Source organism: Opisthocomus hoazin, chromosome Z, assembly GCF_030867145.1.
Source record: "Opisthocomus hoazin isolate bOpiHoa1 chromosome Z, bOpiHoa1.hap1, whole genome shotgun sequence".
Classification (NCBI taxonomy): domain Eukaryota; kingdom Metazoa; phylum Chordata; class Aves; order Opisthocomiformes; family Opisthocomidae; genus Opisthocomus; species Opisthocomus hoazin.
Genome location: NC_134454.1, coordinates 76,637,334 through 76,757,447, shown reverse-complemented (window position 1 = coordinate 76,757,447; position 120,114 = coordinate 76,637,334). Strand labels below are relative to the sequence as shown.

Sequence of the window (120,114 nt, the reverse complement as noted above, 5' to 3'; positions counted from 1 at the left end):
GTTATGGTGGTGGCTGTGGCAGACACATAATGGAATTCTGTCCTGTCCCATGCGGCAGGTAAGGGGAGGGGAGCTTTTCCGATTCTCTGTGTGGTACCCAGGAGTCACGACAATGACTTAAGAAGCTTGATTGCTTAAAATCAAAGCTTTACTTGGAATTCTGTGAGATTACAAAAGATGGTAACTTTGCAACTTTATAATGATGTTACTTTTAATGCAGTGGAGTTACAACGGATATTGATTTGGTAAAACTTAGAATAAACTGCAAAATACAGCAGATTGACAGACTTCTTACAACATTACCCTTACGTGCTTAGAAAGTCAGAGATATAGCTGAAAGGAAAACAAATAAGAGAAAACATACCACCACCCCTGGATCCAGCGACAGTCTGTGCTGGTCGCCAGGGTCCACCGGTGGTGGGGACACGCTAAGAGCCTTGTCCACTCTCATGTTCACTTATTTCAGGATTGCACAAGCCTGGGTGCTCAGTAGTTTCCCACAAACCAAGCACACTTTGGCTTAAGTGTGGTAAACGTTTATATGTTTTGAGCAACAGTTACCCTTACTTCTGCAGCTACGTTTAATCACTCTCTTCCCCCATGGGTCCTTACACATCTCACCTCCGTTAAAAGCCACGGCATCCTCCCTTTCTACTGTGCACACTCAGTGTAAGGGTCTTTGCTTGGGCTGGGGTCTCCAGCTCAGGGGGTGTGATTTGTAGTCTTACAAGGAGGGTAGTTCAACTGAAGAGGCATGAATTCTCAGTTCTGCTGCCGATTTTGCAGCATACATAAAACATTCTGATTAACTGTTCTTCTCAAGGTCCAGTCACTCCAGCATACACTCGGTTAAAGATACGAAGTGTTTCTTCTTCTGACAGGGTGATTCCATGTCCTTGGTTGAGCAAGTCTGTAACCGTGAGATGTGCCTTACCTGGGAGGCTGGCTACTATTCAACAACAATTAATCAGCTAAGTTTCAGAGTTTGCTTAATTCGAGCATCTCTGTTTCTCAAGACGGAGATTTGAGACAAGTGTTCACTTAGATCTGGGGCCTTACAAGGTCCTCTGGGTAAGGTGCACTACTGACCTTTTCCCAGCCAAAAGAAGTTATTTGGTAGCTCCAAGCATACCCAGAACTGCTACAAAGTCCCTGCATTTTACCTAAAGCACAAAGGCTTAGAAACCATTACTTAAAACAAACTGCAGAGTAAGTGAGAAGCTGAGCACATGAAACACTTTTGAAAGTTGAAGTAAGGCACAGGACAGCTTCACGTGTCTATTAAGTTTTTAATTTTTATTACATAATGTATAAACACCACTTTTTTTTAAAAAAAGAAAAGAACAACAGGTCTAGTTTAGCAGAACACGGTGTGGACTGGCACTAAATGAAAAGACCACGGACTTGATTCAGCAGGTAGAAGAGGTGCACATTTCACTGCCAGTCCAGGCAGATGAAATCAGTCTTAAACCAGTCTCAGTCCTGTCACGGAATAGTCTACCAGGTAAGTTATCTGTACCGCAATCCTTTGTAATAAAGGCTCTTTAAAAAGGATTCTACAATTCTTTAATAAAAAAAGGTAGCTGCTTACTGTTTATCTATTATAGATCTCTGAATCATCCCGGTTATTTAAATCAAGCATTCACCAGTAAATGCTTCAACAGAAGTGCAATTAAATACAGACAAAACCAGTAGAGGCCACTCATGAGTAGGTCAGGTTTCCATTTTGCTAAGTAAGTTAGGAATTTGACTGAAGTCTCATACTAAACCCTAAACCAGATCATACTTTGGGTCTGTAGGGCCCGAAAACATTGCCTTTTAGTCTCAGCATTCGCAGTAAGGAATGACAGGCATCTTTAAGAGGTACGCACCCTGATCAGATGAATCAGTCTCCATTAAGATGTTACAGCATACAAACGTCTCCAAATAAGCAGGGGACAGGATTTCTGCTGTGCATTTGTCTATGCAGGTATTCAAGAACACTTTGAATACCTAAACCTCTGATCTAAGAGTGGTGAAGTCCTAGGAAGTCATAAATTAGTGTTAATGACAGTGCTGGCTGTTTTTTTTTTGTTTTATTTTTAATCTGAACAGCATATTGACTAGTATACTGGACAGAAGCACATAAACTGTACTTGACTGGTTACAGAGGGATCAGGAATAACTAAGACACCCTAGTCTCTGTGCAGCCAACTTTCTAAAGAAAGATTACTCTTTCTTTAATCTTTCTAAAGAAAGATTGCGTCTTTACCTTTAGACCAGTTTTGCAGGTTCAGACATTAAGAGCTTTATTCTCTTAGTTCCTGAACTTACCAAGTTCTGAAAGAGTATTTGGCTACTCTGATTTTCCCCTTCTGGTCTGCAATCCTGGTAACTCAAGCAGATAGTATAAATAACTCAATCTCCAGCACACTTAAAAGGTGAAATATACACAGTGATAGCTTATTCAAAAAGCTCCAACAGTTTCCTAGAATTGAATGGTCTGGTCAAATCAATTTCCTCTAAATTCTGTTTTAGAGTGAATACAAACACTTAAGCAGTAGCAGGAAAAAAATCTTTTATCTACTTTCTCCAGCTATAAAGATCAGTTTACATTTTGTGATTGGCAATAAATACGCTGATTGGCCATACTGGAGAACATTTCCATTAGACCTGAGAACATCTGTTACCGAAGTCTCTTCATTCAAATGCAGTTTGGAGAAAACTCACTTTTGGAAATACATCTGTACAAGACAAAACACATTTGTTTCAAGTAAGGTAGCAGAAGACTTTCTGCTGCAGGAATCTTGATTTTGTCAAATTCTGCCCTCTCATCTATGCAATTATCAGCACAGACTTTCAAAGCCAGTCATAGTTCACAGTTTCTCTAAAACATTATCTAAAAAGTCACTTCCAATTGTATAATTGGAGCTTTTCTATTATCAACTTGCTTACCTAACACATGATCAGAGGCTTGTAAAATTAAAAATAATTTGTTGCCAATTAAAAATCAGTAGAATTCAGCATAGGATTGGAAATCTAAACTTTCTGGGAAAGTTAAAAACACGTACTTGGTACAACTAGGAGAACATAGGTATTAACTTGTGCTCCAACTACTAGCACCCAGCACATCTCATTCTTCTTCAATTATAAAGAAAATCAGAATCTAAAATTCCAAACCATTCACCTTAATAAGACCAAATATCTTCCTTATGATATCCTCCTACATACAGTACTGTGACTGAACACCTACTAGCCAGCTAATCTATCCAGTGAAGCAGCGTATCTTTAACACGTTTCCCATAGTTTGTATATCCCCATTAAATGGCTAAAGAAGAACCCTGGGTTTCAAGTCCCTCGCTAGCCAAAGAGAAAAGGTAAGAGCTACCTCATTCAAGATGTGATTAAACCAGACTTACTTTTGACATAAATCTACAAAGTAGAAAAAAATACTAGAAGAGAAAAAAAAAAAACACTGTCACAAGTTGTATGAAACTACAAAGTTGTAAAATTTTTGAAAAGCATATAAAAGGTTTGTATTTCCATTTCTATTACGCCAACATCAGGATTTACCAAAATCTATATACCCTTGCATCAAATTGCTAGATTGACAGTCAACTTTTCTACAAAAGTATATGTATGAAGGTGTTTAGTTTCATCAGTCCCAGACTGTTACTAAAAAACTGTACATCTGAATATTCAATGCTATTGACTTAATACTTAAACCCATCTACCCGTGTTTAAAAGATGTTCTTTCATGTTTGCCTTATAGGTTAAAATGTCAGTTTTCACTGAAGTTAGAGGTAAGACTTCAGATATATTTCTTTTACACCAGATGCATAAAGAGCTTAAATATCAGGCTAAATTTTCCCAACCCAAAGGAATGAAAAGTATCTCAAGTGCCCTCCAAATGCTCTTGCATCCAAAAAGGCAACTTCCAACACAACTCAGCATTGTGATGCGCTGTCTGTCTCCAGGAGTTCCCTCTCTGGATCCAGGATTGTTTCAGCAGAAGACATTGGGGTCCTTCATTCTTCCAGCAGAACCGTGCACAGTGCATCCTCTGTATTGATCATTATTGAAGCTATCGCCCCATCGTTGAACTCAAAAGACATTCCTCCATCTACGACCATACATGCATCCCAGCAACGGGAACGGACACAGACTCTGCAAAAAGCCAAAAAAAAAGTTTCACAAAATAGCTTAAAAAAACTAAGTATTTCACAGAAGCACTTATCTGAACAATGAGACTGGTTCTTGGGCTTTCCTTTCTATGGGTCAGTAAATGCTTAATTACACGGGAACATACTTAGAGAAGAATTTAGCATCAAATTCCCTAACCTATCAGTACTTTGTACAGACATAGCAAAGAGTCCAGAAAGGACTGAAGGATTTGTTCAAATGGAGACTACTGCTCCAAGAGTCTGAGAACATCCTATAACATAACACTTCATATCAAAAGCTGCAGTTTAGGTGTCTTTTTTGAAGAAAGCTACTGATGGTCCTATTTAATAGTGATTCACTTAATCTTTCACAGAAAAGTTTTCAATTAATTTATGATTCTAATGTACAGTCTTCATGTTAAGTGGAACATGCAGTTTCAATTGGAAAAGCTAGAGATTCAAATAATTTGGATATTAATAGAGTCTATTTTGTTATACGAATCATTCATAGAAGGAAAAATAATTTCAAACACCACTTTGAAGGTTAGAATGCTCGTCAGGCAACATCATGAAAGGTACTGCAGCATATTACTGTCAATATTAAGAGTTTGACTACTATGTGTTTAAGCTAACAAATTTAAGCTTATCAAATCTGAGGCAGCTCTTTTAGAGTTGGACAAGACAGAATGAAGCTACTAACCATCTTCCTCTTCACTTACCTTTAAAAGCAAAATTAACTTAACCATTGGAACTTAGCCTTTCACAGACATAGAAAGCAAGAACACTATTAAATAAAGAGTTCTCCAGACTTTTTTCATATTACTAGATGGGAACCAATAGTTATGCCAGAGCAGCTGCAAGACTGCAGTCTCACATGGATGTGCTTGATTGTTTCTGGCTTAGGCCTTGGTCTAGATCATGTTCTGAATCAACAATTATCCAGTGACTTAAATTTTCAGGAAGACACATCTTTCACAAATGTGAAAAGCTCTGAAGCACATCCACAGTGTCAAAGTTTAATTGGCCTGTGTGGAAGAATGTGTAGGCATGTTCCACTCCTCCATTTCGCTCCGGGTAGCCAGTAAGTTAAAAAAGATAAGGAACAGCTACGGGGAGATGTCTAGCTAAAGATCGGCTGTGACAGGCAGCAAATTCTACTTCAAAAAGGAAAAATAGGCAGACATCCCTCACACGTATGCAGACTTTTGTAGCTCCAGTACAGTTTTTATAGTATATCCCATGCTGACGACTCCAAACAGGACAAGATTCAGTCCTGTAGAACCCATGGATCAAAATGCAGTTATTTGCTCCTATTTTAACCTTTCCTCTTACCATCTCTTAAGATGTACTCAGCCTTGAGAACTCCCTGATCCAAATAACTAAGAAGCAGTAAATGTTTAAAGACATAACACATACACAGCGGGCATCTAATGCCATATTTAGTCCCAGTAGCCAGAGATGGGCTTTACTACTAGGTCACAAAATGCTGTTGTAACACTGGTGTGGCTCAAAAGTAGCAGAATTTGGGTCTCCTTCAACTCAAGAGCTCCTGTAGACATTTGTTTTGACATAAAAGGTTGAATTAACATTTAATGAATACTGAGATACTGAATTTTTCTCAACATAGTTATTCTGAACATATAACAGTTACATGTGTTTATATTTAAGTGTGGCAAGCTCCACAAAAATCATAGAATAGCTTACGTTAGAAAAGACCTTTAAGACCATCAAGTCCTACCGTTAACCCAACACTGCCAAGTCCACCACTAGACCATGTCCCTAAGCACCACGTCCACGTTTTTTGAATAGCTCCAGGAATGGTGACTCAATCACTCCTCTATGCAGCCTGTTCCAGTGCTTGACAAGCCTTTTGGTGAAGAATTTTTTCCTAATCTCCAACCTAAACCTCCCCTGGTACAAATGCCCTAAATAAAAATGACTGAATTATGAAATAATTTAGTTTGGAAGGGCATCTAGTCCAACCTTCTACCCAAAGCAGGCCTCACTTCAAAGACACATTAGGTTGCGTAGGGCCTTGCCCAGTTTTGAGTATCTCCAAGGACAGTGATAGCACAGTCTCTGGGCAACCTGTTCTACTGCCTAACCATTCCCACCGTGAAAATTTTTTCCTTTTTTTCAATCAGAATCTTACATCCCATAAAAGCATGGCCTTTGCCTCATACTCTGCTCTGAAAAGAGTTTAACTCGGCCTTCTCTGTAACAAATCAGTGACTGTATCCACCCTACTTCCTCTTGTCTCCTCCAGGCCAACCAAAAGCACTGTTTGAGCCTCTGCTTTATACCCCATGTGTTTTGGCCACCTCATCATTTCAGTGGCCCTTTCCTGAATTCACTCAGTTTGTCAACACCCATGACAAACGGGTGAGGGAAATGGCACACACCCAAAACTGAGCACAGTGAGATTCTTTTCCTCTGTAAGATTCTGCATGGATCGAACATTAAAAACAGCATAACACAACTTGGAAACATTTTCTTCCCATTGTTATTAGAACAATACTCAAGCCCCTCAAAACACAAACTGGATGTTGAAACACTTCAAGGGAAGATCCTAGATTACTCGTAATTTGACAAATACACAGAATGAAATAACTCTTCAATGACTGCTGCAGCCAACACTTACTTTGAAGAGAAGCCACGCTGCCGGCTACTTGAGAAAACTCTGTTTACAATAGGTTCTCGAATACTGAAAAACATCTTTGGTTCTTCTGGACTGTAGAGTAGGGACTCATTGTAATCATTTGTTACTGTAAATGGAGAAATAGGCCATTAGTTTTCCCAGAGAGAAATGCTTACTCTCAGAAACACACATGCCTCTAAAAAAGAGCAGCTGCCCCACCAAGAGGGAATATTGAGTCTTGCCAGATGTTTAATAGCCTTCACCTGCAAAAATAATTAATTTTACAGAAGATTCCTTTCAGTTCCATTGCATGACAAACACTCAACAGCTCTCTTCCAGTGACTGAATGTCTCAAACCTTAGGAGAACTGAAACTCTCCTGAAGATCTAAACACATGAAAGTCTAAATAAGTGCTTTCAAATCAGGTCAGACATTTTTCACCAAATGTGCCTGAATAATGTTTGTAAGAAAGACTAATACTGCAAGAGCACTAAAATACTGAAAACAGTACTATTAAGAGTACTAACAAAATGAACTAGTCAAAGTTAAGACACCTTAAATAAATGTTTCCTTTTTCACTAACCTTTTTGTACTAGTTCCGTGTTCAATGGCATATTCAAACTTCCATGCTTTTTAGCTGTTGAGTCAAGAGAAAAAGCCTCAGTTAGATAGGTGTATCTTTATATAAACTTGGCCAGTAATGCCACACTGTTCACTCACCGATCTTAAGGATCTCTTCAACAGCTTGATGCGTTACCTTGTTAATATTATAGGACCTACACAGAGAAGTAGAAGAATTATTTGCTAAGCAATACAACTTGGAGAAAAAAAAAAAACAAAAAATCTTGCATACAGATGAAGAACTATTTTCAACACCAAGAAGAAAAAAAAAATAAAGAATGCTATTAAGTGTGAGCTGACATCAGCTTCTTCACAAAAAGTCTTAAATTAACTCTTGGTTTGACATCCACCCGTGGCTTTGTAAAGCTTAATAACTCAAATTAAGTAAAGTCTTCAGGAAAGAAGCACATGATACACAGGATGTAGTCGTCTTTATCAATAATCCTCCTGCCCTAAAACCCAAATAATTGCTGATTTAAGTCTGCATTAAAAAAACTGAAGCATGACAGTTCTACAGATCGTTTGCGTTCTTATCCCTTCTATCCCCCTCTTGCTAATTAACTCCTCCTGTTTGTTCTCTTTTATGGGACCCAACACTTCTTTACAATTATTATGCCTCTTTGTCCGTACCCTGAGGTGTGGGCTTGAGTATCACAAGAATTGGTATACATAGAAGAGGAAAGGTCAGATCAGACGCTTTCGCATTTGCCACACTGGATGCACAAGTCAGCATAAATCCTCAGCCTGAACCAAGTCTAAACACCAGTAAAAGCCTTCCTCCTGTGCCCAGGCTCAAAAGCGATTAGGTACTGATCACAGCCTCCAAGCAGCAGTCCTGTGAACACCTCGGTTGCTCGGGTCTCAATACAGCTTAAAACTCTCAGTCCAGCACTTCTTTCATGGCAGCAAAACACCTCAGACTGCAACAGACATCCACTATACATCTAACAGACTACAGAGCTGCTGAGGGTGGTTGTCCAAGGCTCGTTCTGTTACACTTACTGCCTACCTGCAAGCCTGAACAGATGCTAGCAAGAAACTGAAATGCACAGTTTGAAACTGTTCTCTCTCAACTAGACATCCTTCTATGCAAGTTTTGGCAGCTGAAGGAAGCACCTGGACATTTAAACGCCTCTCATTCCAAGGAGGTCTGAAATCCCAGGAGAGCCCCTAACCCACAGGCTAAGGAAGATCACTCCACTGAGGCTTTGCCTCAGTTTAGAGAAGTCCAGCAGTACACCCTGATCACAGTAACAGAGATGGGCAATCCTTGAGTTTGGTCCCTGGTTCTGGGATTGCTCAGTACAGAGCGTGTAAACCAATGAAATGTCTAAGAACAGCTGCGAACTCAGACTGTACATTCCCAAGGCACCGAACACTTGGAAAGTTCCCCTAGCAGCCTGCCAATTTCATCCTTGGCAGCCTCCAGGACTAAGTTACACTGACTGAATACAAAATTCTGAATTACAATGAAGAGTAATACCCAGTAACCATCGTTACGGCATGAATATTCATTTCTGAATTTCATTAAAAGCTTCAGATTTAGTTCATCTTAGCCTGCCACGTAAATCCAGGGCTTGTTGTACAACTTTAAACTATAGGCACAGCCAGATGCCCAAATGAAAGAGGCTCTCACTGTACACATCTCTCACATATCAAAACTAAATTGATTAGACTTACATGCACTACTGCAGCTTGTTTAAACTGAAGTTAAGACAATTTACCCCTTTAATTAAGCTAGCACAGCTCCACTTCGATATGCCTGTCTTTGTTTAAGGGGCATATTTTGGCAAAGAGACTGTGCCCTTTCAATTAAGTTTGAAAGAGGCAGGAGGCTTGGAAGGAGAATGGACAGCAGCTGTGCCAGAGAACACTTCATGCTGTTTCCAAGTACATGTTTTCCCATTCTTCTTAGAACTAGAGTTTTAAATTTTCTGAGCTACTTCATGTAAGCATTTTAATTTTAGGCAACAAGAGTAGTTCAGAGATCCCCCCAGTATGCTCCGTAAGTCAGAGCAGAATCTCTTTCCCTCACCACACCCCATCATTTGCCTCCATGTTCAGCATGCAACCTCTTTCAACCAAAATTACACCTAAGGTAAACCTCCGTCTCCTTGCCTCAGCCTCTCACCCTTTCAACCCTTCTCTCCATACCTAAAAGTGAGTGGTGCTTTGCTCTTCTCATAGACCTAGGACAGCTTTGGACCATATCGACAGTGAGAGTATTTGGACACAACTGACAGGCACTGACTCACCCAGAGCCCAAGACAGTCTCAGTACGGACAAAATGTTTAAGCAAAATACGTCTATCTAGCTTATCCGCAGTGACATTTCGTATCAAAGCAGCAACATGTACTTACCATGCTTTTGATCCTGTTCCAGTACACACATTAAGCCCTGAACTCTTCTGCTTTTCCCAAGGACCATCATCAACTGATATCTCATAGTAGGAGGCCCTATGAAGCGAGAATTTAAAACTGGGTTTGCAGGACTTAAAGTTCTCCCTGAATAAGACAGAACACATAGCCTTATCAGGCACATAAAAATTTAGAGGTGCTAGTTTAAAATCTGGATGACAATTTCACAGGCTTTGCACAGTCTTTCCGATTTGGCAGACGCTTCTGATTCATTGTTTTATAGCAGTTTTCATAATGGACAAAAGTGATTTGCAGCATGAACTTTTAGGCAGTTTTTCAGCACCCACTTTTCGTACTAGATTACGCACAAAGAACTCTGTGGTTCATCTGGAAATAGCTTCATACACAAGCAGGGTTTGCTAGACTTACAAACGCAACTACATAATCTTCCTTGCATAATGGCTGAACTACCGAAAAACTGTGTTGATGCTGTGATTGGGTCTCATAAAATTACATCAGGGAACACCAAGAGGTAAAACACTCCAACGTCATTAAGTAATAGCACGGCTTCAAGCTGAACTCTTGATCACTTCAGTAATTAAAAATCCGCTGTGATTCTTCAAGAACAGTTTTAGTTTTACAACAGTCAGCAGGCTTATGTTTCTCTCCAGGGCAAATTCTTCCTAAAACTCAAATGTAGTAAGTCTTGGGGCACAACCATCATTCTGCATGGTATTATTCCTGTATCAGGGGATTCCTAATGTTAGGCCTAGAGAGACCAGTCTCTGTGTGTAAGCTTCAGTACATCCAGGGGTAAATTTATGAATTTTTGACACTCCCGTATAATGTCCTTGTCTCTAAATTGCAAGGACACGGATTTGACAGATGGACCACTCGTTGGATAAGGAACTTGCTCGATGACACACTCGAGTTACAGTCAACAGCTCGATGTCCAGGTGGAGACCAGTGACGAGTGGTGTACTTCAAGGGTCGGTACTGGGACCGGTGCTGTTCAATATCTTTGTCAGCAACATGGACAGTGGGACTGAGTGCACCCTCAGCAAGTTTGCCAACACCACCAAGCTGTGTGGTGTGGTTGACACGCTGGAGGGAAGGGATGTCATTCAGAGGGACCTTGACAGGCTGGAGAGGTGGGCCTGCGTGAACCACATGACGTTCAACAAGCCCAAGTGCAAAGTCCTGCACGTGGGTCAGGGCAATCCCAAACACAAGTATAGGCTGGGCGGACAGTGGCTCGAGAGCAGCCCTGAGGAGAAGGACTTGGGGGTACTGGTGGATGAGAAGCTCAACATGAGCTGGCAACGTGCACTTGCAGCCCAGAGGGCCAACCGTATCCTGGGCTGCATCAAGAGAAGCGTGGCCAGCAGGTCGAGGAAGGCGATTCTGCCCCTTTACTCCACTTGTAAAACCCCAGTAAAACCCCACCTGGAGTACTGCGTCCAGCTCTGGAGCCCCCAACATAAGGAGGACATGGATGTGTTGGGAGTGGGTCCAGAGGAGGGCCACGAAGATGATCCGAGGGCTGGAGTACCCCTCCTACGAGGACAGGCTGAGGGAGCTGGGGCTGTTCAGCCTGGGGAAGAGAAAGCTCCGGGGTGACCTTAGAGCAGCCTTCCAGTACCTGAAGGGGGCCTACAGGAAGGATGGAGAGGGGCTTTTCAAAAGGGTGTGTAGTGACAGGACAAGGGGGAATGGCTTAAAAATAAGAGGGCAGATTTAGATTAGATATTAGGAAGAAATTCTTCACCATGAGGGTGGTGAAACACTGGCACAGGCTGTCCAGAGAAGCTGTGGCTGCCCCCTCCCTGGAAGTGTTCAAGGCCAGGTTGGATGGAGCTCTGAGCAACATGGTCTGGTGGAAGATGTCCCTGCTCACGGCAGGGGGATTGGAACCACATGATCTTTCAGGTCGCTTCCAACCCTTACCATTCTATGATTCTATGGTAATTTATGAAAGTTGCTGATGTTCATAGTTGCCCAACTCAAACACTATGATGTAGTCTTCAGATTAACAGATACCCTCTTGGATAAAACACCACATTCACTGTGTTTAGGATGACTGTTTTAGGCGATTAATGTCTCAGTCTGGATCAGCTAGGAATACACCTCTTGAATATCTGGTGTCAAACAGTTTAGACTAAGTAACTAAGGGCATTTTGTGTACTCACTCTTGCGAAGATGGGAAGATGAAAGAACTGGAAGCAAACTGAGAACACAGATGCACAGCTTGATTCAGTGTAAGATAATTTTTGCAAGCTGGGTATGAAAGGGGTTTATTTCCCCCCTTCAATTTCGTTGTTTTCTTAACTGACATGCAGAGTAAGACCTCAGAAGAAGCACCTAGCATTGTTTTGTCTTAATACACAGCTTGCGTATTTGAACTTTACAGAAGATTCATCTGTGTGACATCATTATTTAAGTCTTCACGTGTAAGGTCCCATTAACACAGTATTTATTACTAGAGATTTGCTCCTACAGGCATTGTGCTCCTCAATGCTTCTCAAATATACTGAAACCAAAGAGCACAATATATTTGTGACACTCAGAAGTAGAAGGCTATTATGAAGCGTTGGAAAGAAGCTTTGTGTTCCTCTATCAATGTTAAAGAAACTCTTTTAGAATCTTGAGAAAACTAGGTTTGCTTTAGTAGGGAGCAAAATTTATATCTCTCAGACTAATTCCTTCTGCCAATCTGAGGCTGCAGTCCAGATGGAAGGTTTTTTGCCACTTCCAGCAGCAATCACAGTGTCCCAGGCACTGTACAAACACAAGAAGATGTTACACTCTAAAGCTTTTTTTTTTTTTTTAAAAAAGATACAGACTAAAGGGGAAAAGGATATAAAATACAAGTAAAAGTTTGGCCAAATCCTGACCAAAGATCATATTTTAACTCCCTTCATGCAGCCCCAATCACATTCCCCACTTCCTTCTTGTTATCATTTGGCTGGCAGCAACGAATTGATCTTCAGGACAGAAAGGACAGTTAAAGGTATCCTGGATAATGCAGTACCAGGATTTGATACAATCTCATTTCTTAAAACAAGGAAGTAAGTGTTTTCCCACAATAACAAAGCTTCTGCCAAAGGCAGGCTGATACCTTTGCCTCTGATGACAGGGAGGCAGGGAAAGGAGTACTTAGTCATGCTAAAAGCTTATGAAGAGGTATTTAAGAAGAGATGCAGGAGAGGAGGCAGTTTAAGGACAGATATTTAAATTTTCAATCCACTGTAAAGATAGTAACTGAAGGCATTTGGTTACTTAAGAACTAACCAGGAAAGGGGTAAAACAACGAAGAGAAAAGAAAACAGCCAGGAATAATGAAAGATGAAAGAACGGCCAAACAGGAAGGTGGAAAACCAGAAATTAACATCACTGCACTTATATCTCTGAAAATACACTTTGTAATCAGCAACAATACAAACAGTGTTATATATTCATGGACTAGAACGAATTTGACAGCAAAGATATGCCATCACTGATTGCCCATTGCAAGGCCATAAGAAGAAATTACGTCAGTTGTGCCTTGCGGCAACAACAAACAATTAAACATACCTGGATGAAAGAGATTCCCCAATGAAGACTTCATTGAGTGCTCTCACAGGTAAAAGATGTGGACCAGAAACGTCAGATCCTGCAGATATTGAATACAACAGTCTTGAATCATGGCTCTAAAACCCAGATTTTCAAAAACAATTCACAACTCATTGGAGAGCACACTATGCTGCCTGAGTTTGTATTCTAGATCCAGTATTCCATTTTCTTCCAGCACTCCATGTTTCACTGATTTACTCTGTAGCCATTCACTGTCCTTTACTGGAGACGACAAATACTTGAACCAAGGTCAATAAGGCAACAACACTTATGTTCAGACACTGCTTTACTTGCAAACTCATGGGCAATCAGACAGACTGAAGTCTTCTCTTCTGTCAGCCACTCTTCCAGCCTAGTTAAATTTACCAACAGTGACTTAACGGACACTTCTGATAAAGTTCAAAGAATCAGACTTTATACCACAGGGTAATTAAGGGGGATTAACAAATTGTTCATGTTGACTGAGGACTTCTCAGTGAGGAAATGCAGACACAGGTTAAGGACAGAATCGTGCACCTTCGATCCATCATAATGGAAACAGTCGAAGGTGTCTGATGACTGAAGAATTACCCAGGGAGAGGTTCTCACTTCTAATTTCTCATTTGCTTGTTGTCTGTCTGTGACCAGCTTTTTCAACTGTAAAGTAACCTACCTCAAATTTAGCATAAGATCCGAGTGCATGCAGGCACACATTTTTAGTGTGGAGCTGCTAAACACAGCAAAATGTTCATGTGTTAACCTCAAGTGTCTATAGTGACCCTAAGACACAGCATTTTGAAAAAGCTTAGGTATTTTGCCAGGAGGCAATACTATTTAAAAAACAATTCTAAATTAACTGTTAATACTGAAAACTGGTTTTAAGTGTACAGTCCAGAATAAACATGGAAACAAAAAATAATCCCTTCAAAAAAACTTAATCTGGATCTTCAGCTACTGAAGGCTGTCTCTCTCTGCCTCTCAAATAAAACAACCAGACTTCAAATACCAAATATTTCAACTCCTACAAATCTTCATCTCCTATTCCAAGTTATCATAGCAAAGTGATTATATTCTTGTCAGATTTTAACCTACTTTGATCCTGGAATCTTTCGTTTATGTGAGCCCTGCTGTGTTGCTCTTGGCTTAGCTGCTGTTCATGTAAATCTACAGGGGCTGGGTTAATACCAGTTCCTTCAAGATACAGTCGGATTCTTTGCCGCCACTGCCACCTTAGAGAGGAGAAAGAAGTTGGCATCAATAGCTGAAATATTCATTACAGAATTAGATAGCATCAGAGAGTCTTCACTCTCACAGCAGAGCATCTAAAGATTAAAAGTGATACATATTCAAAGTCACATTTCAAGTTTTATAGCTTCCACTATCATTTTTAAATTTAGAAAGTTAATCATACTAAAATGCAAATACTTTACACGTAATTTGCTACGCAGCATTTTTTGTTTGTGTAAAATAGGACGACATTGGCCAAAAATAGTCTACAAATGTTATAGGTAATAACTCATCATTTTAGGCATGTGATGCTAACTTCTGAATTCATGACTGATGCAATGATTTTGAGAACAAGCTCCTGGGAATTTATACAGCAATACATGCCATATTTTTATCATCTTTTATTTGTATTTGCATATGACCAGAAAAGCAGCTCTATCCACCCCTTTATACATAAGGGCCACAAGTATCCTCTCATTTTAAGAATCTCTCCTAGCCTAGGAACTTTAGGATGCTGAAGAGGGATTCAAATGAAGAAAAAGAATGATAAAAAAGGCATTCTTCCTTAAGCTGTTACAACATTCAGATTTTTTAATTTTTTCCTAGAGAAGGTATCAATTCCTTTTTACTCTTAACAATTTAGACATTGTATGAAACAAAATAGTAATAGTTTTGATTAAGCAAAACACAAGGGAGTGTTACAAGCATGTCTTTTCCCAGTTCATGCTGTTGATATCCAGATGACAGTAACCAGGTTATATGTTTCCTAAGTTACAGCAAGGAAGACTTACAGTTTATATGACTACACTACCAGTTTTTCCTCGCTGGCATCCTTGTAGAGCCTCATTCAACACATCCTTAGTATATTACCTATCTACCCTTCAATTCCAAGTATAGTTTTACATAGTCAGGCAGACAGCATGCAATGAGCCACTATGCTAGCCTCTTTACAATACTTCTGCCAGAACATGTCAAAACCCCTACAAAACTAGAGAATGGGACTGCACACCTATTACACCACTATTCTGAGATCCTATTGCACAACTGACCGTCAAAAAAAGAAATGTGGGTAGTCTGATATAGTTTGTCCTTTATAAATTAATAATATTGGTTATTTCATGGGACTAGGAGGGTAAGTGCTTACACAGATTGTTGCACTGAAGTTGATATAGGGCGGAAATGCTTAGGTCGTAGTGACACTGTTTAATTAAGGCCTGACTACCTTGTATAAACAATGCATGCCTTACTAATGACTATGCCCTTGAAGAAGAGCTAGCAGACTGATAAAAGGGGAACATCTGCCAAGTGGGGTTCTCCCTTTGTGGAATTATCACCTAGCACCCATATCTGCCCCAATATGCAATAAAGACAATACCTCTGCTCCGTCTGTATATTGCAATGTCACGCACCAGATAAACGATCCCCCTTTTGGGAAAACAAAGTGGCTGACACTTTGAGAATGAGAAAAGACAATCCCCCATTTCCAGTCTTTGGCACCTCACCATCATTTATGCAACTCTGAGCCACCAGAAGCTCTTCCAGTTACCCATCTATTTTAAAGTTTCCTTAGCACCCAAATAAATTTGAGAACTGCCAAGTGAAACACCCACTCAGGTCCTTGCTTAGGAATATCCATTCCTACTATTCTAGAAAAATAACCAGGGAGATTCTTTCTGTTTCACTCTAGTGAGGCTTCAGCTCCATAACGAGCAACAACAGGAGTGTCAGCAACAAAAAAACAACACGGAATCCAATAAAACATCAGAATTGCCTAGATTATCAAGGGAGGTTACCATTAAGCCATTTTTCAACATGGTAAACTTCTACGCAGAATTCACGATTTGAGGCGTTAAAGATTTCAGTAAGCATCACCTGCTCCTTAGGAATTACATATCATTAAGTATTTTCCAATTACAATACTTTTTGAAAAACCAAAGATCAGTGAATCCTACCTGAACTCACCACGATAAAGCTTCTGTAGTGCTTCAGGAAACGAGTGAGTGTATCTCACAGGCAAACACAAATGACCCTCCGACCTGGTAGCAAAAAAGGACAATGAAAATGACAGTATAACTATTAAGACTCAAAAGACAAACCAAAGGTCTCTTTCTGTTACATAAAGCAAAGCTTTGACCTTTATGAACCTACACTAGTCTTGCGTAACAGCACATCAGCAACAATACACCTCTTCCAGCTCCTGAGGTGTATGTATGTGTGTGTGACACACAGTATTTCTCCCACATTTCCCCTAAAAACTGGCTGTTCAGTCAGTACGTAAGTACTGGTATAGTTCCTGTCACCATAGTTCTAGGCAAGGAATTAAAGTTTAATAAACCTTGCAAGTTAGAAAGAAAGTTTGCTCCATTTACACAGAAGTTAGTGATATGAGACAGGTAAGGAACATGCTTAAGATGAAAAGTATCTCATGTCAAAGTCAAAAGACTAAACACTGCTCCCCTTTCTTTAGTGACATTTGATAACATGAAGGCACTTGTTATTTGAACCCTGATATTCAGGCTTGATACTGCAGAATATCTATTCACAGCATTTCAAAAATTTTGGAAGAGGATTAAGGTATGGAAGGAATGAAAACTTTCAGCCACCACTTTCTTACCTATTAAGTTTAAATTAACTATCATAAGCAGAAGCCTAAATCTGGAAATCTTAGCGGACAGAGCCTTGGTGAATGCTGAGTTTTACTTGCCATCCATTTGAAGGTTATACCAACCAGGCAGTACTAATACACTGCATCCACCTGCCCAAATCAATCTTACAGCTAGGTGGATGCAGCTTGTGTGGAGTTTATAATAGGACAGCTAAATGCCATTAACTGGCTGAGGAGACTGCGTCCTCTGAGGTATGACAAGGTTTACAAGAAGAAACCAGAACAAACTTCTTCATCTGAGGCCCTATCAGATTTCCAATAGAATTCACCTTCTTCATGAAGAAGTCAAGTTTCTGTGCGTTCAGGCACCACACTGTTCTTACTTGCTTTTGTTACATCCCTTTTCCCGTCTCTGTTCTATACTACCACCTCTAGCCTCAAACTTCCAGTTAGCAATACAATCTAACTAGCTGCAAGGGCTGTTACACTGGTGTGTGAAAACCGCTGTGGCAGTTCAACACAATCATACTTATCCAACAGTACTTAATGGCCTCTCAGATACAACAGGATAAATAATCGTGGAAACTTTTCTAATAAAACAGGTTCACTTGTTTTCTGCAATCCACTAAAACAGACATCTACCCTGCCAAACGCTACAGGCCTACCTCATGCATCATGAAAACAGACGCATATTGTGCCTGCTATTAAATAAAGCACTGCTTTCCCAAATGTGTTTTTACCTTTCAGGATCAGTATTTACTCCAATAACTGGTTTAGATTTATCAAAGACCTTACTGGCTGCCAACAACATTGTACCATCACCTACAGAAAAAGCATAACAAAAGTTAGTTTCACTTCACATTCTAGTATCCCGAACAAAGTAGTCTCACATGTGCTGCAGCATTACCGTTAGGTGCTTTTCTGTCAACAACTGATCAGGTAAGCTGCAGAAAAATAAATTGGGACCACAAAACTACTGACACCTTTCAAGGCAGAGTAGTGACAACTGAATTCAAATGGCAAATGTGACTGGAAAAAGTGTGTCTTATCTGACAGCTACACACGCCAAGGCAACTGAATTTAGCCAAAGCAAGTCTGAAAAGAGATTTATGGAAATCTCTGTATGTTTACCAGCTGGTAAGAGAAATTCTGTAAGAAAATAAATTTAGAAAGTATTGCTAATCAAAGCCACAGGAGACAGGAAACAATACCAAATTTCACTGTGAATCACATGAAAACAATAACTTTAGTTCCATCTTAGTTGTTCTAGAAGGCACAGTTTAAAGGTCTTATTTAGGCTGAAATAGGTACACTTGGAAAAGAAAAGTTCCTATTATTCCAGAAAAATAACCAGGGAGATTCTTTCTGTTTCACTCTAGTGAGGCTTCAGCTCCATAACGAGCAACAACAGGAGTGTCAGCAACAAAAAAACAACACGGAATCCAATAAAACATCAGAATTGCCTAGATTATCAAGGGAGGTTACCTGTACTAGCGCTACCAGCTTTACCTAAGCAACTTAGCATGATGTTGAGTTAAAAGCTTCTGTTCTCTAGGTCTCAGAATATGTCAGTTGAAAGTACCTTTTCGCATAGCAATACCTACTGAAACGCCCTCAGCTATTTATAATCAATCCTGATGACTGCATTCACCTCATTTCAGAACTTCTCCATGGCACAGACACAGTTACACTTCAAGCTGCAAATTAAATATGCTAGAAGTATAAACAAAACCCAACTATGCCATATATTCAGGTCAATGACTTATTTTGGTTTGACGGTTTGCCATCATAAAAGTATTCTGGAATGTTAATACACCATAGAACAATGTCTCTTTTGAAATCGTTATTAAAAAAATCTCTTCCCTAGTCTGCCCTTTAAAATTCAGCTTGCTTCCTTCTTAATTCAGGTGAGATTCTTCTATTTTAAGAATATCTTGTATTGAAAACATAACTTATCTTCAGCATAAATAAAAAGCTCTTTTCCACTTGGAAAGGAAGTCTTAAATAAAATCGTTGAGGTAGAAATCTTGAAGTGCCACTGGTTTCCTCAGATATTGATACTCCTTCCTGTCTGTTAAACAGAAGGACAGCTATAACCTGAATCAGTCTTTGTACAAAGATACAAGCTCTGAAAAGCTTGGACGATGTATCACTTCCTGTCTGCTCACTTGTAACCATGACAAGTGTCGCCACAGCCAAACTGGCACCTTAAGCTCTAGCTTAGAGGAGTTCTCAGAAATCTACAGGCGTCTGTTAGGATGCTTCAGGAACATACACATATGCCTTTCCACTCAGTCTGCGTAGTAATCAGCAGCTAAGGGCAAAGTGGATCAGTGGGGAGCAGAGCAAGGCAGAGCAGTGGTCACATCTAACTGCCACTGATTACTGAACATTATGTCAGAACCCAGCAACACACTGCAGTATTTGCAGCAAATCACAAAAATAACACAAAAAGAACTGCTGCAATCCAATGTTAAAAAGAAACAATCAGGTTAGTTGCTCTGTTGGGTCATTTTAAAAGCTCTAAGCAGCAGCACAGGCTGCTCAGAAGTTGCATATTTTTACCTGTACCATCCAACTAGATACTCCAGTCACTGGCATTAAGTGTGAAAGCAAGAAAGACAGTTTGGGCAAGGGAAGGAAAAGGTAGTATGTTAGTCTTCACCTCACATACCAAAAACCAAAGAGTAGGGTTTAAGGCTATGTATAATCACATGACAGCAAGCATTTTATCCTCTTTAGTTAAAAACTATAGTAAATTCCACAGTTTATACTGTTTTACACAACACAATACTAAGCATTTCGAAAGCAGCCAGGCACTACGGTTCATTTCCTTGTGCTACAGCTTTAGATACTACAGATACTACAGGCAGAGAGAATGGTCACAACCATTGCACTTTGTCATATTTTCTGACAGATGAGCAATTTGTTTTCAAAATGTGCATACCTCCAGATGCTTCACACATCGCAAAATATTTTTGAAAAATTAATCTATGAAAACATACTGAAACAAATACTTCCCTTCCATACAGTCGTACCTCCTGCTGATATAACAGCATCCGCCCACCGAACTGTCTCTTCATTATATTCTCGACGTTTAACAAGACGAACTTCTATCCCCTCACTCCTACAAAGTGCAGAAAAAGCTTGAGTGCATCCTATATTATTCCTCGTCATATCCTTCTGAAAAGCTGACACGTAATTAAGGACTAATTACAGTGGTATTTGGCTACTAAGCATTTGACACTCACACAAATCCTTCACGTATTTTTCATCTGTTTTCAAGATAATAACGCTGTGTGTTACTTAACTGAACTGAGCTAGTTCACATCACAATTGTTTCAGGAATGACCCATTCACCTCCATCACTAGGTTTTCAGTATTCCTATGTTACTAGAGCTTGTAACACAAAGCTTCCTTTTGTTATTTTACACAATCTGTGAATATTTGCACTGTGTCTGAAACTCTCATCATTCATACATTCTTACCGTAAACTGTCTACAATGTGCTCCACGTTTTTTGTATGAATGCGATGCCGCTCCAGCAGACCAGCATAGTTAGATCCCTTCAAGGCAAGCTGTAAGACATAAATTTATTTTGTAAAAGTTAATCACTACAGTAAGTGCTCTTGAGTAATATAAATAAAAGCTATAAAAAAGCATGTATTTTATCTCAGTAGAGACACATGCTTTTATAAGCATTCCATTAGACACCTACATCTCTATATACATACCAGTCAGCTCACACTGACTAATCCATTAAATGAGTTACATGGCCACAGCAGCCAAGAATCACAGATCTTTTGAGGGTTCTACATAAATATGCAAAGAAGTATGCTACACTGACTTCTATGCCACTTCAGACACTTTGCCTTCCCTGAATCTTCTAAGTAATTTAAACTTAGTAAATCTACATAAAATAGTTATACTAATTATACTCCTTTCATGTGCTAAAAACATCCAAAGTGAGCTAATTACCCAAAGAGTTATAAACACTGTGCTATTAAAAAAGAGGACAACGGAAAAAGCAACAGGAATGATAACTCAGAAAACAGGAATCCTTGAAATACCTAGAGCACTAACCTTCAAATTGTATTAGAGCTAAAATGGAAGACTGCCTAGTGGTGGCAAAGGTGACATTTCCCCTGTGTCAATAAAAGCTTAAGATTAATCTACCTACTACCTTTAATATTGTCCCCTGGAACATAATCCAGATTTTTCAAACAAATTCACACCAATAACAAGACAAACAGCATTTAGTAGTTGCATTCTAGCACCGTTCTTCTTGGAACCTGAAGAATTTAAATAATCATGACACACTCTTTAGACCATGGAAACATTCTGCAGTTCATGTCGATACACTCTTGTGAGCAGGCAGGGACACTGCTTGCTGAAGATTAGATTTTTTTGCAAAAGGTTTCTGTGTGAGTAGTTCAGCCACCGTCTATACGCATTCATTCTTCACCTCACTTGGTGTGCTCAGCTGGGGCTGGTACTTCCAAATACATGTGTGCATGGAGATCAAGCAAGTAGAACAAACAAAGGTAAAGAGGATGTTAAGCAAAAGGAGTTTATAGACACATTCATAATGAAAGTGATACTGCTTTGAGCAGCAGGTTAGACTAGATGACCTCCTGAGGCTCCTTTTAGCCTGAGTTATTCTACAATTATACTGTCATTGCTTCCTTTCCCCTGACCAGTTAAAACCAATTTAGCAGCACAGAAACAGAACTTCTCCTAGCTTTTGTGTAGAGGAATTAATCTGTGCCAGAAGCTTTGAACGAGCACTTCCAGCAATTCATTCAAAGGCCTGTACTCAAAGTTCCACACCCTTCCAGGAGAAAGCAGTGCCAGCCAGCCACATCTAATCCCATTTCCGTAGAGATTCCCACACCACAGAACTACACAAAGGGGAGAGGACTAGCAGGATATGAAAATTACAGTTAACTGCAATCCAATACCCAACAAATACAATCTTTCTTCACCCGACACCTGTTGATATCAAGATGTCCAACCATGAGCTAAGTGCAAACACAGACTCGCCGCTGAAGAAACTGCAGAAAATAATGGAATTGGCCGCTCTGGAACTGCATGGCTGTCCTGCTCAGTGTGTTTCTCATCAGCGACTAATCTGCAGGAACAAAGTCTTTAGGTGGTCTTACAGCTGGGATCACGAAACCACCTCCAACAGAGGGGCTCCCATACTTTGCCTGGTTGCCACCAACCGCAGTACCAGCAGACAGTCAGAGTAGCTACCAGCTGTGCTCACTCACACACACACAGATGAACATGTGGGTGGTCGGAAAACATCCAGACAAAGCTTTCAGGTCATCTTGACAAAGCTGGTTAGTACTGGTTTACTGGGGGACAGGGTGTTATGTCCCGTTAACTGCCTCACACACTTAAACCCCTTGTTTCAACTCCCCGGCTACAATGCTTGCATACTCCCCTATGCCTCTTGCTCCTCCGGAGCCCACGGTGTTGCACTCGGAACTTACACAGTGCCATTGCGCTGCTGCAGGGAGGGAAAGAGTATGCAAGGCTATGGCCAGCTACAGCACTGCCCGTTGCCGAGTGTGCTGCCAGCCTCTCATGATCCATCTGGAGAAGAAAGTGGAAAGGAGAAAAGGAGGAGGTATTCGCCTCCCACAGACAACATCTGCTGCTGAGCACCACAGGTCTAATTTGCTAGAAGAGGTATTTTCAAATGTGCACAAATTGACGTTCCTTTACCAGCAGAAAGAACAAGAAACTCACAGCAGATGATAACCTCAAAAAAAATCAACTGTGTTACTACAACCAGCGCTCCCATTCATGCCTCCTCTAGAAGTATCTGCTGTGTATGAAACACGAGCACCTGACAAGCAGATTGCTGCTGCAGCACACGGTATTCAGGCTGCTATTTCTACAGGCCATTACTTCCACGAACAACAGAAACCGCAAACTCCATCTTGCAATTTTAGGTACCTGATTTATTTGGCTGATTTGTCAGCACACTATCTTTCAACATCAAAGACAGCTTTTGTCACAGAACAATGACAGTGCAATGAATCTTTGTAAGATCATTTGCAGACTTTTGAGTCACCAACACCAGTGGGGAGCCTACAGCTAACATCTCATTGGCATTGCCAGCAAGAAGTACAGGTAGACTCTGTTGCATGACAATGACACTATCCTGTAAATTGCATTTGCCTTAGGTGTGTTAAACTATTTCATCAGCAGCTTCTGCTTTCTGAAGAGGATGCTCAGCAAATAAGCTGCCAGTATCCTGATAACGGGTTGAAGTGGATACTTCCACTCTTGCTGAGAGCAGCCCTGCAGAACAGGTGGAGGTACACATCTCCTCTTCGATTTTAGCTCTACAGTAAGCAAGCAGATATCACTAACCAACAAGACAAATGAAAGTTAGGGCCTTGAGTTCAAATGGCAAAGCTACATCTATAGACTTAATGAATTGTCTTAATTTGCAAAATGCTCCAGAGATTAAAGCTCATCTCTAGCCTCATCCCTCTAGCTCAGACATAACTAACTCATGTTCATTCATCCCTCAGGGGTCTGCACTGGGACCGGTGCTGTTTAACATTTTCATCTATGACTTAGCAACATCAAGCGCACCCTCAGCAAGAGAGAGCTGGGGTTGTTCAGCCTGGAGAAGACAAGACTCTGAGGAGACCTTATAGAAGTCTTCCAGTACTGCAATGGGACAGACAGGAAAGATGGGAATGGACTCTTTATCAGGGAGTATAGTGATAGGGCGAGGGGTAATGGTTTTAAACTGAAAGACATTAGATTTAGATTAGCTATAAGGAAGAAACTCTTTACTGTGAGGGTGGTGAGGCACTGGCACAGGTTGCCCAGAGAGCTGGTCAATGCCCCAGCCCTGGAAACGTTCAAGGCCAGGCTAGATGGGGCTCTGAGCAACCTGGTCAAGTCGAAGATGTTCCTGCTCATTGCAGGGGGGATTGGACTAGATGACCTTTCAAGGTCCCGTCCAACCCAAAGCATTCTATGACTCTATGAATTCTCTGAAGAGGTGAAGTTGCACAGTTAATCAAACTAAAGGTTTGTTTGCTGAGCCTCTCATTTCTGTTTTCCAGGATGCCTAAGGAAGGTGGATAACCTGGAGTGATTGTTTTGTTTCAAAACACAGTTTCTTTGGCTGTTTTTTGCTTTCAAATGGCAGGTAGCTGAACAGGATAGATGTCTGAAAACAGAAGCTGTAGAATAACAAAAGACATCTTTTGTTTTTTCTTCTCAATTTCATGTCTGACTTTCTAGACATGGGCTAGAAAATAAAAACACTATTCCTACAAAGCTCAGGATCTTCAAGCTGGAGTATGCTTGGCATTTCTTGGTGTTGAAGCTGCAAAAGCATGTATGAGTGGTCACACAGAGGTCTGAAGCCTTGCACTGCAGGTTAAGTAATTTCTCCAGCGGTTATCTGGAAAGTTCAGTAAGAGCAAACGAAACTAAAAGTACTGATGAATAGAACTTATTGGCTATGGGTCTGTAAGCACACAGGAAAAATTGCTTTCACCGAGTCCCACTGGCTGAGGCTCCTGGAACAGGAAAAAATAACAGTAAAACGTACAAGAAATGTTGCCTCAGAGCACAAGGGTAGTCAGCTGTGGGTGGAATTAGTTAGAAGCAACCAAAAGCAGAAGTACTCATGGAGGGCGAGAAGAAACAGCAAGTACAACTGTAGGCCTATTAATCTGACCTCAACAGCATGCAAGATTGTAAAATAAAATGCATTAATATATACGAGAGCTATTCTAGCTAAAAGTGTATTAGCATGTGAAAACAGGGACAAACTGGCAAAAAATACATTCAGGCAGTGAACACATTCAGAGATCACAGCAGGGATGCAATGCAAAGCAGACTTCCAGCAGAGCTTGCACTGGAAAACACACTCAGGTGAGCAGAACATGCTCTATGATGGAGTTCTTTTTCCTTAGGAGCCAGAAGGAGAAAAGGTCTGGACTGAATTCCTGACAAAAGCTCTTCTTTTATCTTCTGGCCTGATCCTTTTTTAATCACAGGACAATTTTTTCACAGAGCTCCTTTAACAGTCATTTAGGCAAGAGACATCTGCTTGACTGTCTTCTGGAGTCTTAGCTCTCACCTCTGGCAAGTCTCACCCCACTCATTTGAGCTATGGGTCAATGCTGGCCCTCCAGGAATAACACTGCGCAAGGAGGACGTGGCTTGTAGCCACAAGTACAGAAGCAACACGAAGCCAAGCAACATCCGAATACACACTGCTGTGTACATACATGGATTATGGTCCTTGATTTAGAGAATGAGGAAAAGAAAACCCATAGCCAAGACTTACTGACACTGCTAACCTAAGCATTATGATAAAACATTATCCTCTCTCAAAAAAGTAATGTAAACGTTGTCCAGAGTGAAACTGTGAATTGAGCACCTTGTACATCTCATCCTAGTACACAAAGACTAACAGGAGCCTTTCAGATCCATTTTGGCTATATATGAATATACATATAAAAATATATGTTCATATTCTCATTAATAGGCTTACCCTGAATTTACAGCACTAACCTTCACGCTGCCTAAAAGTGCCACTGCACCAGGGTGGAGTTAATGTCTCTATCTACCAGCGAGTTGTTTTACAAGTGTTGCTCATTCAAGAGTTAAACTAAATGTCTGACTAGCAGAAAGAAAAAAAAAAACCACCCCCAAAAAAACCAAACCACACAGATCTAGTAATGATTACTCTCTCAGATTTCTACAATGAACTTCCACACGCACCCCACCAGGGAAACAAGAACAGATCACTAGTTTTCAATATACCCAATTTCTACAGAAAGAACCACCAAAGAGATGTAGAGAGCAACAGCTAAACACAGATGTTTGAATTTTAACCGAAAGAGGAAAATACTATGACCACTATAGGTATAATCATCTAACCCTTTCTAAGCAGAGTACAGCAGTACTAAAAGTCCTGTATTTTCAGAAATTGTCTCTTTAGATTCACCATATCTCCCAAGTACTAAGCTAGTGCTCTTGGTTTTACTCTCAGTCTTAAAAGAAACTAGCACTTACTTTGACAGGAATATGAATAAAAGTATTCTTCCAGAAGTGTCAAGTTTTGAACTAGAAACAGCTTTGAATATAGCATGTGCTTCAAATAACACACTCCTCTTAGCTTCCCCAACAAATAAGGAACACTGACTGAAAATTTGCTGAAGTACCAAAGTCAGACTGGCAACCTACACTTGCATGCAAGTAATTTTCCTATGTTCTAGTGTTAACTACCAGTTAAGCTAAATCTTGACCTGTCATCCTAAAAACAAATCCAGTTTTCCTCACAGGTCAGGCAGACACTGAACCTCCTGATTTCTTAAGAGCTCCAATCACATTAAGCTTTCCTATGTCGTAACATAAAAATAATCCACATACAAATAAACAGGATTAAAGCATGATTCAGCTTCTGAATCTTACAACAAAGTGCAGAAGACAAGAGATAAAAAAATCTGAGCGCTTAGCCATAGCAAAATCTGCCCAGTAGAAATCTGCAGCTTGGAGACATATTTCAAGGGGCCCACAGAAAAGGGTTTGCTAGAAGGGCAACCACAGTAACCTTGAATCACAACCCTGAACTACCAGTGTGTTTTCCAGCACCAGCTGGAGCTCATAGGGGAGTTGAATTTGGTCGCTGTATACAATACATGTCCAGGTTTGGACATGTAACTTTTACAGTAAGTGTAGGACAGCACGCCCACCCTCAATTTCTTCTAACTACAGAATAATTATCAAGGAAAGTATCATTTATGAGCTTCAGTTGCTGTATTTATACAAATGACAGCAAGTCTGCGGATGACACCAAGCTGAACAGTGCTGTTGCCATGCCTGAGGGACAGGATGCCATCCAGAGGGACCTGGAAAGCTCAAGTAATGGGCCCATGCAAACATCATGGGGTTGAACAAAGCCAAGTGCGGGGTCCTGCACATGGGTCAGGGCAACCCCGCTATCAACACAGGCCGGGGGATGAAGGGATTGAGAGCAGCCCCGCCGAGAAGCACTGCAGCACTTGGGGGTACTGGTGGATGAAAGGCTGCACAGGAGCCACCAGTGTGCGTGAAAGGTAATAGGCTGGTCCTACCTGACCAGCACTCTTGCCTGTCTGCTGTTCATTGATCTACTAACCAGCCGTCAGTTGCTCAGAATTCTTCCTAATATTGCTCCTGGCCATTTACTAGGTTTCTACCAGTTGGCTACGTCACCTCTCGTGCTGTAGAAGATCAGTGGGCTGCTTTAGCTAGGAAATCTTTTTGCTTAAACTTTCCTCACTGTTGTCTTCAGCAAGTTAGACCCCTCACTTTCATTACATAGTCACAGCAGCCCTTCAGATGATGCCTTTACATCTGCTATAGAGTAGTGGTTATCAAGTGTTTTGCATATTGCAGCACCTTGTACACCATTATTTTTGTAGTAGCTGACTTCAGTAATTTCTTCACTTGGCAAGAATTATGTGCCTAAAGCTTTACAGAAGTGCTGCTTTGGGGCAAGAGTTCGATCTATACACAAACAAAAGTAAAAATGCCATAAACTGGTTTCTAATTCTTCATCTACCACATGAAAGTATTAGTGTCATTTTAACCACAACTGAAGAATACACATAGCGGTTTGTAATTCAAAAGGCTAATGCAAAGCAAATTGTTGTGTTAACTATAAACAGTAACTACTTTCTGCACTAACAGTTCCTACAAACCCAGCGCAATCCAGGCAATTCAATCATTAAGTTGTCATTAATTCAGCAGGACACCAACATAATGTCATAAATCACTACTAAGTACTTAAACAGTATTAAAGTCACTTCCAAAAAGCAGCCTTTTTCAGCTGTACAAAGTATCAGATGCTTGGTGAGACAGCCCATGAAGTTTAATTTAGGTACACTGAAATCCCCTACTTTTGCATCTGTTTGCTATATATGACTGAGTATACTTGAATGGTGTGCTGGAAAAAATAGATGCTATGGAAAAAGGAATCACTACATCCCAATTATTTGTTTCCATTATTTTCCAGACTTCTGACAGAACCACTTAGAAGCAACTTCTTAGTAAAGCAGATCCAACTGAAGTTACTTAACACTCATGAAAGTATATCAAATTTCAAAGGTAAACAAATGCACACTGTGGTTGTGTAACCTGAAAAACATTTACAACCACCTCAGGTTCCAGTGGACTAGCTTGAAAAATTTACTTCTGAAAATAAGTGTCTTCAGCTTTATATAATCTTGGTGTACTATAAACTGCGCCTTGAACTCTGTATGCTTCAAATTCAGTAGATCAAGATCTTTTCTTGACCTCTTCTCGGGCTGAGGTAGAGCCAAGTACAGTCCTACCTGTTTTTAAACAATTTATGTGCTCCCTAGAATAACATCTACTGAAATAATTCATACTACAAAACTAGCAGAGATCAGTTGTCTGAACTCAACAGAACAATGAAGAGCTTCACAGTACCACTTCATTCATTACATAAGTTTCTATTTAAAGATCCTACCTTCAAATGCACCACTGTACATTTGGATCCACAAAAGAACACAGGAGTAAATACTCTAATACTCACTGCTGTTTAGAATAGCTCAACTTTTTTTTCCCTTAGAAAAAGATTAAAAATGATTTCTGAAGAAAAAAGATTCTGCTGAATTATCTAATTTCATTTTAAAATTAAATTCAGTTGAACTCTGATGTTTGCATATTTTTTCCTTCTGCTACCTTCCTTGCATCTGTAAAAATCCTAGTGTTTTGAAAATATGCAAGTTACTTTTTCTAAATAAAGTTCTAGTGGATCAGAGGCATCTGGATTGAAGTGCAGGTCTCTCAAAAAGAAATCTAAAAACAAAACACCTGGCTAGTTTCCAAAAACTTGCCTTGGGGGACGTGGTGTGACATTTCACAAACCTGAAAGGTAACTCAAAAGTGATACTAAAAATAGTGAAAGATACTACCTTTTACTATTTAATGTAAAAGCAGGTAAAGAATTTTGTCTACAATAAAAAAAAAAACAGTTACCTATCAAGTTACAGGTAAAATAGTACATTTCCCCCAAGGCAGAATTTTCTAAGAAACACTGCAAGTTTAATGTGCAGATTAGTAACAGCTGGTGCCGCAACCATCCAAATTCGGAATTGGGGGGATTAGGGGGTAGCATTCTTCTACGCACACACCCACACACCCCCCCCCCCCCCCGCAGTTCTGTGGGTTTTGTTTTGCTGCACAAGAAAATATGAGCTCCAGCTGAAGCTCTCCTACCTGCTGGGAGACACTCCTTCCTTCCTTCCCTCCCTCCTTCCTCCCAGCCAGCCCTGATCACTGTTGTTGGTGCTGTATGCAGAAGATGAGTTCACGCTGTGCCTCTTTTAGGTGAGGCAGTATCTTGCTAACAGGTTACCTTTTCTCTACCCAGATACCAGTTTTCAAGAAAGCTCTGTGAACTTCACACTCCTGAGGTGACCACACCTGACAATTTGTTGCAGTCACTGAAATGACCCAAAACTTGTTCCACACCTCCAACTCCTTGCTCTTCCTCCCCGCTCCAAATAAAGACACATAAACCAGCCACCACAGAGTATCAGCTGTGTTCCACACTGAATCGTCTTCCTCCAACGAACACCAAAACTAACCTAACTTTTCTTCTGACAAGACATTTTCAAAGGTAATTAAAACTGTGTATGAAGTGTGTTTGGACAGCTAAGTTGTTCATCTTCCCTCAATACCTTCCAGCAGTGTGAAGTCAGCAGCTGCATCTCAATTGCACTATCAAACAAAAAAAAAAACAACAGGAAATTAGTTTTATCTACTACTGGGATATGAAGTTGTCTTACTTTACATAAGGACAATAGCAATGCTTGCTCTGCATGGGTTTGCTGAGAGTGGAATAGAGTCAGGACATACAGTAGCCTTCAGTGTTAGTTGACTGGATCACTCACTTCTGTAACCAGATATATTTAGATGCCAATCCCAATAACCAGGTCAGAGGAAATTTACATTGCTGTCATTTGCGGTAAGCAAACTGTTTGTAGGGACTTAGAAAAACAACTAGTATTCTTATTTAACTTTAAGCTGGTAACTGCAAGTGTTAGCAATCCAATAGTCTCTTTAAATCTCATGCAGGCAAACAAAATTGCTCCTTGGGTGATTTTATGCATAGAACTTACTGATGCAACGCTTTTTTTTAAAGTGCTGGGTGATTTGGTGGCATTTTTCTTCCCTGGTATTAAAGATCTATAAAAATGAGACATTTCTGTTCTAATATCCCTCCTGAACTAAGACTCCGAAAACCTCCCCTGTACAATAGCACTCCGAGCACTTAATTATGATTTTTATAATAGTTCAGAATTCAAACACTAATCATGATAGTCAGATGTGTTTAGGTACAGTTAGAAACAGATTTAAAAGACTCATTTTTAAGTATGTAAGTATCTGCCACCAGACACATAAAAACAATCATCTGAAGCAAGCATGCGTAACATGTATGGAGAGATGCAATGAAAGATTTTATCTTCCACAGATCTACTGGACACTCTTCCAAGAGTGTTGGCCCTTGCTCTCCATCTCTCTCCCACCTGTCCTGCTCTGCTGCTGTCTGCACTGCTTCTTCACCTCTCCCGTCTCTGCTTGCACAGAGAAAGAATTCGGGAATCGTGATCTTGCAGCTTTGACTTTGCAACATGTACTAGCGTTTGTATAGCGCAACTCACTTCGTGTGTTAAAAAGAAAGACCGCAGAAGTATTTAGGCCACAGCTGCTCAAGGCCTCTATTGCCTACTAGAAGCGTCAGCCAGCTTCGATACTGAGATATTCTGCTTCTTGGAGTATACTGTGATTTATATAGTGTATCATAGATATGATACATGCGATGGTCTGTATCATATTTTAGTATCTACTGGTGCATAACAATGATTTACCTTCAGCCTCCTCAAATACAGAGCAAATCCCATTTAATGAAGACATGTGCCCAAAGGTGCACATGAGGTGTCACTTCCACATCAAGTGACTTCTTGCATTTTCTGTCTTAATACATGAACACACTGATTGCAACAGCTAAGCGCAGCTCTGCTCGGTGATCAGGCACAACTGCCTAAGCGCACAACGATCATTATTTGTGCTATATTAAAATCTGAAGCTTCCAAGTAGAGACACCAGTTATCTTCTAGGAACTTGCAAACATCTCTCCCGCCCACAACCAGCAAGCAAACAAGCCCAGGTATGGCTTCTCAAATCTAAGCCTCCACTATTGCCTTGAAATTAAATTTCTGTATTTCAGATAGACAGCATCTGGACGTCTGAAGATCCATGACAGACGACAGCACCGTGCTCCTCTGCTGGTACCAGCTCCCTTGCACCGCTGCCACTCCACAAGCCAGCTCTGGGGTCACCTGAGCCCCCGCAACGTAACACAACCCCACCACCCCCCTCCCTGTCCGGGCTAGCTGACAGCACCACACCAGCCAAACCTTCCGGACGCACTTTTGCTTTCACTCTTCGCCAAACCCCAACAGCAGGCTTTCAGGCCGGCCCTGCCCTCTGCGTGGCCGATCAGAGTGACTGAGCTCCCACGCCAGATTCACAGCAGCGTCAATTCACAGCCTTCGGGAAAAACTTAGCATCACCCTGGGCAGCAGCAACAGGGACTCGCTGCATGTCCAAGGGCAGTGCCTGGCCTCCTGTCTCAGCAACCAGCAGCCATGGGATCAGCTTCTGAACTGTCCCCGGGAGAAGCAGGGACACGGGGAGCACGGGGTGCAGCCAAGCTCAGGAAGCAAAACACATCGTGTTTCCAAGCTGTCAGCAAAGGACGCGGCACAAAGGCGGAAGGACACTTTGCAGCAATCACTCTGTTGAGAAGGGATCTCTGTCCACAGCAGAGAGGGTAAGGGTTTCCTGAACCTTCACCTAACACATTTGCTGAGACTGCCACTAGCTCAGAAAGTCTGTGGAAAAAATCTGAAACCAGAGTCACAGCAGAAAGTAAATACAGGTGTTTTTACAGGTCAGCTAAAAAATCTGAGACACAGGCAGTAAGAAGAATTATTTCACTCCTTGTTTCCTATTTCAAAAATATAATTCTGGAAGAGCTCTTCAGTGTGTTCTTGCACAGATCTTTGTATTCCCACTCACACGGCAAGAGCCTAACTCAGTGTTGCTACACACATAGTTAGGCAAGTTAGGCTACCTGGCGACACCATGAGTTTCATCACTGCAGTTCCCTGCCTGGAGGTATTTTCCATGGAAAGCTAGATTAAAAAAAAGCACCAGTCCTAGAATAAAAATCCTTGGGTTCTCCCACACACGGAGAATTACCTTATACCTGTAAGTTACTCCAAAAGGACAAACTCTAAGGTGTTCCTACAACTACTACAATCAGACACTGTGCATTCACAGTTACTTTTTTTAAAAACACATCTTCAGACTGATACAGGTTACCAATCATGAAAAACATGTATTCTTGTGAGACAAGAAACTGCAGCTATCACTCTATTCAGTCAAGAACACCTTTAGGGACGTGGAACACTAACACCACCGCTCACCAACTGATTCACTGTCCAAGCCCTGCCTGTACACAGGCGCCTCGGGAAACGTGACCAAACACGCCATTTTGTTTTTCTTGGGTTTAGCTGTGCACTGAGGACAAACTTACTCTCTACACTTAACAGCACGAAATGCCTCAAGAGAAGCGTAAGTGAAGACAGTGAAACAGTCTTACACATGAGCTGTAAGAGGCACTGCTTTTCCACAGCCACCATATGAAAGCAAGCACAGGGACATCTCAGCAGCAGGAACCTACACGCAGGTGAGAACAAGAACACAGGCTGTTTCCACATCAAACTTGGTGCCATACGAAATTTGACTAGAGTGCTTTACAAAATATGTAAAAATGCTTGGACAGAAATTCTGTAGGAGGTGGATGACCAACTGAAGTACGCAGAAAAATGTAAAAACTATCTTGCTTTAGATGCTGTACTTTTTATCCCAGTGCTTTACAAAGCAAGGCTATGCAATCATAGCATCTGTCCCTGCTACGCACGTTAAGCACATTTGCAAGTTTAATCCAAATGCTGCCAACGAGCAGAGATCTTAAATATCTCCAGTTGTGAGAAACCAGGAACCAGACAGACCCAGACTAATGGTCTCATTCGGAACAATAACAATAACATGAGCTCATGACCTGGTCTGCACAGACTGATGGCAACCCAAGTAGCTCCAGCAGGCACCACGCTTCGGCCCACCGAAGGAGACGGCCACAGGGTATATGGAGGGTAGGAAGGGGTCTCCCCGCTTGCTGGGGGGAAGACACCAGACACTGGGTGCATATATCAACTCTTACAGATACCTGCTCTTCTTAGTACACCTTCATTAACGGAACAACCACCTGGCTTTGTACTGAATGTTTATTGAAGACCAACAAAAAACGCTTTTCTAAAAACCGTGGCAAGACAGATGGATGCTGACAGACTTTAGGAAGTTCCACCTGAACGTGAGGAAGAACTTCCTCCCTCTGAGGGTGACGGAGCACTGGAACAGGCTGTCCAGGGAGGTTGTGGAGTCTCCTTCTCTGGAGATATTCAAGACTTGCCTGGACAAGGTCCTGTGCAGCCTGCTCTAGGTGACCCTGCTTCGGCAGGGGGTTGGACTAGATGACCCACAGAGGTCCCTTCCAACCCCTACTATTCTGTGATTCTGTGATTCTGTGACTCACAGAGGTCCCTTCCAACCCCAAACATTCTGTGATTCTGGGTTGTGGGACTCTCCACTGAGATGGGGAGGCCTGGGCTCACCCCGCTCCTCTGCTTGGCATCCTTGCCTCACCCCCTCACTTCATCCCGCAGGTGTTTTTCTAACGAGTCCTCCAGCTAAACAGCCCGAGCTCTCAGTCACAGAATCACAGAGTGTGGGGGTTGGAAGGGACCTCTGTGGGTCATCTAGTCCAACCCCCTGCCGAAGCAGGGTCACCTACAGCAGGCTGCACAGGACCTTGTCCAGGCGGCACTTGAGTATCTCCAGAGAAGGTGACTCCACAGCCTCCCTGGGCAGCCTGTTCCCAGCGTGCCTTCCCCCGAGCACAGCCCTCACACACCACGCGCTGCCAGAAACAGCCTGCAGCTTCCTAAGGGAAGCCGAGCCCCCCCCCGCCGACAGCACCCGGACCCGCTCCCCGCACACGCCCCTCGGCAGCCTGCCACCGGCCACCGTCTCGGCGGCCCCTCTCGCACCCCCTCCCCCCGGTACCGCGCTCGGACCGGGCTGGCGGCGGGACCCAGCGCGGGGAGCGCGGCCGCCCACCCGCCCCGGCCCGGGGCGCCGCCCCGCCGCGCACCAGGGCGAGGGGAGGCCCCGGGCCCGCTCCGGACACCCGGTCCCGGCGGGCCGCTCCGCAGCTCGGGCATCCCCCCGCCCACCCGGCGGCGGCGCCCGCGGAGGCCGGGACCGCCGCCCTGTCGCGCCGCTCACCAGCTGCTTGAGGTCCTCCTCGGAGAGCCCGGCGTAGCGGTACCGCTGCTGCTCGAACTCGTACCGCGTCGTCTTCGCCACCACCGCCACCCGCGACGGGCGGAACCCGCCGCCGCCCCCCGCCCCCGGCCCGCCGCCCCCCGCCCCCGGCCCGCCGCGGCCCCGCCACTGCGCGGCGGCGGGGCTCAGCCTGCGGAGGACGAGGAGGCGCCGGCGGGCACCGCCGAGCAGCGGCGGCCCCGGCAGGGCGGAGGAAGCCCCCCCCACCGCCGGCTGGCAGAGCGGCGAGGAACGGCGGGCGGCCGCCCGGCCGGCGAGGCAGAAGTAGCCGCAGAGGAAGCCCCTCGCGGAGGACATCGCCCGGGCTCACTGCCGGGCCAGGAGCCTGCGGGCGGGAGGGCGCGGCGCTGCCCGGCGGCGGCTGCCCCAGCTCTGAGGCGTCCTCCGCGCCCGGGCAGCGCTCGGCACACATGGCACGGCCGCGCCGCACCGCCCCTCCCCTCCGCGCGCGCAGGCGCCGCCTCCACCAATGGGGTAGAGCGCAGCCGGACACCCGCCCTCCGCGGGGCGGGGCAGGAGCGGCGACGAGTGCCCCCGAGCCGGGCTCGGCTCCCCCGTGCGCATGCGCCGTTCTCGACCGGAGGCGCCGGCCTGAGGGAGGGAAGGCGGGGACAGCGCGTGGCGAGTGCCCGCCCTTCCTCGCGTTGGGAGTGCCGGCTGCGCATGCGCGGCGCGCGGAGCGGCGTTCCCGCGGGCGGCACGTCGGCCGGCGCGCGGGGGGCGCTGTGAGGCTCCGCGTCCGTCGGCCGTGCTGGCTCTGCTCCCCCGCCGCGAAGGGAGACTGCCGCCGTCTCCTGGCCGCCGTCCGCCCCGCCTCCGGCCGTAGCTGCTCGATGAAGGAAGCCGGTTGCGTCCTCTGTGTTCGCTGGCGGGGGCGGGAGTCGGTGCTGCGCAGGCCGTGGAGATCCTGAGGCGGACCGCGGTGAGGTGGCTCGCTGGGGAGCTGGCTTGCTTCCTTGACAAGCTTGCCTGAGGTAAAGGACTTTGAAAGTTAGAAAGGCACAACAGGTTCCTTGTTTTAAAAGGACTAAATACCGCACCTTGTGAGCATCTGATGAGAAATGTATAGTTTGAGAAGCCCACCTCCCACTCGTGACTATTCTGGCCTTTATTACGTTTGTAACAATGCCTGAGGAAGTGCAGAAAAAGGCAACGTGGTGACAGCAGCAGGCTTGGGAACAGGCCCGTGCAGCAGTGCTGGGAGTGCCTGTGAGTCTGCGTTTGGCAGGTCTAGGTAATAAAAAATGAAAAAGTCGCTCCTGAGTCACTTTTTAATACTGCAAGCAAGACGTCTGGAAACACTGTGGGGCTTTTACATCATTATTAGTAACTGCCTTTTCAGGTATTGGCTTTCACAGACAGTACTTCTGCTCTGGATGCCTCATTTACGCGGGCTTGCTTTATTACTCACCTTGTGCCTGCTCTTTCCCTGAGGGAAGTCACAGCCTCTCGCTGTGGGGAGGGATTGATGCAGCAGATTTTACCTGTCGGTGCAACACCTTGCTACAGTGCTGTGCGTTGCTAAGAGTCTTGGGGAAAGAGGGTAGCTAAAGCCGTTCAGCTCTTCCCTGCTCTTCTATCACAATACAAAAGCTCCATCCAGTCTTTACTGATGGGTAGGAGATTTTCTCTCTGCTGATTAGCTTAACCTTGAAGGAAGCTACCACAAACCAGATTACGAGGAAAGTAATAAAACATAACTAATCCCCTTGCTAACCAGAAAATGCCTCATTCTGTGTAACCATTAACTTTTGCATTGTACAAAGCAGTGGATAAAATGAGATCCTGGAGAAGAAGAGGATATAAGAGGTTTTGAAAATTTGCAGCTCTGCTCTGAATGATATCTCCTTTATAGCTTATTTGACCATTGAGCAGTGCCTCTAGGATTCTGTGCTTCATGTGTTACCTATTTATACTGAACTGTTTTGATCTTTGAAAAACAAATTTACTTCAACCACTAAAACAAGCTTGAATATGCAACAGTGTTTTACTCTGAGGTCATGCAATTATCATGTTATGGTCTTTTGAATAAATGCCCACAGCAAGCATTATAAGCATAACATATGGAATACATATTTTAAAATGTAAACTCAAACCAGTAGATGACACCTTAATGTTCCGGAGGCAGAGCTGAAGCACGGAGCATGAAGTGATTCATAGAATCATAGAATCATTGAGTTGGGAAGAGACCTCTAAGATCATGAAGTACAACTGTCAACCCATCACCACCATGCCTACTAAAGCAAGTCCTGAAATGCTGCACTTTTCTTGAACACCTGCAGAGATGGTGATTTCACCACCTCCCTGGGCAGCCTGTTCCAATGCCTGACCACTCTTTCAGTAAAGAAATTTTTCCTAATATCCAATCTAAACCTCCCCTGATGCAACTTGAGGCCATTGCCTCTTGTCCTATCGCTAGTTACTTGGGAGAAGAGACCAACACCTGCCTCACTACAACCTCCTTTCAGGTAGCTGTAGAGAGCTACCCCCTCAGCCTCCTCTTCTCGAGACTAATCAACCCCAGTTCCTTCAGTCGCTCCTCATAAGACTTGTTCTCTAGACATTCAGCAGCTTTGTTGCCCTTCTCTGGACATGCTCCAGCACCTACAACGTCCTTGCAGTGAGGGGCCCAAAACTGAACACAGTACTCAAGGTGCAGCCTCACCAGCGCCGAGTACAGGGGCACGATCACCTCCCTACTCCTGCTGGCCACACTATTCCTGATACAAGCCAGGATGCTGTTCGCCTTCTTGGCCACCTGGGCACACTGCTGGCTCCTGTTCAGCCGGCTGTCGACCAGCACACCAAGGTCCTTTTCCGCTGGGCAGCTTTCCAGCCTCTCCTCCCCAAGCCTGTAGCGTTGCATGGGGTTGTTGTGACACAAGTGCAGGACCCGGCACTTGGCCTTGTTGAACCTCAGACAGTTGGCTTCAGCCCTTCCATCCAGCCTGTCCAGATCCCTCTGCAGAGCCTTCCTACCCTCGAACAGATCGACACTCCCGCCCAGCTTCGTGTCATCTGCAAACTTACTGAGGGAGCACTCAATCCCCTCTTCCAGATCATTGATAAAGATGTTAAACAAGACCAGACCCAACACTGAGCCCTGGGGACACCACTCATGACTGGCCACCAGCTGGATTTAACTCCATTCACCACAACTCTCTGCACTCGGCCATTCAGCCAGTTCTTTATCCAGCGAAGCGTACACCCATCCAAACCATGGGCAGCCAGTTTCTCCAGGAGGATGCTGTGAGCAACAGTGTCAAAGGCCTTATGAAAGTCCAGACAGACAACATCCACAGCCTTTCCCTCATCCACTAGGCGCGTCACCTGGTCACAGAAGGAGATCAGGTTGGTCAAGCAGCACCTGTCTTTCAAGAGCCTGTGCTGGCTGGCCTGATCCCCTGGTTGTCCTTCACATGCCTGGTGGGCACACTCAGGATGAATCGCTCCATAACCTTCCCCAGCACCAAGGTCAGGCTGACAAGCCCGTAGTTCCCAGGATCCTCCTTCCAGCCCTTCTTGTAGATGGTGTTACACTGGCGATCCTTCAGTCACCTGGGACCTCCTCTGTTAGCCAAGACTGCTGATAGATGATGGAGATTGGCTTGGCCAGCTCCTCTGCCAGCTCCCTCAGCACTCTTGGGTGGATCCCCTCCAGCTCCATAGATGTGTGAGTGTCCAGGTGGCATAGCAGGTTGTTAACTGCTTCCTCACGGATTATGGAAGGTTTATTCTGTTCTAAGCACTGAGTGCTGAGTACCCTGGGAATAACCAGTCTGACTGTTAAAGACTGAGGCAAAGAGGGCATTAAGTACCTCAGCCTTTTCCTCATCCTTGGTGGCAATATTCCCCCTTGCGTCCAATAAGGGACGGAGATTTTCCTTGTCCCTCATTTTGTTTCCAATGTATTTGTAAAAACATTTTTTGCTGTTCCTTACAACAGTGGCCAGCCTGAGCTCTAGCTGGGCTTTTGCCTAAGTTCCTCTCTGCACGACCTAACGAGACCCCTGTGCTCCCCTTGAGTCGCCTGCCCTTTCTTCCATAGGTGGTAGACCCTCCTGTTTTTCCTGAGTCCCAGCAAGAGCTCCCTGTTCAGCCACGCTGGTCATCTTCCCCGCCAGTTCGTCTTGCAGCATGTGGGGACAGTCTGGTCTTGTGCCTTCAAGGCTTCCTCCTTGAAGAATGTCCAGCCTGCCTGGACACTCTCAACCAGAGTCCTGAACAGGCTGAAGGCCACCCTCCGGAAGTCCATGGTGGTATTGTTGCTGGCCCCCCTCAATAACACAGGTCATCCAGGGTTCCCAGAAGGAAGTCTCTGACAGACTAGCTGAAGTGTGCACAGATAGTCCAACACACCATTATCTGTGTGGAAAAAGGTTTAAACTTCCCATGACATACAAAACAGACTTTGTGGAATGTTACCTACAGTTCGCATCTCACTTTGTAAATGGACCCTCCCACAAAATGTTCAACAGACACTACTTAACCTCTCCCTTACTACACCTTTTGATTTGAACATACACCTGGTACACACGAAGAAGACACAAGTGTCAAGTGACACTTTACTTGTTTTGAAATATATTCACAGTTTGTGACATAGGACATGTTTTCATGTCCCGTCTTCAGTGACTTCAGAGCAATATACCCAGTGCACTAAGAGACAGATTCGTTCATACAGAATTAAATTAATAAGCATAGGCTTTTGAGCCTGGTATTCTCATGGGACACAAGTATGGAGCAGGGGTGAATTACCACTGTAATAACTTTTCAAACCCTTGACTGGCCACAACCCACTTTGTTATGGGCACAGAGTACTTAAAAATTCCTTGTGGAAATTGACACCTCAATACTGCCTGAGGTAAGGAAAACACTTCGGAGTAATGCCCATTTTAGACACCAAGCAGTTACAATACCTGAGGTAAATTTCAAGACACAAATCCATAGAAAACCAGACATATTTATCTCTACATTCTTCAAGTTATATAACGGACTTTAAAAAAAACCTATGTCATAATCTTAAAATAATCTACTCTGTGTTACAAAACAATGTAACTGGAAAAATTTCTATGTAAACACTGAATTATTCCTAAATTGTTACACTAGCTGCAAAAGTGGCAGTGCACGATTGCACCAGCAGTTTTAGAAAAGGTCTCCAAATGCAGCCCTTTTTCATCCAGAACAATTTACATACTGCTTCTAGTGCAGTTACAATCCAGGACAACTGTTCATTTCTACTCCGTATTGAAGTCTGTGCGTAGTGCCTTCTTGTGATCACGTAATTAATAACCAGTTATATAATCAACTAATGCAATCATTTACATTCTCTAGACTTTCTTGATATGCCCCCCAGTACTACTGGTACCTGAAAATGATAGTGCTATCTTCGTGTTGAAAGTGATAATGCTATCAGTGTTAGTTGCATTCACAGAGGAGGAGGTACAGACCATCACGGTAGCGTTTCACAAGATTAAGTCCTCAGATTCTGAGCCTGGCTGACCACAGCTGTTAATGCTGATTATTCTGAGGAAAACTCCAGACTAATGCTCCTGCCACACATCAGGATCTTACAAGGCAGGCAGATGAACACATTAGCAGGTGTTGATTGAATTTTTGATCCCAGATTCTGTCCATGTGTGCTTGCATTTTGATTGCAACATAGGTACCCTCATCAGTGACGAAACAGTTGGGTCATATCATTTGCTTCATAAATTTCAAAATAGAGGAGGATGCTTCAGAAAAAGCAAAATAAATGCAGTTAATTCTTATGAATGCAAATTATTGAAACAAAACTAATGAGAAGGGACAAGCTTTCTTGTCCACACTTTTATTCGAATATGTTTTACTTAACAGAAATTTACTTCACTTCTTTCCTTCCCAGTATTTGTTTATGCAAAGCAAACGACATTGTCCCTGTAGTGGACTAACACAACTGACTTAAAATATTTCAGAAGCAATTTGAATATCCCCAAACAGCTGCAGACATGGTTCCCTTCCGTGGTTTCCCTTTCTGCTCCCTCCCAGCAAATGGCGCAGCCTGGAACGCGCCACTCAGTCCCATGAGCCTCACAGAAAACACCAAGCTTAACCTGAAACGTTTTCCTCAAAGGATACCTTCCTCTGAGTTCTGTCACTCAATAATTGCCCATTTTCATGAAAAATTTAAATTGTCTGAGCTTTCCCATCCTATTTTTCTGAAACTGAACAGTGGTCTTGAAGTGGGTCTGACAGACGGATGGAGTACACAACTATTTAGATCTCGTTTCCTTAGGAAAACAGGCTTGAAATTCTGTGTCATGAAAGGAACCATCTGTAGGAAGCTCCAACTGGGACACAAAATAAGGCAACTAGACAGAAATTAAAGATGTAAGAAAATTGTCTATTGATCAGGCATAGAAATTGTTGCTCCGGCCATCATAAAATGACAAGCCTTACATTTTTAAAACCAAGTTAATATATTACATATTAGCATTTCTTCAGTCTTGAGAAACAACTAATTTTAGTGCAATGAGACTAAACAGAATAAATAAAGTGTTATGATCTCAAGAGTAAAAATTCATACCATAAATACATCTGCACATACATGTATTCATACGTCCTCTATTACCACAGTAGCCAAACTCGTCAAAATAGTTAAACATCTCTTTTCCTCCTCAGCTTTTAGGAGACGTATCTTCAAGTTTAACAGTGTGTGTGTGTGCATGAGCATGTGTGTTTTTGTCTATATGTGTGTATATATGTAACAATCTTGGGAAAAGGCAGATCAAAAGAGAGTTTCTTTATTTGTGAATGATCATAAGCCTTGTTCCTTATGCTGCGGGAGTAAATGACAAAGTTGAAGTCCTCTCTCTGCAAAAGTTCTGTTGTGCCTGCTCTGGAACACTCCTTCATTTGCCGAGGATTTTACAGCTGTAGTAGAATTTAGAGGGGTATCATGACACTCAGGTGCTTAAATCCTATTTCACGGAACACTTTGATTATCAGGGCAGACTTTGAAATCAAACTCTTGCATTCAGCGCACAGCCAGCTGAACTCCAGGGCACAGTTATCACCATGACCTGTTGCTAAATACATAGGGCTGCTATGTTTTACAGCTGCTGAAGGTTTTATAACATAGAGCTCTGTTCCTGAGTATGAGTTTCAGCAATGAAATATGAAGGTCATTGATGCAAATATTGTTGTGGTCAGGAGTGAAGCTGATGGAAAAGGACGCAATGTACAGCTAGTTATGGAAAGAACATTTTTGTTATCGTCATACTGAAGAGTCAAAGAGAATCCCTGTCCTTCACTATTTGACACAGGTGCTCTGTTGTGAAGCACTCCCCTTTTGCTGAAGGCAAAATTCCAGTCCCAGTTAAGCTGTCATCCAGATGCTAAATCAAATACTAATTTTGGCAGACTATTTAGGATTCAGCATCAGCCAGATGCTAGTTCAGCTTCATCTGGATGCTAATCTTGACAGGGCATTGAGAATTCAGGAAGAAGCTCATATACTTCCAACTTCACGCATATGTTCAGAAGGGAAAATTAAATTGTAATTTGACTCTTTGGGTGTGATGCAGCTTTTAAGAATGAGACATCATTACAATTACTTTAATTAAAAGGACTTCAGGTATTTCAGAACATCATTTCAGCTCTGAGAATGACAAAGAAATAATATTTGGTAATGAACAATATAAATGGCAGCAGAGAGTTGCAGCAGAATGATTACAGACGTATTTTCTTTATCTTTCAACAGAATGAATAGAAAATAGAACATAAACAGTGTCTGTACTGTACATGGGCTTATGAATGATCTGGTAAGTCTTCATTCGCAGGTGGCACTCTATTCCTCATGAGAGTGGTTAGGTAGAAGGCAGTAGTTTGTGGAAGCACTTTTACAGAGTGACTGGGTCTTTAAGTTAGGATGTGTAACATTCATCTATTTCAAGGAATGATCCTACTGAGGGATAGCTACAGCTAAGGCAGAAGTAATCTCAGATAATCTCACACATTTAAGAGAAGTTTTCATGCAGACATCCAGTTATACTGTGCATGCATTTATTTGCTTATATGGACAATTTATAGTGCAAGTGCTTGTTTCGTGCAACTGAAAAGGTGTTTATGAGTGCGAGCAGTTACACTTTGATATCTTAAAGCTCATATGCCCGCTAGAACTGGCTTGCAGCTCTTTGTGGTGAATTCTCCTGGTGCTTGTGGCTGTGAAGGCTGATCGTGGTTCTTTGCCCTTTAACAAAATTCTACAAGCAGTATACAACTCCAGATATTTTCAAAACAAACAGAAAAAAACAACGTCTTATAAAGGTTTCTACAGGCCTTGGTGATGCTACACTGCCATTCCCAGTTCTGCTTGTAGGTACTTACGAACAGGATGCTGAATATTACCACACAATTTAAGAAATCTTTTCAGTGAAGCCCGATATAAAGCTTTCCAAATGTATCTTTTAAGTAACAGATGAAGAATAATAAATATATCTGCACATGTATTAGTTCATAGTTACATGGTTTTATCCTGTCCATCAATATGATGAATAAACTTTTATTCCCTATAAAAATCCTCAGTTTAATAATGCATCTAAATCTATTTAATTCTAAATTCTGAGGCCTTTGTAACACTTCTTGAATATTGGAAGCCATTGTGTCATTCTTATCTCAGTGCAAAGCAGGCCAACTGGAGTCCTCAAAAGTGCATCTCCAGTTCTTTCTCAATGTATTAAATTGAAGCTGTCCCTAAAGTTAATCTTTGCTTAAAAGTCGTAAAGCAAAATGCATCTAATTTCCTCCCTAAAGGGACCGATGAGTCAGCTTAGACATTTTGGGAAGATGAGGTCCCAGCCGTGCTCTTTAACCGCTGGTAGCTGTCATCATGAACAGACTACGGACTGCCTGCGGTTCCATCTAGAATGATCTGAAAAAGAATTTTTAAAAAATCTTGCTTATTTGAGCGTATTCATGTTTTGAAACAATCCAGCATTTCATAATACCAAAGCAGTAGGTTAAAGTCTGGATATGATCAGTTCCTGGTTTAGGTAAATATCTAACTAGATAACACAGAATTATTCACAAATATTTGAGCACGTGAATAGTGAATGAAGCTTGTGACCCTCCATGTCAATAAAGACAAGCACAAAAACACTAAGGATTCAGATGTCGAGATAGGACAATGTGTCTGGGATGCAAATCATCTCACTCTGTAAGGGGAACACTCTCTTAACACTTCATAATAGATGCTCAGTAAACTGTGAGAAAACCAGCGTATCTCCAGATAACTCATTGGTCATGGTAAAGTACCCAGGGGTGGTTTTGGTGTGCACTGTCTACGACTATGACTAATCTGCAAAAAGTAGATATAACTGACTAATGCCAGACACATAGTACCACTATCTCAGTATCTGCCTAAAAATTGCTGTTGCCATCTGGCCACTGCTAAACACTTACTAAAAGTTTTAAACCTCTTACAGGTGAAATGAAAGGCCATGAGTTTGTCCGAATATTAAATCTTTTTTTCCCTCCCCCCCCTTTCCTGATATGCCAGCATTTACAGCCCATCAGAGAGTTGTCTTTTCGTCTCTGCTTTAGATGTTACTGATATCTGCTGCAAAGAATACCTAAGCTTGGACTCCAATGAAGAAATTCATCCTTAACATTTCCTCAGTTTTAATCACTACTTAGTAGGTGTATGTGTTAGATTTATAATTTGAAATCCTTAACAATTGGTAAGGTTTTAAAGTAAATTGACAAGAAACGTCGAACAAAGATAGCAGTTTTTCCAGGTGTTCCTATGGTTTGGCCGAACAGTAGTTCCCTTAAGAACTTTGTAAGTATTTTACTTAAAAGTAAAAAAAGCTCTTGTAACACGTTAAATCTTGACAAACACTAGCAGATGACAGAGTCCTAATGAGGCCAACAGGGGAAGTACGTGTATAGTGGGCCAGCAATCAAAGACAAAACAAAGGTTGCGCTTCTGTGATATGATACTGTCTGGCTCTCAACACCAGCAGTCTCTAAATCCATGCAATTCTTGGTGGACCCATATGGGACACACTATGTCTTCACACACTATGGTTTTCTCTTAAGGTCTATGGCTATGTATGGAGACATTTCTTGGGACTTACCTAGTCCTAGACTCCAGCATCTTTGAATTCACCCTAATAAGCTTCTAAAAGAAAAATCCATCCCAGTAAAAAAAGGACACCTCAATCAAAAGAGAAGATCCCTTAGCCAGGATCAAGTTAGGAGAAGAATGAAGAGAGTTATTGGTGAGGTGCAATATAAGAAGTAAGGCATAAAACTTTCTTTGCCTAGTGACACTGTCATCCTTATCCCTCGCATGTACTTTTCCAGCTTCTCTGTTGCCCACAGGGATAAAAATAAACAAATTCCCGCAAAATCAGAAAAGGGAAAAGGATGGAAATCATAGGAATCATCCTACCTATAAGCCCATGCTATTCTACTACTATGACTGACATTTCATACTCCCCTGTGAAAGAAATGTCCCGTGCCTCTATGGAATAACAGTTCTTTCTAAATACTAACGGGGTTACAACACTGTAAGCACCTTCCGCTATTCCTGGTGACCATGATGGAAACAGCGCCTGTTTCTAAATGTAAACAAAACTCATCCTTTTGGAGCAAGGACAGAATCTCCTTATGGCTATGAAAAAAACATGGAAAAATCTGTTAGAAGTGTCAGAAGCAAGGAGTAACATTTTCGGAGACATCTTAGTCACTTAAGGTCTAAGCAGTGACTTCAGATCACCTGCTAGCAATGACAAGCTTCGGTGTTGGGGCTCTAATAGATCCATGTTCCAGCACGATAATTTTTTGAGCCTGACAGAGGTACATTGTTTGTGCTGCCAGTGGAAAGAGATGGGCACCCTGCAAGAGTTGCAGTGTCAACGTTAGAGAACTGTCTCTCCAGCAACTACATATGGAATTTATGCATATTACCAGTGCAACTCAGTACTCCCGTGTGCTGAATTTGTAACTGCCTGTAGTCAAGGTGCTTAAAATGCAGGAGTCACAAGACTTTGTGTGCACAAATACCTGACACAGGTCTGCCAAACATACAGGAAAGCCCCAAATCGATACTTGAGATCTATTAGCAAAGCAGGAGGAGGTAGTATCAACAGTTTGACATCATGTCACTTGTTGCAGAACATGTCCTAGACACAGACCTATAGGGTGCTAGGTGCTCTTTATCCACAGCGGTCAGGTACAACTCATTGCCAAAGGGGAGACCATGCACCCTTACTAGGCTATTCCATATGCCTGGCGAAGGGGAATTCTCTGTTCTGTGTGTTGAAGCAGATCTACCACACAGCAAAGAATGCAACTGAGGCCACTGGCATTTTCCTCAGAAGGGAGCACTCTTGGTCCAATCATTCATGTATTGTTATGTCAGCACTTTTCATTGTTATATTTGTTAAATTATTTAGTGAGAACACTTTTCTTATATGTAAAAGAATTCTGCTTTCCTCAGCTAGGTATTACAAAGACAACTGCAGGCAAACGTTACGGTATGTAGCAGAGAAATTAATTAGCAATGAAAGAAACTGAAGAAAAGATTTGCTTGAATTTGGTCAGCCCAGAAGTCTGCTATCTAATCTAAATTAATCTCCTCAGTTCACTTCGTAGTCAGTGGGAAAAGATGAATACTTCCCAGAGAGTTATTAATCCCATCCACTCTCAAAATCTGTTTAAAGATGAATTGTTCTGTTTCTCTCCACTTAGATTTACAGAGCAATTTGTTGGTAAAAATATCCAAGCTGTAACTGGTGAAATATGATCTGATAAAAAAATATCATTTACAGCAACTTATTGTTTATGGACTTTATGAAATTAGTATCTCTACTTGTAAGTAAAACAATTCAATTAAAAATCTAAAAAATTGGAATAAATGTCTGTACTGAATTTGTAAAATGGTAGAAATATCTCTACTACCTTATACACTGTGCACTCTGTAGATATTATAGTGAAGAATTTTGTGTAAAATTTCTTACAAAAATGTCTTGCAGACACACCAAATCACTTTAATGTTCATAACACTTCACTTATTACGTATATTATATTTGCATTCTTCTTCAGTTTCTAGCACTAAAGATAATTCTCATCTATTATTTCATGTCTTTTACAGTGTCATAATCTAGGGAACTGTGTTAGTTCAGTTTAACAAGAAGGAAATTGCCTATATTAAGAAAAGAAAGAACTATAGGTTTTTTTGAGACAAAACAGGTAGAATGGAATGAAATAAAATGGAGGCATACATTCTAATTTTATTTCTTGTAATGAAACAGTCACTGAGAACTTATGCTTCTTAGTATTTATAGTTATCTTAAGGAGAGGTAATCTCTGAAACTGAGTTACGACAAAAAAAATAAGACAATTTATTCATGCATATCCTTCAATGAAAATGAAAGCATGAAAATGAAAGCTTTAAACAAATGCTCTTAAATATGCAGAATCTGATCTCTTGCATCCAAATGGATGTTTCTACACTGATATTTAAAAGTGACCTCTGTTCGACCCTGTTCAAAACCCATGTTTCTGTTTTGCAAATGGCAGTTCCATATAGGCATGTGTAAGATGTGAATGTCTGCATGTAAAGTGGGACTTTGACACCAGTAACTGAAATCTATGCAAAATTAAAACCTCGTGGCTCTGAGAATAATAGAAGAGATTAAGATAAGCAGGAAATGCTAGAAGTCATCAAAAAAGCACTTGAAAGGGATTGTTAGAACAGCTGTCAGTAACTGGACATAAATGAAAGACAGATGCTTAAACTAAAAGGTCAAGAAAAAACAGCACCTGACACTCATATCTCAGAATCTGTTTGCTGGCTGTCATCTGAATATTTGTGTCAGAAGTCTCTGCAAATCAAAATAAATATTTAACTTAACAGTGCTCCTACACTGCTGTGACATTCTCTTGCCCCTCCTTTTTTTTTCCCCCTAAAAGAACAAAGAGTTCCTATCATAAATAATTCTGGAAAGGAATCAAGCTCCACCCAGAGTTTTCAAGTTACCAGAAACTCTTTGTAAAGTCAATAGAGACTATTTAGGAATTACAGATGGAATGTTTGATTATCTGGGAGCAATCCAGGGAGTTCTCAGAGCTAACAATTTTCCCATTTCCTAAACAGAAAAAAGGTATTTGTGAGAAAATGTTGTACAAGAGCATCACGCTTTGTTTAGACCACTGAATGCTACTGAAATGTAATTAAATGACAATTAATAATGGTAACAAGCACTGTAAACTGAAATCTATTTGCCAAAGGGTAAAAGAGACTTCTTTCCTTAAGGAAACAATCACTCGTAGCTGTTACTTGTGCATGACTTGATTCTTGAATAGTTTTCAAAAGGAAGAGTTTATAAGGACAGTATGTTACTCAGTTGCAGAAGGAAACTAATGCTATGACCAAGCACTCAAACATGGCTGCTGTAGTCTTTCTATTAGAAAATCAAATGTAATTGGCAGCTCCTGTATCCATTGTAGCAGTCTGGCACAAGAAGTAAATTTGCCCCAGAAATGTGACTTGTCTTTCGCTAAGATAGAAGAGCTTTTAAGTGTGGCAGCTGTTTCTGCCTTGCTTTCTGCAAATACGACCCTAGCCTTGTTGTGAGCTGTACTTACAGCTTCTAGAGTTGGATTAATTCAGCAGCTTGCCCCTTATATCTTGTTTTAGTTGCATTCTTCCCTTTGAGGGGACTACATTTTTGTCAGGATGAAGAAAGCTGGCAAAAGTGTTGTGTAAACCTTGACTTGCAAATTTCCTAGTGAGGCAGTTGTTACAGCTGATCAAGAACCAGTGTTTTAAATGAAGTTAACCACTGCATAATAAATATCTTAGTAAACACATTATGCTTGAAGCCATTAGTAACTCCCTAAGCGCTGATGAGAATGGACTTAACTTTCACTTACTCTAGGAACAACTAGTATCTCAATACCTCTAGTCACTTCTACTGAAATATACTGAAGAAACCTTTAGGTAAAGCTTGACAATATGAAAATTTCTTAACCCTCAGCCTTTTGTCAAAAGACTATTCCACTGTTATAAAGATGTGTAGACACCTGATCTGGCAAAACCTTGCATTTTAACAGTAGTAAGTCAAAATACTAAAAGGAATTGCCCTCTTCTACCTGAAAGGGGGTATCTGTAACAGATGAAAGTTATAGTCAGCATGGGAGGGAAAAAAAGTACAATTTTCATTGCTTACAAGGAGATACGCTGAAAGGATTATAGCATTTCCAGGAAAATTTCTGCTTACCAGATCCACTGCTGGTCACTTGAGTTATTTTTTCATCATCTTCATCATCACTATCACAGTTTAATGGCTGAAAAGCTATTTCTGACTCTGTGTCTACTTGATTAGCATCTGGCTCTTGCTCAGCAAAGCTTCGCAAGGCCACAAGGCGGTGATGTATTGCTGCATACAGGTATCCAATGTCTTTTGAGCTTGCCTGCAGAACATAGAACGCATACAATCCAAACTAATTGAGAAAAATCTCTATTTTTCACAGAGAAGCTGACTGAGACATTTACAAAAGTAATGGAAGAGCTATATTTTGTCCTTTTAATCAAAACAATCCATTTAAGATTCACACTTAATAATTAATTTCAGAAAATAAATTTAAATACAAATAATCTCAAGTTTCTTTAAGTGGTCTGAGTTTTATAACATGTAGCTGTTGATTATTTTCTCTTTAGTCACAAGAAACACAAGCTTAAAAATTATTTCCCTTGAAGAATGGCTCAGTTTGTACTCAGTACCTGATATTCCGACAATTCCTGAATATGATTCTAGAAGTAATAAAGCACTGAAATGTTAATATATGTATTGCATTTTGGTTTACAGAATAAATAAGATAAAACCTAACTACAAAAAAAAAACTTGTGATTATAACATTTAAAGATACCATGAATTCTGCTGCTATTGTTGAACAGATCATCAAAAGGGTGTTGAGAACTATACAAGGCAGCATTTTGCACGTACATAAAACCTTTGAGCAGCCATGTCCTGAGTACTGTGTTCCATTCTAGTCAATATAGTAGAATTAAAGAAGGTAAAGAGAAGGGCATCAAAAATGATCGAGGGTGTGGTGCAGCTCCTCATGAAGAGTTCAGACTCCTCAGTCTGAAGAGAAGGATAAGGAGGGTTTTCAAAACTATAAAAGTGGTGGATAAACTGAATGTGATACAGCTGTTCATCACACCACACAATAAATGCACTAGGGTACACCTTCTAAAAGCAGTAGAGGATCAGCGTAAAAGAAAGTGCTTCTTCACAGAGTGAGTAAGAACTTCTAGAATTTTCTGCCTCAGGAGAGAGTGGGGACAGACAGCATAAACTAAAAACAACAGACCAAAAATATAGTAATAGACGTTAAAAAAAGGCACTAGAGAAATTCAGGGACAAGCATTTCATAAAACAGAAAGCAAAGGAACCAAGTAGGGGTGCATGCTCTCACATGCCTAGTGCAACACTTATGGATGCTGGGGGTCGATGAGGTGAACAGACCATACAAAGTGACGGTGCGTGCTTGTGCTTCCTAAAAGCACTGCATCTGGGGACAGTCAGAAGTGACAGTAGAGTACTTCTTCCGTTCTTATGAAGCAAATCACCTACTAGAGGGTAACTGAAGACATATGGTCTTCTGTAGCCCAATTCTCCACTTCTGTGCATTATGTGGAGTAATTTCTATCTGTATCACTTGGCAATAGGAAGAAATATGCCTTGTTTGGATGGGAATGACACGTTTTGGTGTGTACAGGTGGAAAAGCTATGCCAGCTGGGAAGCAGCAGCAAATCAGGGTTGCCTTCTGTGCTACCCAGGTGTGCAGTGGCAAACAATTCCCTCCCTACACCCAGGCAAAGAAGAAAGCAATTCAGAGTTGCTCAGGTGTCTCAACTACAAATGGAATTCTCAGTGGACAAATCTGAGCTTTCAAGAGAAAGCGGCTTTTCAGAAAATGTAGGGTCATAAGCATGAAAAAGGTGGCTATTCGGTCTGATCATTTCTATCTGTAGCTTTCTACTTATTCATTCAAAAGTCAGAGTTCCTCTGTCACTTTAATCTAATGTGAATTCCAGCTTCTGCCAAGAGGGGTGGACTCACCCTCATACATAGAATTGTAGAGTGGTTTGGGTTGGAAGGGACCTTTAGAAGTCATACATCCTCTAAACCTTCATTTCTACCCTCTCCCTTGTGTCAGTACCATCATTAGGGCGATCACAAGTGAATAAAATCAAGCTAAAAAGCTAACTTGGCAAAACCGAACCAAACCTCCCAGATCAGTTCTTTGATCTGCCTCACTCATAGTTGCACAAGTTCCAGTGCCACCAAAAGCAGGGAGGGAGAAACAAGCATGAGGGGAGGGGCAGGGTCAGCCCTCTGCACCAACCTGGGTAAGTACTACAGGACAACCTGGTGGAGTCTTGTGGACTGCCTCCTTGGTACGCAGCATCATATGACTCTTCTCCCTACTCATGAGAAGCCCTTTGGATAATATCCCTGAACCAAATGTACCAATCATTGATGTGATGCAGGAAAAACAAATTTAAATGGCAGTTAAAGATATCTGCTGGTACTTCGGAGCAGTGGGCTCCACTGACTACTGGACCAGCCTGATTTGTGCGCCAAGGCATTGGTGGTGCCTACAGGGTGTCTCACACATTGACCAATTTGCTTTCCACACTCGAGAGTCTCTGTGTTAGTTTGGCTGGATACCAGCTACAGCGATGGATACCAGCCGCTTCCGAAGCAGCTGGTAGAAGCAGCTTCCTGCAATCCTTGCCACACACATGCAGCTGTCATGAATCTTGGTTTCCTAATACATATCTCTTTTTACTGTCCAGAAGTGCCAGGACAGAATTTAAGAAATGTTTACGTCTTTATATGCTAAAAAAACTGCAGCACATCTGGAAATCTAGGACATTTCTAATTCTCACATGCAGATCAGCCGTGCAGCACAGCCACAGTTAGGTCAGTCACCATGTGGAAGTGATAGACTTCCAGTGCTTGCATACACAGTGCATGGTGCTTTGCTTCTGTATGACGTGTGACACCTCCTGGAAGTGGTGATTTATTTTTCTTGCCGAGGAAGCTGAACGCTTCCCAGAAAGGTCTACTGGGGAAACCGGAGACATCCTTAAACTCACATGAATACTTTCACTTCCCAACATAGGACATATGTGCTATTTATTTGCAAATAATTCCACCACATCTCCATTCTCAACTTATCAGCCATTGGCAGAGAAAACCAGGATTCCCAAGACTACTGCCTTACATAATGCGACACTGCAAAATCTGTGTTCTCCTCAACTGAGAAATGGAGGCCTTACACTGGGTGGATGATTGCAAGCACTGTGTCGAGAACCACGGCAGAAAGCTGCTGCCTTGTACCAAAGTAACTTATGAATATGTAACTACCTGTATAGAAATTCTTACAGTGTTGCTTCCATAAGAAAGAGTAATTGCTGCACATGACTCTGGAATGATAACCATTCCATCAGTTGTATGTGAACCAGTCTGGAAACGTTTGTCCTAAGGCCATGTCCTATCTTCACACCTTTTTTGAAATACGGAGGGATAGCATTTGTAGCTCATTTCATAATAAAAGCTATGTCACAGCTAAGCTAAGGCTAGCCTGACAGAGCATAAAAGGCCATTTGCTAAAAGCAAAGCCTCAGCAATTCTTCAGAATCCTAGACGAAATGGGAATTTGAGTGAAGTTTTTATCTCTTGCTTACCTGAATCAGAAATACTTGAACAGAGTGGTCCTCTTGGTCTGTTGCAGTGAAGCACAGGCTCTTTCTGTTTGCTCTTTCTATAACCATTTGATTCCAGAGTCGGGTGTTGAGAATCAGTCTCAAGCTGCCTTGATTTCGCATAACTAAAATCAGAAGGTTTGTATGGTAAGTCATTGGACCCATCTTCATTTTTACTGCAGCAGTTTTCTCTAGCACTTGCATACAACTAATATTTTAATGAATTATTATTTTTAATTTGGTCTAAAATCTGACATGGAGATATTTTTTAATTATTATTTTTTTAAATACTAAAATACATTTCTTTCTATACCTCTGGCATACCAAGCAAATAATCTGCTGAAACTGTGCAATACAGTAGAAAAATGACAGCACAGTAAAAACAAAATTCCAGAAGTGACTTGAATCAGTGCTCATGGAAAAGCAGAATCAACAAAAAGCAAACTGTCAGACTGGTGACTGAGCTACAGATAAGTTGCAGTAGAAATGCACAGAACCTGACAACACATGCAAGCATGAGTGTACAGACTGAGTTCAAAGTGCCCAGTGCCTCAGTCTGTAACACAGCTAACTTGGTGGTTATCAGGCAATGTTAAAAAGATTTGCAGCAACGTGACTTTAATAAAATTACCTACTCAGTTCTAAATGCTCTGGAACAAACTTATTCTGGCCAGCAATTGTACAGGTTATTTAGTATTTTGTCTATGTGTTACTTTGTTATTTAATTCTTACTTAGCCTTGACTGCAACATTCCACATTTATTGCTAGTAGTGTCATTAAGCCTCAGGGATCCTCTGCCTCTTTCAATCCAAGTTAAAGAAAGCTTATTAAACACAAAGAGCTTGCAGTTGATCTGAAAGAGAAATATGTGATAAAAATTGCCAGCCAATGTTAATTTTATTGGTTTTAAAACTTTATGTTTTTAAACCTTTTGATATGGCTTTGAATACACCCATATGCATGTATACAAGGATAGATACATAGATACATCACCATTATTACTTAAAATGAAATGGCTCCCAGATCTGTGCTAAACTTTCTGCTAGTCATGGAAAATACTCAGCATGAATCCCAGTTTACTTTTTCAGTTATTTCATCTTCATTAACTCTTCATCTGTGATATCCACTATCAAAGCTGAATTTGTTGCAAGTGTTCTACAGTCTTATTCCCTCACTCATCAGAAACTTTATGCAGCCCAGGATACCAGTACTACCACTAGGAGAGTACTGCTCCAAAGAGAGTAAAGTTTCCATGTTCTGGCAAGACAGACTTAATCAATGATAATATAACTTTCAATGTTAAGATTTTTAAAATCAAATACATCATTGTTTTTTTCTGAGAAAATAACAGTTTGAAGATGAAGAATAGCAAGATATGTCCTTCTGGGCAAGAAAGATAATTGATTTTTAAATGAACTATAAAACTAATTACTTTGACAACACATTGCTTTTTTCCCCAAAAAGTTTTGTCATAAAAAAAATCTTTACTCAAATCACTTCCAGTTTTGAAGTTTTAGTTACTGCTGGTATACTGTGTCGATGCTCATAAAATAAAACTATATTTTATAAAATAAAGCAGTCACTTACTGAAAGGCACTATAAAATGAACACACAGAATATGAAAAAGAAACTATCAGCCTACAGAAAAATGGGTTAGCAGAGGCATAGCATAAAAAAGTTAAAATTTAAAATATAAACTGAAGTTATTTTCAGATTGCTGCAGTCTGAAATAGATCTAGATGTTCTTTTCAACAACAAAACTGTTCACCATCAAGGCTTTATGAAATACACACCTGTAATACATTGTGTTCTGCTTCTTCTCCAGTTATAACTTCAACTTTATCTAACAGAATTTTCTCCGCTGGCTTGGAAATACAAGCAGCTGCTGATTCAATTAGCATTGCATTCCTCAGCAAAGCTGTTTCTGTAGAGAAAATTTTTTTTAAAAAAAGGAAATCCTTTCTGTACAGGTGATATTTTCAAGACAACAAAACTAGCACATAGGATGGCCTGTGATATCAGTAATCCCTGTGGTGTCTGATTATTTAGTGTTATTAGTAAGTTTTTGGCCAACCTAGTAAATAGAATAGAAAAAGACTGAAATACTGCAAAATGTCTCACCTCTTAATTGAGCAAGGCTCTCTGCAGTTGCAGGGGTTTGCAACAAGAGACAATTTGCAGAAACAAGCCCTAAATAATTAGAAGTTGCTTTTCCAAATTAAACTGGTCTCTCATATTTTTGTGCAGATTGATAAATAATGAAAGACACATGTTCTATTATTCAGAATAGTAACACATATACAGTGAATATTTGACAAGAACACAAAGGATGAGATTTGAAAGGAACAACACCGTTACAAAATTTTGTATATTTGCATAATCTATATAGGTTTAGGCGTTAATTATTTTTACTTCCAAGAATGACCATACGAAGTAAGAGGATCCAATACCTCCATTAGTAAAGAGAGGTGGAAAATCTGCAAGAGGGCTCAACATAGGGGTCTATTTGGGATTCCCTCACAGCTGACGTTTACGTGGCTTGCCTAGCATAAAAATCTCACACCAGAGTCACAGACAACCCCTGAAATCTGTCTGTATAGAAGTTTCAATCCTACAATTAGGATGCAAATATGGCAAAGTAAATTATATGAGCAGTTACAAAATACAAGTAGCTGACAGCTTAAAACTGTAGTTCAAAAACGTAGTCCAAAAGGCATTCATGAAGTTCACTCATTTTTTTCATATAATAAATAATAGTAATCTGTAATAAATAATAATAATAATCTGTAAAACACTATCATTTCCTGAATAACTTAGATCATTCATTCTGAAGTTAGTCCAATTCATATGTCATAAAACAAACTGCAGCTGCTTTCTGATCACAGATTTTGGCACATCCTGCAAGTGTACTAGTGACTGGCTAACTTGAGACTAGATGGAAATTATTGATCACCACTCATTTGACATCCTCTAAGATACAGTGAAACATGTAATAATCAAGCTAACTCTACCTGTTTGCTGAGTATGCTTACGTGTTTGTGGACTGACATGAAAAGATTCTATGTACATGGATGTTACTTCTCCTTTGTATGAATCAGCTTCATTACACGGCTTGGGATTATTTTCAGGACTCTAAAAAAAGCCAGGGGAAATAAGAATTACTATTTAAATAAAATGGCATACTACTTCATATCAAGCAGAACATTGAATCATTTAATGCACGCTAGGCTGAAGATTAGCAATTGTAATAGCTTAAGAGTAAGAACTGACCCAGATGATACAATTTCAGTCTCTTAGTGGAAGTAACTGTATTGTCATAAAATCAGTACACCATTCTTCCAACAAGAAGAATGGCCTGTTTTGTGTTTATCCTGGACTGGGATTGAAATCTATGGATTTAGATGTTTAAGTACCAGCTAATTTCCTGTTTAAGCATGTAAGCCCCCAAAGAACAGTTTAAAATCCCCAAACACCAAAACTTAACCTCAGAGGAATTAAAAATTTCCATGACCTCCAGCTGTTGTAGATAAAGTTTCGTAGGTATGTCTAAACAAATGCTTCTGGCTCCTGACAATGTTCAGTCGCTCAGCTCCTACCTTATAACTAAATCCTCAGCAGAAGTCATAACCCAGACCTATGGTTGCCAAGCTTTTTCACTGGCGGATATGCGTACTGTTTTCATTCTACTTCTCCTAGAAATTGAATTTCAATTCCATTTTAAATGGTGCAGTCCTCGGCTTGGGAACCACCTTCTTGTCTGAGTTTCCTTCAGGACTTGATCCATTAAGCTGTCTCACAGCATGCACAATACAGTTTAACATGGATGCTGTGTCCAGTTCTCCCCTCATACTAATTTCTCCCATCTCTTAACAGTTACGATGGAAACTATTAGAGCAGTGGTGACCACATTCTTTTATCTCATACTGTGGCTGTCCCACTTTACATGGAATATATATTAAAAAAAACCCCACCTTTCTCAGTTCAAAATATGAGCAAAAGAGAAGCAGCATATACTGGTATGGGTTAGTAATTAGAGTACTTATCTAGGATGAGGAAGATAAGGATGCCTATCCCTCCTACAGCAAATATTTAGATATTTTCTGCTCAACAGTTACTGGAATCATATTTACTCACATCTTTAAAAGAGAATCAATCTCTGAAAAAGATTATAAGTACATTAACCTTGATAAAAAGTCTGCCAGCGTTTACAGATCTTACCAAAACTCTTTCAACCATGTTTTCTCCAAACACAAAATCAGAATTGCTGCTGTTCTGTACAATTCTGTCTTCAAACCACTGACTTCTGTGGGAACAAAACAACATAAGAATGTGATTTAGAACTATTTAGAACTTTGCAAAGAATATAAGTTCATGCTTTTACTTTAACACACATACAGACAAACAAAAAATGATGATGTAAGTAATCAGAAAAATTCTTTAAGAGAATCTGAGTATATTCTCTACATAATATTTCACAAAAGGAACAGAGATTATCACACTGTATATCATGAAGATTATTGAGAACGTTCCTTAAAAGCAAAGAAGAAGCAGCAAAACAACATGCCTTCTCCTGCTCCAGGAAGTGTCCTGCTCCAGAAACTTTAATGAGTTACATTTGTTTCCCTGTGTCCTTTTGCTCCACCAAAAGACGACCAACAACTAACAATTATCCCTTCATGTTGGTGCGGCCCTGGTACCCTTCAGAATAACGTACTCCTCAGTGCCTTACCACCTCTCCTTGGTCATCCACCTAACATCTTGGAAAGGCAGAGAGGCCATGTATTCTAAAGCACACACCTTCAATTCACAAATACTGCAAAAACGCCAAGGTATGATAGCAGATGGCTTATGATGAGGTACAACTAGAACAGGAAAGAAAGATCTTCTTTCCATTTTTCAATGACCTGTTCTAGAGATAGACCTTAAATGAGAAGCGAAGAAAACTAAATACTTGCAATCCTTTGGTACTGGCCAACTATAGTTTGGGGATACAGACTTGGGAGAAAAATTCATACAGTAGATACATCACTTTACATTTAGGATGTGGAGTGTGACTCGTTTTGGTAGAAGCTACATTAAAACAACACTTGTCCTTCTTCTCTTCTGTCCCTATTTTCCTTCTTAGTGTCTCAGGTTTTCCAGACTTTTTTTTTTTTTTTTTTTTTTGCATTGCCACCCTGAGTTTAACTACTCTCAGTTAGCCTCTTACTTCTCAGGAAGTTTTAAGAGAAGGTAGTGAGTGTGTTTTTAAATAGTGACACAGTCACAACTTGTAAAAAGTATGTTACTTGTAGATTACATTCAAGAATATTCTAATATAAGTAGAGTTGTGATGTGCCCTGCTAATTGCATAGCCACTTTAAATTAACAGGATCCATTTTTTATAAAAGTCACTAGAAAAGTCCATGTAAACGTCTCTGTGTGGAAGTTGCTCCTGCTGCTGTTTTTTGGGGTGTTTTTAACACAAGGCTTATAGGTTGTTCATGTTTTCTGTAGAGCTTAATCACTGCACCTCTCACTGGCAAAGGCAAAACCATTCCGAGTTCTTGTCTCTTTCTCTTCCAGAAGGACAACTTGGCAGGAAGACAATCTGATGTTCTGTCACAAACTGCATACTTCAGCACCACTTGTCTGCTCTTCCAGATCATTTAGCACCCCTGGGAGGGCTTAACGCACTTATGTCATGCAGAGAATATTCCTCTTAATAAGCTGGGTTTGTTGCCAGAACTCTGATGATTCCCTCTAAATCTTAGTTGCCGTGTTCACAACTACAGTGTGCTTGAAATCTCTTCACATAGGATGAAGGAATTCCCAAGTACAAGCTATCTCCATTTCACATTTAATGAAAAAAATATTCCTTAAGATTCTCATGTTCGATGTGTTGCTAAGACTAAGAGCAAATAAGAAAGACAAATCAGAAAATCCCTTTCTTTTCATCCTTGAAGCCTTCCATATGTGTTTTGGGCCATGAACAGGGAATCTGAAGTATGTTTAAACTAATGAGTTTCTTAAGAAAACTCCCCACTAAAATTCACTGAATTGTGATCAATTTCCATCCTGAAATTTCATCTGCTACTTCTAGGCTGCTCCAGTAGCAACTTAGTAAGGGTAGCACTCCAGAAGACGTAAAAACCAGAAACTAGAGCTTTGTCTCAAAGAAATAATGTGGGAAATGCATTCTGATTATTTTCAGAAACATAAGGAAAAAGTAGTCAGTGCAGGATCTTTCTTCTTCCAGAGAGTTAACTGGAAGTGCTGGCCTTAAAGTCTCAGTAAAACCTCAATACCCCTGTGCTGCTGCAGGACAAGAACAAAGTGTGCCAGGGATGACATTGCCATGGAGATCCAAAACAGAGGCACTGAATTCAGGGAACAACAATTAACAAGGAAGAATGGGAGAAGGAGAAATGTGGATCAGATACTGGAAAGAGACCACTGAAAAGGAGTAGATCCAGGTACTGTCCTTCTCAGAGTGTCCAGAAAGGTCTGAATAACTGCCAGTTCTAATGCCGGCCTTGAACCCTTGCAGTTTTCCAAGTAAATCTTTGTGCAAAGCTGAATACATGACCAGTAGCCTGCGTTCTCCCAGCGTTATATTTCTGTCACGACACAATGTCCTTTCCAAGCTTTTAATTCATTATTACAGCCAGTTCAGGAAATGGAACTGTTGGTGGTTTCCTGGGGCATGGACAGCTGCAGCAACTGCAGAGGGCAAACAAACCCATTTTCATTCGTCTCTGTACAGAACCGTATCACACAGACAAGAAGAGGTGGAAGAGAAGGGAAAGTATGAGAGACGTTTGCAAGCAGCAGCACTCCCTGCTGTTGAGTCTCTCTGCATTTTATTTTTTGAAGGTAAATGTCAACAGCTACAGCTTGATTGATAATTTAAAAAAATCTAAAAATACCTTTTCTTAGCAATGAGCAGGTCTGGCTGCAATGTTTGCTATTGTTTAGCACGTGTGCTATGCAATCAGAAGAGAGTTCTCCAAAGGCACACAAAGATGACTGTAAACATTCAAACCACGACATATTTTGAACTGCCAAAGCCCCATGAGGTGGCAAACCAGAACAGTTTCTGGCTTGAGGGTTGCTACTGAGAAAAAAACTGTCCCACAGAGATTAATTCCCAGCCGGACTCCATTACTTATAGCATATGGAGCTCATGTCAGTACCCACAAGTCCTGGCACTGCACACAAACACCAGTGAGTGCTGTGCGGGTGTAGATAGCATGGGCTTAGTACCATGTCAGACATGTGGGAGAACGGGGCATGCCATAGGCCAAGTGACAGAATGGTGTACAAATATAATAAATAAAAACTTACTGTGTTGTTTTAGAGCTGGAAAGATTCATGGTAGTAGGTGACCTCGCTGCTGGTTTCGAATTTACTGCATTCTCAGCTGAGGAATAAGAGCTGTCTTCAGATAGCTAGGAATAATAAAACCAGACAAATTAATTAGACCAAGCTTATTTTCTGCTATAAACAGATCTCCTAGAAGTCCAGAGAAACGGGGGGGGGGGGGGGGGGGGAGGGTGCGTGTATACATATATATATATATGGTATATAGGTGGTAGCTGGCAGAGCTTCCTCCAGCTGCGTACTAGGCCAGTGCCCTTAATCAAAATGCTAAAATGTTACTTTCTAAATAAGCAAAATCCAAAAGACCCCTAAAGCTGATTTGCCCACAGAACCCTGATATCTGAAAATTGAGACATTCTGCAGAGAAGAGATGTTTTTTCGAACACAGCACGAGTTTAACAGTTCACTCCATGTCAGTGATCCATCGATTCCACTGAAACTGAGATGGGAACTTTCTTGAAAATTATGCAGTGGTATAATTAACTGCTTTAAAACAGCACTTTTTTCTTTTTTAATTTGAGCTGAAAACATATATTAGCCAGTAAAATTACTTTTCTTTTTACCTGAACACGTGCTTCTTTCTTAGCTACCAGAGATACTACAGGATTTTCAGGGCAGGTCAGGGCTTGTGGGGGTTGTAAAATGGCAGGTCTAATGACATTCCGCAATTGACTTTGTGACAAGCACCCTTGCAAAATACAAAGACAAAATGTTTAAACAGAGACTTTTTCTTCACATCTAATTCATAACTATGTCTTGCCTTTTTAACTGAAAGCTTCAAATAATACTTATTTAATATTTGTTGTTGTTTACTTGCTACCTATTCTGAAAAATTATAATCCCTTCTAAAATACACAACTCCACAGTGACACCAACCTGTGTCATCCCATCAGAATGAAAAGCTAATGTGCTATTTGAAAAAATACAGCTATTTATGAAATATATTTGTGTTTGTGTACTTAAATATATATTTATATTTATATTTATATTTGCTGCTTTGGGCTAGATCTGTCTTCTGGTATTTCAAATTTCATCCTGCACCTGCAGACACCAAGAGCGTTCTTCATTGCCTTCTCCAGGAGCTGACTTCTTCAGTTAGAAATGTGGAATTCCTCTATTCAAGGTTATATTCAGTCCACTCAGGAATTACATAGTCAGAGCAGAGGTGCAGAGCTGACAGGATATTTACACTGCCAAACAAGTAACTTACAAACCTCATAACGATACTTAGCCTATCACGCAGCATAGAGAAGAGTTGTCATTTTTATGTCTTCTGTATGTATTAAGAAGGTCTTTGTGGAACTACAGTGAACAAATACTGCAACGACAGTTACCTTGGTTTGTACTTTTGATCAAATCACGGTTTCTTTGAAGAAGAGCTGAGGTCATGAATATGTTATTCTTCTTTACTACAGAACATGGAATTTAAACTTTAATAATGAGTAATAATAAATTCCAATTACTAATTCATGTTTCTGTAATCCCTCCCTATTTCAGTAGTACCTGAGAATATTCAAACCTATCCATCTAAACAAGATCTCTGAGATAACTGCTACTGTCTCTCTTTTACGGGTGTGTAGATGTAGACACAGAAAGCACCACTGGTTTCCTGGCTATGTCAGAGACAGAAGTCTTTTGCACATTAACAGTTGTTTTAAACTCATAAAATCCTTCTTCAGCTTTGAAAACCAGGTGCTGCTGGTTTGCAAAAGCTATTTACATGGCAATGCTATCTTGTCCAGTCTTCGGCATTTTTAAGATGACCAAATGAGGCCCAAGAACATGGGAATAAATACACATGCCCTGCCCTGTTCTGGTAAAAAGGCTTTCATAACTCACTATAATGATGGCAGTGCACTACTGATGCTTTCACTGTTTTAATAAAGATACCAAACACCAGCCAGAAAGTGATGGCAACCACATAACCACATCCTGCAAAATGATACAACTGATAGTCTACACACAATCACTACTTTTTGATTGCAGAAACAGTGTGATTTGTTCCTATAACAATGTTGTGTCTTCTTAAGATTGTTTAGAAATCCTTTATGCCAATGTCTGTCAAGGACCTGTCTCTGGTAAGAGACATAGACTAGGATTTAAGACCACTCCATTGTTCCCAATAGTGGTAAGTGGGAGAATACTCCAAGGGTCACTGGTTAAGTGGAAGACAGGCTCTGACAATAGAAAACTATATTCCTACAGGAACCATCACCATTAAATTGCCAGCAAACTAATTTATGTCATTACTTGAACTCCGTTACGTTTTTTTTCAAGTATAATGTGTACCACACTGTGTAAATACCTATTTGCAAATTATTTAAAGATTCCTCCTCAGCACTGCAGGATTCCTGAACAATAAATGTAAAAAACATTTCTTCTATCGAACTGCCAGTCCTCCTTCTAAAACATTCCTTCCTCCTGTCCAAATACCAGCCTAGTCCAATGCACTCCATCTCTGTCCTGCAGAAAAAGCATGTCTGTATACCTCTTTATTTTAGCTAATGCTTGCTTTTCTACATAAATATTTATTCCTTTTGTTGTTTTAATTTTTTTTTTAATTACCTGGCTGGGAGGGAGGGAAGGTAGGAAGGATGGTAAAGGAAGATGATCTCCCTCTCTTCTGAGCGAGAGCTGTATCTGAAAGGAGAAGAGACTGAAATTATCATTTGTTTGGAGAAAAAACAAAGATTACTTTTAAAGCTATCCAATTTGATGTCATGCCTTCATTGGCAGTACAGTACATTATAATCTGCTAACTGCCAGCTTTCCAAAGTAGACTGTTAGGTTATGCCTATATTGCTGTATCAGAGAGGTCTCTAAGACCAAGCAGCACAACCTGGCCCAGGCACGCTGCTTATGGCTACTCTGCTCCGTAACAGTTCTGCCTTGAAAACTGCCAGCTGGAGAGGATCAAAACAGGACCAGGGAGTAAGCTGTCAGTTAAGCAGGGTGGACAATCAAGAGGTCAAACACCCAAGCTTCCTCCTGCACCCTACTTCATATTTTGGTATAGGCATACCCTAAAATTTCTACCATATCTATGATTTTCTGTCTATGATCTCAGCGTAATTTCCAGAGTAAACCAAACTTGGCTTATCTTAACTGCTCTTAGCTACATTCAGGTGTGTCACAGGACGCGATAAAACAAAGTATAGCGTACACATACTAATGCCTGAATTCAGAAATAACTTTCTGGTCTCATGCATATGTTAAATAAACACTGTAAAAAACAGATCAGTCCTTCTGCACAGTAGCCTCAGCAACTTGTGTGCATTTTCCATGGAAGTAATACACAGTCCTTAGAGGGCCTTCCAGGTCAGCTCTTGGCTGGGGCCCTTCTGGAAACCGCTTTACATTTTCAGGGATTGCCCAGGGAATACTGATTCCTTCCACAAACCAAGGAATCTCATGCCTTGCCAGCTCTCCTCCTCCTCCTCCTCCCTTGACTGTGTGAGCAATTCAAGGAAACAATATGAAATATACAGCTATTTAACTGCTTTATGTAATATTATGCAAGTATGAAAAATCAATATATTTTTATGTAAAAAGGGATTTATTGGAAATTACAAGCAATTTTATATCAGTGTTTAAGTTTTCGTAACTTGCAGCATTTCTACAGTGCAAAAACCTTTCTTAGACAGGATAATTCCTTCTTTTCTTTACCAGATGAGAATACAGAACTATAGTAATTACAAGATGACTGGAGCTAAACATCATACCTGTGTTAGACTGAGAGTCAGACTTCTGCAAAGTAAAAGATGACGATCTTGCACGCTTTCTGGAGCAACTAATGAAATCTAGAGATAAGTAAACATAATGTTCTGCAGCAACAGACTGGCAGGAGATTTCAGCACGTTGTTATGATACGGAATTCAAACCTGAACATGATAAATTCTAGGAATGACTTACAGGAACAGCTTTAAGGTAGTACCTAAAAGCACAAGGGCTTTGCAATCTCCGTCAACACCTGGCACAAAGCCCCGGGGAGTCATCTTTATTTCTGCTAAGTTCAGGAAACCTAAATGAAGCACTTAGAATCAGTTCAGAGCCCACAGGCTCAGAAGACATTAAGAATGAGCAGTTACATTGTAACATAGCCTAAACAAATAGAAAAGTGCAGCTAGGAGCTCCTACAGCTGATGAACATACTTGGCCACTTTTCAAGGGTTCTGGAGTTTGGCTTTCTGGTAAATACAAGAGGTAAGGGGGAAGAACTCTTGAGGTAAGACAGGGACATAGTAGGTGGCTCTACAACCCACACAATCTCAGTCTACCGACAGGGATTTGTCCCTGCTCATATAAAAGTACAAACACTATTTTCACAGGCAACAGTTAGACCTATGAATAACCCAGTGTATTATTATACTGTTTCAGTGAGGTGGTTATTACCATTTTCAGCTTTGCAAACTGGGTCTTCTGCAGGCCGCTGGAAAAAAAATATAAGCAAGGAAAAGTCAAGGAGAATAGAACAGCCATTTTCTAGACCAGGACATAAAGTATAGCAATCCAGCATATATGCATTGAAAGCAATCTTGTTTCTAGTTTCTACCTTTCCTTGTCCTATTTTAAGACCATTTATTAGAAGTCTTAACCTGGGCTAAAATCTTTTATTACTGCTAGGATCATTGCCTATAGAATCCTCATTTCTCGGCATTTTATATCAATTAAGGGGAGTGTATAGGGAAGCCTTTTACCTTCAAGGGACGGTCCTTCTTTTCAAAAATGAATGTCGGCTGGGCAAGCACTGATCTCTCTGGAAAAGAGAAGAGATCATTTTTATTAACAATTCTGTAACAGCGCTTCTCAACCACAGTTCTCAAAGTGTTATGCAATAACAAACAGGACTTTATCCTCTTGTTACAAAGGAAGAAAATAGAGCTGCAGTGATGTACAGCACAGCCCGTAAATAAAAAAAAAGCTAGAGTCCACAAATCATAGTGTGAGTTTTGCCTAACTAGATGCCACAGGATTTGGCCTCATATTTTTTCACACTTCTTTTAGTTAAGTGCTTTTAGCCTTCACAAACAAGATCTGCCATCCTTTAAGAAGAAGGGTGAACTGCAGCTTTGGTTCTCAGAAAAGCAAAGGATGTGAGACGCAGAATAATCCCAAAAGGAAAGAAGGAAATGAGTTACACTTGGCCTCTCAGCTACATTCACACTTCCTATTCTTTAGGCTTCAGATAACGAATGCCTACTGTCAGCTTTAATGTGTGAGTATGACATACAGACATATTGAGTTTTACAGAGCAAATTCCACTCTCAGACATACCTCTGCATTTCTTAGGTATGACTGAGAACAACTTTGGATCCCTATTCTTTTTTTTTTTCCCTGTTAAACATATTTCAGCATACAGTTGCCTCACATCAAATTTTATGTTGATCTAGGGTTCGCTACTTCTACATCTTACATGACTTCTTAAGGCTACTTACTTTGCTAAGAATGAGACCTTCACAGCCTGTGCGATTCTAATGGACTAACTCTGCTTGTCAGTATGAAAGCAGAAGTTGTTTTCACCAGTAACACCAATCAATGAAACATTTATTATGCCAATGAATGGCACAAAGAAAGAGCAAAGAAGCAGACACAAATAAATCTTTTTAGACCACCACATACAGGATTCACTTCATGCTAGCTTGAGATGTCTGTGATGTGCAGTCAACAGAAACCATCAGCTTCTGAGCATAAGCATATTTTAGCTGTGTATGTTAGGAGATGAATGGAGACCTAAATGCATGTAATTCTCTCCATGGGTGACAAGGACAGACTAGGGTCACTACTGAGCTATGCAACTGGCCTTTGGCCAGAGAAATCCCACACTTGATAGCTTGTTAATTGACATGTGACAGAGTATTTATCCTGTACACACCATTTTTATAACACTGGCTTCCTTTGTTTTATATTAGAATATTGACCTGTTCAACAAAAATATCCATTGAAAATAAATGGATTGATATTTTTATCTTGGCCTGCACACCTATCTGAGACTCTAGCATTGGCATCGATTACTTTAAAGTTTAATAAAGCAACTATCAACCTATCATGGAAATTTTAAAATTACTAAGTAAATATATATTCAACAATCAAGAAAAAAGTAAACATTGTTAAAATAAATGCTGCATGTATGTAAACTGGGGCAAGAAGTATGAAACTATTACTCCAACCTAGTGATATACAGACACAGCAGTAATAACTAATAGAGTTTTGCTGTTGTTCAAGTTAATTTTGTATTTACTTGGGCATTACGAGTGTGCAAAGGACTGAATTTAGCAAACTTTGCCTGCTGTGCAATGAAGGTCTGGTTTGTCCTTAATAGAAAAAGCAGAAAAAAGTTCACATTGTTCAAGTCCAAAAAAGATAATCCTCTGTCATTGAAAGTTGAAGAAAATTTCCATAATTCGGTTGCAGCTGGGGGTCAGTGACACGGCATGAGATGGAGCAATTCCACTTCTATTCACTAGAGGGGAGTGGCACACATAAACAATAGTATTTCACTGAAGTATGATGTATTCAATACAATAGGCTCTTTTCCTGTCTCCTTTATAGAAAAAAAAAAAGACATTTATTCTTACTGAATGAAGGAAAAATACAAAAATTAAAGCACGACTACAGAAACCTTCATATTCTTCACAGTACCTCTCAAAGCTCAGAACCTAGCAGTATTTTTGATGGTACAGTTACCACCCCAAAGCATAGAATTAGCAAAGAGTGAATTGCTATGAAAAAGGAACTGACTTTCTATCACAGAGTTAACTTTTGCTGGAGCTAAAAGGTTGTAGGGAGCTTGAAAGAATTAGGAATGTTCACTACAATTTAAACGACAAAATTCCAGTAATCGTTTAAAACTCAGAAGTTACTGAAGAAAATTGTGACTGGTTGATTACCGACAGAAACACATGAAGCTAGAGTATAATGGTACCTCTTAAAGACATATACGCATATTTTAATATTGCAATAAACATAAAAGATATATCCCACCAACTGCTTTTGAGTCAAAGGGAAAACTTTCTTGCCATTAGTAGATTTAATCAGAGGTTGCTGATTGCTGCCACAGTTATTTACCACTTTTATGGTTCTGTATTCCTTCTACTCAAATCAAGAAAATCAAAAACAAATCAAACTTTCTGTAATTTCTGGAAAGTATTCAATGTGGCTCATAGTTCAGTCTTCACTCCTCAGACCATCCATAATAGAGTTCAAAAAATATATTTGTGCTAACTATGTATGTATCCTATGCATCAATTTCCAATTACATTTTAAACTTCTCAGATATTCAAGCACAAAATATCCGCAGCTGTTCCCCACAGAAAAAGCAGCGCAGAATTGCTTGTGGATGTAACACAAGGCCATCAAGGAGTTACCACAATCGCATCAACGCGCTAATTTTAACACTGGTGAGCAACTTGCATTTCTCTCCTTCGTCTTCTGCACCCAGGCTGGCGCAGCCAGGCCCGTGGCTGCATGCGGGAGAAGGAGAAGCCCTTCTGCACCCTCCTCTCGGGCAGCGGCTGAGGCACCCTGCCAGCATCCTGGGAAGAGGCAGCACAGCCAAGGCCAGGTGCAGGCGGGCGTGGAGGGACGGCAACCCCTCCTCCTCCTCCTCCTCGCCAGCCCGACACGGGCAGACACAGTCTGGCTGGTGCCTGGTTATGACTGGGCAGCTCCAGTCCTCAGCAGCTTGGTAGTTGTGGATAAAAGAGGCTGTTGGAAAGGTTACCAGAAGAACCTGCCAAGTGGGCTGCCTCTGGCTACAGGGAGTGGAATAATCTACCAGCCTCAGCCAAGAGTCCAGACACAGAACCTGTCTGCCTGCCCATGAGTAATCACCACAGATGGGGCTCTCTTTTGCTCACTACAGCTCCCCTGAAGCTGCTGAATTAGAAAGGTCTTGGCCTAATGTTTGCTGGACTCAGAGTTCAAAATAAGCCCTTGCCTGGAAGACACATTAGAAACATCCAGTTCGAGATCTTACCTACATGGCCTCCTGGCTCCAGCTGCCTGTCGTGCACAGAAGCACTGCCAAACGTGCTCGGACCTGAGCTCCCCGACACGGAAGGCAGCCAGGTCTCAGCCCTGATGCCTGCTCTGCTCTGCTCATCCAGCATGGGTATCCCCGCTCCATCCCTGCTCGGCGCTCTGCCTAGCACTGTGCGTGCAGGCAACTGGCGAATTACAGTCGTTTGTACGCCCAGATGGAGACTGCATTGAGAGAGTTCCATTTGAAAGAAAGCAGAGGTGCGTTTTGGGAAAAATAATTGCTGGCTGCTGCATCAGCCTAGGAAGGACTAGTCAGAATGACATGCAAGGAATAATGTAAAACCGCTTTCACCAATTTTGCTTGCATCCCAAAAACCAGCATTGTCCATGAGGTGCCTGGGTCCTTCAGCCTTTGCTGTTGCATTCCACTCTTCACTTTTATTGCTTCTGCTTTTCCTATCCACTGGATTTTGCCTGAGCTTCTACTGTTCCCACAACTTTATATACTATTTGTATGGGTCTTTACAAATAACTTTCGATCCTGCAATCAGATATTTCAGATTGGCTTAGCTACAAAACTGCATCCTTCAGACAAAACCAGAAAAAAACCCACCCAGTAGTTCATAACTGCCAACAAAGGTGTAACACTGATAACAAAAGCTGACTTGTAAAAAATAACATTTTTCTCGTAATACTTTATAATTAAAATAACAGCTTGTACTTCTTTGTTTTTTGTAGCAATCCCATTTGCACCTCATAAGAAAAACTTCTAATTCTAAAACAGAAACCACAATTTTTACTTTACCCAGTAAAAAAAAAGGAAAATAACCTCTTAATCAAACATCATTTTCTGAAATAGAATAAGACTCTGGAAAACTGTGTAATCTCCAGGTAATGTCACTGACTTACAAAAGCTTTAACTGCATCCAGCTTTCCCTCACAACATCCTAGTAAGTGTTACACAACACACATAAACCACTACATGAAAATTTCAGATTATAATTTTATCCTATCAGAAGATAAGACAGTGACATAGTATTACCAAGTTTCTGTGCTCTGATACGCTACAGCATGAATTTCACTAGCTTTATATTACTGCCATAATTTGCAAAAATAAAAGCAGAAACACTTCTGAATTTTCATGCTGCAGCTTAGATCACTGGTTCCCAAGTCACAGAATGCAAACCAAATAAAATTAAGCAATAACAACAAATTCTTGTACATAACATTGCTGTTTTGTTTATTTCACATACAAATTAGCTCAACGGGAACACATAATTGGAAAAGCTGTTGAGAAGAAAAGCAGATTCACTGTGACTTTGGTTGCAACATCACCAGAGGTAGTTGTATATTACTAAAATACTAAGGAAAAAAACAAGGGAGAGGTTTGCCTCTACAGTTTATGAATATATGCAGTTTACAGCTAATATCTGAAAAAAACCACTCAGATAAAATATTGTGCCTAGTATTTTGTAGCAACATACATGAAGAAAAAGAAAGCAACAATGGACTAGCACGTAAGTGGAAGACATGGATCCAGAAATTAGTATAGTTCCATTAAAAAAAAAGGAATTATTGTGACTATGCCAGCTGATGATCTGTCCATTAACATATTGTCTCAAGGAGCATCAGAGTTAAACTATGTACTAATACGACCAATTTTTGTTCAATAAGCTGCAAACCCACAGAAAACAACCTATACTTCAGATAATAAAACTGCAATAACAGGCGAAAGAGAAATACATGTAGTGAAAATATGCAGCAGGATAAATCAACAAAACACTCTGCTGTCCAAGCTCGGACTCATGTTTAAATATTGTTTCTGGTTTTTGATACAAAAAGACATCTGTCAGTATTTCCAGAGATGGACCATTTTAATCTAAAAAGAGGTGAAAGGCTACTAAAAACCTGCTGGCTAAGAACAGGATCTGCCAAACCTGCAGCAGAACCACGGTTTGTGTTTTATAAATACTCACTGAACTTTGCAACATAAAATAGAGTCAGTTTGCAGCCAAGCAGGAGCGCAACAAGGCTGCCAGCCAGGATCTCAGGTCCCTCAGTGACCTCACCACGTAAGCCAGCCTGTCCTCTGCCAAAACCGAAACAAGGAAGGTGACATGAGGCAAAATGGAGATGTCCTAGAACACTACTTTAGGCACACAACTTCACAAATTGACCAACTTTAAGGCGTACAGAAAAAGCTGTCAAAAATTTCGCCCTGCTGATCCCGAGTAACAGGTCTGCTTCTGGAAGCGCTGAGCCGTTGAGAGCTCCGGCAGAATTCACAGGCACGGCTGGCTGCTCAGCACCTTTGAAAAATCAGGTCACTTAGTTAAGAGTCTAAACATGGACCTGGAAACCTACTTTCAGATTCTTTTTTATTACCCTTCACACTTTTGATTTCTGCTTATGAAGCATATTCAATGCTTTCTAGGCAAACTCCCTTAAAAATTGGGATCAGTTTTACTGCCAAGATAGCAGGATTTTCCAAGCAAATTTACCTTTTTTTTTTTTTGTGAGACAAGATTGATTTATTCATTTGCATGTAAATCCATTATACATACATGGTGGGGTTTTTTAACCGGTAACCACTAAAACAAAATGGGAAAATAAAACAGAGTCATAAATCAAAGAAAATTCTGATCTGGTCAAATCTCCAATGCTAACTGGAAGAGTTTTCCACACACAGAGGTATCAGAGATGCATGTTGCTATAAAGGCAACAAATTTTCAAGTTCAGTAGCTTAGTCATACTTTCAGACTTGTAAGCTAATTGAATTTTTTCTTTTAGGATACTATTCTACTGAAGAGTGTCAGTGAATCAATCAATTTGCAAGAAGTTCTCATGAATCATCATTTTCCTAAAATGTTGCATAGAAATTGTTTTAAATAATCAGTCCAAAACCATGCTGAAGTGTTTTATGAGAAGAAACAGTTTCAGTATTACTAAAGCATTTCAAACATACTGAAATGAAATTTGGACAAAGGCTTCCATTTTTTGAAAAACAATGTTGTTGAGAGTTTTATTTCTAGAGAACTTAAACATACACAACAGACATTCGGCCACCTGGCTGTGCTTGCTACAGAAGTGACCGTACTTCAGCGGCCCATGAAGAGGTTGCTGAACGCAGCACTGCACGCTGTTCCAACATGCTGTATTAAACACGAAGGGTATGTTGCTTATCTTGGGTTCAGATCACGTCCTGTAAATACAGTTTGGGGAACTGATAAATAACTTCACACATCCCTGAGTGTCTAAGAAGCAAGCTTCCATTTCATCATACTCAGAAAGAGGAAGGGAAAAGTTCATCCGACTGCAGAATAAAACTTCTGGAAGAATTTGTCCTAGGACAGCTTTACTGTATTGTTGAGACTCCAGTCTTGCACATTCTTTGTCACACAAATAGTTCATAACCCATATAAATAATTTCACTGTTACCAGTGAGACCAGTTACGAGAGCAAGGATTCTTCACCCAGGCACAGCTGTGCAGAATCAGGCCCTAATTTCTTAAGGCATGTTCACCTGCTCTTCAGTCACTCTTCCCAATGCTACACTGTGAGTTTGTAGCATGCCATATCAGATTTAAAAATTAACATATTTCTTTTTAGCTGTGGAAACTCAGCTGACAGCCTGCTAAAGTATTTATAAATACAGCCTATGTCACACTCATTCATCTCTGCAGAGCACAGACCCCGTCTTTGTATGAGCAAGACATAAATAGGCATTAAAACAGCAAAAAAAGCCCTACCCCAGCAATACTTCAACACAACTTCTGAGAGAAATGAAACCCAGTTGGCTTTATTTCAAACATTTGAGTGAAGAAAATATTTTGGGAATCTCATCAGTACAATGTAATTCTAGTAGCGATGCAATGACAGAAGTAACCTTGTCACCAGACCAGCACGACTGTGGCAAAGTATGCAAGTAAAAATTGTTTTATAAACACTGAAACCTGCAACATCCCAGTGCTCAGCATTTTTAATCTATCATAAAAGCCTATAAACTACTCAATGCAAGGGCAATAACATTCATAGGCACAACGCTTTACCATTTTCAGGGCATTGCACCAATATTAAATTTCATAAATCCCTACAAAGTAGCATGGAAGTAACTCTCGGGATTTTGTGCAGAAGCCTATACCTACAGAGGTAACAAGGCTGTGATCCAGCAACACTCACACATCCTTACATCTCGGGCATGCAAGCAAATCGGACTATGTGTGCTGAACACTAAGCACAAACTGAAAGGCTGGTTGACTCGTGAATTAACCCAAGCGCTCTCAACTGTATCAGTCGTAGCTCAGGTTTAGACTTTGAAAGCGCGTGCTTCCTTCAGCTGGTTTGGGTTCACTCCTCAACCTGAGCAGTAAAAAACGGTTGGTGGCATCCTCTGCAAAATGCCCTCAATATAAGCATTCTTTCTGGATGCATCCTCATAAAAAATGTTCCTATTACAATTTCACATAAACAATTCTCAATTCTTGGCCCTCCTCACTACATAGATGATAAAGGATTTTGCTGCCCACCTCTGCAGCCACCTCTCCGAGGAGCGAGACTGGGACAGTTTCGCTCTCAGTGCCAAGGTGTGCTGGGCACAGCAGGAAGAGCTGAGAAGGCAGCCCTGCTCCCAGGGATGGCCAGGAAGGCAGCCGTGTCCCCAGGGATGGCCGGGAAAGCAGCCCTGCTCCTAGGGACGGAGAGAAAGGCAGCCCTGCTCCCAGGGATGGCCAGGAAGGCAGCCCTGTCCCCAGGGACGGCCAGGAAAGAAGCCTTGACCCCAGGGACGGCCGGGAAGGCAGCCCTGCTCCCACCTGCCGTCGGGCTCAAGCTGCATAAAGTTCAGACGACAGGGGAGTCAACACTCTTAGCAACACGGAGAGGCCACTTCGGGGTGCTCTACAAGCAAAACTCCAAACATGCACTGTCTGGCAGTGTCTCTTCCTCAGCTGAAACACAAATTGGAGATTCCTGACAGATAACCACTAAAAACTTGCAATGAAGAAACTACAGGCAGCCAGGCTCCGGTTCTGCGTCACCCACAACACCGTCACCAAGCGGGGCACGTTCTTCGTGCCTACCCCATTCCCCGGCTACTCTCCCGCAGGACACCAGCCAGCGGAACCCACCTGAGCAGTGCTTCTCCTGGGGCTCCACCTCGGGGCCGGGGCAGGGCCCGCGGGCCGTGGCGTGGTGTGGGGCCCAGGGGTGCCCGGGCCCGTCCCTGCCGTCGGGGCGGTCAGGCTTCGCCCTCGCGCCGTGCCCGGACCTGGCGGGAACGTCGTCGCCGGCGCGGGAGCACCATACACCTGCAGGTAAAACATTACCTTTGCACGCAGGAGCTGGCTGGTTCCTCATGGCGAGGTCCGCAGAAGCACCCTTCTTCATCTACGCGTAGTCACGTACGTGTGTATTGTATATACATAACCCGCAGCTGGGTCTAGAACTTTGGGTTTAGGCTTATTTAGGTTCCCCTCCAGCTCCTCCTCGGCCGTGGGAGGGGATGTGTACGGCCCAGCGGGCCGGCACGGGAGGGCGGGCGGGCGGCGCGGTTGTGCGTGCTCCCGACCGGCGGCGGCGGAGGGGGAGCGGGGGGCGGCTCGGTCGCGGGTGGGCGCGGCGGCCTGGGCCGGGCGGGGCGGGGGCCCGGGGGACGGGCCTGCGGGTGGCCGCTGGCGGCTGGGGCGGTGGCAGGGCTGGCGGGGCTGGGCTGGGCTGTGCTGCCGGCGGGCGCAGCCGTGACGGCTGGGGCGGCGGGCAGGGCTGGCGGGGCGGGCTGGGACCCGGCCCCGGAGGACGGGGGCCTGCGGGGAGCTTTGCCGGGCGGCCCGGAGGCGGCGTGTGGCGGGAACGCGCCCGATAAAGCCAGGCGAGCCCCTCAGAAACGCCGGTCCCGCTGCCCTGGCTGGTGGTTTCGACGTGAGGGACTTGAATCTTCCCCGGTGGTGGAACTGCGGATTTCGCTCGGCAGCCGTCCCCTTCGATCCCCGCGCTTGGCGTTGGTTCTGGGGGCTTTCTGCTCTCGCACAGGGAACGAGGCACGAAGCTGCGCTGTGCAGCCGGTCTGTGAGGGCTCGCCTGTGTCCCCTGGGCCCGCTCCGGCCACAGCAGCCCCGAGCTCCTCGATTCCAGCGGGAGCAACGCCAGGCCCTGGCCTTGCAGGCCCGCTGTAAACTGCCGCTGACCCTAACCCGTCAAGACAAAAAGGCAGGAATTTGCTAAAAGTTCGTCAGAACCGTACGTCTGGTCTAATCCAGTTTCTCTGCGCAGTCAATATCAGACGTTTCACAGAAAAGGATGCAAAAAGTCCAAGAGCAGGCAGATGTTGAGTAATTTGCCCTCATTAGAAACCCAGTTGTGTCTTGGTGTAAATCCTGAAGTGTGCCGGTTTAGACCCGTAGAATAGTTGGGGCTGGAAGGGACCTTCAAAGGTCATCTAGACCAACACCCACTGCAGCAGAGTCACAGAATCATTAAAGTTGGAAAAGCCCTTGAAGATCATCAAGTCCAACCGTTAACCCAGCGCTGCCAAGTCCACCACTATACCATGCCCCTAAGCACCATGCCTGCATGTTTTTTTGAACACCTCCAGGGATGGGGACTCCACCACTTTCCTGGGCAGCCTGTTCCAGTACTTGGCAACCCTTTCAGTGAGGAAATTTTTGCTTATATCCAACCTAAACCTCCCCTAATGCAACTTGAGGCCATTTCCTCTCCATCGCTTGTTACTTGGGAGAAGAGACCAACACCTGCCTCACCAGAACCTCCTTTCAGGTAGTTGTAGAGAGCAATGAGGTCCCCCCTCAGCCTCCTGTTCTCCAGACTAAACAGCCCCAGTTCCCCCAGCCGCTTCTCACAAGACTTGTTCTCTAGACCCTTCACCAGCTTTGTTGCCCTTCTCTGGACATGCTCCAGCACCTCAATGTCCTTCTTGCAATGAGGGGCCCAAAACTGAACACAGTACTCGAAGTGTGGCACCCTCAACCGTAGCTGTCAGTACCAGGTATTTCTGTGAATTTCAATTAAATTGCAGCCTCTGTCTAAACTTTACAAAACCCTTGACTTCAGGGGTGCAGTATGTCTGCAAGTTCCACAGTCACAGTATTGCGTGAAGAACTGTTTGCCATCTTTGGTTCTGCAGATTTTCAGTTGGAGTTTAATTCTGTCTTGTTACTGGTATGCGCAACAGTCCTGTTCTAGCTTCTGAACAATGTTTCATTGTTTTATACTTTTATCACAGTCTTTATTCATCTTCTGAGATAAACTGTTCCAAACTTTTCAGTCATTATTCCTCTGAGAATTGGTCCTGCTTCCATTGCCACTCTCGAGACTCGAATTCCAGAACACCCTTCTTTGGACTGAGGTGGCCCACAGTTGACATTGTAGAAAAGGCAATGGCACAGAGCTATGCCTGATTTCTCCAGAATTATTTTTCATCCTCTTCCATGTATTTCCTAACATCTCAGTCATTTTTCTGTCATATTGCAGACTGAACAGAGCTGTTTTTGCACTGTTTGGAGTAATGACCAGTTCCATGTTTTGAGACTATCAAAGAGCTAATTTAGAATCCCATAACATGTATTTATAAAGGATTTTTTCTTCAAGACAGTAATTTGTCGTTAGTATTATGTCATTAGTCATAGTATTTGCCATTTTAGTGACTATTCACATAGTAGGGTGGAAGACTTCTCAACTTCTTCAGTGTCTTCTCTCAGCTGACTGACTTAAATAACTCATTTGCAAATGCTGCTGCTGGATTGCTGGTCCCTTTCCAATTCATCTACACTACAGTCCTTAATACGAAATCTGTTTTTTGTCTCTGCTCAATAAAACTAATAATTTCTTTCTACTTTCTCTCACTATCTCTTAGGGAGCTTTTGAGTTAAGTTAACACTTGGTCTAATCCCACGAATGTTTAGTCATGGGCTAACTTTACATTTACAAATGTCTAAATAATTGACAAAACTGCTTTATTTTTTTAATCTACTATATATTGATTTCTACCAAAGAAATGAATTCTTAGAAATTGAATACTAATAAATTGGTGATACATTTTCTTCTGTGGATTCATACATAGTGATCTCCAGATTCTCTAGGTACTCAGAGTTTTTAGTTGTGCTTACATATATGCATACTGTACCATATAATCTTACTGTGTACTCTACTACAGGATCAAGACCGTTATGCTTTCAGTGAACGATCTGAATAATATGGTGAATAAAGACATAAGTCAACAGACCGTTTGCATTTTGGAAGTCGCTGAGCGCTTTCTGTTCCAAATCAATGTGTCTCATATAGCTTAAAAAGAAAAGGTTTTCTATGTTGCGTTGCTAACTTGGCTGAGTTGAAAATCTGAATCCTATGGGCTAATTTTAGAAGGCCAGTTCTAAACAATAGTAAACAAATTTATTCTGAGTGCAGTGATTTTAAGGGCATCTTTCGTGCTCTTTTTGAGCAAGCTTCTTCTGAATTTGTCTTGAGTTGCGGTTGCTCAGTACATCTGAAAATAAGGACATTGCAATTTGGCATCAAAATTATGGTCTTTTAAAACACTAGTTTAAAAAATGTTTTTACTCTTAAAATGAGGGGACTGATACCACTTCATGTTCAAAAATCCATAAGTGTCTTTGAGGTTAGCAACAAATCACATGAGTCTGAAAATGTACTGAGACCGACCTAATGGTTCTGAACATTCTGTTCTTGCTGGCCATTGTTTCAGGTTCTGTTGTGACTAGTGTATAATCAACCTTCCTCAAGAACACTTATTATTGTAAAACCCACTTAAAATACTGTAAATAAGTACATTTAAACACCAAGTGCGGCCAAGTAAACTGAATCACAGAATCATAGAATGGATTCATAGAATCATTAAGGTTGGAAAAGACCTTGAAGATCATCGAGTCCAACCGCCAACCCATCACCACCATGCCTGCTAAAACATGTCCTGAAGTGCCATGTCTACACATTTTTTTAATGTCTCCAAGGATGGTGACTCCACCACCTCCCTGGGCAGCCTGTTCCAGCCTGTTCCAATGCCTGACCACTCTTGCAGTGAAGAAATTTTTCCTAATATCCAGTCTAAACCTCCCCTGATGCAATCTGGAGCCATTGCCTCTTGTCATATTGCTAGTTACCTGGGAGAAGAGACCAACACCCACCTCACTACAACCTCCTTTCAGGTAGCTGTAGAGAGCGATAAGATCCCCCCTCAGGCTCATCTTCTCCAGACTAAACAGCCCCAGCTCCCTCAGCCACTTCTTGCAAGACTTGTTCTCTAGACCCCCCACCAGCCTCGTTGCTCTTCCCTGGACGTGCTCCAGCACCTCAATGTCCTGCTTGTAGTGAGAGGCCCAAAGCTGAACACAGTACTCAAGGTGCAGCCTCACCAGCGCTGAGTACACGGGCACGATCACCTCCCTACTCCTGCTGACCACACTACTGATACAAGCCAGGTTGCTGTTGGCCTTCTTGGCCACCTGGGCACACTGCTGGCTAGTGTTCAGCCGGCTGTCGACGAGCTCCCCAAGGTCCTTTTCCACCAGACAGCTCTCCAGCCACCCTTCCTCAAGCTCATAGTGTTGTAGGGGTTGTTGTGACCCAAGTGCAGGACCCAGCATTTGGCCTTTTTGAACCTCATACAGTTGGTCTTGGCCCATCGATCCAGTATGTCCAGATCCCTCTGCAGAGCCTTCCTACTCTCAATCACATCAACTCTCCTGCCCAGCTTGGTGTCATCTGCAAACTTACTGAGGGAGCACTCAATCCCCTCATCCAGATCATTGATAAAGATGTTAAACAAGTCCAGACCCAACACTGAGCCCTGGGGGACACCACTCGTGACAAGCCGCTAGCTGGATTTAACTCCATTCACCACCACTCTCTGTGCTCGGCCATTCAGCCAGTTCTTTATCCAGCAAAGAGTACACCCATCCAAACCATGAGCAGCTAGTTTCTCCAGGAGGATGCTGTGGGGATCAGTTTCACAAAGTCCAGACAGACAATGTCCACAGCCTTTCCCTCATCCACTAGGCGCGTCACCTGGTCATAGAAGAAGATCAGGTTGGTCAAGCAGCACCTGCCTTTCAGGAACCCATGCTGGCTGGGCCTGCACATGTCCCCTCGTTGTCCTTCACATGCCGGTGAGCGCACTCAAGATGAACCCCTCCATACTCTTGCCCGGCACCGAAGTCAGGCTGACAGGCCTGTAGCTCCCAGGATCCTCCTTCCGGCCCTCCTTGTAGATGGTGTTACACTGGCGATCCTTCAGTCACCTGGTCACCCTCCCCTGTTAGCCAGGACTGCTGATAGATGATGGAGATTGGCTTGGCCAGCTCCTCTGCCAGCTCCCTCAGCACTCTTGGGTGGATCCCATCCAGCTTCATAGATGTGTGAGTGTCCAGGTGGCATAGCAGGTCATTAACTGCTTCCTCCCGGATTATGGGAGGTTTATTCTGCTCTCCATCCCTGTCTTCCAGCACTGGGTGCTGACTACCCTTGGAATAACCAGTCTGACTATTAAAGACTGAGGCAAAGAAGGCATTAAGTACCTCAGCCTTTTCCTCATCCTTGGTAGCAATATTCCCCCTCGCATCCAATAAGGGGTGGACATTTTCCTTGGCCCTCTTTTTGTTGTGGATGTATTTGTAAAAACATTTTTTTGTTGTCCCTTACAACAGTGGCCAGCCTGAGTTCTAGCTGGGCTTTTGCCTTTCTAAGCTCCTCTGTGCACGACCTAACGAGACCCCCGTGCTCCTTTTGAGTCGCCTGCCCTTTCTTCCATAGGTGGTAGACCCTCCTTTTTGTCCTGAGTCCTAGCAAGAGCCCCCTGTTCAGCCAGGCTGGTTGCCTTCCCCACGGGTTTGTCTTGCAGCACATGGGGCCAGCCTGCTCCTGTGCCTTTAAGGCTTCCTCATTCAAGAATGTCCAGCCTGCCTGGACCCTTTTGTCCTTTAGCACTCTTTCCCAAGGGACCCTCTCAACCAGCGTCCTAGACAGACCAAAGTCTGCCCTCCAAAAGTCCGTGGTGGTGATGCTGCTGACCCCTCTCTTTACTTCACCAACAATCCCTGTGTCTGTGTTCAGAGGTGTATGAAATTAAGTGTGAATGTTTATATCAAACATGAGCTTGAGTTGTAATCTAAAGCCCTACTATACCAGAACATTTGGAAAACTTGGATATAGAGGCAGATTGTGGTCTCAGCTTTGCAGATGGGACCCATTCCTTGTTGAGAGAATGGTTTCTTCATATATGATCTATGTTGGATCACATTAAATTTTTGTATTTAATTATGAAAAATCTAAACTATTTAATGGCTGATTTTACTGACATTTTCCCATCTTCGATTTAACCAACTGAATTTAGAAATTATGTGTTGCTCCAGCTTAGGTTGACTTGTGGCCTACACTTGTTCAAAATAGGGCAAGTATTAGAATGCATTCATTGAACTCAGGTGAGTTTAAAATGTTGTAAAACTGCAGAAGAGGCAAGATTTACATGGTGTTACATTTCGTTGTCAGGGTGTTGGTTTATATGTCTCCAGGTAGTGATCCCAAAAAGCTCAGGATATTTCAAAATATAGAGCAACACAACTTACATCATAGTAAAAATGAAATGCCCAACAAATCTAATGTTTCCGTTACTTCCTTAGAGTCACAGAAATGACAAACACGCAACCATAGAATTATAAGAAAAAATGTGATGAGAAATACTCCAGTTCCTCCAAAAACAAGCTCAGAGTATCTCCACTTCATTTGTTTTTCGTGTTTCCGTTGGTTTGATGTGAAGTACGCTTTGACGCTTTTCACAAAGTGAAGAGTAGTAATCTATTTTTCCTCACACTGTAGCTTTTCTTATTTACTCAGTAATGCTCAGTTTGGCCATGCCTTTCAAACACCTACATTTGGTTTGAAAATGCAACAATTATCTATCTCCATGTTTCACTCTCTGATTCTGAAAGTCTCATTCTACTGTAGTAGAAGAATGCTTTATTTCTAGAGGTCCTTTTTTTGTCAGTTAAATTGAACATTCAGAAAAAGAAATGGTAAAGGCCAGAGTCCTTCTTACTGCCAAGTGAGGTGGTAGGTACAGAGAAAGGAAGCAGAACAAAGCCCGCGCGGCTGTCCCGCTCTGCGTGCTGCTGTCACTGCTGCGCCTTCCCTGGCACTGCCTGTTGGACCAACGTGGAACCTGCAGCCTATTTCATGTCAGTGACAGGAGTCACTCCAAAATCAGTGGGTTCGAGTGGTCACAAAGGACACGTGACTCTCAATCTGGTTTGTGCATGTAATTCTTACTATCTAGGGACAGCTTTGAAATAAAACATATAAAGAATGGCTGCCTCGGCCATGTGATCTTTGAGCACACAGAGATCAGCCTGCAGAAAGCACCAGCCCTGACAGCAACAGAAAGTCTGCAGCGAAACCAGCTGCACCGGCTGACAATCAATAGATACAGATGTTTGAATTTAATCCCTTTGACTCCCTGTGACAGATTTTATAGAACTGTTTGGGATCATTAGATGTCCTTAACTACAGCTGCTGGAGAAGGAGGGAGTATTCTGGGGAAGCATCACATTGGCTCATCCTGTTCTCAGCTTCAGCATCCGTTGCTGGCCACTGCTGAAGACAGGATACTGTGATATAACCCAGAATCTCTGTTTTCATATCCTTGTCTTAGTACCATACTCATTTTCCTTGCAGAACTCCTTCAAATAATAAAATCTTTAATACACTATGACAGCCAAGTCTGTGCAGAGTATCATCTGGGACTGTAAACTAAAAGTAAGAAACCACAAAATAATTTGTTAGGAAATCATAAAGCACACATATGCTGTACTTGCAACATTTAATGTATGAAAATGTAAATTAATCAACAGTTAGCTTCTTCATAAGTAGTTTTTCATCACATCATGATGAAATTAATTTTGGATGAAGAGAGATAAAAGTGAAAAGCAGAGGAGTTAGCTGTGCTGTAGCCTTAGCTAGGTCACAAGGAAAATTCCTTATTCCCTCAAGCCTCAAAATGGTGCAAGGTTCTTTTGTAGACAAAGTAACTATGAACTCTAGACCAAAGACACTACAATCTAATTATAAGTCTAAAAGTTTTGTGAACATCAGTTATAACAAAAAAAACACAAATGTTTGCAATTAGTATTCAGTTAAAGTGCTGAAAATGTCTGCATGTGTCCTGCTGTTATTAGCAGGGCTGGCACTCTCCCCTGCAGATCTGTTCCTCTCATTAACCAGAACCTCTAAGGATAGCATGGGTTTTGTGTATGTCAGCATGACGCACTCACATGACTCCTATTTATTGAAAGATAAGCTCTGAGAATTCCTTATTTAACATGAATAAAGCAAGTACAACACATTCATTTTACTTTTCAGGTATATTAATCACTCAGCCGAAAGGCAGCTATCCCATGCTCTCAGCATTCTCCACTTAATAAGATTTTAGGAGGGAATATCATTCATATCACAGTATCTGTCACGTGGCCCCTCACCCTTATGAACAAATACAGTCTGTAACGGCACCCTGCAGCTGCAAAATTTTTCTTCTCCACATGTAAACAACAAAATAATGGTGATGAGATTTTGATAACAGCTGACATCTAGATTCAAGGATAAATACTTCAAAAGCAGTTTTCTCAGTATTTTACTCATTGTCCTTTTCTAATTTCCCATCACACAGAGCTTATACTCTGCTCAGTTTGGCCTTGTGCAGTAACACATTTTGTTGACTTTTAGCTCCTTCCCGCATTTCTTTTCTCAGACCGGTTCCGATGCTGTATTTGAGAGGGGTCTGTGTGCAGGAATTTCTGGCCAGCCTGTCTGTTGAGCTGCGTGGTAGAACAGCTGAACAGCGGGGAGCTCAGTGAGGTAGCTGAGTATGTGCCTGCGACTCTGTGAGTACTCACAGCATGTTCTCCTTTCACCTGCCCCAAAGGACACGACAGCTAGAGCTAGGATTGCAACACGCTGCGCCTCTGAATGGGAAGGAGCCATGAATGTGGTGACAGAGCACGTGTTGCTGCCAGGTCTAGTTACTGCTTACGCAGATGGGGAGAGCTACTGACTGGATGTTTACGGCAGCCTCAGGGCTGGTGAGCGAGATCTAGCTCATAACTTGGGCAGAGGCACGCAGAAGGAAAAGGAAAAGGCTCTGAGCCCTGCTGGGTCGCTTAGCACTTCTGCCTGACAAGGGATTAGGAGGAGGTACAAAGCTTGGTGAAGACTGCTGAAACTAGAGAGGGATGTGTTTGGCAGTAAGTTGCTACTTAAATTTCCACTATAATATTCCAGAACAAACACACAGTGCAAAACAAGAGAATTTTTAACAGTTTGGGGCCATGTGGTCTTCTGCTAACCAACAGCTCAGTAAAATGAACTGAATTCCCAGGCATGTTGCTTATTCAGGATGTACACATTCATTTTTTATCCCCAGAGCTGCCAAATCAAACTCATCAAAGACTAAGAGACACCAGCCAGTTCAGAATTAACTCTATGTTTGTTATATCATCCTCCAAGTACTTTGAAATCCAAAAAATAAATATATTATAAAAATAAAATGTATTATTACTAGTAGTACTATGTAAGATTTCAGGGAATGCGCTTTATTAAAAGGTCACATTTTCCACAGGTGTATGTCTGTGTGAATGTGCATGTGAAGTGCTTCCCATGTACTTATTTGTGAAAGCAATATATGCACTACTGCATCTATTCATAGTACATATTTTGCACTAAAGATCTGGAACTATATATATGTCAATGTAAGTAATTTTGTTTCAGTTTTTAAATAATTGACTTGGATTTTTGAATTTCTTTTGTTTTTCAATGTCAAACATTATGTGTCAAAATCAAGGAGTAACAAGATGGTTGAGATTAGGAGAGTGCTCAGGGAATCATCTAGTCCAACCTCCTGCTCAAAGCAGGGTGTACACTGAAATCAGACCAGGTTGCTCATGGCTTTAGTCAATTCAGTCTTGAAAACCTCCATGAAGAGAGATTCCATAACTTGTCTGGACAACCTGTTGGTTTTTTTTATATTCAGTAAGGTCTTCCCCTATTGCAATTTACGACCATTCTGTCTTGTTCTCTTGCTTTATCTCAGTAAAGAGTCTGACTCTGTCTTCTTAGTAAGCTCCTCTAAGGTTTTGGAAGACTGCTACAAGATGCCCTTGAAGCTGTTTCTCCAGGCTGAACAAGCCCAGCTCCCTGTGCTGAACTCGCTCCAGTTTATCAGTATCTTGCTTGTACTGTTGGGCCCCAAACTGAATGCAACATTCTACATGCAGTCTGACAAGTGCTGAGTAAGGGGCAATATTCACCTACATTGCCTGTGCCGGTCACCTTCTTCTCCTTCATGTGCTATGAATATATAAAATAATGTAGTAGGGAATAATACATGCTATCCAGTATCTTGTCATTCATATTTTATACAGAAATAAAGTACCTTTTTAGCCTGCAACACCTATTAGCTTGTTTTACAATGTCTTATAAAAAACCTGCAAGCTTACAAACAATTCTATTACATATGTGTTGTGGTACCAAGAGCATTTCCCAGCTCTTAAGTTGCTGTGTGGGTGTCCTGGCTGCATGCTGACTTTCTTGACAAAACCTGGAAAATCACTGTTGACCTTGCTTTTTTTGCTTATTCTAAGAATAGAATAGAATAGAATAGAATAGAATAGAATAGAATAGAATAGAATAGAATAGAATTATTCAGTTGGAAAGCACCTGCAGTGATCATCTGGTCCAACTGCCTGACCACTTCAGGGCTGACCAGAAGTTAAAGGATGTTATTAAGGGCATTGTCCAAATGCCTCTGCAATAGACAGGCTTGGGGCATCGACCACCTCTCTGGGAAGCCTCTTCCAGGGTTTGACCACCCTCTCGGTAAAGAAATGCTTCCCAGTGTCCAGTCTGAACCTCCCCTGGTGCAGCTTTGAACCATTCCCACGCATCCTGTCACTGGGTTCCAGAGAGAAGAGCTCAGCAGCTCCTGCCCCACGTCCCCTCCTCACGAAGCTGCAGAGAGCAATGAGGTCGCCCCTCAGCCCCCTTCTCTCCAAACTACACAAGTCCAGAGTCCTCAGCCAACCCTCACAGGACGTTCCTTCCAGCCATCTCACCAGCCTTGTTGCCCTCCTCTGGACACACTCAAGGACCTTCTCATCCTTCTTAAATGGTGGGGCCCAGAACTGCCCACAGCCCTCGAGGTGAGGCCGCACCAACGCTGACTGCAGCAGGGTGATCCCCTCTTTTTCCCGGCCGGTGATGCTGTGCCTGATGCACCCCGGGATGGGGTTTGCCCTCCGGACTGCCCGGGCATGCTGCTGGCTCCTGCTGAGCCTGCTGCCGGCCAGCACCCCCAGATCCTTTCTGCAGGACCGCTCTCCAGCCACTCCTCTCCCAGTCTGTCCTTGTGTCTGGCGTTACCCCGTCCCAGGTTCAGAATCTGGCATTTGTTCTTGTTAAATTTCATCCCACTAATCGTTGCCCAATGCTCCAATATATCTAGATCCCTCTGCAAGGCCACTTGTCCCTCAAGAAAGTCAACAGCACATCCCAGTTTGGTATCATCAACAAACTTGCTGATGGTGCATTCAACTCCTGCATTGAGGTTGTTGACAAATTTATTGAACAGGCCTGGCCCTAGAGTTGAGCCCTGAGGAACACCACTGGTGACTGCTTGGCAGCCAGATGTAGCCCCATTTGCTACAACCCCTTGGAGTCCTGCTGTTCAACCAGTTTTTCACCCAGCACAGTGTGTACCTGCTCATCCCACAGCTGGACAACTTGTCCAGAAGGATGCTGTGAGGAACAGTATCAAAAGCCTTACTAAAATGCAGAAAAACTACATCCACCGCCTTCCCTTCATCCCCTGTGCAGATGACCTTGTCATAGAAGGACATTAAATTAGATGAAGAGGACTTTCCTTTTGTGAACCCATGCTGACTGTGCCTGACAATTGCGTTGTTTTTTAAATGCCTTTCCTCCCACTCTTTACCCCCAGTATGCTCTGGTTTCATACTAAGAAAATCTAAGCAGAGGCAGACCTGTAGCTCCTTCCAGCAGATCCTCTGAACATGCCAGGCAGGACACCACATCAAATGTGTACCCTGTATGACCTCTCGTCCTTCCAGAGTCAGGGCTGTTCATAATACATTTTCCCACTACATGCAGATGCACACATTTCCACTGTTAGACTTTTAACTTTGTATTTTGCTGAATTAAAGGACTGTTTCTTTAAACAGGCCTGAGATACAAAGCCATCTAGACAACACCCTCCAAAATCGTTATGCCATCCATGAACTCTCGATGTAGAACAGCTGCAGTTTTCCAGTCTCTAGAAAAGCCCACACATCTTCACTGGTCATTCCCCAAAACCAGCTACTTTTTGAGCAACACCAGCTAATTTTTAATTCATTCTACATGTATTCTAATAATGTAGGGTACAAATTTTAATCAGGACATGATGCAGTAATAAATCAAAAGTCTTGCAAAACTTTATTTGTAATTATATAAGGGCCATATCGTTAATCTAAATGCAGACGTACTAAACAACTTTTACTCCAAAGCTTATTTTTACGATTGAAGTCTAAATGTTTGGACCTTTATTTTAAATCACTCATGATAATTTTCAAGACAACAGTACTTCCTTTGATCTAACATTTTAGAGTACAGCATGAGTAAATATCCAGCAAAACATTCAATACAGTAGAAAACCTAGCAAAACACTCCTGATATTTCTGGGTTTCAAACAGGGATCAGGAAAAGAATTATTAACAAATACTGTGAGAGCTGCTAATATTTTGTAATTACTCAAGGAAAACACATTCTGGTTTTCTGTATCCAAAGCACTATTGCCTGAAATTACAGCCACCTAATCTCAGGCACTTAAGTAAGGCATCTAAATTAAGAGCCTCACTGCTCTACTTCTACATTGCATCTCAGAGAGGGTGATTTATTCCTGTGGTCTGAACTGCCTCTGGATGGACTCTCCCTCCACTGGCTGTGAAAGGACCCTAGACTCTCAAGGTTTTCCTTCAGACACCACCAAAGTGAGAGAGATGAAGTCACATCTTTGAAAAGATAGAAATAAGATGAAGCCTGGTTAAAAGCAGTTCAGTAGATATACCCTGCAAAGTCGGGGAAGGGAAGCTTCATCACCTTTCCCTCTCTCTCTCTTTACTCTCCTCCCCTCCAGAAAATCATCTGTGAGAAGCTCACCTTTGAAAACCTCTCCTGTGAACCACAGGTCAGGTGCTGACAGCAGAGCATGCAAGAGGCTTTAGTCATGTACATGACAGTAGTAGAGTGTCCTGGGTTCAGCTGGGATAGAGTTAATTTTCACAAGACGCTGACTAGGCTGACCCAAACAGACAAACAAATGGGATCTTCTATACCATGGGATGTCATGCTCAGTACTGAAGTGGGGAGCTGGCTTAAGGAGAGGCTTTTGCTACTCAGGAGCAAGATGAGCATTGGGTGGTGAGAACACTGCATGTTGTATATGCTTTTTATCAGTATTGTTGATTGTTGTTTTCTTCTCCTTTTGCCATTCTGTTAAACTGTTCTCATACCAACCCATGAGTTTTTGCATTTTTTCCTTCTGATTCTCCTCCCCATCCCACTGGGGAGGGGGAAGGAGTGAGAGAATAACTGCATGGTTCTTTGTTGCAAAGTGAGGCAAAACCACAACATAGAGATAAAGGAAATTCCATTGCTTCTAAGAGCAGACGTTATTGTGCTGCTAAACGCATTGCTACCTAGGGTTTTGACTCTCATATTTTGAAATGAGTTTGAGTGGCAATTTCATATTTTGCCATCTCCCAGCTGTTCACCCATCAGAGTTTACTGTCCTGCAGAAGAAGGAAATCTGTACGTTTGTGGCAGTCAGTAGGCTACTGTGTGTTGGTTTAAGTGGCCAGTGACAGTGAGTTTAATGCCAGACTCTGAATTGTAATGAGTGAAAGCATAGAAGTGTACCTGTGGGGTTAGTAACTCTACTGGGAGCAGTGCGTTCTTAAGCCATAATACAAAGACTCACCAAAACGCCACTGTGGTAGCTCTCACTCCAGAAATATGGACTGTATCTATAGTCATCTGAAGAGAGAAGTCTGAAAAAGGTCAGATGACTCATGCCCTGGAGATGTAAATTTGCCTGTGGTAACTGTAAAAGAAACCAAGGGCAATTGCCCCAGAAGAACATGCCATCCAACTGCAGGTACGTTGAATGGATCCCATCCTCCCCATGAAAATTTCACTATGTATAACACATTTCAAAATCCATTTAGGAAACTGATTACCAGGCGGTATCACCAGGGCTTCTTAATGATAATCAGGCCAAAATCTTTTGTTTCCAGACTTTAGAAAGCTTCATTGTAATGTCATGAAGAGCAACCAGCTCACTTGGAAAAGTATTTTAATCAAGGTACAAGAAGGATGTGTGCATCAGGTTTCTGTAAAAAGAATTCTGAAGTTAGCAGGTGTCTTTGTTTGTAAAGATTGTCCTCTTTGTGTCCTCTTTGGCTGGTATTTATTAATCTATGCAAATCCTCTTAGGAAGCTGTCACTCTGAAGTCTCTGGTACATTTTTCTATAGCTTATGCCTAAACATAAATATATGAAAAGCTAAGAGTTTTAAGTATTTGTAGAATCATACCTACTTTTTATATGGATTAAAATGCTTACCATCACTTCTTACGATAAAATTAGGTAGATTACAACAGGCAGGCCTTCTTCTTAGGGTTTTATTTTATTTGTTAGTCATTTATTACTGGAATACTTTTATGTGCAAAGATAAGGTATAAAGATTCATTTCTTGTTATTCTTCATCTACCTACCTCATCCAACTAATTTGTTTTACACTACGTTAATAGCATCATGGCATTACAAAGTGTAGAATCAGACTGTCTAATACTGTGCTGCATTGTCAGTCGCACAATACTGTATGTTCTGCTCCAAGTCACATGACAAAATTCAGTGCTCTGGCAACTTTTCAGTGTTTCTGTAGTAGATAAGCTAGGACATTGCTAACATTACTTAATGCTATGTACAACAGGCTTGATTTTAATTGACCAGCCTGCAGTAATTATTGAAAGAAAATTGAAGGCTAAAAGGGAAAAAAAACCTCCTGCTGTGCTCAGTGGGATAGGATCAGAGCATGGGCTGCCTTGTTTGCTCTTCCAGTGTGGAAGAGGACTTGAAAAGGTCTTCTGTCTGCTCTATTAGATGACCTCAGGCCATGTTAACAGGCACCTCAAAGACTTCTGTAGGAGCTAGTCCAGAGATGGAACTAAAAGAATGAAGAGGAATGAAGAAGAAAAATTTAGGAAGCCAAGAGAAAGCTGATTAAAAACAGAAGTTAAATTAATGTGTTGTAAATGTAGTAGTGAACAGAAGCTTAAGTCATTGAAACTGATTGTAAAAGACTGTGCTTTTAGTTAGTAACATCCATTTTTTGCTTTGTTGTTAACAAGCACTGTGGTCTCTCTTGGTATCTAAGTCTGTTTAATACAACCCTCTTTTACTGAGTTTTCATTCTCTTCTCTGCTTGTATTGCACTCTTTTTTCTCCTGGGATAGGAAATGGGCTCATTACCATCAGATCTCTAATCAACTACAGATGCACAATGTGCTACAAGATTCACATGTAAGTCTCTTTTATATGCTGTGATTTATATAATATTTGAGATCTCTGTAAAGTTTTGAATTTTATGTAAAGTTGCTTTTAAGTAGCAGAAACTTCTACCACTTATATTTAATAATGAATATTACGAAGAATGCATCTTAAAGTGAAACCATAACACTGTTTGCAGTAGGTTTGTGTCTTCTTTTCTTGTCCAGAATATTTTGGAGGCTTTTGCAGGTTATTTGCATATGGAAAAATACTAAAGGCCGGGGGTGAAACCGTTAAGTCTTTGGACAAGCTATGATTTTTTTTTTCAATTTTGAATTAAAATCAATTTTTCCCTATGAAAATCAAATCACTTGCATCCCCTTTCTTTAGTCCAGTAAATCTCAACTGTATCAGAGTGAAAATTCCTGTAGCTCCTCTCTCAATGCTCTTAGTACACTTCAGGTATTTTCACACCTGATTTGAACTGTTTAAATACTGTCATTATTAACCACATACTTTCAACCTTGTTTACCTAAGCAGCATTTACTTTCAAAATTTTGTAGATATTAAATGTAGAAGCTATTTTACCGTAGACTTAACGTTATAGAGTTTGTGTCAGAAAAACAACATCTATGCTTTCTCAGCAAGTATAAGTGGCTATATTAAGTGGTTTGTGGCATTTATTAAATAAGGTATACCAAGACAGTAATGTATGAATTTCGCCAGTGAAACAGGAACAGAAAGTACAGATCAGTTGTAGTAGTGATGTTGTTAGAAAAGTCATGTTTTCATTTCCTGGCTTTTGTGACTTGAACTCTGCAACCTTTATTTTGAGTGAACATAGCGTTTTTTGTTTGTCAGCTGAACTCCAGGAATGCTTCCATTCTACAAGTGTTTGTCTCCCAGAATATCTCTGTAACACTTGTGCTGTGAATCACTGCTTCCAGTTCCCACACCTTTATCAGGGTTCAGGGAGACACTTCCAAAGCTGACTGATGTGAATATAATAGCAATTTTACTAGTTGATGGATGACAGTGGTAAATGGGGTGGGTATTGCTGCTTTGAAATTGGGAAGAAAAAACAAAAGATGTCTTTTGTTATTCTACAGCTTCTGTTTTCAGACATCTATCCTGTTCAGCTACCTGCCATTTGAAAGCAAAAAACAGCCAAAGAAACTGTGTTTTGAAACAAAACAATCACTCCAGGTTATCCACCTTCCTTAGGCATCCTGGAAAACAGAAATGAGAGGCTCAGCAAACAAACCTTTAGTTTGATTAACTGTGCAACTTCACCTCTTCAGAGAATTCATAGAGTCATAGAATGCTTTGGGTTGGACGGGACCTTGAAAGGTCATCTAGTCCAATCCCCCCTGCAACGAGCAGGAACATCTTCGACTTGACCAGGTTGCTCAGAGCCCCATCCAGCCTGGCCTTGAACGTTTCCAGGGCTGGGGCATTGACCAGCTCTCTGGGCAACCTGTGCCAGTGCCTCACCACCCTCACAGTAATGAGTTTCTTCCTTATAGCTAATCTAAATCTAATGTCTTTCAGTTTAAAACCATTACCCCTCACTCTATCACTACACTCCCTGATAAAGAGTCCATCCCCATCTTTCCTGTTTGTCCCATATAGGTACTGGAAGACTTCTATAAGGTCTGCCCGGAGTCTTGCCTTCTCCAGGCTGAACAGCCCTAACTCTTTCAGCTTGTCCTCACAGCAGAGATGCTCCAGCCCTCAGATCATTTTTGTCACCCTCCTCTGGAACCACTCCAACAGGTCCATGTCTGTCCTGTGCTGAGGGCTCCAGAGCTGGATGCAGGACTCCAGGTGGGCTCTCACCAGAGCGGAGCAGAGGGGCAGAATCCCGTCCCTCGACCTGCTGGCCACACTGCTTTTGATGCAGCCCAGGATATGGTTGGTCACTGGGCTGCAAGCACAGATTGTTGGTTCATGTCCAGCTTTTTGTCCACCAGTACCCCCAAGTCCTTCTCGGCAGGGCTGCTTGTAATTCCTTCATCCCTCAGCCTGTGTTGATACCAGGGCTTGCCCTGACTCAGGTGCAGGACCTTGCACTTGGTCTTGTTGAACCTCATGATGTTTGCATGGGCCCACTTCTCGAGCTTCTCCAGGTCCCTCTGGATGGCATCCTTTCCCTCAGGTGTGTTGACTGCACCACTCAGCTTGGTGTCATCTGCAAACTTGCTGAGGGTGCACTCCATCTCACTGTCTATGTCATTAATGAAGATATTAATCAGTGCTGGTCCCAATATGTATCGCTGAGGGACACCACTTGTCACCGATCTCTATCCAGACATTGACCCATTGACCACTACCTTCTAGATGCAACCATCCAGACAATTACTTCTTCACTGAAGAGTCGATCTATCAAATCCCTGTTTCACCAGTTTAGAGAGAGGGATGTTGTGAGGGACCACGTAAGATGTGTATGAGTTGCATACTTCTCTGCAAACAGAAAGTTTCACAGATAATCTGTATCTAACAGTTATGGCTTCTGAAAATCAGTTACAAAAATGTGTTTCATTTTTTAATGAAATACAGTGCATGTCCTAAGGTCTGCTGATCTAAAACCACGGTCAGACCATGTGTACTGCAGAGATTTTAATACCAACACTGAGTATTGCATGCTTTGTATACTGTAGCATAGTGCAAAACAACAGAAGTAGCTCTTAATAGCTCAGGTATAGGGAAGTATTACAGTTCTAGGAATATATATTTCTGCATAGGCAAATATATTCTACTCCTCTACGGGGTAAAGCTTCCTTGGGTATTTTTGTACAGTTAACACAACTGGGAGATGCTTCCTTAAAGCTCAGTGAGTTGTTGTATTGCCACTTATGTAACCTAACTTCAGAAAAAAATTGTTTCCAGAGCTAACTGAAAGAATTCAGGAGGAAACTGAAAGGCAGCTGCATGCCTGACTTCCATGATTGTCTTAGAAATATACATGGCCAGTTGAGTAAATGCTAAGGGGACTTAGTTTAGCTTCAAATAAAATCATGGTGATTAATAATGGATGTAGTTATGCTACTAACATAATTGTGCTTGAAAATGAAGACATTTTAAGGACAAGAATATGTAGAGGAGGAGCCGTATTACCTCAGTTATCTGTCAGGAGAAAAGCAAATGGAAGAATCTGATAGACTATATTATCTTCTATTTCACCATTTTGTTATGGCAGAGGAGCAATTTCCCAAGAGCATCCCACCCATCAATGGAAAGACAATTACACTCTTCATGTCTTCTGAAAAACAGAAAGGCTAAAGCCTTCTGTGGTCCTGGAAGGGTTTCCAGATGGCAATTTGGCTACCAAGAGCTGTCAGCAGATTATCACGCAGTAGAACAGAGACTTTTGATGATTACTTCAGACTTCAGGCAAAACTGGGGTTTATTATCAGTAGGTTTCTCTTTCAAACATTTGCAAATTAAATGACTGAATTGTAAGAATCATTCAATTGCTTTGTGGTGCCATAGTAGTGCATTTTTATGTGCTTTCTCTTGGTTCCTTGCAAGGACAAAGTGACTTCCTGGATCACACGGCAAGAATAACTGAAATTCTTTGCCTGCACAGTGCAGGAGGTCATGAAATGTTCAGAAAGATCCCTTTTAGCAATATAACCTATTAATTTATAAAGCAATGAATAGCAAAAACTGCTTCAGCTGTCAGGACTCCTTAGTTTTTTTAGCACATGCAGAACAATCCCTTCTTACTTCTTTTGCTTCTGGAAACGTTCAGAGGAAATTCCTTAGTCTTTTTCTGAGTACAAAATTTGTATTACTTTAACTATTCAAATATGCTGAAAGTAGTACTGGTCCCCTGATGGGACTCACGTATAGGAAGAAGAATGAACCATAAGGTCCCTTTCTACTAGTGCAAATAAGTAAAAATTGGGTATGACCAAACCAACAATATATAGTGCTCTTGACCAAATCAGATGCTGTATTGCAAAGCCTGGCTACGAACAAAGCCTTAATTCTACACACCTACAAAATGGCCAAGTAAATGAAACAGTAGTTCTCTAAGGGTGTTGGCAAAACACCCCCCCACTTCAAAGATGATTGCTTAGTTGTTTTTTAAAAGCACAAGAATAGTCTGTCAGTAACACAATACATGAAATCAGCCAGCTAACCACGATCAACAACTGATGCTTGACAGAAATTTAAACGCAGACCTGAGGTATCTAAGAGCCAGAACAATATAAGTTCTGTTAAAGTCAGGGGAACACTTTTGATTTCAGCTAGAGACAGTTCAAATCCTTACTAAATTCTATGAAGCTTATTAAACTCCACTTCCTTGCAGCAGGTGACCAGCCTACTTTCTGATGTGAAGCATGAGGTTTTATTTATATCCCTTTTTTACCTTGCTTAAATAGAGTTTAATTACCTAGTCCTTTAAAAGTAAAACATATATACACAACCCAGACACTGGTTTTTGATGACTTCCTGCAGCATTAAATTCGCCAGGCTTATCCCGTGGATTGTATTTCCTTATACGGATTTCATATTTCCATGTTTTTGGAGTCTGAACCTTTGGAGATCATTTGAAGGTGACACTCAAAGTAAATCTTGGGCTGTTTAAGCCTAAATCAAGTGAAATTCTAAAAAGTACCTGAACAAGTCATGTGGAATGCAAGTGTCATATTTCACACATCTTTCATAAATTCTGATATCTCCCACCTGCTTCCTGTTTTGGGGTACTTTCAAGTGTGATGTATGTTATGGTAGTGTGTACAGTGAACGAATGGGCAGGTGCTAGAAAAAGGAAACGGAATGTCAGTCACTGCTGTGTCACTAAACATGAGAGGGCTTCCTGCCTTTGCAGCTGCCATCGTGCAAGTGCCAGGTGTGCTTCAGGGCTGGCAAGTTTTAAGCCCAGCTCCTCTGCCTGTCAGTGAAGGGTTTCTGAATGTTCAGCACAAAGAAGAGAAAGAAGGTTGCTTCCCACATCCTATAGTGGCTGATGGGCCTTACAGACACAGAGACATGACAAGGCTGCATTTTGCTGAACTTCCTCTTAGTAAACTGACTTTTACTGGGTAGAGAAACTTCATCAAGCTCCACAAAAGTTACTGTGCTGATGTAATCTCCCTTTTGGTTTTGGTTTTAGAGTCAGCATCTTTGCATTACTTTACCTTTGTTTGTACCAGTAGATAGTTGACCAAGTAGCTAACTACTCACAGTTGCTAGTTCATAGTATTTTTGAGTAATCAAGACCCCAAAGGAAGTAGCTTTACATCAATATGTTTTTATGTGACAGCTTGTCATACGGGATATTAAAATTACTATAATTCACATTGCTACAGTGGAAACTATTATCTGATTATCAGGTGAGTTTTTTGTCATTAGACAAACACAAACAGGACTTAATTTACAACTTCTGACTCTTTATTATCTGTTATTCCAGGAAAATCAGAAAGCCGAGCAGGCCAACACACAAAGCAAGGGCTGGAAACAAAAGTTACTAGTCAAGGTTGGAGTAAATACAAATTCTGAAAGCCTGAAGTGAATCACTGGGACTGATGGCAAATGTGGGGATTGAGGGATTGTCTGGGATTTTGTGCAAAAGATCAGCAAGTGCAAAGAAAGCCAGGGAGAAAGGGAAGAAATTATATTATTTTGAAAGGAAAGGAGACAGAACAAGTTCAGCATGGAAAGGCAAGTAGTTTTGTTTCTCCTCATCACAGATACTTTACCCATTTCCTCCCTGGTTAAATGGAGATAATAATACCAAGAATGGTGGATAATGACAGATTTCACTGTAGTCCAGAAAAGCGTTAATTCATCAATAGTTATTGCAGAGCTCCTCAGTATGACTGGAGATAAGTTGCCAGAGAAATGAAAATGATAAAAAACACAGTTACTGAGGATAAATAAAAAGACAGCATTGTAAAATGTAGAATTATGGGGTTTTTCCCCAGGAAATATAGTGACAGACATCTCCCTTTCTGTTTTGTCTATAAAACAGAATGTGTTTTCATACTGTCAAAGCACAAGTAATTACATGCCTTTGCTTCTCTGTAACTGGACTTAAGATCATTGGAAATGATGACGGAGATGCTTGTGTAAAACTAGTGAGAAATGAGACCTGGCCAGTGTTATATTCTCTGTTGATGAATTACATTAAAGCAGTTCAAGCAATCATTTGACTTTTCAACCAAATGGGAAAATGTACTGAGTCAAAAGAATAGCTACCTCTATGTACAATACAGAGCTGAATGTTTCTGCTTCAAGCCCAGCTCAGGTAACAGCTGCTCATCCTGAATCTGCGCCATAGAAAACTTAAAACTGAGAAAAAATGTTCTTTTCAGAATGGACAAACAGAACTCTCTGCCACAAGACATATTTTTCGCAATATAGTAAGAAGAGTGTCAGAGGTACAATAAACAGGAATAACACATTTTATAGATGGATAAATGAGTAAGGGATAAATTCTCATGACCCAAGGCATAATTCATGCATGCATTTACAAAAGGTGGGAAGAGATTACCCACTGAAGTATTATGGGATTGCACCGCCTGCTGAAGTTCATTCAAGCTGCTTTCATGGACAGAAAAACAAACCATTGATCTGCTATGTGTCTAAAAATAACAGCCTTAAAACAGGATCTGGTTTCTTTAAAGTCCTTTATTTAGACTTGCGTGAAGCATTTTACGAAACATTGGACTTATTTTGATTTGGAAAGCTGTGTAACTTCCCTACGGGAAGTTAAGAACTGTAACATGTCAGTCACACAATGTCTTTCCTCATAAAGAAACTGTTTCTGCTTCCTATCAAAACATCGATTCTCTGATACTATGATTTTGTTAATATTGATTTCCTGACTTCATTCATTATGTGACTTTTACTAAAGACCTGAGCACACTCTGATAATAATTAGGTAAAAGGATAAAATAAGGTGGATTGGGAAGAGGTGGGGAATACAAAACAGCTGACTAATCCATCTGCACAAACATTCTTCTTCAAAAGTGATTCACCCATAAGGGCAGGGGAAAAGCAAGAGGGTGCTGAAATTAAGGAATAGTTTGAAGGAGGAAAGAAAAACAATTCAAGACAGGACAAATGGATGAAAACTAGAGGTTTACAAGCAAAGGAGCCAGGTCAGGGACAGAGATGGAAATCCAGCTGCTAGGGACCACTGCTTCAGTCTACTTTCAATCCAGTGGAGAACACTATGGATAAGTCACAGCTGTTGGTCTGGAAGGCTGTACAGAACAAATACCACACATGCTGTGCAGCAGTAAGTTGTACAAGGGTAAGCCTGTGAAAATGTTTATGAGCAGAAGACTAAAGTAAGCAGTGTAACAAACGGTAAGAAAAACAGGGATTGGATGTCTTACAGTCCGTCATAGTATTAGTCAAAATCTGGCAAACACTGCAAGGCAGACAAAGCAAATGCTAATCAAAGGCAACATAACCAAAGTCCCAGGTACTGAAGCAGAACTAGCTGTATGATGGAAAGTGCAGTGACTTATAATACTTAGAGAAACGGAATCAACCAAGCCACCTTCTTTAGGATATTAAAAGCCTTCATTATATTCACTTTCCAGTCAGCTGTTAAACATTTCTATTGCAAGAGTATCCCTTGTACAGTTCTTCATGCCCATCTATATGAACACTTTCACAGCTATCAGATAATATTTTGGGTTTTTTTTTCTATGTCGACTACCTTTTCAACTTCATACTTTGTGTTTAGGATTTCTTAAATAGAAAAATTGACTGTTGTTACTGTGTCATGAATCTTCATTATCCTCTGAGGGTCAGTGCAAGATTCATCTTCTTCAGGGTTAATAGCCAACCACTGGATTTGTGAACGTGTTGTGGGAGTGTCTATGCACAGAGTTTCACAGTGTATTGCCAATACATTTCAGTGAGATGGCAACAACAGCAAAGATCTGTGCTAAGGCTAATTAAACTGTTTTTATTACATAAATGTACCTGGTTAGAATTCCTTGGGTATTTCTAGAGTGTGGTAGTTCATATAGATAAAACCTATATCTGTATTTCCTTTCCTATCAGTGTTAATCATCAAAAACATTTCCATAGCAAGATAAGCATTTCCTTTCAAATGCATTCTCATTCAAAATGCAATATCTTTTGATATTGTGTCCTTACCCGACGTAGGCTGCCATGACGGACAAGATTGGTATGGAGACAGAATGTAGAAGGCTCAGTTCTCGGATGAGCCAACCCTTCAGATTTTTGCTACATCGGTCTGGTAGATGAACAGAGCTATCATCTTTTATGTTTGACAACAAGTGTTGTGATTTTGCCTCACTTTGCAACAAAGAACCACGCAGTTATTCTCTCACTCCTTCCCCCTCCCCAGTGGGATGGGGAGGAGAATCAGAAGGAAAAAATGCAAAAGCTCATAGGTTGGGATGAGAACAGTTTAACAGAATGGCAAAGGGAGAAGAAAACAACAATCAACACTACTGATAAAAAGCATATACAACTTGCAGTGTTCTCACCACCCAATGCTCATCTTGCTCCTGAGTAGCAAAAACCTCTCCTTAAGCCAGCTCCCCACTTCAGTACTGAGCATGACATCCCATGGTATAGAAGATCCCATTTGTTTGTCTGTTTGGGTCAACCTAGCCAGCTTCTTGTGAAAATTAACTGTATTCCAGCTGAACCCAGGACAATAAGATGGATCACCTTTCAAAAGTACATGTGAAGTGGGACCACGAGGAGTATTTCAGGGCCTTGCTGAGATGATGCAACAGCTTTTGGGTGAAATGTGGCACCCAAGAGCATTCAGGGCAGTGTGTTTTGTGGATGTGACTAGGGCAATTGGAAGAATCTTAAATCTGTGGGACAGTCCTTGGAAGCAATCTAATACATTAGTTCAGATGTAGCCAAAGATATTGCAATTGTTTTACAATAGAGTAGAACAGCTTTGACCATTGTGGGTTGATTGCTTGCCAGTATTTGACTTTTAAATGACAATCAGAAACTGCAGAATCATACTTTGAGTCATTCTTATTATTTTGCTTGCCAGAAGTTTATTAACCTCTTTTGCTCCCTAACAGCTCCTCCAAGTGCTATTTCAAATCTACTGTACCCAGAATGGTGCATGGTTCCCTTAAATGATGAGGAATGAAATCATGACCTTCTTTTCTACACAATGGTAGAAAAGTAGCAGTTTTAGGCTATGTTTCTCTTCAAGTGGCTTTTCAATACTGAAAAAGAACATTCCTGGGTAATACAAAATTATATTCTCGAATTTTCTTCTGAAGAATGAGCAATCAAGCTGAATGGAAGCAGTTTGTACAGGATATCAGTTGAGGTGCTCTTCTTGGCAGCTACAGTATGGCACACAGCTACATCTTCCCCTCCCTACTGAACTTGTGTGTAGTCAGTGTTCTCATTTAACCCAGTACCTGTTTTTTCTGGGTCAAAGTTGACAAGGTGAGCAGCCTTACAGGGAAAATGAGTGTGGAGCGGAGACGAAACATAGAGAATGGAACAGGCATAAAGTAGGGACGTTTTTGTTTGTTTTCTCACTCCTGCGGAGTGAGATGTCTGCATAGAATTAACAATTTTATGTTCTGCTCCAATCTGACACTTGTTCTTGGCCTTCACTCATCAATCAGCTTTCTGTCTTAGTATCTCGTATATAAAAAGGAAAGAATGTTCTGTTGTTTCCACAACTACCTGAGTAATTAATTAATTAGTACTTGTAGAGCAGTTTGATCTTAATCAAACTGTTAATCATTAGAAAAAAATTTATTGTGGAACACTTGCTGTAAGTATATGTTCTAACGACTGCTAAGCTCTGTTTCATTCATTAAAAAGATTGTAACAAGACTCAATTCTTTATGCTCTGCCATTCACTAATGTGCACCATCCATTTTATCCGGCAGCTTTAGGCATTAGGGAGCAGTCCAAGTCTCCCTGACGTCAATGAAAAAATCCTCTCTGACATGAACTGGCACCACAATTTATCAGTTAATTGTAAAATGCCACTATTGATATTCTCTGATAAAACTCTGGAACCTACGTTCCTACGTACTGTTAGAAAATCTCAGTCATTAAAGAATTCCCTCCATTTTTTCCTTTTATTATTTTTTAACACGAAAGGTGAGAATAGATTTCATATACACCTTCCCTACCATTACTGTTTCACTAGTTTTATATTTGTGATGCCTTTACTAATTTTTTCCAATCCATTTAATCATTCCTCATAATCATTCATTAATAAATCTATTAAATATACATTTAATCAGATATATTAGTTGTAAATGTTACCAGTCCATTTAGGTTCTTCAGTAGTAACTATCAGAGACATACTCAATCACTTTAAGATACATACTTCTCTCTTATGCTTCCTTTCTAAAGGAATTCAATGTTACCTGTGAGTATCATGCAAGTTTAACTGGAAGGCTGAATGTACAATCTAATTGTCAATCATAGATTTATCAGGAATATCTCATGCTTTTTTATGAAACAGATTTCAGTTCTGGAGTGCTTAACAAATGTGAATAATATGTATTCCTTAATCATATCAGTAGTTCCAGAGTCTGTATATTCTAGAGAATGTCAGTCATAAAGAGAGCCAAGGTAAGGTCTTCAGTGTTTTCCTGTTTCGTTCTGGGCTACTGCTCATTTTTCACATTTAGATGCTTGAATGACAGAGAGAAACTAATGCCAGATTTACTTTCTTCTGCTTCTTGTAAGTCCTTCTTGAACCAGTGATCCACTGTTTTTCAAGATTATTATATAACTTTGGGTACATGGTCTCCCGCTACATTTAACTCAAAAAGCATCTTTTTTAGTAACGTTCATTTAATGTTTTTCTGTTGCTAAGAACTGGTAATTTGCAGCTTCAGTTCTCATTCTAGCTGCTACTGGCTTCGTGTATTGATCTGTGGCCTGGTCAGAGTCCTGGGTATCTGTAACACTATGTTTTCCTTTGAGAAGTTATTTTCTGAAATGAAAGACAGAGGAGCAAAGAAATACAATACTGTTGATACAGCTATATTGTGGCAGAATATACATTACTAGGAAAAATGGATTATTTGTGCTGCCTCAAATACTGAAAAATCTAGATTCATGTGATTAAAAATAATGGCTCAACATATATTACACCCAGTGGGCTCATTCAAAGTGAAAATTCTACGACAGTTGTTCTTGTTCAAACACATACAGAGATCTGTTAATAAAGAGCTCATGAACAAATGTTGCTTTGTAACAGGCCATGGAAACAGACCACAAAGATTCAGTCTTTACAGAGCTAAAGGGATCCCTCATTTAACCTACCTGTTCTAGTGGTCAAATCTGTGAAGACAGGTAGATACTTTTTTCCAATTAGTTAGATAAGTTAGGTTACTTTTTCCAATTATTTATATAAGTTAGGTTACAAATATGCTTTCAGAGCATATCAACATTTCTAAATCAAATGATCATAAAATGGTGCGAAGCATTGCTTTGGGGAAACTGGTGAGAAAGTATATTACGCTTCCTGTGAGACAAATGCATATTAAGCTAGGAAACTTGAACAATAGCCCTCATGCAAAGGAAAAATGCTGTTTCATTGCAATGACGCTTTGCTGAAGGATCTGACACGTCAAAAGGTAAAACCCCTATCTCCAAATCCCAGAGAGAATTCTGCAACAGGAAAGACAGAATTTTGCATAGAAGAAATTTTATATAAATATTTCTTTTTTAAAAATTAATTTTACTACAGAGGCTTTGAAGTAGTTGAAATTCAGATTACACATTTTACAAAACCATGTAACATGGAACATGTGACTATTTATGTCAAGCTAGTAATTCCATTTAGTGAAAGAATATTATACTTAATTCACACAGTTGTTTCTGACTGTCTTTACTGTGTAACTCAATCAGTCTGTCTTTAGAAGTGTGCAGGAATACCTGACTGGGAATTGCTAAGCAGATCAAAGAAGCAATATACAACTTAAATTAAGAAGCTGATTGCTTGTATTCCTAACTATGGCAGTCAGAAGGTGCCAAGTATTAGGTTATTCAAGCTTGTTGGGTGAAGCCAGCATATATATCAAATGGCTAGTACATACTATAACAGCATCTAAATAAATATTCAACTTAATGAATTTGCAGTTGCAAATCAGAAATTTTATCTACTTAATACTAAATCAATTATTAATGTTTAAGGAACTACACTAATTTTATCTGACCTCGCCTGTTTTGTGCAGCTCTAATATGCTTATGAATATGTTGCCTGCATGCCATGCTGAAGACTTCATGGTAGGTTGTGTTTGTTTGCCACTCTCATGTGAAATCTCACCATCCTGCAAACTTCTCTGTGTCATGATCATTGAGGACTCTTTCCTCATTATAAAAATGACATCTGCTTCAGCGGAAGGAGCACTGAAGTATTCATCTGTCTCCAGAGTTGAAAGAACAAGAGCCAGGACTAAGTGGAAATAGAGTCTTATAAATAAGTTTCCATGGAGGTTTCTGCAAAGGAGAAATAAACTGAGATGATGTGTATGATGCAGACACAAAATAATTCACAATCCACATATTTAAAATAGCAATATATAGCTTAAAATGCAATCTTTGCTGATGTACCTTCTTTACATGATTTCATTTTCAAGCTGCCATATTAAGAAAGGGTGTAAAGTCTTTGATAGCTTCACAGAATCATGGTGCTTACAGTATGATGATATTGCCAGCAATGCTGTGTAATGGCCATAAAAATTAATATGGTGTGTGCTGATTTCTGCACCAAAGATTTAATGTTTGCTTAAACTGTACAAGAGTAGTAGAAATGTGCCCAGTTCTGACTAAAATTTAAAAGCAATTTGAAAAATCTATGATTAATTCTGTAATGATTTTTTTTATTTATGTATTCATGCATCTCATGTGGAGTGGTTCTATCATTCTTCAACGTGCATTAGACATGTTTCCCATACCAACACAGTCATTATTTCTGAATAATACGGAAAGCATTAGGGGTTCCAGGAGACACAGATAATTCAAATGTATGCTATTCTATTGTGTACTGTTAAACTGACAAAGAATTGCTAAAGTGTCTCTTTTTGTATATGACTTCTGTATGGCTTCTTTTTATATAGGACTTCTCTGTGGGTTGTGCCAGGGAGACTTGGGAAACTTTTGCTTGCTACAAAATAACAGGCTTCTCTGATTGATTGTAGGATCTACTGCATAACATACATCAAAAAAAGAGAAAGTGAAAGGTGTGAAGCCCCTCTTGTGCTCATTTATTTGCACTCTGCCATTACCTAACTAAATAGTCATACCCATCATTAAGGCTAAATTGACTGAGATGCTGGTAAGCTGTGAAGGAAATGTCATAATCAATCACTTAGCAATGGCTAACAGCAACTTCTGATTACAAGTCAGGCTTACTGACAGTTTCCTTTTTTTTTCCATAATGCACCTGCGTAACATATGATGGGGTAGGTTTATCTGGAAAGACCTGTTCAGAACAAACTTAAGGACTTTGATTTTCCAGTGGCTTTCTCCTAACTCTACCCACGTGTATGCAAAATGTGAAACACCACAAGCGTGAATTCTGGTGGTTCTTTAGCTCTTACATCATCTTCAGGTTAGCAATCAAGTCTGCAAATTCGTGCAGTTAATAGGGGCTATATTTTGAAGAGGTCAGTCACTGGTCTGTCTTATTAAGGGTGACTAAACGAATTAGATTATCTTCTCATGTTAACTCATCTACCTTGGGGCCCAAAGCAATGAACAAGGACAGTTGACTAAGTTATCTCCATCTTTGGCTTGGCCCATTCCTGATACAATGGTGTCTGAACTGTTCATGAAACAGCTAGTTCATAAAACAGCTGACTTAAATGCCAGTACAGTGCTCTACAACAAATTAAAATCAATGATGGCTTTATCATAAGTGTGCCGCAGAGGGATTTACAAGCTATGGTTAACACTCCCTTCTAGCTGTCCAGGCCGTGTCCAGGAAGCCACCAACTGGTGCTTGAACATAGCAATCAAAGTCTAGAGCTGATGTATTAACATAAACTAGAGTCAGTGATAGTCTTGTTAATATAGTGGCCTAAGGACAGATGCAGCTAAGAAACAAATAAAACAGTGCCATTCAGCAACAAACAATAGGCGTGCTACTGAGCCAGTGATTTCTGGTGGCCCAGCAGAGCAGAAGACTGGCAACTCCAGTCGCTTCAGCTGCCAGATCTGAGTTTGGCTGTGACTGTTGTTGGAAGCCTTGAGCTGCTCTGTCTGTGCTGGTACTACCTTCCCTTGTATAGAAATTATTCTTCCAGAAGCAAATCCCTGAGTTCTCGGCACCACAGCTAACCAAACCACTCAACACAATCCTTCCTAGTGAACCACGGTAGATCTCATGTACCCTTACTGATGAAGGCCTAGCAATGGTAAAAGGAATGAGCCAGTAACGCTTCCACAGAACAGCTGTGTTAGCTGCCGGTGAGCTGTGCTGGTTTGAGCTCTCAGCCAGTTCACCCCACAGTAAACAGCCAGCCTGAGTTGAAAAAAGAGATGGAATTTCTGGGTGAATGGATTTAAGGCAGAAACAACACTCAGATTATGATTCCAATGAACTCTGCAGTGAAGACAAACCCAGTGAGACAAAAAGTCACTCAGGAAAATACGTATTGGTATTCAATTCTGGAAATAATTGTGCCCATGATGATATGAAAAATTTTCCCTCAAGGGTCCCCTTTTGTTCAATATTATCTTTATTTTAGTAGAGCATAGAGACTAATAGACTGAGATATCTCCACCAGGTGGAAACCATACATTTGGGAACATGGGGCAGGCACCTGTATGACATATGGAGCAACATAGCAGGGAAGGGACTGTAATGCTGGGGTAGTATGGTGAAACAGAGACCTGTTTGGAGGCACACTCCTTGGCTTCAGTGTAGCATTGCAATGCTTCCTCCTCTCTGGTTCTGTGAGCACATCACTCACAGATTAAGGCAAGCACCTGAGCCTAACAGTGGTCTTAGAAAGGGAGAGGAGCCTGTACCCCCGCCTGAATGAGTCAAGGCATTAACAGGGTGGATCTTTTAAATATTTAGACTACACAGTTATGTACCACAGAGGTCAGCCATGCCCTGACTTACCCTGTGATGTTCATCTAAAATTTTTTGCTCTATGTCTCAACTGTTTTAGAGGGCCCAAAGTCTACATCACAAAGGAGAATGAAAGGTGAACACACAATAATCTTGTAATTCCCTTCCTTACTCAAAAATTTAAAAAACCATGTTTGTTGAGGGCTACAATGTAGTTGTGCTGTAGCTATGATCTTGTATGAAAAACAGTCCCTTTTCTAATCTATTTCATAAATTTCTGATCCTTTTCCACACTTGATTTCTGTAACAGGGGGCTGGAGTACCTGGAAAGCTGGCGCTGGTTACAGGCACACATGGTGACAGGTAAATGATTACTTTTTCTCTGTCCCCACCTCTGAGCTGGGGATTTTCCACTACACTGTCTTTGCTTAGGGAAAGTTTTAAAATGGCAGCAGACTCTCAAGCTGTCTGATTTTAGTGCTGATAGAATGGTACATGATTTGCTTGACTAAGGAAGCTGCTGGCAAAAAATGTTACAATTGGCAATTTACTTGTCTCCATGCATATTTTGGCTCTATATCAAGTGTCTGAAGTTTTTTTCCAGACAAGTACAGAATAATCAGCACATCTGCCATGCAGCCAAATGTAAACTTGATGAAAATATTGTATTTATACAGTCTAATGCAAAAGTGTAGTTTGATATGTATAAATGTCAATCGAATATTACTAATTAAAGCTAAATCTTGTTGTGGAATGAAAAGATTTTTGTCATTTACTGGGACTGTATTCTTTTTTTTTTTTTTTTTAATTCCAGGTTTAGGGTTTACAGGATCAGAAACCTTCTTACACAAAAAATACTAAACACAGGACATCTTATGGGAATAAATATTTGAGGCTTACTCCCCTTCTCACACTCAAATATATAACTTTACACTATCAACATCAGAAGAAGCCGTAGCTCTAGACAAGGTTTGTCAATGTTCTCATGAAATGTCTTCTGAACACAGATCACAAAACGAAAGATGGAAGTAGTCTTTGTGACTAAATTACTGCAGTTCGGTTGCCAAATATTTATGCTTTTATGAGCATTCTCATTTTTTTCCTAATAAAGCAAAAAAATATATTCTTAATCTGCACGCGACAGATTTATATTACGTATCATTTTGCATATGTTGTACAGGGTTTTTTTGAAAGACAATCATCGAATGCCTTTGGATAAATATGCAGTAGTCTTAAACCATACAAAAATATTTCTAGCCTAGCCAGACTTTTTATTTTTCATCTCAAATATGTAAAATAAATAACACAGGAAATATACTATTCAGTGTGAGCAAAGACATCAGATTCTAACTCTTATTGCTAGCAGACTGCTAGAAAAATTAACCCATCCTAAAAATAATTTGTTAAATGTAAGTCATAAAAAACATAATTTAAATGATAACTTGGAAAACATTAGAAAAGAATGCTCATTTATTTCTAGTTCAACCATTTAGTCCGATGTGGCAAAGCTTTTAAATTCATATGTATCTATATACACAGGATAAACTCATGCTTAAATCTCAATTATTTGAGTAAGACCTAAGCATATGCTTCAGTTATTTGCTGAATTACAGCCCTAATGTAGCTGATTTGAAATGCCAAAATCTAGGATGATATAAAGTAAATGACATCGTAACTTCAACTCTCCCCATCAATTTGAGTTTCCAAAGTTTATCTTTAAATGTGGCTCAGGAATCTAATTTTCTGCTGAGATTTGTGACTAAGTGGTAACAGGGTTTATTGCCAACAGAAATGTAAAGAATAATGACATAAGGAAAAAAAAGTGAACATCTCTAACTGATTAAAAAGCTTCCTAAAATTACAAACCATGAGATCCTGAGTGACTGGATAGAAATCCAATTTCTTACTGTCAAATTCCCAATATTAGTTGAGTTTTTTAAATCAAAGTTTCTTTGGAGTACTACTTAGTTTCTGCTACAATGTGCAAGACAGACAGTAATGTGTTACAGGTTCTTTTGATCCAGCTAAATTTTCCAGTTTTCATACCTCACGTGTACTGTAGGTTGCTGGGAGAATTCACCTGGAAATTAGTGAAGTCACGTCCATTTATGCAACTAAAAATTGAGCTTCTTGTTTATTATAATGCCTGGCTAAATTCACATATGTAGAAAGTTCAAATGCATACTTATTTTCTAAATGTCTTCTTTAAGTGTAACTGTTAAATGCATTTTTTCTACTTTGATTTTTCAGGATTGTGATTTTACTTCAACACTTTCCTGAGGCTTTTAATCCCATTGCTTTAATCCACCTAAGTTCTTTCATGAGATGATCTGCAAGTAAAGGGTACAAAGATGCAAGAACCTTTACATCCCCTTTAAACAGCGAGGAATCTGAAAGATTTTTCAAAAATTTAGTTGCTAAAAATCTAATGCCACAATGTGGTCACGTTGTTTATTTTGACCTTCTACAGCCTGTTGTATTTGATATTCAAAATTCAAAAGTGAAATTATATTTGTTAGCTTGGATTTTTCGTGTCTGCTCTTTAATTAGATCCATTTTAAATGGATTTTTTAAAATCACATGATTATTCAGACTGCCATTGTGCAGTATTCACACTTGAAGTCAATCTTTGTGCTAGGATCATGCTGCATGTGGTTCAGACCAGCTTGGCAGGAGCAGCTATTAAAATCACAAATGATGGATTAAAACCGGCCTGAGAGTGTCAGGCCCTACTGGATTCCCATCATTAGGGCTTTCTTCCAGACGAGATGATATTTCTGGCACAATATGACTCCTGGTTCCTGCCTCACTTTAGGTGTAATGTAAGCTAACCATATAAATGTGGTGCTTCTATGGGGCTTCAAAAGTGCTAGCTTTAGAGTCTACACCAGTTGAGAGATTCAGTTTAACCCTTTGCTGTGTTTCATGCACTATAGTTTTCTTGACTCTGAAGTACATTTTACGTCTAATTTTTCAAGGTCAAAAGGTGCAAGTTATACCACAAAGGAAAATCACTTACCAAAAGTACAATTATATATGATGAAGCTTTAGCACATATGAAAAAAGCTTAACTGTCTAGGTCTTAGTTGTTGCTGAATTGTTTCCTTGTAAAATATTCATAGGAGACATCTAGATAAGAAGATAATCTTCAATCTTTCAATCTTTAAATAGGTTTCTCTGCTTCCAATACACTTATGTTAGAGGTTTCAGCTTCAGCTCATGACTAACACTGCCAGCTGTCAGAAATATGTATGTTCAGCTTTCATTTTGCACAGTTTGTCCATTGCATAAATTTCAAAACACACTATTGGTTCCAACAATAGTTGTGAAGTAGTTTTCTGTATCTACACAATTTAAAAAAACAGCTCTATATTTAGTTGGTTTTAAGTATTTGACTGGAAGTCCCACTCAGACTGAAATAACATTCGAACAGCTTGATCTCTGCTGAGATGAAAGTCAACTTCTGCTTTCCTAACCCTGCACGCAGAATACTCAGTTTAACTGCTTGGATCAATACCAGCTGTACTTATCAACATACACAAATGAGAAGAAAGATGACTCTGAGTTTAAAAAACAGCTTAAATGAGCTAAAGTGATGTGGAAAAACAACCATCCACTGACGTCAGGAAAAGACAAGAAAAGAAACTCGAATACTTTAGATGGAAGAAAGGGTGGTTTCACACAGACTGAATGAGTGGAAAGGAGCAGAGAAAGTTGAGAGCATCTGGGCAGACATCACAATGCAGATAATTAATCAAAGAGAGGACAACAGCAATGTAACCCAGAGCCCCTGACTACAGGAAGTCCGAGGTCAGGGAGCAGAAGACAAGAGAATTACAACAGAGGAAAGAAAAGATCTGGATGCAATTGCGGTGACTAGAACAGCTCCTGAGCCACGGGTAGGTACAGTGAGAGGGTACAGCTGAGCACACAGCCTAGGTGGGCAACGGGTCTAATTGGGACGCGATGCCAGAAGCAAGAAGAATGTGATGAAGATCAGCTGCACATTTATGGAGAAGGGAAAGGAGACTCTTTCCACAGTAATTTTTATAAACACAGAAATCTCAACATGGCTTTGTAAAACACTGCTTCTTCGCTGCCTTTGTCCTTTAGAGCTCAGATAGGAGAAAAGCAGGTATTATGCAGCCAATATTCACAGGGCAAACATCACTTGGTACTTGTAAGGACAGTTTCTAATAAACGTAAAGTAAGAAGCAACAAGAATAAGGAATGAAGCCAACTCTGCATCAGAATCACAGTTTTTAAGTACATGCTCCTAATTGAGCACCTCCAGATGAGGCCATATCTCCTGAAATTTGGCACACTGAATATTGTGCCCTTTTACGGACTCTTCACTTGAAAATGCTGTAAATATTAGAAGAGTTTCAGAATGTTTGTGTGCTTTATTTAAACAGCTTTTGGTTCACCATGTTTCTACAATGGCATATAATTAGCAATTCTACTTGTATTTTGTTTTAAAAGACATATTGAGAAGATGGGCCTTTTAAAACACAATTGCAAGAAGGAAGTTTTATTTTATTGAATATCATAATATCTATTCATAAATTACTCTTATGCTTCTGTCACTTCTGCAGTCTTTTACCTCACTGAGAGACTGTATCTATCCATTTTAACATACCAATATGATGTAATGGATTATGTACAATTTTAATGTATGCATTTAAATAAAGTGACAGTGACGTTCATCCCTAATTGAAATGAAAAAAAAAAAACTTAAAAATTATAAAGTTTGAGACCAGATATAGAACATTTCCTTTGCAAACAACTTAAAGCCTTAAAAAAATTAGACTTTTGTTACAGGACTCTTATCAACCTATCTAATCATAATCATTAACTGCATCTGATTTTCCTTGTTCTTCTGACAATAATCTTGTCACTTAAAATCTGAGAATGTTTTTTATGATCAAATAACAAGCTGTAGACAACTGTAAACTTCTCTCTTTACAGAAAGATTGGTTTTCACTGTGTTCGTACAATGAGATGTTATTCTAGCTTCCACATATATCTTTAAAATTTACAGACAAAGTCCAGATTAGTTAGAGAATGTAAACTGGGCAGAAAACTCACGAGTGAAGTGAGGAACCAGCTAGGTTTTTAGCTGTTCAATGACAGAAATTGATATGGTTTAATGTTAGCAGTTTCCAGAAAGGACAAAGTATTTCTGGGCTTCACTGAAACATAGTGTCACACATCTTTTACTTGACATTAAGAAGTTGCATGCTCTTGTGTGAAAAACAGCCTGGCTTTCCCACTCAGTTTCCCTTCTAGAAGTTGAGGTTTATAAACAGAACACTATTTTAATCTCTGATTTATGGACATTTTGCTAATTTACAAGAAAACTTTTTTAATAATGAACAATTTATCTGCCATACTGCAATGGCCATTTTGCTGCTATATTGCCACATTGGAGCTTTTCTAATCAGCCTTAACAATAGTTTAATTACAAACCTTAGAACAGATTGGTATTCCCCACTCCAGCGTCCACAGACCTGCAACCTGAAAAAAAGACATCACAGCCACTCTCTGTAAGTGGCAACACTTAAATTCCTTAAAAAGTTTCATTCTACTGGTATAAGGGAAAGAAGAGAACATTCAGATATGTAAGCAGTAGATTTTGTATCTCATGATTAATTGCTCCAACTGCATGGAGAGGAAATTGTTATAAAAAATCTGAGTAGTGGAAAGTTGTGCTGACAGATGCCAAGATCATATACTTACTTTTTAGTTTAAAGATACATATTCTGCTTCCACTGAAGTCAGTGGCAATTTTGACTGTGACCTCAACTGGGACAGGCAGGGTAGGTATTCTGTATTGCTCCTACACCTGTTGTTATGAAGGTGGTAAGGATTCTTCTGACATTCTGAAATGCATAGCTTTTTTAAGGCTCTGATTTACTGAACCCAAAGAAGCCTGACTTATAATAGTGTGTTTTAGTATATATAGAAAGAAGTTATATGCAATATATGCCTGCAGATTTCCACATTGTTTCATCTCCAGCAGATGTCAATTTTGTATTTAAGAATGCAAGAAAGCACATGACAAAGAGCCTTATACTGCTCCAAGAACTGACAAAAAGCTTCAATTTGTTTTGTTTCTCTTTGAATAATGCTATATTTTTACCTTATTTACAAATCTTTGCATTCCCACTGTTATACATGGATCAGCTTAAGATGATTGATTCTACTGCCTCAGAGATTGCTGATTTCAGTCATCTTATGTGCGCCACATTGGCTGTAATAAATTACACTTATTGGACTGAAATCTAAAGACACATACTTCAACTTCACCTCTTCACCGATTTAAAGCTGTTGTATTGAGGAGTTAAAGCAAGCTGGTATTCTCTTCTCTATTCTTTTGCACGCCCAGATGAAGTCACGCTTAGAAGAATTTAATACTATGATTCTGTTTCCTACAGATCAAACTAAGAGCTGGCATGGAACTGAAGAATCTCCACAATGGTAACGTAAGGGTGATTGGGGAGTTCCAGTTTTCAAAGGAAAAGGCAAAAATATATTCAGAGATGTCAAATTTTCTAAATTAGTACAATTCAGTAGGATTCATCTCTTTTCCTCACTGTTTGAATTTTGGCCTTACATCTGCGACAGGGAAAACACGACTCTAAACTTTCTGACAAAGTTGGACTGATGTGTGAACCATTTTTAGGCCAAAATCAGATTTTTAGTGAAAGTCATCAAAAATAGTTTCTTTGAAGTTTCTATCAGAAACATGACACTTTTAGCTGAGTTTCCGCTTACATTTTTGTTTGAATTCTCAACATATGCAAACCTTATGCAAACTGCAGCCAGAACAAAGTCAGAACTCTTGCCAACAAAAACTGCTGAATTTCACACAGCTTTAAATATTTTACAAGGTCTGAAGCTTTGTTTGCTCTCATTTGAAAGAACTGTTAGGATACTGCTCACAGTTTACCTGACCTTAGCCTGTAATTTGGAAGGTTTACTCTCAGGCATACCTGTAACTTTCCACTTCACACTCAGTCTCAACTATTTAGGAAGCATCTAGTGAGCATGAAACGGAAAAAGAGTCTCAGTCTGTGTCAAAAACGGCATTACTGTTTTCCAAGTCACTGAGAAGTTAGAAAAGAAGTTCTTGAAACCTTACAAATCGATGTCCAAAAGGAGAAACAAAGCAATACACTGTGTGGGTCTTGATACCTGTCACACTAGGGAACGTGATGGTCATCACTGTAAGAACCAGTTCATAAATTATAGACTAGAAAGCTGTATTATCACAGGTGACTTCAATCTCAGAAGTGTATAAACAATGTCATGAAGTCTAAATGCAGGTAATAGAGTATACCCACTCCTAGTGTGAACAGAATGTACCCATATTTATTTTCCAAGCTTTTTAATTTCTAACTATCATTAATGAAATAGTGATAATAATAATTATTAATAATAATAATTATTAATAACAATAATTATCAGCAACAGTTTTGTAACTCGAAAGACACTGCACAGATAAAGAAGACCTGGACATTGAAAGAAAAAGTACAGTAGTTAAGTGAAGGAACCCCAAGTAGAGCAGATTTCCACAGACAAACAGAAGAAAACTGAAGCTACCAATATATATGCATGTATTTGTACATGTGTCAGCATTTTAGAAAGGCTGGTTTTATATTGCTAAAAAACAGTGACTCAGCTGCCTGGGAGAAAAATGTGAATGGTAGTAGAAAATATTTTAAGTATATCAAGAAAAAACTGAAAAACAAAGACATTTTTGTATGTGATACCAGCAACTATCTGTATGTGCATCTGTATATATACACAAAAATATGTACAAAAATGAAACAAGTAAGAAACTGTCAGCAAGAAAAACAAACTAAAATCTGGAAACTTTAGAAAACAGGTTAAGAAATTAACAGCTCTAAGGACAAACCTGTGGTCTGTAAGGACAAGGACAACAACAATATTTTCCATATGTTAGGAGTAATGAATAGGTTCCTAATACAGGATACAGACCATGGCTGCTTAGGTACAGTAGAATGTTAGTAAAAGGCAGCATACAGTTATTATTTCTGGTCTGTATTGGCAGAGGAAAAAAGATTATGTATATATTCCAGGTAATTATACTATTTCCATGTGAAAACTAAGCAAGGATATCATACAAATACTAGAAAAAACCCCAAACATTTAAAAAGTCAGCAGGTCACTATAATTTGCATTTAGAAGTTTTAAAGAGCTATAGAGTTCAGAGTTATCTGAACCATTACTGTTGATTTTCAGCAACTGTTGGAACACTGGAAAAGTTCCACAATACTGGAAACAAAGCTGATGTTGAACATGTATTTAAAAGGTAAGCAGTCCAGATAATTACATGTTTATCAAGTTGAGATTGATTCCAACAAAATCAATCACTGATACAGCTTAATGAATATAAAATTTTTTAAAGGTACTAAAAATATGGCCCGTCAATAGAATCATAAGGAAAACAGGGCCTGACGATGCAGTTGACCATTTTTTTTGCAAAGACTCCAAGATCAGAGTACTGTTTCTGACAGTTCTGTATGACAACTGACTCTCTATTGCACAGCATTTTCGCTAACACAAAACTAGGAGTATTGCAAAGGATAAGAACTGGTTAACTTGAACAACGTGGTGTTTAAAATGAGTAGGATCATTTCTTTCCCTAATGACTGTTGACCGCTATTATCAGTTATTGCGAAGAAAAGGTAAAATTGTCATTGCTAAAACCTGTAGATGACACAGTTTGGAGGACTGGTAAGCAGCGAAAAAGATGGGTCACTGGTACAGAATGGAGTCAATAAAATATATATACTCAAACAGTATGCAATTTAAAACAGCCAATCATGAAGCTCTAGATCAAACTACATTATGACAATGGGTACTTCTCATATTACAACCTGTAAATTAAAACATCTAGCGAAAATCATCCATTCAACTGATGGGCATGGGAAAGCTAGTTAGCACGAGTCAGATTCCAACCACAGCCTTGGATTCCAATTTTGATATTATGCCATCTGACAGATAATAAAAAAAGCTGCAAACAGTAACACAGACTTGGAACTCTATTGCAACCTAAGAGTAACAACAATACACAGATAGCCCTCTGGTCCTCAGTATCTCCAAAAAGGACAGGAACAACCTGCCTAGGTTCAGAGTCTTTGCAAGATTTTGAGAGGCAGATACATGGGTCATACAATTCTTTGTGCCTGAAAGTTGGTCCTGACGTGGGGATATAGCTAAATCGCTTCATGCCAGCAAAAAAATGATTAATTGTAAGAAGTTATGAAGGACAAGAACCTTGAACCTAATGAGATGGCAGATGGAAAGTTTGCAAAGATGGGAAAACCATGGTCAAATAAAGGCATAGGAACATGGCTTTCAGTGACAACTTTTTTAAAGGATCAGCTCAAGAAAAAGATGTTGCAGTAGGTAATGCACAGTGTAACTGAGGCTTGCTTTAGACATATGCAGTTGAGAATGGTAAGAAAAAGGGATGCTAAAGCGGTAGAAGCAGCAATGAACAGCTTAAATGTGTGACACAAGGAAGAAGAAATATAAATCTCCCAGTCTGCATAAAAATAGAAAAGCAGAAGTGTAGAAGGCTTACAAAAGTCAATGAAAATTGAGATCATATTTCCAGCAAAACTGCAGATGTTTTCAAATATTAAGCACTGAATGCATAACACTGGGCAGAGACAGAATACCATCAATAACGTTCAGATAAAAGGAAGATGAACGGGTTATGTCTGAAGAGCATGCAGCTTACAAATCTTTGTGAAGTCTTCATACCTTAGATCTGAACTAAATTAATCCTGCTGTCAAAGACTCCCAGACAAAAAGACTCTTGTCTGGGAACATTAGGGCCACCTTCTCCTGTCTCCATTTCTATGCTTTGTGTTCATGCAGCGCAGTGAAGGAAAGCAGCAAGAGAAGTCGCAGTGCAGACACAGTCAAAACCACCACATAAAAGCATTCTGAAATGGGGTAGAAGTTAAGCTTAGCTGGCCCAGGAGTTTTCTTAGCAGAACGGTGGGAAAAAAAACCACAACAAAACAAAGGTGAAGGAATCATGGGAAGTTTTGTCATCTGTCCATTGTGTCTCAAAACCCAGTAGTCCTTCCTTTTCTCTTGTCTCATACGTCCAAGTCATATGTTTTTTATTTCCTTCTCAGCAGCTCCAGGACATCTTTGTTTTCCTTAGCATTCTTCTTTCCAGCTCTTCTGTTCTCTTCTTTCGCAAAATCTTGCCTTAAAAAAATTTTCCTAGAAACGCTTTCTGCTCTTTTTCTCTTCCTGACTATTTCTCCTTACCTCTTCTGTGCCGATGTACTGTCTTCTTTTAATCCTACCTGCTTTAAATAATAACCCTTTTAGGATAAAAAAATTATCATATTCAGTGGTTCACAAATGCACACTTAGGCTTGTGGGCATGCATTTAGGTGGCAGTATTGAGCTGCACAGGCTTAAAAAGTTCTGCCCATCAAATGCAGCAACGGAGCTGGCTTCTGTTCACAAAATGTCCTGCTAATCAGCGTGCTCAGAATGGAAATCAGTTTCTGTGACTAAACCGAAAAACTTATTATGTATTAACAACTATTATATATGAAAACCTAAAAATACCTGTATTTGCCATATATTTAACTACCAATTTTATCTATAAAAATGTTGACCTATATAAAATTATTTCAATTTAAAACAAGTATTTGTGATTCTGGTAAGATGGCTGCTCATCACTCAAATTATTATATCTGTGTATTTCTCACTAGAACTGTAGAAAAGGTTTTTTTTGATTAAACAAGAAAGATTAGATTAGCTTAAAAAAAGCAGATTAGTTATCTTCAGTAAAGTAAAGGTTATACATTTCAACTACCATAAAGAATTGCAAAACGTCAGTATGTGTAGGGTTAAAGGGTGGAAATGTGCTGTAACTTGCAGTGGAAATTTCCACTATGTGCTTTATTGGAGGAGGAATGAGCCATAACCATGGTAAGGGAGGGTGAGTGTGTGGTCTCTTCATAAACACATTGGAATGCTGTGTCACATTATTCTTCCTTCCAGCCTGCTGACCAGTTTTTAGTTTTGATCTTCTTAAGTTTTCTGGCTTCACAGTGCACACAGACCCACTAAAATTTGTGGGACTTTTGTCTACGAACAAACTTCAGGATCATATTTTAGCCTGCTCAGCTGTTTTCTCATCTCATTCTCACACATTGTATTCCCTCCAGCCTTTGTCACCCGTTCAGTCAGTCATCCTTTTTTATTATTGAGTGTAACTGTTTGCCTTTTTTTAATTTTGTACAGCCAACGCTTGATTATGGATATGGGAAAAACTGTAAGGTTCTGGGGACAAGAACTGTTCTTCTGTCTGTAAAACAGCAGTTCCTATGCTTCAAAGCCAGTAATTGGTTACAGCATATAAGAGGATAGTTAGGAATATTTGAAGACAAGTTACCTAGAAAGTCCCAAGAAGGTCTAGGAAGTACTGGAATCTAAGGTGTTCAATTTATTTATCAGTGATTTGGAAAAGGCATTGCATAGTGAAGCAACACATCATAACACATTGTTATTCACAATAGTCAACAGTAAAGCTGGCTGCAAAGGAATGGCAAAAATACATGCTTGGGTGATGAAATCACAACCACAAGATGGGAAAGGGTTAAAAGAAAAAAAGTCCCTAAGTATATGTAAAAATACGGGTTTAGTTGAGCTTTTGGCACTCAGGGAATAAAATCTCAGTCAATGTGGCTGGTTTTCTGAAAGCTTTAATTCAGTGGGAAACAGGATGTTACACAATGCTCTGGGTTATTAGGAAAGGAATAAAGAAAACATAGATGGTTATGCATCCTTATAAATCCATTTTATGGATTAACGAATCCTGAATACTGCTCATAGTTCTTTTCTCACTGCTAAAGAGAGTACGCTGGAAGCAGAGAAGGCATAAAAAAACAAGTGACAAGGATGGTGGGACATATGGTTTCCACATGAAGAGACCTTGAGCAGAGTAGAACTTTTCATCTTCAAAAAAGAAATATCAGAGATGACACAAAATCGTGATTTGAGTGAAAGTAAACAGAAAACAGCTCTTAAATATTTATCTCAATTTAAACATTAGAGGACACCAAAGAAACCTTCCATCAGCAAATCTGACAATCTCAAGAGAGATATTTCTTGCTTTAAAGTGCTGTGGCAGTCAGTATTTTAAGGGATTCAGAGGAAAAGAGACAAAATGCAGTGAATCCAGTGAGCAGTGGTGGAGCTCCAGAGCTTCTCATTCAGGAAATACTTAGATGGAAGATGCCGGAGCAGAAGGTGTGCCTTCTCTCATTGAGTCTTCCCCAAGCAGCTACTGTGGAGTCCCTGTAGGGGGCAGACTCTGAGATGAGGCAAATCTTTGACATGTCCTAGCATGACAAATAAACATTCCTGACACTAAGTATACAATACCACGTTTAACAGTAGCCTGGTACCAACACCAGAAACCTGTGAAACTAAGACATTTGTAACATAAGTGATTGGATTGCCGGGCTCAAAGGGTTGCAGTGAAAGGGGCTACATCTAGCTGCTGACCTGTTATCAGCGGTGTTCCTCAGGGCTCAATTCTAGGGCCAGGCTTGTTCAATAAATTCATCAACGACCTCAATGCAGGAATTGAATGCACCATCAGCAAGTTTGTTGATGATACCAAACTGGGATGTGCTGTTGACACTCTTGAGGGACAAGAGGCCTTGCAGAGGGATCTAGATGGATGGGAGCACTGGGCAATGTTTAATGGGATGACATTTAACAAGTCAAAATGATGGATTCTGCATCTAGGACACAGTAATGCCTGGCGCAAGTATAAACTGGGAGAGGAGTGGCTGGAGAGAGGAGGGATCCTGCAGAAAGGATCTGGGGGTGCTGGCCGGCAGCAGGCTCAGCAGGAGCCAGCAGCATGCCCGGGCAGTCCGGAGGGCAAACCCCATCCCGGGGTGCATCAGGCACAGCATCATCGGCCGGGAAAAAGAGGGGATCACCCCGCTGCAGTCAGCGTTGGTGCGGCCTCACCTCGAGTGCTGTGGGCAGTTCTGGGCCCACCGTTTAAGAAGGATGAGAAGGTCCTGGAGTGTGTCCAGAGGAGGGCAACAAGGCTGGTGAGATGGCTGGAAGGAATGTCCTGTGAGGGGCGGCTGAGGACTCTGGACTTGTGTAGTTTGGAGAGAAGGGGGCTGAGGGGCGTCCTCATTGCTCTCTGCAGCTTCGTGAGGAGGGGACATGGGGAGGGAGGTGCCGAGCTCTTCTCCCTGGGGTCCAGGGATAGGAAGCATGGAAATGGTTCAAAGCTGCACCAAGGGAGGTTCAGACTGGACACTGGGAAGCATTTCTTTACCGAGAGGGTGGTCAAACCCTGGAAGAGGCTTCCCAGAGAGGTGGTCGATGCCCCAAGCCTGTCTATTTCAGTGGCATTTGCACAATGCCCTTCACAACATGCTTGAACTTTTGCTCAGACCTGAAGTGGTCAGGCAGTTGGACCAGATGATCATTGTAGGTCCCTTCCAACTGAACTATTCTACTCTATTCTACGTCACGTACTAAGAATTCCCAGAGAAGTGATAATAGTGTAAAACATGCGAAAGGGGAGAGATTTTATTAAAAACATTAAATTTTAATCTAGCTCTATTAATCTTGCAACAAAAGGATTTTACCAATGGTATCAGTAAGAGTACAATGAAGTGAATGCTGATTTTAAAAATCCCATCTGAGCTGTCCATATTCTTGTCTCGTGTGTTCTGAAAGCAAACATAAATAAAAGCATCATTACAGATCAAGAGCTGTAAATGATAAAGTATTTAGGCTCAGACTATATATAAGTTAAATGTAATATGTTTGGGGTTTTTTAAGTTTTGTTTTTTCTTTTCACAATACTTAATTTCACATAATTTTGGGGGACTTTGCTTTAATAAAATCAGTCTACAGGATTGAGAATCCAAGAAAATACTCTGGCAGGGTCACAGCCAGAGCATGTGACTTAAAATTCAACAGTTCAACTAGTGCTGTAGATTGTTTCTAGTTACTTCTAGTGAACTTTCAAAAACCTATTTAAAACCAACTTTTTGCACCTATCAAAAAAAAAAATAAATCAATATCATCCTGATTTTGAGTCCAGGCTGAATGGCCAAGTAGCAAAAGGAGAGCATGTATAACCAAATTGTGCAAAATATTAATGTGGTAATCATTATGCAAATTAACATTCTTGTTCCTCTACCTTGAAAATAATGAAATGGACCATTTTGGCACATTCAACACAGATGATGAGACATTTACCACAGAATTAGAAATTAAATAGATGTCAAAACTTGGAAAATTGACAGCTAAGATTATGATTAAGGGCTATGAAATTATGAATGCTACATGGAAGGTGAACATGGAGTAACTGCTCAAAATTTCTTCTGTTACAAAAAAAACAACTGCAAGAGATCAAAATAAATTTTCAGACAGAAGTATTTGCACAGACAAAATTTGCCATTATGAAATAATGAATAATTGTGAAATAGTGAATAATTAAATGATGGAACTGACTGCCGCAGGCTTCTCTGAACATAAACACTCTGAATGGAACTTTAAAAACAATCAGACTAATTAATGGAAGAAAAAAAATTAAAAGTCTCTAAACACAAAGACACATTTATAAATTCAATTTACAAGTCACATATTGCCTGAATCTAGAAGGACACATTAAAGGTAACACCACTATATTCCTGCCCAGCTTGCAAACTCTTTTTCTAAGCAGCTGGTTTTGGCCTTTGGCAAGGACTGGATTCTGGGCTAGATGGACTTTTGGCCTGACCTAGTACAACATAAAGGTAATTATTTCAGATTTGCATACAACATTGGTCTTGCAGTTTATAGAATGAACATCAACTCAGTATGAGTAAGCTTCTTTCTCAAGATGAAACAGGAAAACCAAAAATAGTGAGCCATTCATGCATCTCTGATTAGCTCTCAGGACATATATTAATACATTTGAATAATTTTAGGCAAAAGAAATTACAAAATGTAAGCAGACAACATGGCTTGCATTAATAAAAAAAGTTTGATTTTTTTCTTATGCAGCATTTCAATGTTCTTTAAGTGTGACACGTGATGTGTGCCAATGAATACTTTTTGTCAGGAGGTAAGTCAAGCAGAATGCAGTAATCCATGCGACATTACCTTGTGGTTTCTTCTCCAGTGTCAGAATTGTGGTGGACCTGCTGGAGTGCAGCTCTGTGGAGAGGGACCTGGGAGTGCTGGTGGACGACAGGTTGACCATGAGCCAGCAGTGTGCCCTGGCTGCCAAGAAGGCCAATGGGATCCTGGGATGCATTAGGAGGAGTGTGGCCAGCAGGTCGAGGGAGGTTCTCCTTCCCCTCTACTCTGCCCTAGTGAGGCCCCATCTGGAGGACTCTGTCCAGTTCTGGGCTCTCCACTTCAAGAAAGATGAGGAGCTACTGGAGAGAGTCCAGCAGAGGGCTACAAGGATGATGGGGGGACTGGAGCATCTCTCCTTTGAGGACAGGCTGAGGGAGCTGGGCTTGTTCAGCCTGAAGAAGAGAAGGCTGAGAGGGGACCTAATATATACTTACAAATATCTGAAGGGTGGGTGTCAGGAGGATGGGGCCAGACTCTTTTCAGTGATGCCCAGTGACAGAAGAAGGGGCAATGGGCACAAACTGAAGCATAGGAAGTTCTGTCTGAACAGGAAGGAACTGAGGAAGAACTTCACTGTGAGGGTGACGAAGCCCTGGAACAGGCTGCCCAGGGAGGTTGTGGAGTCTCCTTCTCTGGAGATATTCAAGACCCACCTGGACACGGTCCTGTGCAGCCTGCTGTAGGTGATCCTGCTTCGGCAGGGGAATTGGACTAGATGACCCACAGAGGTCCCTTCCCACCCCGAACATTCTGTGATTCTGTGATTCTGTGAATTTTTTGAATGTTTGATAACTTAGGATAAATAACAAGAGGCCCCGATTAGACAATTATGATTTTTTTGTTTTCTCATGTCTTGGGATGTATTTTTAATAAAAAATGTTCTAAAACTAAAGAAGGTATTTAGAAGCATTTGTTGGCATTCTGTGGTAAGCCTGCTGTGAATTAATCACCATCTGTCCCAAACAGAGTTGCATGTTTCCTTAGGAACGATCACCAATCCCTGTTACTGCCTATTGTAATTTTTAAGTCCATTTTCTATTATTGATTCACAAAGTTTTCACAGCTGTCCTTCAGAAAGGGAGATAGGGATTGATGTGCACTTCTTTGATTTGGACATCTCTGCTGAAACTTAGAGTATTTACAGTAATTTGCAACTCTAAGAAACTGGTATGAAGTTGTTATTACTGTATACTTTACTATGCAGTGTGTGAATTACTAATTCCTTTTTATGTTGATCAAGTATTTTTAGGTGAAGATACAAAAAAGGGCACAGTTTGGTCACTATCTTTTTCGGTCAGTTCCTAGCTTGATTTGTTTTGCTGTTTTGTGAACTCTGCCTTTTTATAAAGTATCAAGGTCATTTAGCTGAAGCCACCCAGAGCTCAGAAACTGTTTCACAGGAAATTCTGAATTTGGCCCAAATGTATTGTAACTATTTTTACATCTCTCTTTAAAA

At 40.9% G+C, this 120,114-nt stretch overlaps 2 protein-coding genes across 5 annotated transcripts; both read right to left on the bottom strand.

Moving 5' to 3' along the window:
* Positions 1-1,269: 1,269 nt before the first annotated feature.
* On the bottom strand, positions 1,270-35,122 carry NADK2 (NAD kinase 2, mitochondrial). Of its 2 annotated transcripts, XM_075446920.1 has the most exons (12): positions 34,659-35,122; positions 20,670-20,758; positions 20,220-20,308; positions 17,922-18,003; positions 16,529-16,612; positions 14,442-14,578; positions 13,332-13,410; positions 9,762-9,905; positions 7,501-7,556; positions 7,364-7,417; positions 6,784-6,907; positions 1,270-4,146 (listed from the first exon to the last, which is right to left on the bottom strand). In XM_075446920.1, exons 1-12 carry the CDS (start codon positions 35,013-35,015, stop codon positions 4,008-4,010), a joined length of 1,434 nt encoding a protein of 477 aa, XP_075303035.1. In that variant the 5' UTR covers positions 35,016-35,122; the 3' UTR covers positions 1,270-4,007. The 2 variants fall into 2 exon arrangements, with proteins under 2 accessions (XP_075303035.1, XP_009941948.1); XM_009943646.2 differs by lacking the exons at positions 20,670-20,758; positions 34,659-35,122 and having other exon boundaries at positions 9,762-9,857; positions 20,220-20,302.
* A 5,475-nt stretch (positions 35,123-40,597) lies between these two features.
* On the bottom strand, positions 40,598-73,356 carry RANBP3L (RAN binding protein 3 like). 3 transcript variants are annotated; one of them, XM_075411212.1, is made up of 15 exons: positions 72,955-73,356; positions 64,546-64,604; positions 64,241-64,277; positions 63,571-63,648; positions 62,414-62,488; positions 61,183-61,257; positions 60,412-60,536; positions 59,813-59,916; positions 56,705-56,789; positions 55,498-55,618; positions 54,280-54,410; positions 53,219-53,339; positions 52,469-52,611; positions 48,986-49,178; positions 40,598-43,626 (listed from the first exon to the last, which is right to left on the bottom strand). In XM_075411212.1, the coding sequence occupies exons 1-15, from the start codon at positions 73,211-73,213 to the stop codon at positions 43,583-43,585; spliced, it is 1,650 nt and encodes a 549-aa protein (XP_075267327.1). In that variant the 5' UTR covers positions 73,214-73,356; the 3' UTR covers positions 40,598-43,582. The 3 variants fall into 3 exon arrangements, with proteins under 3 accessions (XP_075267327.1, XP_075267328.1, XP_075267329.1); XM_075411213.1 differs by having other exon boundaries at positions 55,519-55,618; XM_075411214.1 differs by having other exon boundaries at positions 73,153-73,356.
* Between the last annotated feature and the right edge of the window lie 46,758 nt (positions 73,357-120,114).

Excerpts from the sequence above, each read along its gene's own strand:
- NADK2 (XM_075446920.1), bottom strand. The coding sequence starts at position 35,015 with ATGTCCTCCGCGAGGGGCTTCCTCTGCGGCTACTTCTGCCTCGCCGGC. Across the intron at positions 20,759-34,658 it reads AGGAGGACCTCAAGCAGCTG|CTTGCCTTGAAGGGATCTAA; the intron begins GTGAGCGGCGCG and ends TATGTCTTACAG. Across the intron at positions 13,411-14,441 it reads CGAAAGATTCCAGGATCAAA|GATCTGACGTTTCTGGTCCA; the intron begins GTAGGTTAAAAT and ends CAATATCTGCAG.
- RANBP3L (XM_075411212.1), bottom strand. The coding sequence starts at position 73,213 with ATGAAGAAGGGTGCTTCTGCGGACCTCGCCATGAGGAACCAGCCAGCT. Across the intron at positions 61,258-62,413 it reads CTTCCCTCCCTCCCAGCCAG|TAAAGAAGAATAACATATTC; the intron begins GTAATTAAAAAA and ends CATGTTCTGTAG. Across the intron at positions 55,619-56,704 it reads ACATGGTTGAAAGAGTTTTG|AGTCCTGAAAATAATCCCAA; the intron begins GTAAGATCTGTA and ends GGCTTTTTTTAG.